This window comes from Cebidichthys violaceus, unplaced genomic scaffold (assembly GCF_023349555.1).
Source record: "Cebidichthys violaceus isolate CVI_PGR_0920_01 unplaced genomic scaffold, fCebVio1.0.p SCAF_19, whole genome shotgun sequence".
Classification (NCBI taxonomy): domain Eukaryota; kingdom Metazoa; phylum Chordata; class Actinopteri; order Perciformes; family Stichaeidae; genus Cebidichthys; species Cebidichthys violaceus.
The window spans coordinates 9,146,723-9,286,082 of NW_027176361.1; the positions used below are offsets into that span (position 1 = coordinate 9,146,723).

The 139,360-nt window shown below is 40.5% G+C and overlaps 11 protein-coding genes and 2 non-coding genes across 20 annotated transcripts in view; 8 read left to right on the forward strand and 5 right to left on the reverse strand.

The window, feature by feature from the left end:
• The window catches only part of si:dkey-183c6.7 (urea transporter 1), a 20,781-nt gene extending 14,334 nt beyond the window's left edge, over positions 1–6,447 (forward strand). Inside the window, exons 7-9 of the mRNA XM_068713552.1 lie at positions 2,999–3,133; positions 4,593–4,642; positions 5,178–6,447. Of these exons, the coding sequence (XP_068569653.1) occupies positions 2,999–3,133; positions 4,593–4,642; positions 5,178–5,360 (368 nt within the window). The 3' untranslated portion in view covers positions 5,361–6,447. The remainder of the gene's footprint in view (positions 1–2,998; positions 3,134–4,592; positions 4,643–5,177) is intronic.
• Positions 6,448–6,539: 92 nt separating this feature from the next.
• On the reverse strand, positions 6,540–21,731 carry si:dkey-183c6.8 (protein O-GlcNAcase). The gene is made up of 17 exons (XM_068713551.1): positions 21,205–21,731; positions 18,796–18,847; positions 16,117–16,214; positions 15,732–15,862; positions 15,483–15,654; positions 15,266–15,364; positions 13,919–14,188; positions 12,653–12,739; positions 11,995–12,464; positions 11,716–11,890; positions 11,198–11,254; positions 10,741–10,826; positions 10,452–10,556; positions 9,857–9,948; positions 9,527–9,716; positions 8,516–8,675; positions 6,540–8,179 (listed from the first exon to the last, which is right to left on the reverse strand). Exons 1-17 carry the CDS (start codon positions 21,242–21,244, stop codon positions 8,043–8,045), a joined length of 2,421 nt encoding a protein of 806 aa, XP_068569652.1. The 5' UTR covers positions 21,245–21,731; the 3' UTR covers positions 6,540–8,042.
• Positions 21,732–25,063: 3,332 nt separating this feature from the next.
• Positions 25,064–41,613, forward strand: LOC137874837 (fibronectin-like). The gene is made up of 23 exons (XM_068713806.1): positions 25,064–25,121; positions 25,226–25,268; positions 26,365–26,535; positions 26,792–27,022; positions 27,237–27,336; positions 27,524–27,762; positions 28,252–28,317; positions 28,414–28,671; positions 29,170–29,427; positions 30,028–30,285; positions 30,784–31,041; positions 31,906–32,163; positions 32,605–32,862; positions 33,463–33,720; positions 34,585–34,842; positions 35,284–35,541; positions 36,143–36,400; positions 37,002–37,259; positions 37,861–38,118; positions 38,617–38,874; positions 39,739–39,996; positions 40,438–40,695; positions 41,297–41,613. The coding sequence occupies exons 2-23, from the start codon at positions 25,235–25,237 to the stop codon at positions 41,611–41,613; spliced, it is 5,028 nt and encodes a 1,675-aa protein (XP_068569907.1). The 5' UTR covers positions 25,064–25,121; positions 25,226–25,234.
• A 2,452-nt stretch (positions 41,614–44,065) lies between these two features.
• On the forward strand, positions 44,066–48,162 carry LOC137874680 (E3 ubiquitin-protein ligase TRIM39-like). Its single transcript, XM_068713553.1, has 8 exons — positions 44,066–44,139; positions 44,681–45,274; positions 45,378–45,473; positions 46,181–46,414; positions 46,549–46,696; positions 46,816–46,842; positions 47,274–47,419; positions 47,531–48,162. The coding sequence occupies exons 2-8, from the start codon at positions 44,705–44,707 to the stop codon at positions 47,960–47,962; spliced, it is 1,653 nt and encodes a 550-aa protein (XP_068569654.1). The 5' UTR covers positions 44,066–44,139; positions 44,681–44,704; the 3' UTR covers positions 47,963–48,162.
• A 1,133-nt stretch (positions 48,163–49,295) lies between these two features.
• On the forward strand, positions 49,296–58,389 carry rpgrip1 (RPGR interacting protein 1). Its single transcript, XM_068713554.1, has 30 exons — positions 49,296–49,371; positions 49,524–49,580; positions 49,712–49,829; positions 50,019–50,224; positions 50,321–50,423; positions 50,593–50,733; positions 51,090–51,195; positions 51,356–51,379; positions 51,472–51,618; positions 51,716–51,789; positions 52,088–52,308; positions 52,484–52,584; positions 52,710–52,760; positions 52,877–53,056; positions 53,156–53,273; positions 53,468–53,631; positions 53,723–54,053; positions 54,303–54,463; positions 54,675–54,907; positions 55,163–55,278; positions 55,414–55,616; positions 55,896–55,952; positions 56,066–56,250; positions 56,545–56,599; positions 56,747–56,804; positions 57,071–57,165; positions 57,317–57,506; positions 57,595–57,679; positions 57,789–57,916; positions 58,044–58,389. Exons 1-30 carry the CDS (start codon positions 49,296–49,298, stop codon positions 58,268–58,270), a joined length of 4,011 nt encoding a protein of 1,336 aa, XP_068569655.1. The 3' UTR covers positions 58,271–58,389.
• An 872-nt stretch (positions 58,390–59,261) lies between these two features.
• LOC137874918 (PC-esterase domain-containing protein 1A-like) lies at positions 59,262–63,692 on the forward strand. Its single transcript, XM_068713897.1, has 9 exons — positions 59,262–59,569; positions 59,890–59,968; positions 60,051–60,130; positions 60,615–60,847; positions 61,273–61,423; positions 61,852–62,092; positions 62,196–62,249; positions 63,002–63,127; positions 63,242–63,692. The coding sequence occupies exons 1-9, from the start codon at positions 59,567–59,569 to the stop codon at positions 63,370–63,372; spliced, it is 1,098 nt and encodes a 365-aa protein (XP_068569998.1). The 5' UTR covers positions 59,262–59,566; the 3' UTR covers positions 63,373–63,692.
• A 440-nt stretch (positions 63,693–64,132) lies between these two features.
• LOC137874682 (dynactin subunit 1-like) lies at positions 64,133–77,308 on the reverse strand. Of its 7 annotated transcripts, XM_068713562.1 has the most exons (32): positions 77,180–77,308; positions 75,229–75,294; positions 74,913–75,107; positions 74,519–74,600; positions 74,373–74,404; positions 73,977–73,997; positions 73,284–73,376; positions 72,655–72,735; positions 72,101–72,256; positions 71,814–71,837; positions 71,097–71,294; positions 70,698–70,902; positions 70,500–70,578; positions 70,196–70,355; positions 69,764–69,868; positions 69,342–69,533; positions 69,138–69,251; positions 68,894–69,046; positions 68,452–68,612; positions 68,084–68,252; positions 67,689–67,757; positions 67,324–67,536; positions 66,908–67,069; positions 66,532–66,663; positions 66,307–66,432; positions 66,052–66,194; positions 65,797–65,963; positions 65,395–65,513; positions 65,116–65,311; positions 64,928–65,001; positions 64,754–64,843; positions 64,133–64,672 (listed from the first exon to the last, which is right to left on the reverse strand). In XM_068713562.1, the coding sequence occupies exons 2-32, from the start codon at positions 75,268–75,270 to the stop codon at positions 64,535–64,537; spliced, it is 3,891 nt and encodes a 1,296-aa protein (XP_068569663.1). In that variant the 5' UTR covers positions 75,271–75,294; positions 77,180–77,308; the 3' UTR covers positions 64,133–64,534. The 7 variants fall into 7 exon arrangements, with proteins under 7 accessions (XP_068569663.1, XP_068569657.1, XP_068569656.1 ...); XM_068713556.1 differs by lacking the exon at positions 73,284–73,376; XM_068713555.1 differs by lacking the exon at positions 73,284–73,376 and having other exon boundaries at positions 65,395–65,516.
• A 907-nt stretch (positions 77,309–78,215) lies between these two features.
• On the forward strand, positions 78,216–96,379 carry tdrd7b (tudor domain containing 7 b). 2 transcript variants are annotated; one of them, XM_068713563.1, is made up of 20 exons: positions 78,216–78,302; positions 79,312–79,518; positions 79,772–79,910; positions 83,388–83,589; positions 86,516–86,598; positions 87,640–87,848; positions 88,009–88,377; positions 88,497–88,813; positions 88,895–89,087; positions 89,192–89,303; positions 89,388–89,590; positions 89,714–89,848; positions 91,853–91,936; positions 92,137–92,271; positions 92,361–92,471; positions 92,618–92,766; positions 92,875–93,107; positions 93,188–93,371; positions 93,477–93,637; positions 94,615–96,379. In XM_068713563.1, exons 2-20 carry the CDS (start codon positions 79,312–79,314, stop codon positions 94,833–94,835), a joined length of 3,447 nt encoding a protein of 1,148 aa, XP_068569664.1. In that variant the 5' UTR covers positions 78,216–78,302; the 3' UTR covers positions 94,836–96,379. The 2 variants fall into 2 exon arrangements, with proteins under 2 accessions (XP_068569664.1, XP_068569665.1); XM_068713564.1 differs by lacking the exons at positions 78,216–78,302; positions 79,312–79,518; positions 79,772–79,910 and adding an exon at positions 82,045–82,196.
• A 203-nt stretch (positions 96,380–96,582) lies between these two features.
• LOC137874919 (calcium-binding protein 5-like) lies at positions 96,583–99,346 on the reverse strand. The gene is made up of 8 exons (XM_068713898.1): positions 99,081–99,346; positions 98,814–98,876; positions 98,570–98,693; positions 97,752–97,782; positions 97,430–97,573; positions 97,237–97,346; positions 96,864–97,011; positions 96,583–96,717 (listed from the first exon to the last, which is right to left on the reverse strand). The coding sequence occupies exons 2-8, from the start codon at positions 98,873–98,875 to the stop codon at positions 96,689–96,691; spliced, it is 648 nt and encodes a 215-aa protein (XP_068569999.1). The 5' UTR covers position 98,876; positions 99,081–99,346; the 3' UTR covers positions 96,583–96,688.
• Positions 99,347–101,254: 1,908 nt separating this feature from the next.
• On the forward strand, positions 101,255–101,418 carry LOC137874976 (U1 spliceosomal RNA). The gene has a single exon (XR_011103369.1). It is a non-coding gene; the product is annotated as a U1 spliceosomal RNA (small nuclear RNA).
• Positions 101,419–102,291: 873 nt separating this feature from the next.
• LOC137874988 (U2 spliceosomal RNA) lies at positions 102,292–102,482 on the forward strand. Its single transcript, XR_011103380.1, has one exon. It is a non-coding gene; the product is annotated as a U2 spliceosomal RNA (small nuclear RNA).
• Positions 102,483–103,117: 635 nt separating this feature from the next.
• Positions 103,118–110,288, reverse strand: tmem88b (transmembrane protein 88 b). The gene is made up of 3 exons (XM_068713565.1): positions 109,662–110,288; positions 106,710–107,117; positions 103,118–104,355 (listed from the first exon to the last, which is right to left on the reverse strand). Exons 2-3 carry the CDS (start codon positions 107,109–107,111, stop codon positions 104,071–104,073), a joined length of 687 nt encoding a protein of 228 aa, XP_068569666.1. The 5' UTR covers positions 107,112–107,117; positions 109,662–110,288; the 3' UTR covers positions 103,118–104,070.
• Positions 110,289–133,489: 23,201 nt separating this feature from the next.
• Positions 133,490–139,360, reverse strand: part of kdm6ba (lysine (K)-specific demethylase 6B, a) — a 91,715-nt gene continuing 85,844 nt past the window's right edge. Inside the window, exons 15-27 of the mRNA XM_068713569.1 lie at positions 139,306–139,360; positions 138,964–139,090; positions 138,606–138,711; positions 138,180–138,385; positions 137,957–138,060; positions 137,807–137,875; positions 137,483–137,631; positions 137,249–137,363; positions 136,622–136,809; positions 136,393–136,534; positions 136,021–136,147; positions 135,226–135,396; positions 133,490–135,093 (exon numbers count right to left, since the gene is read on the reverse strand). The exon at positions 139,306–139,360 is cut by the window's right edge and continues 3,580 nt beyond it. Of these exons, the coding sequence (XP_068569670.1) occupies positions 135,079–135,093; positions 135,226–135,396; positions 136,021–136,147; positions 136,393–136,534; positions 136,622–136,809; positions 137,249–137,363; positions 137,483–137,631; positions 137,807–137,875; positions 137,957–138,060; positions 138,180–138,385; positions 138,606–138,711; positions 138,964–139,090; positions 139,306–139,360 (1,574 nt within the window). The 3' untranslated portion in view covers positions 133,490–135,078. The remainder of the gene's footprint in view (positions 135,094–135,225; positions 135,397–136,020; positions 136,148–136,392; positions 136,535–136,621; positions 136,810–137,248; positions 137,364–137,482; positions 137,632–137,806; positions 137,876–137,956; positions 138,061–138,179; positions 138,386–138,605; positions 138,712–138,963; positions 139,091–139,305) is intronic.

Sequence of the window (139,360 nt, forward strand, 5' to 3'; positions counted from 1 at the left end):
GTCAGCCATTGCACACCAACACTGGGAAAACAATGCATTATGTGCAGTTTATTACAGTTATCAGTTATCACTATTGTACTGTCCTCCAGTTAGTCTGCAGCTAGCTACTGTGGTTAGATGCGGGCAGCAACTAGAAAAGAGGAGAGGAGATACTGGATTTGATGTGATAAGAGATCTCTGACTCATTCTATTAGCATAGACAATATCACACTGGGAGTGATTCTCTCTCTCTCTCTCACTCACTCACACACACACACACACACACACACACACACACACACACACACGTATACACACAAATTAGAAAAACAGTAAAAAAAATTGATTATCCTCTGGGGCCTCCCTCCCACATTGCCATTAGTCTTTAATGACACCCTTATGTGGGCATGGAACGAGGGGGGGCAGCACAGTGCGAGGGTGTGATGAGCAAAGAAGGGACTGGGGGAGGAACTGGGACTGAGAGACAAAGGGGAAATGGTGACAGTGAAGATGGAGAGACAAAGGGGAAATGGTGACAGTGAAGATGGAGAGGAAGATAATGAAGTGTGGAATAAGGAAAAGAGGAGATGAGTGCAAAACAACCAGAGTGGAAGGAGGGAGAGGATGGCAGAGTAGCCCAGAGAGACACAGTGAGGAGGCAGTGCTGGGGTGTGGTCAGTGCAATTCAGGACCAGACTGCTAAACTGCAGACCACAATGTCTGGTAATAAGGGAAACAATCCCAGCACAGCCTGACGCTCATTTATGTACGATTAATACATACCGTTGTCATTCTAGTAATTTGTCTTTTGTTTAGCATGGGTGGGCCATGCATTTTAAATTTGGCTGCTATCCAGTGTACAGTTTTGGGTTTGAGAAATGTGAGATGACAATGCAACCAAGCTAAAGGTAGAGGATAATTCCTTCCCACTCACCCAGGAGCATATTCAGCTGTGTGTGTGTGTGTGTGTGTGTGTGTGTGTGTGTGTGTGTGTGTGTGTGTGTGTGTGTGTGTGTGTGTGTGTGTGTGTGTGTGTGTGTGTGTGTGTGTGTGTGTGTGTGTGTGTGTGTGTATAATACATAGCCGCTACAGCAAATAGCGGGTTACTGGTGGTCACTGCGGAGTCAGACAGCGTTCAGTAATCTTTCATGATACTGCTTTTACCAAGGAAGGTAAAAATACATTCCTGCTGTAGGGGTCATGTTGCCACAAACATAAGTACTGAATATATCAGTGAAGCTGTCAGCAAGCCGTTTCAAAGCTCATTTCCATCCGCAGCTGAGCAGTGGCAGCAGCTCTGGGTGGGGCCACAGGACTGATGGCCTCTGCTTACACACACACACACACACACACACACACACACACACACACACACACACACTGATGCAGTGTTTTCTCTTCTAGATTGGTTTGCGGCAAGAAGCAGAAACGCCCAAAAGTGCAAATTATTGCTGATTTCAACTACACAGGGTTACAGTTTATTAGGATAAGCTACACCTGTACAATTGCAAGCAATACAATACATACAGTCCTTCAGTACATTCCATCTTTGTGAATTATCAGTTGAACCAACTCCTCTCTTAGGCTGTCAGTGTTGTATTGGAAGCTATTGGAAAGGTGTTTCTAATGTTTTGTTTTGCAATATTTCTTAGTCTTAGTCTTCTTAGATCCCTTCAACAGCTCCCGAAAATCATATCTTTGCTGACCTCTTTTGGTCTAACTGCTCACCTTGTTGCAGTGATGTCGAAGCGAACTCCAAGGTGTGTCAGTACGCCGTGACATCACTTCTGACCCCACCCAGCGGTGACGCTGCGTGTATCTGCTTTTGCGAAGCGTTGCGCTCCTTGCTGACTCTGAATGAAGCTCGCTGGCCTTCGCAGCTGAACTCGGTGGCCTCACTCTTTCCGATGACATCGTTATTCTCCCTCACGTGAGGGTCGAGAGACACGGGGCAGCTGGTGCTTTAAGGCCAGCAGAGAAAAGGTCAACGCTTCTGGCCTCTCTGAGATTTATTTGGGTCAGCGTGCCCTCCTGTGCAGCCTGCATAAAGCTTCAGCTTCACAGTGTAGTGGTTGCTTGGCATGGACGTAAGACATTGACCTGCTGTCCACCCCCCCACCCCCCGCCTCCCACATCAATGCTCTGATGCAGTACCACGGAGACACTGGATGATGGAATCGGGACTGAAAAATGTAATACCAAAATAAAACATTGACACTGAAGTTTATGTTTTAGGAAATGTGAAAGTCATTGTTATTCAACTTTAAAAGCTTCTTATTCCTGTGTGATTGATATTCAGAGCTTCCTGTTTTTCCCTCATTTCCTTTTCTCATCACTCATTACAGTAGAAGACAAAAAAAAAAACCTGAAACCATTTCCTTTAGTTGCTTACTAGGAGGAGGCACGCAGGGCCTTTGTCAGCACTTCCTCTACCCAGCCCTACTCACCATCGTCACATGACTACTGGCTGAACCCACTTTTCCAAAGTGGAAAATACAATAGACAAAGCAGATGAATTAGATCTCTGCTCCTCCTTAGTGGCGCATCATATCCTGTAAACACTGTTACACAAGTTCTGGTTAGATGTGAGGGAATAGAGAGGGAAAATCAACATTTCCTTATTAGGTTACAGTGCATGCAAATTACAATTTGAACTGAAGCCAACCATACAACAGTGTGTGTGTCTAGCACCACCACATGGATCATTCTAGTATAGCAGCTCTAACAACCAAATATCTGTGTGTGTGTGTGTGTGTGTGTGTGTGTGTGTGTGTGTGTGTGTGTGTGTGTGTGTGTGTGTGTGTGTGTGTGTGTGTGTGTGTGTGTGTGTGTGTGTGTGTGTGTGTGTGTGTGTGTGTGTGTATTTCTTTCTGTTTGTGTGATTCCCAGATCTGTCAACAACAGTGACTCATTATTTTTTTGGTAATTAGATTTGTAAAGGCTCAACTCTCACTTTGTGTGTGTGTGTGTGTGTGTGTGTGTGTGTGTGTGTGTGTGTGTCTGTGTGTCTGTCTGACAGGTCTATCCATGGCGGTGCGTCATGAATCTCTGTACTCAGGCCTGTCGGGGTTTAATGGAGCGCTGGGCTGCATGGCTGTTGGAGGACTCTTCTTCACCTTCAGCTGGAGGACTCACCTCTTTGCCATCGCCAGCGGTAACACACAACAGTCGCTACCTATTGTGCATAATGACGGTGTTGGTGATCTCACATATGACGATATTCAATTAAAGTACAAAGGGTGTAAAACACAGCGCTTGTATTAAAGAGAATATATAATTTGTCCCTTGTATTGTGATCAGGCGATAACCAAAGCCCAGGTATTGGTATCAGGACTTAAAACATGTGATTTGTTCATCTCTTGTCAACACAAAACCAACATAACAGATAACTCTTACATTATCATAGATGTTGTTTGTCCCTCTTAGTTATTCCTCTGTACAAAAAAAAACTGTTCAAAACACAAAACCTGCGTTTGACTCAGGATTTGTGTGGTGGTGCTTTCAGTAATGATATGTTGCACACAAGTTATCTTTTTCTATCTTTGAATGATGGAGAACCATTGGAAGGAATGCTCTCCCCACTCTTTCATGAAGCCCCTCAATTCTGTCATACTTTAAGCTAAAATGGGACATTTTAACTTCACTGCTCTGTAGTTTACTTAATAGCTTTCTAAATAGTTTTTGGCAGAAAAACAACAGCCATGTAAACGTATTTTTTTGAATACAGGTATCTTCTTTAGTTGAGTTAACATTACTTGTACTTAGCAGGAATATTAAACCGAACAGACTGCACAGTAAAGCCAATTCTTTTTGATTCGGTCATTTTTCCTGTCATTGTGGGATTCTGCCACTGGAGAGCGACATAAACCAACAAGCCGCTTCAATGTGCTTTGTCAATGGTGCTGAAACCAATACAGTGTTTCATGTTGTCTCTGTCCATGGTGCTGAAACACTCACATGCAATGCAGTACATATCACATATAATAGGACAGTAGGACACCTTTTAACCTTTAAACAAGTCATTTTGAACTTAATATTTCATTTAAATGCCCTCAGTTCTCTTAGGTTATATGGTTTTTACACATTTTTCAGACTTACTAATGAGCCTCCATGCAGCAGCATTGCTATGGCTGTTGTCTGGATCTAAAGAAACTTGAACCCAAACATTCAGCTCCGTACTTTGTTTCCATGCGTATTTCCCCTTTACTGTCAAATATTTCATTCACGTCTTTTGGCAATTTCTCTGCACCAAATGGTTGTAATTGGTTAACAGTTCCTGTCATTTTGTCAGTATAATGCTTGATTTAATAGATTTCTTTTCTGTCTCATTGTGTCCTCATTCATGAATACTGACAACATTAAAACGCATTCACACATCTGAAATTGCAGCTGGAGCACGCTGGACATTAGTGCTGACCTGTTTGCCAGAGAGCTAATCTACTCACATTAGGTAAATTGGTGTTAATTGGGGCTTCCAGTGTGTCTCCGTAACAAGGTGAACTGCAGCCGACCTCCGTACCTGTCACTGTAAATACCTCAGCGACCTGAAGAAAAGGCACACAGAGAGTGTGTCGCGGATGTATTTTGCCTAATTTCTTCTCCTCTGCATGCAGCCTTCCTCTCTGCGTATGCTGACATCGCTCTGAGCAATCTGCTGGGAACTGTAAGTACACACACCTCAAGCCATGTGTGTATGAAGCAGCAACACTGAGAAGCCTTCAACATTTCTGTCCACTTTTTACAGCAATAGCATGGTTGCAGAACAATAGCAAGCTTCCAACTGGTGGGAACTAGCTGTGCTTAAGGGTGATGAAAATGACACTTTCCTCTCTGGGCTGAGTGTGTTAATAAGTCTGCTGCACTTTTGACTTCTGTGAGAATTTTCAACCAGCGTTTCTGGTATTGAATTTGTAATTCAGATCACTCAATCAAACAGCAGTTTCACATAAACGGCAGAGGGACCTGTCACCCCACAGTTAAGAGGACTGGTCCATGATGTTGATTCCCAATGTTTGCCTTTACATGTCTAGTACTGTAGTTAGTTAACACACATCTTTTATGCCTCTTTTAACATAACAGGAAGGAGGCTAGTGCTGAAACTCTTCAACTCCTGTTTACATGTATAGAGTCTATTCTCACTAACTGTTCTACTTCACTCTCTCTTATTCATTAAACTCTCTCTCCCTTTCTTTCCCTAGGTTGGTCTCCCAGCATGCAGTTGGGCAGCTACTCTGACAGCTACACTGATGTTGCTGCTGACCGGCAGTTTAGCAGCATACCGCATCCCTATTGGTCAAGTCATGGCCCCTGAACACAACCTGCGCTCCCGCAGCCAATGGGAAGCTGGGAACACTGCAGACAGGGAGTGCACTGATGTGTAACGTATTGTACCGTACTGTATCAGTACTCTGAGCTGGAGACATGGAAACATTTTTATTGAAAACCTTTTATAAATTGATTCTTTATAAATAATAAACTCTCATTCCACAATAGGCTCTCAAGTGACTTAAAAAAAAGTAGATTCAACACTTTGAGAAAGCCGTCATTATACATGTTGTCCACAAGGTGGCGGTGTATGTTTAGCAACAAAATAATGAAGACTGTTTATAAGGTATCACAGTTGTTATATATGTCTCTGTATTCAACCATTTCTACTAAATGTGTAACATTTTTAACCAAGCCGAATAAAAAGCCATTTAAGGGGAAATAAAACGTCTTTTAATAGTCATGAAATCAACAAGTCAGTTCAGTTATTGTCAATAAAAACACCAACGGATTTCAACAGTAATTCTTTTTAACCCCTTCATTACCCTGCATAGACATACTACGACAAAGCACGCACTGGGACTCGTTGTAGAAACAGACATGGACAAGTATCTCAATGCAGTGAGTGACATAGACGACATGTGATGCGTTTCTGAAATGGCCGGAGTGGTCAGCTGCCTAGGCCAGGAAGTTAAAGGCAACCGTTTGAATCTTGAGACTTTATTATTATTATAAATTCTCTTAAATTAAAAAGTGAAGGTGTTCCATGGTTCATTCATAGATATAGTCTTTTTATCACAGTGCCCCTGTGTAATTATTTTTATGCATATTTCCCATCAACATCTATCATCCCAAACACACACATAAACCATACTCCCCAGTTTAATGTTAAAAAAAAAGAGAAATATTAAACATTAAAATATTAATTAAAAGTTTTTTTTATACAGGTGAAGTGACATTCTTCCACATACAATAACGTCCTCTAAAATGTTGCTTTACGTCATGCAATTCTATCTTAGTGCTTTCAGGATGTTTTTGTCTCCTTGGTTTTCAGTTCTGGGACTAAATTCTTTTTTCACAAACTACCTCACAGACAATGAGGTGGTGAGGTTGGAATCAACACGAAACATACGAAAGTGACTCTCAGTCTGTGATTGATCAAGCATAATAAGAAATATAAATACTTGCACAAACACTACTTGTCTTTTAAGCTGCATTACAAAAAAAATGAACATTCGTAGTTCTATGTACTTTCAGTTGAAGATTTGATTGTGAGTGCTCTTGTGCTTCTTTTAGTGTGTGTGTGTGTGTGTGTGTGTGTGTGTGTGTGTGTGTGTGTGTGTGTGTGTGTCTGTCTCTCTCTCTCTCTCTCTCTCTCTCTCTCTCTCGTATGCTTGTGTTCATAATGGTTCAGAATAAAGGCAGAATGACATAGCTGTCTTAATTGGTATGTTTGTACACACTCTCGCACACACACATACACACCATGTACAAAGTACCCCCACACACACCCCATGCATACTCACTGGTGATGATTACAGTACCTAACAATGAAATTATTGAGATTATATCCAATTGAACCCAGTGTAAACATTAGATAAGTGTGTGTGTGTGTGTGTTTAATGTACCTTATGTATCCGCATGATTGTTTTCATGCACAATCTTGATGAATATTTAATTATTTTTTTCCTGATGAATTTTAGCGTGCATGCACTCGCATTTTCATGTGTTCTCTTTATAGCTATAATGACTATAAAGAGTCCAATAAAAAAAAAAAAAAGAGTCCAGTAAAAAAAATCTTCAGTAATGTCGCTATTTTGGAGCATTCCATTGAAAGAATAAATGTACGTTTGTGTTGTCAGTATACATGTAATCCCACTATGTGAACGCTTCGCTTTTCACAATGCTTTGTTCTTCATGCATGTAAACAATCATCTAAACTAATCAAGTGTAAACAGTGACGCTGTGCCTGCCTCCAGTCAGCTGTTAGCAGACTACTTAACCAACAGGACAGGAGCTAGAAAACAAAGTCCTAATAGTGTCGTGTATGAACGAAGCAGAGGGAGCAGAGCACAAGATCCACTGTGGTCAGTTTGATATTTAGTGAAATGAATTATTCACTTTATTTTGGATGAGTCGGTTGAGAAGCTCACTACCACTCGTCTGTATGGTAAATATGAAGATACAAAGTGTGGGTTGGGAAACCAAAACAATGAGCTGAAAGATGCTAAAATGCAGCCGAGAGGAAATGCAGAGTTGGACGATGGCTCTCAGCGACCGCTTTCACATACAAAAAGTCTGATCCATTGTCGTTATGAAATGCAAAAATATTTACTAAAGCCAGTTCAACCAAATAGAGCTGCCGCAATCTACTGCTCTGCTCCCATATTAAACTATTCCGTTGTCGACTTCCTTGTAACATGACTAAATCTTGTAATCCGTAACCAGGGGTTTGAATCCGAGAAAGATTAGCAGAGCTCTGCAGAAGGTTTAAACTCTAAGCTTATTTTATATTTTGTAAATCCTTCATAAAGCTCAGGATGCATCCCCGTTACTGCTGCCACACAGATTCAAAGGAATCCAGGAATGTCCCTTTAAAAAAAAAAAAAATAACTTTACCTCTTGATGGAGATAATACAGATACCGTGTCTCCATGCTGTACTGGACATACTGTATTTCTAACATCTTTCTGTGTGTGCAAGTGCCTCTGTGTATCTACCGTTTGGTTGCAAGTGTCTGGTGGTGTGTGTGTGTGTGTGTGTGTGTATGTGTGTGTGTGTGTGTGTGTGTGTTTATTTTCAGAGCAGCCTCCCCAGCACCACTCCCTCTCTGCTCCTGGCTTCTCCTCTGAGGATCTCCAGGAAGCCCAGTTTAGTCAAGAACTCCAGCCTCTGACGGTCCGTCGGCTGCACCTCGCAGAACACACCCTGCGATCCTACGCAGAAAAGAAATGGTCATGAAACATGTTCAGATCAAATGAAGACCTTTCCCCCAGCATACAAGACAAATACTCTTGTACATAAGGTAAAGGTTCAAGAAGAAGTCACGGAAAGTTTTAACAACACAGAAATTCAACATTCATGGATAATGTCAGCAGGCAAGCCAAGCTCTTCTGTTTAGCTGTGAGCCAGTGAGCACTAACCTTAATATCAAACTCGAGTCCCTCTCCCAGGGGAGGTTTTGCATGCTGCACAATATTTTCATGATGTACCATATAATGCACGTTTTTTTTTCAGAAGCGATGGCCAATGGCTCCGCGCCCCGTCCTTACCGTTGGCCTTGAGTGCAGTGAGGAGGGCGGTGAGCAGGGTGCGGCTGACGCTGACGTCCACCAGCTCCGGCAGGGCGTCCAGTCGCAGCTGAGAGGGGAAGTGATATAGGAGAGTGTCGGGGTACTCCCCCTGGTCCTCCTCCATCAGCTTGATCAAGTCCTACACAGAGGAAAGGACACGAGGATATTCTCACAATGTGTTACTGATGATAGGTAAAGTCCTGGACGTCAACTTTGTCCTATTTCAGCTTGTATGATTGGGCATTTTTCTTGTCGGTGCTCGTTTGAGGGAGGATTGTGGAGAAGCGGTTGCCATGCACATTCCTTTGTTGCCGTAGTTTTCAACAGCTGCCGCTAGATGCTACTAAGGAGCCATATTTGACGGCTTGCGCCTTAGAATGCATAAGAGTTTCAAGTTGCCCAACAAAATGACATACAGACAGTATAGAGACTTTTTTAGCTAACCTTCAATGCCTTATATCATCAACAGAGTCTCTGCTCTATCCGCTGCTTTTATTTTGCAGACTTATGTGAGTCGTCTAATGTACTTCCTGAGTTGTTCACAAAACACGTGTGTGTTATATAAAACATATAGCACACATATAGGCAGAGTCAGTGACACGAGGAAGAAAAGTAATTACATAAAAATACTGCCGTTATGTTCCCATGGCTGATGAAGCAGGAGCAGATGCCACGGAAACGCTTCTACCTCCATACACCTGTGGCTGCAGTGTGAGTGATGTCAGTGTGAGCGGTCAGATGAGTCCTCCACAGATGTCAGGCACTGACGGAGCCAGCGGTGTTGCTCACCACCGGGTCTGTTTGGCTCTTTGCTTGAGATCAGTTAGTCATGATGAGCAACACTGTGACCAAGTGTGTTGTCGCCTCCCATTTTCAACAAAGATGCTGTACTAATGCAAGTGCCCTACTTTCACGATCGTGTTCTTATTTAAAATGATTTCATACGTCTGAAAGGTTGTTGTAATGACTTCTTCTACTCCACCTATTCACCTGTGTGTTGGGGAGTGTGTTGCCCCCTTTAGGTGGGTATTTGTCCCTCATGGCAGGCATCCAGCTGGCCTGGCACCGCTTGGCAAACGTGCGGACATCGAAGATGCCCAACACACAGCCGCACACACCCAGCTCATCCTCCAGGATGAAGCAGTACTCTGGGCACATCGCCAGGCATGGTCCAAGACATCTATGGAAATGAAAAGACACTACTCGTTTAAAAATATGTGAGTATAGTATTCAAATACGATAAATATCCATTGAGGATGTGTTTTGCAATGCGGACGATTACTCTGTCTCTTTCTTTCTCTCTCCGTCTCTCAAACACACCTGTCTCCTATGACATCTGGGTGAGCAACACTGGACTCTTGGCCACCCTGAGTCCTCAGGTGGAGTTGGCGCACCATCCGATACAACTCCAACTACACACACAACAAGCACACACACACACACAAAATGAAAAAAATATATAAACATTTAAAAAATAGCCGTTTGGAGAAATGACTGTGGCTTCATGCCCCAGACTATTAGGTCATATGTTTCACCACAATAATGTGTAAATCTGCAGGTGACTGAATAATCTGGGTGCTTTAAAAACTCTTGTTTAATTTTGCAACATTTCTCCATATAAGGATCTTACTGTGCTCTTGCAGAAAATTCCATACATTTTCCATGACTTATCATCACTAAGTCAGAGTTTATGCATGACCAAAAAAATGTTCTTCCTTCCTGGTTCGTTCCCCTTTTTTCTGAAGGGATGAATAGTGTGGTTTCCGCAGCAGCTGTGCTAACGTTTTGCAGTGATTGTAACTGTAAAACCTAAATATTCCCTGACTTTCCTGATCTTGAACACACTTCTTTGACTTCCATGTTATTCCATAAATGATCCTGGCGTGAAGTGTGAAACGATAACGCGTCGGTGTACCTTGTCCTTGCTGTGGTAGGGCCTGACGTTATAGAGACGGGAGGTAGGGAACAGAGGAGGAGGATGAGTGAAGAGCTCATTGCTGCTGCCTATTGGGAGAAGCATCTACACACAAACACACACAAACACACACACACACAAACAAACACAGACGTTAAGCAGTTATGAAGGGATTGAACTTCAATGACGCATATTCATAATTTAAGAATAAAAACATGCACAATAAAAAAACAGGATTAATTCAAAAAAATCTATGGAAAATGACATGTTATACAAACACACCCCCTACCTGCACCTCCCCAGACACGCCCCCTTTGAACGCCCACGGTTCTGATTCCAATCCCAGCAGGTCTGCCCCCGTGGTCTTCCCACACCCTACCACAAACCAGAACCGAATGTCAGTCAGGTGACATGTGGTTAGGGCCAATAAGCAGCCAGTGCAGACGGTAAATTATTGCAGTTAAATCAGGTTTACGTCTTCATGCCAGGAGAAGTTTACTGCTTTGCAGCATTACAGCTCCCAAAGAGATGTTGGCTGAAATCATCTTTTTTAATGCTTCAAATAAATATGTGAAGCTTACGTGGTGGTTCAGCTATCACTGCACTAGTGCTGAGAAATAATGATTGGATGTTTTTTTTCTTCATATATTGTCGATAAGAACGATTTATGCAGCAGAGGCTGCTTGTGTTTAGTTGTTTCAGGTATAGACTGGGAGACAAGGAGTTCAAAGGTCATGCCTACTTACAGTGGAAGCAGTTCTTCCAGGTGTCCATGGTGGAGCTGTCAGTCAACACTCGTCCATCTGAGTGAGACAGGTGAGTGGGTGGGGTTAGATCATGTATGGTATGGTAGTATAAGAAAGAATAGTAGAGCATAGGCTGTTATAGTACACTATACTACATAACATTATAGTATACTGAGCTATGATATGCTATGTATTATTGAGTAGTATAGCATAACATACTATTGGTATACACTATACTATACAGTGCAATGCTATTCTATACTGTACCATACTATAGGCAAAATATGTAAGGGTTGTATAGCACAGCAAACTACTGGTACAATGATTCTCAAACTTTTTTCAATAATGGACGCCCTTTGAAATATTTACCCCCTCACCAGCACAAAACATTTTTTGTAAAAAAAAATGTTTTTTATATATATTCATACATTTTAATTAATAGTATAAGTATTGTAGTACAATACAGTCAAACATATTGTGTATTCCAATAGTTAAAATACTTATTCTCTTATACTCACCCAGCCAGCATATGAATGCTTTTGCCACCAGAGCCGTGTTCCTCAGGTCCCACACATAAGGGTAAAGGTCATAGAGCACAGCCCTGTTGGCCCCCCCCACCACGCTGCAGTGGAGCTGTGCGATGTCTTCACACAGGGACAGGACCCTGGAGGAGCGGCCGCGCCACTCGTCGATCTGAGGACACGCATACAAGTACAAAATCCCTCTCATTTATGAATCATGCGCTACACAATCCAAATTTTCCCAAACACTAAAATCTACACAAAACACACGCCGACCTTCTGAGGCGGCGTCTTCTTGCTGTTAGCGCTGACCAGGTGGCAGTTTGCTTTCAGCCAGGTCAGGTCCTGGAGCAGTTTCTGGGCAGACGGGCCATGCTCATGGGGCAGATAATACAGACCAACCAGCAGCCGCACCTGGGACTCACTTAGTAGGCCCTTCCCACCACAGAGCCCCCAACCCTGGGCCTTCGGTCCCCTGCCTCCGCCAGAGAGTGCGCCAGGCCTGAATCCTTGAGTTTGGTGATTGGGTTGACTTGGCTGGTTTGACCTCTTCTTTTCCCCCTCTCGTCCCTCCGTCTCCCCCTTGACTGGTGACGACGGAGGTGAACTGGAGTTCAGGGGGAAAACGGGGAGCTTGGCAATGGCACACGGTCCTCTAAGGGTGGAAGGGCAGTCGGATCTGTCCGGAGTTTTGCAGCGAGTAGTTGGAGCGGAGGAACGCTGGTCGGCTCGTGTGCTCTGCCGACCTGTCATGAAAAAAAATAAAATAACATAGGTTATGTTATTAATTACAAATGTTACATTGTCACCAAAAGACATTGAATATGTTGTGGTCAACAGAGCTGAAACATTGCAATTAAGCTACAAAATGGGTCGTGACGGTGACCGAGCAGGTAAATGATTTGTGACACAGCACCAAATCATAGTGTTGTACCTGCTTGTAGTGGTTGGTTGAGTTCCTCCATCCAATCATGTAGTGCATCAGACAGAGCTCTATCGGGACAGTATTCACACTCCTCATCTAGAGCATAAATAGCATTGTGTTATTATATGAGGATACTAAATTACTCATATTCACACAGTAAAGAAAAACACTTTTAAATTCCTTTGCTCTATCAGCTTGTGATGTTCATTACATTCCAGTTGGACAGGTTTCGGTGGAAAAAAACCTCCCCAGACACACATACTACACATACCTCTCCTTTATCTGAAAATACACAACTATTTGCTGCTCTGTACTTCTTGTTTTTAGATCATTTCAGTCAAATTTGGACAGCACTACAAATCATAAAGTTCAATCCCTCTCACTCAAAAAGTAACTACTTCACACCACCCACCCCCCTCACTCTCATGCAGTCATTAAAATCCCTCTTCCATTTCCATCCACATCGCAGGCTGCTCTTCCTCTCTCTTCTCATGCCTTCCCTTGAAGCGTATTCGTCCTCCAGCCCTGCGCTTTGTTTCTCCTCCACAAAAGGGGCCTTCCTCGCTTCTCATTTCTTCCTTCATCGCACTGCACAATTATTCCTCCGTCACTGCCTCTCCACGTTTGTTTCTAGAACAATGTCACACTCAACAGTGGTTTTCTTGATCCAACTCCCTTGTTTGCTCTTTCTTTCTCTGGTGGAATTCTCCTGTATTTGACCGTGACAGTAAAATCTAATGCAAATGTGAACCAAACGTCCATTAGGGTGATGAAGGGCTATTACAGCTCCACCATCCTAAAGAACACAAGGTTTCACAGTATACTTCAAATGTCAAGCATCAGAAAGCAATGCACTTTGTGTGCAATAGACTAATTCATCTAAAAGCTATGATCTCTTAACAATTTCTGTAAATAGATCCGCTTAATGTGAGAGCAGATGAAGATTGATAGAATTGGGGAAATATTTTTATTCTGTGACTAAAACTGCTCATTGAGTAACTTTGTCCAGGACAACAGATGCAGCTTTAAGTCCCACAAGTTGATTTATTTGTTAAGTAATATCAGACAAAATTGTGTTAGTTGCCAAGCAACACTGGCTCGTTACACAGGAAACAATGGGACTAACTGTACATGGCTCTGTTCTGGCAGAGCCAATATTAGTTTATTAACTCGGGACATCTCCTGTCTCATTACTGCTACTTCCTCCTCCCTTCCATCTGCTTATTAATCTTTTCGCCTTTCTGCCCCATGGTTGCGTCCACCGATCCCCCTCACCCTTCCTCTCCTCTTTTCCAGCTCTGTACCAGCTCCCCAGCGAATGGAGGGGGATGTAGTTGGCTTCAAACTCGCAGTTGGGGTTGAGTAAGAGGCCTCTCAGGTGGCTCCTCAGCTGAGGATCTCTGCCCTTAAAAGGCCCCAAGAAGAGACGTCTGGAGTCATAGTCATTGGCGTGCAGGTTGTCCCAGATGAGAGGGGGGCGCTGGAGCACAGACTCCACCTCAGCCAGGCAGTCGACAGACAGCTTCCTGGAGATGACCTTACTGCCTGTGGGGCCGAGGGTGGAGAGAAAAGGGTCAAAGAAGGGAATGGAAAAAGTGGGACACTAAAAGGTTAAGAAACACACCTGAGGGACACAAAGGGGGACTTAAATGAACAAGTTGTCGCAATGGGACAGAGAAACTGGGACTGGTTATACCGGGACCAGAGAGGACAAGTGAACTGGTTGTATTATGTGATGAGAATGAATGAGTCGAGCAGTTGAACCTAGACCAGATTGAAGAGGTCTAGCTGATGCTCAAGACGAACAGAATGACAGACGAGTACAACAAACTCACTGAACTCTCCCCAAATGAGAACGCCAACAACCGCTTTGTTGCCAAGCAACGTACCGTTGTGTGTGTGTGTGTGTGTGCGCGCTACACAGTGGGTAAAAACTGTGCAGTCTCTCCTTTGCTGTAATGTGTGTGTTTGTGGCTGCAGTCGCTGTGGACTTTATACTGTGTATACATCTCTGTGTTGTATACATTAGAATGTATGTTGTGTTGTCTGGTTATTTAAATGGATTAATAATGCTTGTTGCAGCCACCGTGGTATCCACAGACCATTTATTGTTGTTGTTAATTTCCATTTAATCGTCTTGACTTTTGTCTGTGTTTTTTTCGTTAATTTTAGTGAGGCTACATTGATTGAGGAATGTGGTTGTATAGGCTATTTATTGTTCATAATCAGTTGAATGCACAGGCTGCCAAGTGCCTTCTATAGAAATGGAACTGTTGGTTTGGACATTAGGGCTCATGTTGCTGGTGTTAAACAAGCAACAAAATTCCATCAGAAGAACTAAAAGAGAGTAGATGACATGAGTGTACATGTGTGTTTCTCTATGTGAGGGCGGATGTGCATTTAAATGGTTTTCTGGTCTTTAGAGGAGGTTGGGTGCGCTTTCATTAGCCAAGAGGATGCAGGTCAACTAATGAGACCTAGAAAACCAACTCTGGTTTATGTCTGCAGGAATACAGCCACGTCATCATTTAAATCATGGATTTCTGACAATTACAATTGTTTGAATCCTGTAATTCATCTCAATAGATTTCGTATTCATGCTAACATTTGAATGCGTCTCACCCGTCCATATCACTGTTATGTCGGGTAGCAGGTCCTCTCCAATAGTCTGCAGGTAGGGAGACTTTGAGACACTGGGGGAACACAGAGACCCACAGTACTCTACAGGGAGAGAGAAACAGAGCTACGTTTCATTATCAGTCAATATCTGCCAATGTCACATTTTATAAGGTCCTGTGCACCACAAACATTCTAATGCAACTCAGCTCAGTGCTCCTACCTGTAGGGCAGAATAGGAAGACGGGTGGTTCGCCCAAGAACCGATAGATGTCATTGGTTACAGTGACCTGAGCATGGGCGAACGACGAAAAGGCCTCGCTGTCGGCCTGACACATGGAGTGGTCGATGTCATCAAACAGAATGGCAAATGCCTGGCAACCCAGGTCCGATACCTGGAGGGAGAGAAGAGGTTGTGTGTGAGAGAGGAAAAAACGGACTGTTTTAATCGTTATCTCGCTGTGTCACATACCTGTCTCAGCTTGCGTTTGAGTAGCGTCAGGTCACAGGAAGATGAGAAGACAATGTCCTGACCAGGAGACAGGGCGTAAACAAACCTCTGGCCTCTCGACTGGGCCTCCTTAATAAGAGTACGCAGCTGACCTAAGAGCAGGAGGGGAGGAGGGGCAATGTCTTGAACTTGAAACTTAAAGTGAGACAGAATGAGACTCGGTAGCCAAGGTTTTCTAAAGATGCTGAAACTATCAGAATGCCAAACATCAATCAGGCAATTTTATTTGAAGACAGAATGTCCCTTGAGCAGTTCTGGTACAGATCTGAAACAAGTTAGGCTCTAGTCTGCAGTCAGCTGGCAATCCATCATACTTGGTATGACTTGGGTGCACACATGTTCTTACCCTCCTCTTCATGAGAGTAGACTTCTCTCCACAACAGTCTGTGCTTCAGGTCATCCTTCGGGCCGTACAAATAGGTGTTCAACCCCCAACTTTGCATCCTGGCACAGAAAGACATTAACAGGGGAGGTAAGGGGAGGGAACCTATTACTGAAGTGTGTATATATATATATATATGAAGCCATATGCTTAGCTTGGTCTCCCCGGAGAAGCTGAGAGAGAGAGAGGCAATGACAGATGGAGGGGAAAAAAAACAACAGAAAAACAACAAGCAGCAAGAAAATAGATCCACTGCATTGATCGTGGGGCTCCATGGCCGCCTCAGTTACAGGAAATAACCTCCTGAATTATAAATAGAGCATAGTACTAGAAGTGAAACAATAGCTGCATCACACACACACACACACACACACACACATGACTATTGCTCTCTCTGGACATGGACCAGCTCTTATCATCTTTGTCGTTTGTGGGTGGACCGTGTTCTCACTCTCTCCCTGCTTCTCTTCCTGGACAGATGGTATGCAAGTCGCCTCCACAGAGCTGCAACCTACCTCCTTCAAACACACAAAACAGACACACACACACACACACACACACACACACACACACACACACACACACACACATGTACTGTACACGTATTCACACTCGCAGCCCTAATCTGCCAAACTTATGCAACACTCATTGTATGAATTTTGCCTGCACCCCACACTGTATTTTATAAAAGACGATCTATAAATAAGCCTGGAGCCCACACGCACTCAGCAGAATGAGTCACTCATGGTAATGCATGTATCACCTGAACATCAATAGACATTTAGGGCCACATTATGGTGACTTGGTTTGAGTTACTGATTGTATGTTTTTACAATCTGAATATCAGGATAACGATTTGGTCTGTATCTTTAAGAGCGGAGGAAAGCAGAGAGCAGAGGGAACAACTTATCTCCGGGGATGTAGTCGTCTGTCGCTATTGGCTGTTGAACTACAAAACTGTGTCACAGTTCCCAGCGGGGATGTACGTCGCTCCACTCGTTTGTAAGATCAGTGTGCCATCAACAATTAAATGGTCCCCTACTAAGTACAAGGTGTAAACATGGGGTAGTATAAATGTGCATGAAAAGGGAACGCCACATCCTTCATTAGTGCATCAGTTCATATTCAGCACACTGTTGCCCCATTATCAATATGTCCATGTATTAATCTAACTAAAATGATCTGTCTGTCTGTCTGTCTGTCTGTCTGTCTGTCTGTCTGTCTGTCTGTCTGTGGATGGATGTCCATCAATTTTCTCGACAACCGTTCATCCGATCGACCTCACGCTTGGCGGGTGTGTTGCTCAGGACCTAAGGAGGCGCGGTGTCGAGCGGGAAGTTGTTTGAATGAGCGGCTCTAGAGAAATCTGCGAGCAGCAATGCCGGAGACCAAGCCCGTTCCATACAGGCCTATTTTGAACAGGCACTTCACTGCTGTAGTTTTCATGAATTTATTTTTCACTAGGAAATGATCTTTCAGTATTCCCCTGTAGTTCACTGTCCTGGAAATAACAGCGAGCTGAACGAGCTTGTGTCTCTGTAGTTGATGAAACTGAATAAGGAGCTGCCTTGGTTCTGGTTAGTCGAGACTCAAAGAGCCTTGATGTGGGTTACTGCCACTTGGAGCACTCGTACTGTATAGAAAAATTGATTATCTTGGATGCTGATTTGATCTGGTTTTGTTCACATTTGTTATGCTGCCATGATGCTTGCAGAAGAGAGCCTATTATGGCACTTCACTGGTATCGCTCCACACAAAGAGTGTGGTTGTGCTGAGCAGCTCCCTGGTGTGAAGGTCTCTGCATGGAAAAAAAAAGATGTTGTCGCTAAATAAAGAACCCCGGGCACAGCTGAGTCTCCCCTCTGTAAAGACTACGAGGACACATGCATTCTGAGTTAGGATGAGATAAATGTACTGACTCCACTCCAAGGAAATGTGGTGAAAGTGTTGTTTTTATTACCATTCATTCATAGGTCTTTACGAGGCAGAGTGTGCTAGAGTTTTAGTGATCCATGGTCATCTAAACTTTTAGAAGCGTTTCCACCCTCAGCATCGCATTCTGGAGGAAGACAGTGAATATTTGTCCCATTAAATGAACAGACTTTAAGACTCTGAACATCAAAAAGCCTGGAGCTACAGCTGAGGAAACATAATTGACTGAGAATGTACCACAAATGTTAACCTCATGCTGTCGCTAGAGGAAAAGTCAGGGGACCACCAACATCAGTAGGATTCATCCTATGGGGACCCTGAATGTCTGTGCAATATTTCCTCACAGTGTTTGTTGAGATATTTCAGCCCATCTTTGATCCTCTTTCTCCTTCCACTATAACAAAATGCAGCATCGGCCCCTCCCTCTCCCCCTTCTGTCATCCAGAACTGAGCCTCGGGACTGAGGATGAGCCTGCCCTTTGCTGTGGAGTCATTCTGCATCAGTGATTTCTCTCAGGTCTGCCTGGCACTGATATAGAGGCGTGCAGCTGGATTTAGCCCACAGGCGTCAGGTCAGTAGCTCCCGAGCTTTCACGCTGTTATGTCATGCCGTCGAGGTTAACAAGACATATGCATCGACACCTGTCCTCGCATCCAGAACAGTACGTGCAGGCCTGCAGACACCAGGTTCATTACCGTTTACAGGCTTACCATTGGAAGAGAACCTTCCTCTGATCCATAGTCCACGGCCGCCCATAGAAACCTGTGGAGAAAAAAAAAAATACATATGGCTTTATCTTTGCTGCAAATGCAGATGTCCCCACGCATTTTATATCCAAACAGACATATGCACCATGGCATTCCATAGCATATATCATATCTATGACTCTACCTTTTTTTTTTAGTACCAAGCTCTGCAGCAATGAATCACAAAGCTACTGGACACAGCGACAGTTCTGAATGTATGGGCACATAAAACGATGCCAGCTCTTCCAGCGCTCGCTTGGTCACATCCCCTCTGTGTTTGGCAGAGGCATAATTCATCTCCAGCTACACTCTCCATCACATGTTCTATATTTAGAAATGGGAGCATCTCCAGTGTCCCGCTCCCTCCTTTGTGTGTTTGAATAAGTCTGCAATGTGTGTCTGTGTGCGTCTATGTCCGTGCATGTGCACAGGTGCGTACAGAATGTATGCCATAGTAGTGAGACGTGAATCTGATCCACCAACAATCCAGACTGCTTTCTCCTGCATGCACATGGCCTCTTGGTGTGCATGTGTGTGTGACATCTGTACCCGTGTGCATGTGTGTGTGACATCTGTACCCGTGTGCATGTGTGTGTGACATCTGTACCCGTGTGCATGTGTGTGTGACATCTGTACCCGTGTGCATGTGTGTGTGACATCTGTACCCGTGTGCATGTGTGTGTCCTGCAGAGTGCTCTGAGCCAGACCTATATAGTAACTCTGTTGGAAGCCACCACATTGGACTGAGCTGTTAAAGCTGCATGATCTGTCATACTTTCAGTATCATTGCAATATATATTTCCACAATGAACACATCCCCAATTATATCAGAATTATAGAGCTGGAAAATGGACAAACAGAGTGTTGAAACAATTTAATTAAAACATTTTGCAACAACTTTTAAGAATCAATATTTGTTTGAGTCATTTAATGAACAAAAATGCAAAACATTTGCATTGCATTTTACCTTCCCAAACGTGGGGATTTGCTGCTGTACTGTTTTATAACACTGTGTTGATTGGATGTTTGGGAATGTGCAGGTTTTGGACTTGTTGGTCCGACAGAGCTCTACATTTAAAGTTGTCACCTTTTGGCTCTGGGAACTTGAAATGTGCATTTTTCACTATTGTCTTAATTATTCAAATAATTAGCAATAAAAAAAAAACCTGACAGACATTCTTCAACTTAATTTTCAACATTATATGGATCTGTTGTAACCATTGGCAACAGTTTTGACAAGGCACCTTTCTGACAGGTTTGTGATCACATTAAATCACATAATCATCTCCATAATTACGCAACCCAGTTTAGTGTGGTATCATGACTGCACGACTATAAAAAGTAACAAAAGTTAGCATTAAATACATATATATATATATACTGTATATATGTATTTAATGCTACCTTATGTTACTTTTTGTCTTTTGATGATTTAGAGATTCATAGGTGAAGCTGACAGAAATGATGAGAACAGATCTTGTTTCTCACCTATTCTCGCTATTCAGGATTCTGGATTGTTGTTTTCCTTTTTGTTTGTATATTTGCAGCATAATTTCTTCATATTTTGTGTGTGTGTGTGTGTGTGTGTGTGTGTTTGTGAGGTGAGAGGGTGGGTAAAGGCACAGGTATGTCACAATTACCACCTTCATTCTTTTGCAATTACCATCATCAATTTCTTCTTCACCATCGTCTGCAGTAATTGTAAACTGCGTTGTCATTGTCATTGATGTTAATACTACCAACACTGTTATTGTTGTGGTCATCCTGTCCTGTTCTTTGTAAGCGTTATCCTTATCACGTTCAACATAATCAATCTTCATTACCATCTTCATCTTTTGACTGAAGCTCTCAAATAGTCTTCTTTCATATTCTCATCATTATCACTGTCACAGCATCTCCATCAGCATCCCTACTGTCGTGTCATCCCAACAATATCACCACAGTCTCCAGCCATCATTATCATAATTACCATCTCAATCATTTGCCTTCACCATTATTGTCAATGTCATCACACCTTCCTCATTACCACTGTCAGCATCTTCATTTCCACCAGCCGTCACCCAGAGTATTTCATTTCTTTAGGCTGCAGCCGTGGAGCCAGACATTACTGAATCCTTTGCACCGCCTGCTCTCTGATCTCCACTTCAAGGCTGGCTGATCTCCACCACATCATCTCATAAAGACCTTTACGTCCTATCTGTGTTCATACACACGTTACCGCTCCCGCGCCCTTCGTCCCCTGCAGACGGTGGCAAAACAATGCTGAAATGTAGGTCAAACGGTGGTCTGTTCAAAATCGTGTCCCCTGGGTAAAAAAAAAAAAAAAATCACATGATCTCACAGGATGTCAATTAAGAAGTCGGTCGTCCTTACCTTCCACCACCCCACAAATAAACTGCTTCTTCTCCTCCATGCTGTCCTCAGCCCCGCTGCCTCCCTCCGCGGAGGACGAGATGCTCTCCCCGTCTGTGAGCTTAGACACCGGGGATATTCTTCATGCTTCTCCTCGGTCTGCCTCCACCTCCTCCTTTCCTCTCTCCTTCCCTTTACAACGCTGGGGCTCTCGTGCTGCGTTCAGGTGCTCAGCGGAAGTACCTGTTTCCAAGCGCTAAACGCTCGTGAAGCCTAATAACAAGTCACCCTGAGAAAAGACGTCGTTTTGGTGGTTGAGTTAATACAGCGGAAATTATAATAGAGATAAACCTATCTTACTTTCTGCTGTGGTGACAGAAGTTAGGTTTATTGTTGAATAATATTGTATAGATGTGTTAACAAAGTGAAGTATCTTTAAATTAAAACCGCAGAATTAAACAATAAAACAGGCTAAAACAAGGAGACAACATGACCGTGAATTTAGGCGAGTCACGTCAACGGCCCTGCTGTCTACGGTCACCGTCCTGGCTGACTGGGACCGTCTATGACCGGAACACGTGAAGGAATGGGGACCTGTACTTATCTATTCAGGCCAGCAGGGGGCAGAATAACTCAATACAGAAGCACATGCATACCTTTATCGCAGCTAGGTTAAAGTGACATGAACTGTTAAATTAAACGTAACGTTAGTCACTTCATTCAGTGTTCAGTCCACTAACGTTTAGGCTAGATAACGCCAACTATTTGCATAATACAATGTATGCACGTTTATAGTTAAAAGTCCATTTAATTTTTCGATACAGCATTTTGTGATTATATGTAGTTCATTCATAAAATAAATGTAGCCTGCTATGATTGGTCTGTGACTGAAGTGTATTAAGAAAATAATGCTGCTTCTTTACAATTTTTTACTGTTACAGCGGTCTCAACACATTTTCCAAGACACTCTCCTGTTCAGAGAAAATGTCGACTTGCTCATGTACCTAACAATTCTATCTGTCATTTCAGTGTTTGGTCTCATAATTCAGATTTTTCCGGTAGCCGTAAAGGCAGCATCTGCCTCCGCTTCCAGCCTCCGGTCCGCACAGGCGCACTGTCCTCCTGTAAGCAAGAGGAGCAAGATGTGTGTGTTAATCACAGTCATTGGCCATTTCGTCACAGCCTCATTTTTCACATCTGAATAATTTGGCAAATTTTCAGATGTAGGTGGGGTGGCTGAGTTGATCTTTATCTGTGCTCTGGATGCTTTAAAAATACACACTTCTACATGCAAAATACCTTTACTTTACCGTTTTAAAAATCAGGAGTATCAGGATTATAGCCCCCAAACTGTATTTTTTATCTATAAGGCTAATGTGCTGTCTTCCTTTTCTGCCCTTTTTGTATTACCACTGGATATGTGTATAATACTCTTGTACGTTTATTGTGGTATTATTGTGAATGAATAGGATACTGTATAAATCTGACTCTGAGCACCCCTTGCTGGAGTTATAATGTATTACACCGGTGCCACATCAAGGGGTTAAATCACAGCAGATCATTGTGCTGGGAGATAAAGGAGAACAATTAAATATCACAATATTTTCAAACAATGATCAGTGGTGTGGATGTAATGACTAGCTTAATTGGCTAAAGGTAAATAATAGAACAGATAAAACAGTCCGGTAAGTTCAGAAGATGAGATCCTTTTACTGTAATGCAACCTTGAAAAACAGGAAAAGACAACTCTTACGCAATTTTACAATCTCCAAAATCTAAGACAATATCTCGTCTCACATCACGATATCAATATAATATCAATATATTGCCCAGCCCTGGAAGGTGATGTTCATTTGGACTCTGGGAGGAAGCCCACGCTGACATGGGAAGAACATGCAAACTCCACATAGAAGGGCCGTGCTGTCCGGGATCGATCCGGGTCCTTCTTGCTGTGAGGCGACAGTGCTAGCCACTACTTCTACACCACCGTGCAGCCCGTATATGAACATATTCATGTTTTTTTTTCATGATTATGGACACTTTTATTGAGACACATGGATGTATTTTGTTAGTCCTTATTTTGTAATGTTCTACTTTTTAAAAAGGGTATAGGTACTCCTTGGCTTTAATGTGTCCATAAATCTCTATTTGTGTGTGTGTGTGTGTGTGTCTGACTGTCTGTCTGTCTGTCTGTGAATGTATCAGGACCTGAATCAGAAGCTTCTAGCCAGTACAGCGGAGCTGCAGGAGGAGTTGACCTACATGAAGCGTGAGTAGACCGCTCTGGCCATCATGGGCCAGCTTGCTCTCTGAGGAGAAATGCTTCAGCAACCTTGCCAAAAACATAAACGGGGTGAGTAGAGAACAGGATGGTTTGTTGTCCTCACAGGCCGTTCTTCAGTCAGGTGATTAAACTTCTCCATATTCTTAAGCAAGGCAGTGAATCCCCTTGAGCTGTCGGGGAATCGTGTGGCTGACCTGGACCTCTGGTCTGCCACTTTATGGGAGTACACGATGTAAAGGAGAACCTGCAGAACCAGGCCTAACCACAAGAGGCAGTAGAGCATCAGACACAACACAGATATGTTGAAATCTGATATTTAACTGCATTTATTTAATTCAATTGTTGTGTAATATTACGGGGGAAAAAAAGGTATTATTATATTATTGTTTAATTCTGTTTTTTATTTACTTTTCATCCAGCGGTTTCAAGGACACATCATACTGTAAAGATATGTTACAGACTATGTTGGACACAGTAACACATATATTATGTTTCATCAAATTATGATGTGTCTGCATCAAATGCAAATGTATAAACTGGACAGTAATGGTGATTATGTCTGACACAGTTCCCCTCAAAACATTATCATTAAACTGTGAAAATATGGAAATGGACAAACCTATACAGAGCTGCTATTAACAGTAATGTACAGATTATAATAATATGTTCACGATACATTTATCAAGAATCATAGATGTATTGTGCAATGTAATATAGTATATTTTGTGGATATTTTTCATAGAAGTAGTCCATGGTGTTTTAGTGGGCATGTAGTTCACAAGGAGGCACTGTAACTCCTAACCTCATCTCAGAGCAGAGTGCCGTAATAATAAAATGAAAATGTTTATTTATTTATTTATTGACGGTCACTGAAAAAGTCAGTTAATATACCAGAAGAAATGTTAAAGAATCTGTCAAAATAAGAAAGACGACCCCCTCCAAACGTGGAACAGTTTTTAGTAAAAGAGAGGATTAGTAATGATAATTATGTTCAGTTTTCACAGAAAGAAGGTCTCATCGGAAAACAGCTTTTCCCTCACAGACCTGAAAGAGAGGGTCAGGGGAAATCCCATTGTATCCGTTACTTCCTCGAAGCAGAGAACTAATAAATTGAATAGCAGGTGAATCTTTACTTTATACAGATTAAGGCTTTCGGGTGAACTTTTTGCAGGAATGATTATAGTATGATTCTACTTCACCTAAAGGGTGAATTGAGACGACCAGGTTGACTTTACGTAAGCAGGAAATTGTTCTAAACTGAGTAACAATAAGACTAGCATCATGTTTCTAAAGAGGAAGACATTTCCCTAAAGGAAGTGTTACTTTTATGATATTCATGATTTGCATGACAACCAGTTATTGTAAATGACAATAGACACCGTCCTGTGCTTTGTAGCACGAGATAAAGGATAAGCACTCAGAGGTAGACCGGTTGAGCCAGATCTGCATATCTTTTTTTATCAGTGCATTTTGAAGACAATCATGAAAACGGCAAATGATCAGGATTAGCGTTTACTTCCTGATTCCTCAAACAAAGTTGTCTTTGTCATAGCAGCTGAGCACGGCTAGACATCAAACAAGTATGTTGGCTTCTGTACAAGCAGCACACGGTACACAGGAGCATTGGAAGGACTGTACTTTCAGACAGGAAGAGGTAAACAAGTAAATGGTATCTCAAATGAATGGAGTTAGTTTACATATTTTAGACGGAATTAATGAACATTATTTATTGAAATGCATGTTGTTGTTTTTTTAAAGATTTAACTCATGGATTATGGGCCGATCATCTTTGTGCTCACAGGTTGGTGCCTCTTGTTTTCTTGTCTTTTTAACTTAAACTGTCTTCACTCAGTGCTGCATATAGGTATTTCTGCATTGGGTGGAACTGAGAACAAAAGAGGACTTATAACACAGTAAATGCCCGAAATGACGACAATTGCTGTTTTAATGTTTGTTAATTAATCAGTGGTATTATATAATACATGTATTCCTGTATAGATTTTTAAAGTACAGAAACTTTTATATTTTATTTTTCCATTCAGCATAAAACACCCTCTATTAGACCATTGATTCAGATAAGGAAAAACTCCCCGGAAAAATGTAACAAAGAAAAATTGGAATACACCTCAAGAAGACACACAGGGAAGGTATCCCTCTCCTGGGACGGACAGACATGCAATAGATGTGTGTACAGAATAACCAACATAAGGAAATGACAGTATGGACAATCAGGACGACAAAAATAAAGATAGAGTGTGAACAGAAGAAGAATATGGATCCAGGAGGATATCGACAGGGAAACTTCTGGTGTTGCCAAACAACAAAGTCATAAATGAAGGTTATGGTACAGTGACAAAGAAACTCAATTAATAGATTATACAATAAAATACATATTTCTTTCACATTTTATTTAAAAAGTGTCTTTTCTTTAAAATCTTACTGGACTCCAATGCCTTGATGGTTCAGTTTCCCCCAGGTAGTTGAACTGGTTCTCTTTTTGTCATCAGCGGTAAACAATGCTTCACTGAAACAGACTGAAACTTGATCCGACTCAAGCTGAATGACAAAATGTATAGAATAATTGTGAAATGTGAAGTGAGGCCTTCATTTTTAGACATAATGAGCACAACCCAGCCAAGGAAAGGGTGTGGAGGGTTATTTTTCACAGCTATTTAACTATGAATACATGAGAAACTTAGACAGCTATAGTGTAAGAACACATTTTTGTTTTGTTAACTTTTCTTGTAACTTTTAGATGAGTTAGCTCACAAAAATCTCTCATTTGATGCACTTTATGCATAGCACCTCTTCGTAGTTACTGCAAATGAACATTGAGAGTCTACATATCTTATGAAAAAGCAGGTTTTAATCGACAAACTGAATATGCTTTCTTTTAGGAGCACTGGTCTATGTTGTCTCTGCACAAAGTCGTCAGTACTTCTTTGTGAGCGCGCCACTGAACTGGACTGAAGCGCAGAGCGTCTGCAGACAGGTCTACACTGACCTGGCCCCCATAGAAAGCACAGCTGACGTCAGCGCCATTATCAGCACCACGTCAAACTACACAGGCAAGTTCTCAATAGCGGTATCATATGCATCATGTGTGTATACAGTATATGTAGAACGTACATACACAGCAGTCAGGGGAAAATCGTTTTCCAAAAGTTTTTTTGATAATCTTGCCACGAATTGATAAAATTATTATATATTATTAACAGAAGCCCTCAATGAATAATAGAAGAGGCACATAGTTTAAGTGATGCTCAGTAAAATCATTTACTTTTCATGTCTATTCAACATTTGTGAATGAACATCTTTGAACAGGCGAGGCTTGGATAGGTCTCCATGATGACTTGGTGGGCAGCTGGAGATGGTCCCTGAGTGACGGCAGCTTTTATGCCGAAGGAGAGGCGGAGTTTAGGAACTGGCATCCTGGCGAGCCCAACAATCTCGGAGGGCAAGAGTTCTGTGTGGTACTTTTTCCTCAGGATCCATTCTCTGGCACTTGGATAGACGTTGACTGCAGTCCCAGACTACACTTTGTGTGCTACAACGGTGAGTTTTCTTACCGCATTAAGACTTATAGTCCAATAGATCCACGACATAACATTTATAAAACCATCTGGCCACTTCTATGTATTTGTTATATTTGTGGAGGTGACATAAGCAATGTTCTATCCCACTGAATCAAAACCAAAATGAGCAAACGGGGTGTCTGTGATTTCATCCTGATATTGTTTATAACTCCTTTTCATCCATATATATCCAGGTACGGTAAATGACACATCATCCTTTGTTAAGGTTGACATATTATCAAATTGGACAGAAGCTCAGAGATTCTGCAGGGAGAATTATGTCGATCTAGCTAGGTACAGTACAATATTTTTTTTTTACACTTTCTCTTCCTGTGTCTTTTCATTTGTTGTTGTTTTTCTTGTTTTTTTCTTGCTTTCCCTTTAAGTTAAGTTAATCTTTAATTATATGACTGTAAATAACTTGTAGCTGAGTCACGAGTCATAAGGTATGATTGGGATTATGCTGCTGTTTCTCTCTCAGTATCCGAAATCAGACGGAAAATGACGCCATCACCAACCTGGCAGCTGTGGAGTTTGTGTGGATCGGTCTGCACCGGGAAAAGCTGTGGTCTGATGGGAGCTCTTCTCCGTTTCGACACTGGGCCAACGGGCAACCAGACTCTGGCGCAGAGGGATGTGTCTCCACAGCATTCAATGACTCAGGACGGTGGTCTGATAATAACTGCTCCCTCAGTTTCCCATTCATCTGTTACACAACAAGTAATGTGTCTTATTTCTGCTCACAGACTATATATAAGTTGCACGTTGTCTGCATTGGGTTAATGCTTCTCAGAAGGTCTTACTATTCTGTTATACAACTTACTGTCTTATTAGTTGTCCTTTTTGCCCCGGTTTTCCCCAATGCAGAAAGACATGTACTGTATTAGCCGAAACATTAAACTCCTTCTCTTTTCCTAAGTAATCCAACTTAGAGTGCTTTGAATTTTTTGGACTTCCTCATTTATGGTACATTACATCTGTCTCACCAAATACACACCCTGATGCAGATACAGTAGGTTTAAAATGTGACAAGTGACTCAACAGCATTCTTGCTAATGCGATTGTGTCTATCATTGCCACCATGAGGTTTTGTTAAAAATGGGATACAAAATGTTTCAACTTAAACAACCAGATGGTGCATGAATATGTTTTTGTTAACATACTATTTTTAGAAATTCATTCTCATCTCTTTTTGTGTCTCATCAACAGGACAATTTGAGATCAGTATATTAATTCAGCAGGCTGACCAACTGTTCCAACCTCCCATCTCTTTTTGTAGGCATACAATTTCATGTGATGCAAAATGAATTATTTTAACACCCAGAGGGTTTGTGTTCATAAAATCCTTCAATGTTCCTTTATCTTTCTCAGCTCCTCTGAATGCAGAAAGCTTCAGAGCAACAGATCAAGATGAGACCAGTATCACTCTGCAGTGGAATAAAGTGAACACCAATGTCAGCTTCATTCTCCACTTTAATGGTACAGAGATAAACATCACTGCACCAGATGGAGACGGACCAGTAACTCACACAGTCTCATCTCTCACTGCTGGAACTAAATACACATTCACTCTCTTCTCTGTGTTTGAGAGCGTCAGAAGCAGTGGAGTCAACATTACTGCAGTCACTGGTAAGATATACAACTTAAAAAAGATGGACTGTTGTAGCTCAGTAAACCTTCACGTTATTTTCAGTGTGACAGTGTAAAACTAAAATGTATTTGCAATGTTTGCCATTGTGTCACTAAATGTCCTTCTTCTCTACTTTTACAGTTTGTGAATTTTAAATCATGTACTTTATTAGCCAAAACGTTAAACTCCTTATTTTTCCAAAAGTAATCCATTTTAGAGTGCTTTGAATTTTTGAGTTCTTCATTAACTGTTCTCTACATCTGTCTGGTCAAATACACAACGTGATTTGATTAAGTGTGAAATGTGACATCTGACAAAACAACATTCTTTTCAATGTAAACATTTATCTTGAATAATTGTATCTATCATCACGACCATTGTGTTTTGTTAAAAATGGAATACAAATGGAGCAACTTAAACTTTCAGACTGTGCATGAATATTTTTTTACTCACATACTTTTGTTAGAAATTCATTCTCATCTCTTTTTGTGTCTCAGCTCCATCAAACGCAGAAAGCTTCAGATCATCAGATCAAGATGAGACCAGTATCACTCTGCAGTGGAATAAAGTGAACACCAATGTCAGCTTCATTCTCCACTTTAATGGTACAGAGATAAACATCACTGCACCAGATGGAGACGGACCAGTAACTCACACAGTCTCATCTCTCACTGCTGGAACTAAATACACATTCACTCTCTTCTCTGTGTTTGAGAGCGTCAGAAGCAGTGGAGTCAACATTACTGCAGTCACTGGTAAGATATACAACTTAAAAAAGATGGACTGTTGTAGCTCAGTAAACCTTCACGTTATTTTCAGTGTGACAGTGTTAATTTAAAACCTATTTGCTATGTCTGCCATTGGGTCACTAAGTGTTGTGCTTCTCTACTTACAAAGAATATTAATTTCAAATCAAGCACTGTATTCGGCAACACAATAAACTTTTTCATGTCTTGTAGAAATGAAACTTAAAAGGATGGTTTGGGTGTTTTGAAATGGGATTGAGTGAGGTGTTTATCCATAATCAGTGTATTACCTACAGTAGATGATAGTTGGCACGCTCCCAGCTCAGAGAAGCAGACAGGAGGTTCCTCACAGAAGCAAAGCAATGTACTGCTGTGGACAGGGGCAGCAGCAAAATGTATTTCAGCCACTAAAAGAAAGGCCTACCAAAAAAACATCAATATCTGTTCAACTGTATTCTAAATATAGAATATTTCTGCCAGCTCCTCATCTTTTCCACTTTTTTCTTCTTTCTTCGTGGACATTCAATTTCATGTGATGCAGAATTAATTATTTTAACACCCAGATGGTTTGAGTTCATAAAATCCTTCAATGTTCCTTTTCTTTCTCAGCTCCTCCAAACACAGAAAGCTTCAGATCATCAGATCAAGATGAGACCAGTATCACTCTGCAGTGGAATAAAGTGAACACCAATGTCAGCTTCATTCTCCACTTTAATGGTACAGAGATAAACATCACTGCACCAGATGGAGACGGACCAGTAACTCACACAGTCTCATCTCTCACTGCTGGAACTAAATACACATTCACTCTCTTCTCTGTGTTTGAGAGCGTCAGAAGCAGTGGAGTCAACATTACTGCAGTCACTGGTGAGATATACAACTTAAAAAAGATGGACTGTTGTAGTTCAGTAAACCTTCACGTTATTTTCAGTGTGACAGTGTAAAACTAAAATGTATTTACAAGGTTTGCCATTGTGTCACTAAATGTCCTTCTTCTCTACTATTACAGTGTATGAATTTTAAATCATGTACTTTATTAGCCAAAACGTTAAACTCCTTATTTTTCCAAAAGTAATCCATTTTAAAGTGCTTTGAATTTTTGAGTTCTTCATTAACTGTTCTCTACATCTGTCTGGTCAAATACACAACGTGATTTGATTTAATGTGAAATGTGACATCTGACAAAACAACATTCTTTTCAATGTAAACATTTATCTTGAATAATTGTATCTATCATCACGACCATTGTGTTTTGTTAAAAATGGAATACAAATGGAGCAACTTAAACTTTCAGACTGTGCATGAATATTTTTTTACTCACATACTTTTGTTAGAAATTCATTCTCATCTCTTTTTGTGTCTCAGCTCCATCAAACGCAGAAAGCTTCAGATCATCAGATCAAGATGAGACCAGTATCACTCTGCAGTGGAATAAAGTGAACACCAATGTCAGCTTCATTCTCCACTTTAATGGTACAGAGATAAACATCACTGCACCAGATGGAGACGGACCAGTAACTCACACAGTCTCATCTCTCACTGCTGGAACTAAATACACATTCACTCTCTTCTCTGTGTTTGAGAGCGTCAGAAGCAGTGGAGTCAACATTACTGCAGTCACTGGTAAGATATACAACTTAAAAAAGATGGACTGTTGTAGCTCAGTAAACCTTCACGTTATTTCAATCAGGAGAGACTTGTTTATAATTTAATAATGATTTATTATACAAGCTTGAAATATGAATTGTGCAAAGTCTTTGGCGATTGGACTCCATCCTGAAGTACTATCACCAAAGGTAGAGATACTGAGGTCCAATGAGGCCTAATCCCCCCTGGAGTCCAGACACTGGTGGTGGTGGTGATGAAAGGAGTTGCTGCAATCTGATGATGAATGAAAAGCATGACTGTGATGCTGACTGGAGGTGACTGGGGTGGAGGAGGGTCACATCTGCATGGAGCTGAAATGACAACTGACAGCAGCAGAGAGGGGAACACTGTTTAAAGTTTGACAGCTATGATGTGATTGGCTTCCAGGAAACTGTGCAGAATCTGGTTGGTTTCTTTAAAGTGAACGCCCACAATCAGCTGATAGAGTAATCACAGGGAGAGAGAGATTATGAATGAACAGGAGTGTAAAGATAGTCTTCCTGACTCAACTTGAACTTAAGCTTCATTAGATGATAGTTGGCACGCTCCCAGCTCAGAGAAGCAGACAGGAGTTTCCTCACAGAAGCAAAGCAATGTACTGCTGTGGACAGGGGCAGCAGCAAAATGTATTTCAGCCACTAAAAGAAAGGCCTACCAAAAAAACATCAATATCTGTTCAACTGTATTCTAAATATAGAATATTTCTGCCAGCTCCTCATCTTTTGCACTTTTTTCTTCTTTCTTCGTGGACATTCAATTTCATGTGATGCAGAATTAATTATTTTAACACCCAGATGGTTTGAGTTCATAAAATCCTTCAATGTTCCTTTTCTTTCTCAGCTCCTCCAAACACAGAAAGCTTCAGATCATCAGATCAAGATGAGACCAGTATCACTCTGCAGTGGAATAAAGTGAACACCAATGTCAGCTTCATTCTCCACTTTAATGGTACAGAGATAAACATCACTGCACCAGATGGAGACGGACCAGTAACTCACACAGTCTCATCTCTCACTGCTGGAACTAAATACACATTCACTCTCTTGTCTGTGTTTGAGAGCGTCAGAAGCAGTGGAGTCAACATTACTGCAGTCACTGGTAAGATACTGGACTTCATTATTATTCACTGTATCAACTTATTAAACCATCATCTGCTCTACACCAGTGTAAAACTAAGATGTATTTGTTGGTCATTATATTTCCTTATATAATGTCCCACATCACAGCAAAGACAGTGTGTGATTTTAAACAAAGTTAAACGATCACATTTAAACTATTTGGGTGTTTGGTTTCTTTTTTTAATTATTGATCACATCTCTTGCTGAACAAAAATGCTGTGTGTTACAATTAAAACAGGAAAACTGACTCCAGGAGTTGCAGACTGTCCGTCTCACTTTTTGTGTTTCTTATACTCAGCTTCAGATTTCATTCATGTGGGACGTAAAATGACAGCCACTAAAAAAACCTTAGAGAACAAAGGTCAGTTTAAAAGAAATGTTTTTTTTTATTAATGCATTCATTGCTCTTTTTCTTTCTCAGCTCCTCCAAATGCAGAAAGCTTCAGATCATCAGATCAAGATGAGACCAGTATCACTCTGCAGTGGAATAAAGTGAACACCAATGTCAGCTTCATTCTCCACTTTAATGGTACAGAGATAAACATCACTGCACCAGATGGAGACGGACCAGTAACTCACACAGTCTCATCTCTCACTGCTGGAACTAAATACACATTCACTCTCTTCTCTGTGTTTGAGAGCGTCAGAAGCAGTGGAGTCAACATTACTGCAGTCACTGGTAAGATATACAACTTAAAAAAGATGGACTGTTGTAGCTCAGTAAACCTTCACGTTATTTTCAGTGTGACAGTGTTAATTTAAAACCTATTTGCTATGTCTGCCATTGGGTCACTAAGTGTTGTGCTTCTCTACTTACAAAGAATATTAATTTCAAATCAAGCACTGTATTCGGCAACACAATAAACTTTTTCATGTCTTGTAGAAATGAAACTTAAAAGGATGGTTTGGGTGTTTTGAAATGGGATTGAGTGAGGTGTTTATCCATAATCAGTGTATTACCTACAGTAGATGATAGTTGGCACGCTCCCAGCTCAGAGAAGCAGACAGGAGGTTCCTCACAGAAGCAAAGCAATGTACTGCTGTGGACAGGGGCAGCAGCAAAATGTATTTCAGCCACTAAAAGAAAGGCCTACCAAAAAAACATCAATATCTGTTCAACTGTATTCTAAATATAGAATATTTCTGCCAGCTCCTCATCTTTTGCACTTTTTTCTTCTTTCTTTGTGGACATTCAATTTCATGTGATGCATAATTAATTATTTTAACACCCAGATGGTTTGAGTTCATAAAATCCTTCAATGTTCCTTTTCTTTCTCAGCTCCTCCAAACGCAGAAAGCTTCAGATCAACAGATCAAGATGAGACCAGTATCACTCTGCAGTGGAATAAAGTGAACACCAATGTCAGCTTCATTCTCCACTTTAATGGTACAGAGATAAACATCACTGCACCAGATGGAGACGGACCAGTAACTCACACAGTCTCATCTCTCACTGCTGGAACTAAATACACATTCACTCTCTTCTCTGTGTTTGAGAGCGTCAGAAGCAGTGGAGTCAACATTACTGCAGTCACTGGTAAGATATACAACTTAAAAAAGATGGACTGTTGTAGTTCAGTAAACCTTCACGCCATTTCAATCAGGAGAGACTTGTTTATAATTTAATAATGATTTATTATACAAGCTTGAAATATGAATTGTGCAAAGTCTTTGGCGATTGGACTCCATCCTGAAGTACTATCACCAAAGGTAGAGATACTGAGGTCCAATGAGGCCTAATCCCCCCTGGAGTCCAGACACTGGTGGTGGTGGTGATGAAAGGAGTTGCTGCAATCTGATGATGAATGAAAAGCATGACTGTGATGCTGACTGGAGGTGACTGGGGTGGAGGAGGGTCACATCTGCATGGAGCTGAAATGACAACTGACAGCAGCAGAGAGGGGAACACTGTTTAAAGTTTGACAGCTATGATGTGATTGGCTTCCAGGAAACTGTGCAGAATCTGGTTGGTTTCTTTAAAGTGAACGCCCACAATCAGCTGATAGAGTAATCACAGGGAGAGAGAGATTATGAATGAACAGGAGTGTAAAGATAGTCTTCCTGACTCAACTTGAACTTAAGCTTCATTAGATGATAGTTGGCACGCTCCCAGCTCAGAGAAGCAGACAGGAGTTTCCTCACAGAAGCAAAGCAATGTACTGCTGTGGACAGGGGCAGCAGCAAAATGTATTTCAGCCACTAAAAGAAAGGCCTACCAAAAAAACATCAATATCTGTTCAACTGTATTCTAAATATAGAATATTTCTGCCAGCTCCTCATCTTTTGCACTTTTTTCTTCTTTCTTCGTGGACATTCAATTTCATGTGATGCAGAATTAATTATTTTAACACCCAGATGGTTTGAGTTCATAAAATCCTTCAATGTTCCTTTTCTTTCTCAGCTCCTCCAAACACAGAAAGCTTCAGATCATCAGATCAAGATGAGACCAGTATCACTCTGCAGTGGAATAAAGTGAACACCAATGTCAGTTTCATTCTCCACTTTAATGGTACAGAGATAAACATCACTGCACCAGATGGAGACGGACCAGTAACTCACACAGTCTCATCTCTCACTGCTGGAACTAAATACACATTCACTCTCTTCTCTGTGTTTGAGAGCGTCAGAAGCAGTGGAGTCAACATTACTGCAGTCACTGGTAAGATACTGGACTTCATTATTATTCACTGTATCAACTTATTAAACCATCATCTGCTCTACACCAGTGTAAAACTAAGATGTATTTGTTGGTCATTATATTTCCTTATATAATGTCCCACATCACAGCAAAGACAGTGTGTGATTTTAAACAAAGTTAAACGATCACATTTAAACTATTTGGGTGTTTGGTTTCTTTTTTTAATTATTGATCACATCTCTTGCTGAACAAAAATGCTGTGTGTTACAATTAAAACAGGAAAACTGACTCCAGGAGTTGCAGACTGTCCGTCTCACTTTTTGTGTTTCTTATACTCAGCTTCAGATTTCATTCATGTGGGACGTAAAATGACAGCCACTAAAAAAACCTTAGAGAACAAAGGTCAGTTTAAAAGAAATGTTTTTTTTTATTAATGCATTCATTGCTCTTTTTCTTTCTCAGCTCCTCCAAATGCAGAAAGCTTCAGATCATCAGATCAAGATGAGACCAGTATCACTCTGCAGTGGAATAAAGTGAACACCAATGTCAGCTTCATTCTCCACTTTAATGGTACAGAGATAAACATCACTGCACCAGATGGAGACGGACCAGTAACTCACACAGTCTCATCTCTCACTGCTGGAACTAAATACACATTCACTCTCTTCTCTGTGTTTGAGAGCGTCAGAAGCAGTGGAGTCAACATTACTGCAGTCACTGGTAAGATATACAACTTAAAAAAAGATGGACTGTTGTAGCTCAGTAAACCTTCACGTTATTTTCAGTGTGACAGTGTTAATTTAAAACCTATTTGCTATGTCTGCCATTGGGTCACTAAGTGTTGTGCTTCTCTACTTACAAAGAATATTAATTTCAAATCAAGCACTGTATTCGGCAACACAATAAACTTTTTCATGTCTTGTAGAAATGAAACTTAAAAGGATGGTTTGGGTGTTTTGAAATGGGATTGAGTGAGGTGTTTATCCATAATCAGTGTATTACCTACAGTAGATGATAGTTGGCACGCTCCCAGCTCAGAGAAGCAGACAGGAGGTTCCTCACAGAAGCAAAGCAATGTACTGCTGTGGACAGGGGCAGCAGCAAAATGTATTTCAGCCACTAAAAGAAAGGCCTACCAAAAAAACATCAATATCTGTTCAACTGTATTCTAAATATAGAATATTTCTGCCAGCTCCTCATCTTTTGCACTTTTTTCTTCTTTCTTTGTGGACATTCAATTTCATGTGATGCAGAATTAATTATTTTAACACCCAGATGGTTTGAGTTCATAAAATCCTTCAATTCTCCTTTTCTTTCTCAGCTCCTCCAAACGCAGAAAGCTTCAGATCAACAGATCAAGATGAGACCAGTATCACTCTGCAGTGGAATAAAGTGAACACCAATGTCAGCTTCATTCTCCACTTTAATGGTACAGAGATAAACATCACTGCACCAGATGGAGACGGACCAGTAACTCACACAGTCTCATCTCTCACTGCTGGAACTAAATACACATTCACTCTCTTCTCTGTGTTTGAGAGCGTCAGAAGCAGTGGAGTCAACATTACTGCAGTCACTGGTAAGATATACAACTTAAAAAAAGATGGACTGTTGTAGCTCAGTAAACCTTCACGTTATTTTCAGTGTGACAGTGTTAATTTAAAACCTATTTGTTATGTCTGCCATTGGGTCACTAAGTGTTGTGCTTCTCTACTTACAAAGAATATTAATTTCAAATCAAGCACTGTATTCGGCAACACAATAAACTTTTTCATGTCTTGTAGAAATGAAACTTAAAAGGATGGTTTGGGTGTTTTGAAATGGGATTGAGTGAGGTGTTTATCCATAATCAGTGTATTACCTACAGTAGATGATAGTTGGCACGCTCCCAGCTCAGAGAAGCAGACAGGAGGTTCCTCACAGAAGCAAAGCAATGTACTGCTGTGGACAGGGGCAGCAGCAAAATGTATTTCAGCCACTAAAAGAAAGGCCTACCAAAAAAACATCAATATCTGTTCAACTGTATTCTAAATATAGAATATTTCTGCCAGCTCCTCATCTTTTGCACTTTTTTCTTCTTTCTTTGTGGACATTCAATTTCATGTGATGCAGAATTAATTATTTTAACACCCAGATGGTTTGAGTTCATAAAATCCTTCAATTCTCCTTTTCTTTCTCAGCTCCTCCAAACGCAGAAAGCTTCAGATCAACAGATCAAGATGAGACCAGTATCACTCTGCAGTGGAATAAAGTGAACACCAATGTCAGCTTCATTCTCCACTTTAATGGTACAGAGATAAACATCACTGCACCAGATGGAGACGGACCAGTAACTCACACAGTCTCATCTCTCACTGCTGGAACTAAATACACATTCACTCTCTTCTCTGTGTTTGAGAGCGTCAGAAGCAGTGGAGTCAACATTACTGCAGTCACTGGTAAGATATACAACTTAAAAAAAGATGGACTGTTGTAGCTCAGTAAACCTTCACGTTATTTTCAGTGTGACAGTGTTAATTTAAAACCTATTTGTTATGTCTGCCATTGGGTCACTAAGTGTTGTGCTTCTCTACTTACAAAGAATATTAATTTCAAATCAAGCACTGTATTCGGCAACACAATAAACTTTTTCATGTCTTGTAGAAATGAAACTTAAAAGGATGGTTTGGGTGTTTTGAAATGGGATTGAGTGAGGTGTTTATCCATAATCAGTGTATTACCTACAGTAGATGATAGTTGGCACGCTCCCAGCTCAGAGAAGCAGACAGGAGGTTCCTCACAGAAGCAAAGCAATGTACTGCTGTGGACAGGGGCAGCAGCAAAATGTATTTCAGCCACTAAAAGAAAGGCCTACCAAAAAAACATCAATATCTGTTCAACTGTATTCTAAATATAGAATATTTCTGCCAGCTCCTCATCTTTTGCACTTTTTTCTTCTTTCTTTGTGGACATTCAATTTCATGTGATGCAGAATTAATTATTTTAACACCCAGATGGTTTGAGTTCATAAAATCCTTCAATTCTCCTTTTCTTTCTCAGCTCCTCCAAACGCAGAAAGCTTCAGATCAACAGATCAAGATGAGACCAGTATCACTCTGCAGTGGAATAAAGTGAACACCAATGTCAGCTTCATTCTCCACTTTAATGGTACAGAGATAAACATCACTGCACCAGATGGAGACGGACCAGTAACTCACACAGTCTCATCTCTCACTGCTGGAACTAAATACACATTCACTCTCTTCTCTGTGTTTGAGAGCGTCAGAAGCAGTGGAGTCAACATTACTGCAGTCACTGGTGAGATATACAACTTAAAAAAGATGGACTGTTGTAGTTCAGTAAACCTTCACGTTATTTTCAGTGTGACAGTGTAAAACTAAAATGTATTTACAAGGTTTGCCATTGGGTCACTAAATGTCCTTCTTCTCTACTATTACAGTGTATGAATTTTAAATCATGTACTTTATTAGCCAAAACGTTAAACTCCTTATTTTTCCAAAAGTAATCCATTTTAAAGTGCTTTGAATTTTTGAGTTCTTCATTAACTGTTCTCTACATCTGTCTGGTCAAATACACAACGTGATTTGATTTAATGTGAAATGTGACATCTGACAAAACAACATTCTTTTCAATGTAAACATTTATCTTGAATAATTGTATCTATCATCACGACCATTGTGTTTTGTTAAAAATGGAATACAAATGGAGCAACTTAAACTTTCAGACTGTGCATGAATATTTTTTTACTCACATACTTTTGTTAGAAATTCATTCTCATCTCTTTTTGTGTCTCAGCTCCATCAAACACAGAAAGCTTCAGATCATCAGATCAAGATGAGACCAGTATCACTCTGCAGTGGAATAAAGTGAACACCAATGTCAGCTTCATTCTCCACTTTAATGGTACAGAGATAAACATCACTGCACCAGATGGAGACGGACCAGTAACTCACACAGTCTCATCTCTCACTGCTGGAACTAAATACACATTCACTCTCTTCTCTGTGTTTGAGAGCGTCAGAAGCAGTGGAGTCAACATTACTGCAGTCACTGGTAAGATATACAACTTAAAAAAGATGGACTGTTGTAGCTCAGTAAACCTTCACGTTATTTCAATCAGGAGAGACTTGTTTATAATTTAATAATGATTTATTATACAAGCTTGAAATATGAATTGTGCAAAGTCTTTGGCGATTGGACTCCATCCTGAAGTACTATCACCAAAGGTAGAGATACTGAGGTCCAATGAGGCCTAATCCCCCCTGGAGTCCAGACACTGGTGGTGGTGGTGATGAAAGGAGTTGCTGCAATCTGATGATGAATGAAAAGCATGACTGTGATGCTGACTGGAGGTGACTGGGGTGGAGGAGGGTCACATCTGCATGGAGCTGAAATGACAACTGACAGCAGCAGAGAGGGGAACACTGTTTAAAGTTTGACAGCTATGATGTGATTGGCTTCCAGGAAACTGTGCAGAATCTGGTTGGTTTCTTTAAAGTGAACGCCCACAATCAGCTGATAGAGTAATCACAGGGAGAGAGAGATTATGAATGAACAGGAGTGTAAAGATAGTCTTCCTGACTCAACTTGAACTTAAGCTTCATTAGATGATAGTTGGCACGCTCCCAGCTCAGAGAAGCAGACAGGAGTTTCCTCACAGAAGCAAAGCAATGTACTGCTGTGGACAGGGGCAGCAGCAAAATGTATTTCAGCCACTAAAAGAAAGGCCTACCAAAAAAACATCAATATCTGTTCAACTGTATTCTAAATATAGAATATTTCTGCCAGCTCCTCATCTTTTGCACTTTTTTCTTCTTTCTTCGTGGACATTCAATTTCATGTGATGCAGAATTAATTATTTTAACACCCAGATGGTTTGAGTTCATAAAATCCTTCAATGTTCCTTTTCTTTCTCAGCTCCTCCAAACACAGAAAGCTTCAGATCATCAGATCAAGATGAGACCAGTATCACTCTGCAGTGGAATAAAGTGAACACCAATGTCAGCTTCATTCTCCACTTTAATGGTACAGAGATAAACATCACTGCACCAGATGGAGACGGACCAGTAACTCACACAGTCTCATCTCTCACTGCTGGAACTAAATACACATTCACTCTCTTGTCTGTGTTTGAGAGCGTCAGAAGCAGTGGAGTCAACATTACTGCAGTCACTGGTAAGATACTGGACTTCATTATTATTCACTGTATCAACTTATTAAACCATCATCTGCTCTACACCAGTGTAAAACTAAGATGTATTTGTTGGTCATTATATTTCCTTATATAATGTCCCACATCACAGCAAAGACAGTGTGTGATTTTAAACAAAGTTAAACGATCACATTTAAACTATTTGGGTGTTTGGTTTCTTTTTTTAATTATTGATCACATCTCTTGCTGAACAAAAATGCTGTGTGTTACAATTAAAACAGGAAAACTGACTCCAGGAGTTGCAGACTGTCCGTCTCACTTTTTGTGTTTCTTATACTCAGCTTCAGATTTCATTCATGTGGGACGTAAAATGACAGCCACTAAAAAAACCTTAGAGAACAAAGGTCAGTTTAAAAGAAATGTTTTTTTTTATTAATGCATTCATTGCTCTTTTTCTTTCTCAGCTCCTCCAAATGCAGAAAGCTTCAGATCATCAGATCAAGATGAGACCAGTATCACTCTGCAGTGGAATAAAGTGAACACCAATGTCAGCTTCATTCTCCACTTTAATGGTACAGAGATAAACATCACTGCACCAGATGGAGACGGACCAGTAACTCACACAGTCTCATCTCTCACTGCTGGAACTAAATACACATTCACTCTCTTCTCTGTGTTTGAGAGCGTCAGAAGCAGTGGAGTCAACATTACTGCAGTCACTGGTAAGATATACAACTTAAAAAAAGATGGACTGTTGTAGCTCAGTAAACCTTCACGTTATTTTCAGTGTGACAGTGTTAATTTAAAACCTATTTGCTATGTCTGCCATTGGGTCACTAAGTGTTGTGCTTCTCTACTTACAAAGAATATTAATTTCAAATCAAGCACTGTATTCGGCAACACAATAAACTTTTTCATGTCTTGTAGAAATGAAACTTAAAAGGATGGTTTGGGTGTTTTGAAATGGGATTGAGTGAGGTGTTTATCCATAATCAGTGTATTACCTACAGTAGATGATAGTTGGCACGCTCCCAGCTCAGAGAAGCAGACAGGAGTTTCCTCACAGAAGCAAAGCAATGTACTGCTGTGGACAGGGGCAGCAGCAAAATGTATTTCAGCCACTAAAAGAAAGGCCTACCAAAAAAACATCAATATCTGTTCAACTGTATTCTAAATATAGAATATTTCTGCCAGCTCCTCATCTTTTGCACTTTTTTCTTCTTTCTTTGTGGACATTCAATTTCATGTGATGCAGAATTAATTATTTTAACACCCAGATGGTTTGAGTTCATAAAATCCTTCAATGTTCCTTTTCTTTCTCAGCTCCTCCAAATGCAGAAAGCTTCAGATCATCAGATCAAGATGAGACCAGTATCACTCTGCAGTGGAATAAAGTGAACACCAATGTCAGCTTCATTCTCCACTTTAATGGTACAGAGATAAACATCACTGCACCAGATGGAGACGGACCAGTAACTCACACAGTCTCATCTCTCACTGCTGGAACTAAATACACATTCACTCTCTTCTCTGTGTTTGAGAGCGTCAGAAGCAGTGGAGTCAACATTACTGCAGTCACTGGTGAGATATGTCACCTATTCAATGAGTTTTTAACCAGGCGTAACACAGTTGTTCTCTGAAACACATGCCAGTATACCTGATGAATAAACCCAATTACTTATACATTTGAATGGCAAGAGTAACACCGTAATGGTTTAATGGCTAACTCATGATTAATGGGGTTAGTCACAATGTAGTATTTGCCGCTACCTATTGAGTTCAAGTTGCATCTGCAAAATCAGTTTGGAGCATCAAAAGGTGAAACGGAACATAATGTTGGTGAAAGGTTATTTCTTTCCCTCGTTGTTTGAAGTTTGAAATGTTAACTATGTTTCATTTTATTTTCAGTATATATATATATTGTGAAACTAAAGTTTAGATAATACATTTTTATATTTTTAAGTAGAGGTATTTATACATCAGATTTTCAAAAGTAATTTACAAAATATGAATTCATCTTTACGTATTCCTCTCTCCATGTAAACAAACACCATCTTGCCAAAACTTCTCTGACTGTGTGTCCTACAACAAAAGGGCCTCGTAAGTATATGCATTTGATTTCACTGAAATCTCAGATATATTATTTTCATGTTATATTTGTTGTATTTGTTATGATTTTTTTGATCTTCTTCAACTGATGCCAAAAAGAGAAACTAGGCTGCTCTTCCCTAGTTTACAATAAACCAGAAATGAAATCCCTGCTTTACAATTGTGTAAATGCATAAAATCTAACAATGATTGGGACGTTTTTTAAGTGTTATTGTGTACAGAAAATATGTCAGATGTCTTTGTTAAAGCTACAGTACAAACATTTGATGTGTGTTATACATTGTTAGCATAGTTTCTTTAACCATAATAATTTATCGTTATTATGTTTAAATTGATCTTAAACTTAGTTATATTCATTGAAAACTATCCATTTTATCATCATGTGTTTTATTTGATGTTTTTGTGTCACACAGATTATGTGGTTGGATTGAACATGAGAATAGAGTCATCTATCCAGCTGTCAGACTTGGACATGCACAATTTGTTGATGGAGGTGAGACTAACTGCTGTTTCATGACTAGTTTGTATACACTTCATTGAACTAGTGTACCAATTATTTAGCTCTATATTAACATCGTTGTCTGTTGTGATTTTTGTCTTTAAATCTAGTTCTTCAAACGATACGGATTGTCGCCACAGTTGTCAGTGAAGATTCTGTCTGTGGAGCCATGAGACCAGTGGACGAAAGACACGGTTTAAAGGAGGGGAAAGCTATGCAAAAAATAAATGTTTTTAAATCTTTTTGATTATTTCGACTTCAAAAAAATATGTTTCATCAGATTCCAATGAAATGTAGTTTGGCCTATTTGGAGAATATTCTTAAATTCAAGACATGGCTCATCCTAAATAGTTATAATTACTGCATAACAGTTCTACACTCTATGTACAACACACTAATTAATCATGTTATACTGTTTTCACTGTTAGCACACAAAACTGTTCAACATACTATTATCATTTTATACTGCCATCAAGCTGCTGCTTTGCATTAGACTGAAAATGAAACTTTTTTTAAGACAAAGCCGAATTACTTTCTCTCTTCAGATATTATGATTATGTTGTTTTTTGGAGCTGTTTTTCCACCGCTCACATTTTCAGCTCCGCACTGGCGACAGCCGTGGCTGGAGGCATTATGTTTTTCGGGTGGACCGTCCCATTCTCGTGAACATAATATCTCAGGAACACTTGGAGGGAATTTTTTTGGCACAAATGTCTACTTGGCGTCATGGGGCTTCACAATCTGTACAGCAAACAACATCTTCTATCCTTAGACCCTTGACTCGTGTCAGGAACAACTCCCACGCTTTAATCTTGTCCTTCATCCTTCTCTCTGCAACAAGCTGCCAATCTGCCACAGCTTGTTGTACAGAGGGTGAGAAGGATTATCCAAGATGGCTTTAATTTAGTCCCCCGTCCTCCTCTGCTGTGTCCCTTCTGAAGGGGACTTCAGTGTTGTGAGTCCAGTGAAGGTTTTCATTGATTTGGCCCCAAGGTACGTATGAGTCCGCCCACTTAACCTCTCTCTGGATGATAACCAGGACAGGGGGCCTCCTGTTCATCTGGCTTTCCACCACAAGCTCATTGGTTTTGCTGATACTGAGCTTCAGGTGATTGTTGTTGCACAGTGTGACGAAGCTCTCTATCAGTCCTCTGTACTTCTCTGTATTCGTATTGTTACAGTATTGTGAAAATGTGTGTAAATGTATGTATTATGTTTCTGTCCATTTGAAACAAAAATACTTGGAATGGTGAAGTGATGAATGTGACTGAGTTTTATTCAAGTACTTCCCTGTTGTTGTTCAGTCCAATACAAAACAATACAAGTACAAATGTATTATACAACACAATACAAAGGAATTCTAAACAAACCCAGTACGGCACCTGATCTAGGCATTACTCCTCCCACCCTGGAACAACATGGTGGTTGATAGCTTAGAGGAAAAAATTACCCAGAGGGAGTGGTAACAGCGAAACCCGGGAGGACTTTGGCTTCACAACCGCAGTGCCAGTGTTTGCCTTTGCTACCTCAGAGGTCACGTTTCACATTCAGCAACAAGGTAAGACCAAGATGATATAGCAGATAGGCATATGTTAATATTTAGTTAAATCTTTTGATGAAACAAATACAATCATTTTAAGAATGTCTCTGCTTTTGTCTTGTCAGGCAGAATAAATGGAATATAATAGGGACTGATATTTGAAGCCATTAGTCTTCATCACTGGTGGGGTGTGCAGTGAATTAACATTTGCAGGGCGATGCATGTTAGCCTTTTGTAACGGGTGTGTTCAATCCGTGTTTCAAGCTACATGTACAGAGTTAGAGAGAGGCTGAGTCATGTGACCGTGCAGCTGGACTTTGGCCAGTGTGCTTTGAATTGTTTAAAGTTAATGATAAAGAAGTTAAAATGTTTCTGGTTATAAAGGTACTTACAGTACCTGCATTATAGACCATAAGGACAAAAGTTCTGAAAGATTTAGTCGCCTACACTGTGTGTTTGTAGATGTCTTTATTTTTTTAAAAGAGGATTGTAAATCTCGCCAAAACACTTTTCCTCTGTGACTCAGAATGTAAATAATTAATTTCTTATTCAAAATCAGTGAACAGATCTTCTTTCTGAGGGCATGGCCTCCCCCAGCGTTCTCCTGTCAGAGGTGCAGTTTAAGTGTTGCATCTGTCTGGAGGTTTTCTTTGAGCCGGTCTCCATCCCCTGCGGTCACAGCTTCTGCTTCACCTGTATCACATCACACTGGGACAACAGCCATGCCGTCAGCTGTCCCAAGTGTCACACAGCTTTTGAGGGCCGCCCAGAGCTTTGCGAAAACTCCTTCGCCAAGGAAATATCAGAGCAGATCCGAGCAAGAAGGCAGAACAACGTGATGTCAATGGCAGGAAAATTCATATTTTGTGATGTGTGCGTGGGGAAGCAAACAGAGGCCCTGAAGTCCTGCCTTGTATGTCTGACCTCATATTGTGAGAGTCACCTGGAGCCCCATCTGAGAGTTGCCACCTTGAAGATACACAAGCTGATTGAACCCGAGGCAATGCTGGAGAACCGGATGTGTAAAAGGCACCAAAGGCTTCTGGAGTTGTTCTGCAGGAGCGACCAGAGGTGTGTGTGCGTGCTGTGCACAGAGACCGACCACCGTTGTCATGACACCGTCCCAGTGGAGCGGGAGAGCAAGGAGAAGAAGGTGAGGTCCTAAACTCAACATCATCATTGTGCCATCATCCCATCAAATACAGCACATTGGACTTTGATTTACTTTTGCTTTCAATTACTGTTCCAATGTTCAGGCTCAGATGAAAAGGACCGAGGCTGATGTGCAGCAGATGATCCAGGACAGACTGCAGAAAGTGGAGGAGATCAGACACTCGGTGGAGCTCAGCAAAGTGAGTTGACATAAGATCATAGAGCAGCTTAAGTGAATGTTTCCTGTTGGATAAATTGGGCATTTGCAGAACAGTTAAAACATCCTTTCTATAAGAATGTAAGAAAAGAGGCAGAACACATTCAAGAGAGTGTGCATAGCAGGAAAAACAGTGGTACCACCATCTCAAAACATGTATCTATTAATGTATCATTATTCTGCTCAGAAACTATGTATTTATATTAGTCCTACTGCTATGTATGCTACGTATTGCCAGTGCTTCTACTTAAAGGAGCTGCATTTAACATTCTGAACATTAATATAGCAGCAAACAACTATTATCCATGTAAAGATATCGTGTAGTAATGTCTACCTGAGCAGAGAAGGAAGTCACACTCCCTCCGTGTGCCATGTTGTCCGAGCTTCTCCTTGCTTTGTCAACAACTTGAGGAAACCAGACAGACAGTTGAGTGTGAGAGTGCCCTACTGGCAAGCTGTTGTCTCGGGGTAGCACCCATCATCCGCTTCCCTCTCAGGTAAACCCTGTTAGCTTCCACAACAGTTGTGATGTCACAAAATCCTCCTTGTACATCCAGGTTATAACCTGAGCACAGAGAAGCTGTCCTCCTTCAGGACATGAACGTAAGAACAGTTTTCTGCACAGTGAGGGTCATACATCCATGTGAAATATGCAACATTCAACTTTTTTTCATTATTCAATGTCTTCAGGAAAGCTCAAAGAGGGACATAGTGGAAAGCACGGAGGTCCTCTCCACTCTCTTTCGTTCCTTGGAGACGCGTAAGGCAAAGCTGCTGGAGATGATCCGGAGGAAGCAGGCAGCAGCAGAGCAGAGGGCGGAGAGGCTCATCACAGAGCTGGAGCTGGAAATCACTGAGCTGGAGAGGAAGAGAAGAGAAATGGAGACGCTTTCTCACACTGAGGACCACCTCAATCTTCTGCAGGTGAGGAGTAGTCTCACAGCAAGATATTTCATGTTCATACAAACAGAGATTCCAAAGAGCATTCTAAAACAGCAGTCTCATCTCATCTTTTTTGGCCTCTTTTCTGCTTTTTTCTCTCTTATTTGACTTGTCAGAGGTTTCCTGCTCTGAGCTGTCCTTCATCTGTCAAAGCCTGCACTGACATCATCGTCCATTCAGACACATGTTTGGGGATTGTAAGGAGAGAGGTGGCCAACATTGAGCAGCAGCTTCAATCAGCTTTGAAAAAGCTTTCCATTCAAGGTCAACTTCTAAGATTTTTCTTCAGCATCACTACATTCTGTGAGAATACAGCCACTTACATTTAATCAATACATTAATATGTGTTTCATTTTTAATCATGTGTTCTTATTAACTTACAGAGCATGAGAAGATGCAGCAGTATGCAGGTAAAGTTAGACAGTCAAACAATAATAGTCAGCATATCGGTGTTCTCTCTCTCTCTTATACCTTTTTTTCCTGTTTCTCAACTAAATTAAAACATAATGTACCTTGAATAAAACCATAAAATACTGTATCAATGAGAAGACAAAATTAGAGAACAGTGGACTAGAAATCTGACATATTAGACATCCGAAAAGGTTTAGCGCTGAAAGTAATGATTATCACTATTTTTTGATTATTTTTTTCATCATGACAATGCATGCCACAGGATAGTTACAGATACTGCAAACTGGCATGCAACTGGATATTACCTGCATTTGTAACACTTGAGTATTTTTCTGGACACCTCAACTGATGAAAACCACAAACATAAAGAGTGAGTAAATCTTTGGAGAAAGGGGATAATAAAGTTCAAAATCCTATGTCTGTCGAACAGTTGATGTTCATCTGGACCCCAAGACAGCCAACCCTTGGCTGGTTCTATCACAGGATGGGAGACAGATCTGGGATGGAGATGTTGAACAGAACCTGCTGGACATACCAGAGCGTTTTGACACGGCACCATGTGTCCTCGCCACAAGGGTAAATAAAGATGTGGTTTGTATGTATTTATCCTTGTAGGGACGAAATGTCTTTCTGCTTCACTCTTAGAGATGAACAGCGTCAGTGACCTGAGCCTCTCTTGCTACGCAGGGTTTCACCAGTGGGAGGCACTACTGGGAGGTCGACGTGGGAGATAAAACGGCGTGGGACTTGGGAGTGGCTCGACAGTCGATCAACAGGAAAGGTGTGGTCACACTGAGTCCAGAGGACGGTTATTGGACTATTTGCTTGAGGAAGGGCAGTGAGTACCGGGCATGTGCAGGACAGGCAGAACTGCTGTGTCTCTCTCAGAGGCCCCAGGTTGTTGGGGTGTTTTTGGATTACGAGGACGGCACGGTGTCCTTCTATGATCCAGATGCCAAGTCACACATCTATTCCTTTACACAGCTTCAGTTCACTGAGGCCATGTTTCCCTTTTTCAACCCAGATATGTGCGACAGCGGAAGCAACGCATCACCACTTATTGTCCGCCGGCTCAGTGGAGTCAATGGAGGCAGGGATTTAGATGACATTACAATATGATGTGAAATGTATATTTACTGTCTGTTTATATGTCATGGCATTTTAATTTAAACAGTATAAAACTGCTCTCTCTGTTGATGTGAACCTTTTTTTAATTAGAGAATTTGTGTTCAGTTGACAACAATAGCTTTCACATATTATGGATCATACATAACCATTTTCTGACTTGCCCCACTCCCCCAATAAACTGTTGACTGATGTATCTGTTGTATATGCTTACCTCTCCTCCTCTTTGTTCTTCCCTTCATCTGTGCTCAGTGCAGATCTTAGACCTGCCTCACTCCAATAATAACCATGCTCAGGCATCACAGGCCAACCACAAAACTGACTTCAGAACACCTCTTAGATTGTACAGTTTGACAACTGCTAATCAGATTAGGACAGGGATAGGATTAGCCTCAAGGCAGATGGAGCGCTGAGACAGTTTCAGGATTTAGCCTTTGGTGGAGGCTTTATGCACACACAGTACTGCACACTCACAGGTATGTCACGGAACTAAATGCATGCACACAAACACGGTGATTGCAAGTAAGTATTTAACACTCTGGTGAGTTCCTTAAAGAATTAGGAAATATCTGTAAAGAGAGAGCTGAAAGGTGTCGGGGAAGGAATATGAGATGAAGAGGGATTAAAACCGCTATCATTCAAGCACAGGGCGGAGACACATGTAGAAGCAAGAACACCCCGTAAACCTCTTTGGATGGCCGACAGACAAGGGTAAGTCAAATAATATGTCAATATAGTTTTCTATGTTGATGTCGGTTACTGTAGGAAGGAATATCAAAATGTAAACCAAAGTCCTACCAGTAGGATCCCTGGCATGTATCACTAATTGTGGCGCAATGTAGATTTTAAAACGGCAAACACGTTTAGGAATTGCCATATTTCGCTGATGACTTAATTGAAAAGTAACAGGGAAGCTTGGGGATGACAACTTCTCCAGGCTTGAGCAGATGAGCAGAGTGTTCTTCACTGAAGAAAAGTATATCTGCAACTGAGAAAATATGCAGACCTTCATTTTCTGCCTTTTGCCATTAACTGGGATTAAGTGTATCTGTATTTTTGTAATAGAAAGCACTGCCTCCAATATGGATCTTGTTAAGCCCCACATTGCTTGAAATACTACAAAAAAAACGTTTAAGCTCCTATAATTACACAAATGTAAATGTGACAAGTTACGATCACAATATTGAATTTTGGTTTCTCTGTTAGTCCTAAGAACCTTTCATATGGATGGAGGCCAGCGAACCAGCAGTGGATATCAATATGACAAGTTTACTGGTGTCACGTTTCAAAGGCCAGAGCTGAGAGGAGAGGTGTGAAGTCGCCAGTGATGGATGAGACAGCCGGGGATCTCCCAGTCAGAGATGTGGGACTGATGAGGTCGGGACTGATGCCGACTGCACCAGGTTTGTGTGTAGTCTTTTGGCAGTATGATGAACTGTATATTTATAATTCATTGACTCAAAGGTCCTTGGGAATTCTGCAATAGAAGTGCATTTCTTTATATTTGTGTAAATACATATCGACGGTCCTGACTAAATCTGTATGTTTTCTTCAGATACTCTACGTGATGTGAAGACATGGAAGAAGCATCATCATGCCATGAAGACAAAAGGTAAAACCACTATATCAAATTCACCCTTTCAGTTCATCCAACTCAGATTTTCAGACTTTCAATCAAAAGCATTCAAAAGTACATTTTCATAAACGTACAAAATGTTGGCTACCTCGCTCTGTCTTCAGCAGATCCTCAGCGCCTGTTTCGGTTTCCCAGAGAGCACCTGGAGGACTTGTGTCTCAGACTGCAAGAGGAAAACAGTGTGCTAAGACAACACACTTGTACACAGGAGATGAGGCTACGCAGGTAACGGAAACATTGACACTGACTGTACCTAACACAAGACACTTTAGCGGAATAGGGCTCATCGCTGTGCTGTCCCACAGTAGCTGTTACAATCATCTCTGTTGTGGCCCTAGGATGTGATTTAAAGATATATATGATAAACACAAGTCCCCTAATATGGCTGATTTGCCCTCCTCTTCCTTGACTCAGGATGTCTACCAGACTCATGCGTCTCCGCCAACTCCGTCCTGGATCCAATTGTGTGAAGGAGAGGGACATGGAGGACACCATACAAGAGCTGGAAGCCCGTGTGGCTATGCTGGAGAGCCAGAAAGGGTTGCTGCAGAACAAACTCAGCCTGGCCAAGCAGCACATTATGGACCTCGGGGGACGCACGCCCTACAAGTTCAGTAAAGGTGTGTATGTTTTACATGATTGTAAGCCAGGGTAACTACTGTTTCCTCTTCCATCTCTGACCTTCCTCCCTCTCTTCTTCTTCTCTGACGTGTCAGGTAAATGTATGGAAGTGGAGGGCGGAGTCAGGAGGGCAGCCCAGACTGCCCCGCCCCGCTACGGCCCCACGTTGGAAGACACCAGGGCAGAGATGGAGAGATTGTACGTGTGTGATGCTCAGAACACTGAGCAGATGTTTTCTAACCTCTGATCATATCATTATCCAACTTTCATTCTGCTACCTGACTCTTTATTTCTCCTCTACCCCCCCCCCCCCCATTACCTCCAAACCCCCTCATGACTCCATGCTGACCTCCCTCTAACCTCCCAGCAGGTCCAGTGTAACCGAGCAGGTGAGGACTGCAGAGCTGGAGCTGACTGCCCAGGCGCTCAGAGACACGCTGCGAGAGAAAGAGAAAGAGATAGAGGGAACTGTGAGAGACATAAGGAAGCAACAGGCTGACAGACACAGGTGGCTACAGCAGACTTGCAAATACTAATATAACGGCTTTCTTTTGTGTTTTCCTACTTCTGCCCCCCCCCCCCCCCCCCCCTAACCCTGAACAGGATAAGCGGTTAAAGATAACACAGTGTACTTTGCTACAGTTGAAATGAAAAAAATGATACCATTCTTGGTCAGGCAACAGGAGAAGCGTAATCTGTTTTTACTGCCAGTTTCCCTCCTTAAACAATCCTGTTTGAAAGCTGTTTTGTACTACATAAGCAGGACATTGCAGTGGTCTTTCCACTACTAGACACTCTTTTTGGCAGCTGCTTGTACGACACCCATGTCAATTAAGATAATAAATACTGCTGTCTCCATGTCAGAATAACTATTAGAGAGAATGTGGATCTGATCCGTCTTCAAAAGCAGCTTTCAGACAAGAGCACCGCTCTGAGAGTCACACAGGAGAAGTTCAACAACCTGCAGGAGGTTAGATGACCTTATTTCTCTATAAATCATTCAGTTTTTCTTGTAATTACAGTATCTTAAGAATTGGCGTTCAGTACTTTAGTCACTTACACACATAAACAGTATGTCATTGGTCGTCAAAAGACAAATATGTAAATGTGCCTTTCTTCTTTCCTTCCAGGCATATGAGAATCAGCTCGAGGAGGTAAATGCTCCGTTACACACACAGCTTTATGAATACCTGTAGTAGTCTGATACTTACTCATGTTCATTTTGAGTGTCATGTGTTCACCTCAGCGTCAGAAGTCAATGAGGGAAAGCCATGGAGCTCTGCTGGAGAAAGTGGAGGAGCTGACTGAACGGCTGAAGCAGGAGAGAGAGAGAGCACTGGCACTGGAGGGACAACTTACCACTGCTACCCTGTCTCTACAGACTCTGGACAAGGTACCGCATCTGGAATGTATAAATCCAGACTAAAAAAGGCTCAAGATTATGTAACGTGTTGTCAGTTTTTTTGTGTAATTTATTCTCTCTCTTTCAGCTACAGGACCGTATTACAGACCTGGAGGGAGAGAGGGATCTAATAAAAGAAAACTATGACACTCTAATAGAGAGGTGAGAGTTAAAGTCTTCTAGGCCCTGAAAAACAATCTTTAAGATGTTATGGTGCTCATTAACCAGGAGGTTTGAGGGATCGTACCTTGGCTTCTCTGGAAATTGAGATGCACAGTAAATGCAAGTTGCCTTGCAGGAGCAGCAGAACATGACTTTAGATCAGATTCATGTTGATATGGAAACATCTTTCTTTATTTGAGGACTACACATGGACAGTAGTCCTAACATATGAGAATGACTTCTAAATATAATTTTGTGTTTCACCTTGTATGTTTATATTCATCCTTGGCCTTCCTAGTACTTTATCTGTGCAAAGCAATCACGATGGCAAGGTGGAGCAACATAAAGAAGTGAACCAAATGAGGGAGGAACAGGGAGAACACATCAGCAGGATGGACATCCGGAGACTTGAAGAAATGCTGCAAGCAGAGAGGGGTGAGAGAGGCAGGCTGGAGCTGGAGAAGGAGAAACTGAGACGAGAGAAGGAGATATTGGAGGAGAAGAGGGAGCGCGAAAGAGGTAGGAGTCTCAGCATGGTGGCACTGCATCTGCATCTGCTGCGGTTTGACAATGAGAAGGAATGGAGTTAGAGAAATATAACACCTGAAGCCTCATCTCTTCCAGTGCCACAAGCAGACAGTATATTCATTTACAATATCATTTATTTACTTATTCGTCCTGTTGTTTCATTTAGACTCTTCTGTGATGACGATAGACAAGCATCTGGAACAGGAGGGTTTCCAGTACAGAAAGCAGATTTCTGCTCTACAGGACAGACTGGACTCTGTCACAAAGGTCAGAGATGAATTATTGAATAATATACTGCTGAACAACTGTTTCACACATCAGTTTTCACATTTGTTTTCTGGATGCTATTCTGTTTTTAGCACACGTTTCATCATCTCTCTTCTCTCTTCCAGGAGTTTGACATGAGTGTTGAGGAGCTCAGTGAAACTCTTATACAGATCAAGGTTTGCACACACTTTTCTTTTTAATTAAATGTTTTTGTTTACCTCTGTTAGAACTGCTTTAAAAGCCAAACTTAATTGCATTTAAACCGTATTGCATTCTTTCCCTCCAACTACAGGCATTTCGGATGCAGCAGGAGAGCAGGGCGGGGCTGGGTTTTCTCTGGACTGATGGGAAGGTGGAGGATTCGCCCCGTGAGCTGGTTAACATCCAGGCATCGCATGCTGAGACTGTGCTGGAATTACAGAAAACAAGAAGCCTTCTACTGGTGGAGCACCGTATCAGTAAAGACCTTCAGGTACACAATAAACACATTTGTCAAACACATGTAAAAATCAGCATTGTTTCTCCTCCCATTTTAACTGAACTGGTCTTTGATCAAACTCTGGTTCCCAAGGAAGAGTTGAACACAGTCAACCAGAAGTTGGGAAGAGAGAGGGAGGAGAGTAGAAGGAGGAGCTCAGAGAAAGACAAACTTTTATCAAAAAGAGCTCTTCAGATCAACGCTTTACAAGGTATTACCAACACTCATTTCTATAGTACTACTAGAGCCAAGAGAACCCAATATAATTCCTAATCTGTTTATTCTGTGCTGTCTATCACTGATTCATTGACATGCAGGAGGTGTTTGCAGTTTGTTCAGAAAAAAAATCTGGGTAGTTAGCATCAGAATCTCAAAACTATTTTTTTTTCTACTTGTACTCTGAAGCTCAGTTGAAAGAGTTAGCATACAGCCCCAGGAACAGCAAGCAGACCATACCAATACAGTACACCTGGCCAGCTGGAGACCAGGAGGTGGTACAGCCCATTGAGGAGGACATGTCTTTTTCTCAGCTGAGGGCTGGGGAGTCATTGTTGGAGATCCACCTCAAGGTCTAAAAACAAAACAGACATTGTACCTGAATTAGTTTTTTCATTCAATGTTTCCCATGAGGCTGAAATCTTTTTTTTTTTGCACCTTCAGGCCGCCACCTTCACCCCAGAAGGTCTTCGTACCATGGGCAGCATCCACCGTGAAGACAGTGTGACCTTCTGCACCTACAGCCTTTTGGACTTTGAGGTGCACTCCACCCCTCTGGTGTCAGGCAGCCAACCAGACTACGGCTTCACGTCACGCTACGCTCTGACAGCCCGAGATCTGGGCAGGCTGGGAGGTCAGGGGTCAAGGGTCAGAGTGGAGCTCCACCAGGCGTTAGGAGGGGTCAGATTTGTGACACATGGAAGTGGGCAGATGTCCCTCATGGGGGCTATGGAGAGGAGAGGGGAGCGCGTCGGTGGACATGTCAATATCACAGGTGAGTGTTGTATAAAACGAGGCAATATACTGGATTTCAAGCTACTTTTTCTGCACAAAGTTTGGTAACATGCAGTGATTGCCAATATGACGTTTCTACACCTTAATAGATACATTTTCTGTCATTTTTCTTTTACATATTAAGTTGTAACGTTCTTATTTATGACATAATGCACTGTGTGTGGTAATCTTAATTTTTTTGAGAATTACTTTTCTGAAAAATCTGTCCGTCTATCTGTCCCCGTCCAAGGCTCCGAGGGTGAACTTGTTGGTGTTGTGGATTTCTGGGTGCGCCTGTTTTATCCTGCAGAGCCCAGAGACACTGTGGCAGAGAGAGGAGCAGACAGGAGAACAGCGGCACAGAGGGGTCCTGTGCACATCTCTCTTGGCTGGCAGGATGCTGGTCATGAGGTAAAATAGGGTGATACATTTTTTATGTGACTTTTTAGAGACAGTAAAGTTTACTCTGCCTCACAGTGGACATTTAAAAAAATGTCTTTCTCCTAAAGAATAGTCCGGAAAGAAACTGTTCACAGTGAGGTCTGTGGTTTAACCTGTGTGACAGGGTTATGTTATTTTGGAATCAGAACAATTCTTTTTTTTTTTTTTATGCTGTTTGCAGGAGTTACATGACTACGGTGGGGGGATCCCCAATGAGTTGGTGGTTATGCTGGAACGTTGTGTGGGCCTTCATGCTCGCTGGCCTGGACTTCTCCCTGATGCCTACCTGACATACAGGTTCTATGACCTGCCGCCTCACGTCTCTCAAACAGTCCAGTCCACCACTGACCCGGTGTTCAGTGATGCTACCAGCTACCCACTAGCTGTAACAGCTGATGTGTTGCACTACCTGAGGTATGATCAAATATGTAATATTTTGGAAATATGTTAGAAATTCAGATAATATTGAAGAGGGCATTCACTTGTTGTGACACAGCTTTCTTACATTTTTTTTAAGGAGATACGGTAAGTTAACTACTGGGTTAAATTAATGAATATCCTAATAAACTTGAGAATGATCTAAATATTTCTGTTTTTATAAAGTTAGTGCTTTGGATAATCCCTATTTTTGCAAAAATATTGACAATATTCAACTCTGCTTTTGTCCAGGTCCAGCAGTTTGTGGGTGTATGTGTTTGATGACAGCGATGACCAGATACCACCAGCCTATCTGGCCAAGACCCCCATCCCACTGCGAGCCCTGGCTACTGGCAGGGAGATCAGAGGTGAGGGAGAGAGAAAAGTAACACATTTACATTATTATTATTCATCTCCCACTAGAGGGAGCAGTAATATCGATGAAAAGCCAACATCTTATATTCACATAATTACGTCACATATTTTTCTCTCTGTCCTGCCAGGGGACTATGTTCTGAGGGATCCGGCTGGTGGACCTCGGGGCATGGTCAGGGTCTTGATAAAATGGAAGTACCCCTTCCAACCATCGGTGGACACTGTGCTGGGTAGACAGGGAAGACAGGGAAGACAGGACATGGAAAGATCTGAGAGGGAGGAGAGGAGAGAGGAGGTGGAAGCATCACAGAGGCCTATAGCCAAGCCCAGAGCGAAGGTGATATTATTTTTTCTAGTGAGTCAAAAGGTTTGGGAGTTACTGGTGATGCTCTGGAGAACTGATTTGTTTGAAAGTGATAAATAGCAACGTCACCCTTAACCCTCTTTCAAAGTAAATGCACCTCTAAGGAGCGTTTAATTTGCTGACATCATGACTTTTGGATAAAGAAATCATCAAAAATCCAAGTGGAAATGCTAAAATGCATCATATGCTCAAAGACAAATTCCTGTGCCCTAGCTTAATGCCTGTTCTTCTGTGGCTTTACCACAGACTCAGCAACTTGAGCCGAGAGAATCCAAAGCAGTGCAGAAAGAGACTAAAGCTTTGGTAAGGTTTTAAGCAACAACAAAATTGGCACATTTACAGCTGAACTGTGTGTTTTCATCATCATTTAAGCATAGAAACTCTTTTATTTACTTGTGTATTCGTCTGTTTTACAGCCGCGGCCTCCAGCTGTAAAACAGAAAAGCTCACAGAACATACTACCAGAGCAACCCACCTTGGTGAAACCACTGGCCACAGGCAGGAAGAGATCCACCAAGAGGTCACCTGACCTTTACCACGACACACCCCATCTCACGCCTGAACCTGGACTGGCCACACCCTCTCATTTGCCAACAAGAAAGTAAGTTACAGATTTTTTCTTTTAAAAAAATCCACTTCATTATCTTGTTATTGTAGAACTCAATGAGCTTGATGGAGGTCTAGGAGATTTAGGATTTGTGTCGAACAAAAAAGGAAACTCTGTAGAGACAACCATCACAAAATGTTTCAACAGATTCTAATTGTTTGAAATGGTTCTGGTTTTTCTGAGATTTTAAATTAAATCATACATCCTGTGCATTTGTAGAATGGTTATGATTTTTCATTTAAATTGAATCATTGTATTTAATCATTTAATTTCAATCTTTTTTTTAAGATCTTCACCCACCACACTGTCGAGGACAAGCTCTGCCAGCGATGCCAGGACTCAGGTAGGAGCTCATTCTCTCTTTCAAAAGGCCTTAAAACAGTATCTGGTTACAAATGCGTATACAATATTGTGGAATGAGAAACACAGGTAATTAGAAGTGGAAGAGAATGGCTGGTGAATGGACTCATATCAAATTTCTTTTTCTCAGGACCTTCCCTCTGTGGATCAGGTGTCAATGGATGAAGACGAGGAGAGAAGTGAGAGTGGTAACTATTCAGGCCTACACACCTGCTTTGAGTTTCTTGTAGTAATTTGAATCCTCACTATGCCATTGTTTAAATATTTAAAACATGTTTGTATTGGAACACATTTGTCCTCAAAACCTTTACAAAAATATAGATATTTACTTTACACAATATACCTGGAACACATATGAAGCTTGTATGTTGTCAGGGCTTTTGTTTTCAGTCCAGCCACTCAAATTGAAAACATAATGAATCCAGTTCTTTCTCTCTCTTTTTTGACTAAACAGCTGCTGCAGGACACAGTGAAGTCCCAGAGTCGTTAGAGTCAAGTTCCTCGCAAAGCGACATTATCGTCATTCCACCAAAACGGAAAATGAGGAAGGTACGTACAAAGTAACTGTGTTAGTGAGAGAACATGTATGAATGAAAGAGGAAAAATATAAGATGTTTCTATTGTTGACATCTGTATGTCTTTGGATCTGCTATAAGGTCAAATAGTATGATATAAATAGGTGACTTGTTTTATGTTTCAGGGTGACAAGCTGAGAGTCGAGATTCTGTCCCTGTCCTTTGAACCGTCCTCACGCGTGACGCTGGACAAGTCAGTGCAGCGTGTTTATGTGGAATACCGGCTGCTGGGCGTCCCGATGGAGACGACAGAAACACCCATGTCCCTCCGCAAACCAACAAAGGGAGAGGAGATTCACTACAACTTCACACGAGGTGAGAGTGGGTGAGCTTTGAGTATAGTTGTTTCTAGAAAGTTTTAATTGTTTTATAACTTCCAAATCCTCTTGTTTGTCTCTCTCAGTGATATATGTGGACGGCTCACAGTCAGCTCCACTCAGACAGTATCTTTACACCATGTTGGAGGGCACTGACCCCAACCAGGGCAGGTAGTGTCATTAGTGTCTTTTGTGTCACCATAACAACTTAAAATATCAGTTTATTTGTCAGGACTCAAACCACAAAATTGAAGTGTGTATGTCTGTGTGTCATGGCAAGGTTAAAGTTCACAGTAGTCAGTGAGCCGATGGACGACGATGAGGACTGTGTGGACGTCGGACATGCTTTTCTGGACCTGAAGGAACTGCTGCTCACTGGAAATGATGTCAGCGACCAACAAATTGATGGTGGGTGTTGTATTTGCGTCATGCTTTTGATACCAAGGCTCGTAAAACAAATCGATTGTGAGGACAATGTGTGAAACACAGAGCTGCCTAACAGCCGGCCTGTCCCTGTGTCTCTGTTTTCCTCCAGTGGTGAGTGTGGATGAAGACAAGGAGGTGATAGGAAATCTGAAGGTGTCTCTGGAAGCAGCGAAAGCTCTGACTGGGATATACCAGGAGTTTCACCAGAGAAGAGAGACGAAGAAAGAAGATGACACAGATGAAGAGGAGGAGGAGGAAAAAGAATTAAAGGAGCAACAGGAAGAGAAGAAAAAAGATCAAATACTGATAGATTATGAGGATGATAGTGACTTCTGAAAGCAATTATTATGAGATTAACAGAGAGGTTGTGTTCTGTGTGAAACAGTTTTATTTTCACTGTTTGTAGCCTCTTCTTCAACAGTTCCCAAAGCAGTTAAATAAAGAGGCATTATTGAAAGGCATGTGATGCTGTTCTTTGAAGTTTATTTATGGATTTTTATAAATTTGTTCAGATCTTTCAATGTCTACGTTTATCCAGTATACATCTTTATCATGTATAAGATTGTAGTCTTAGTAAACATTTTCCTGGGTACATTTGTTTCTCAAAGAACTCTCAAAAGAGTGTTACATGATTGTGGGTATTGTTCTTCAAAAAGTCATATTGAATTCTGTTTTGTAATCCTATCCTCAAATTGAGGGCAACACAATAGATTATTTTTTGACTTCATATCAGACATGACTTTTAGTAACGGCATTGTCGCTCTGAAAGATCTTCCCTGCCAGAGAAGTGTTAAACAGATGATGATCTTGATGATTTGTCATTTCAGGAAGATGCTTTTTGCAGTGCTTGGCATCACACATGGAGTTATTCTTCATCATATCTAAAATTGTTGATTAACTCCTTAATTTGAATTTAATCAACTAACTGAGACCTGGAAAACCTGGAACCAGGTTGTTATTCCAGCACAGGAGTACTGGTTGGTCTCTGGGCATATCATTTGAGTGAGGGAATTTGGGCAACAGGATGCATACAGTACAAGTAAAAATTTTAAAGTTTTTTTGCATTTCATTTTTGAAATTGAACCACTAATTAATCATATAAAAACAAAATAATTGACAAATCCAATTTTCTAACGTTTTTTTTGTTTGTTTTTACAGTTACATGTTTTAAAACATTACATTTGACACATTCTCCTTAGAAAATAAACTATCAGTTTAATAATATTACATTATTAACGTTACATAACACAAAGCAAAGCCAATCAAACCACATCTCAAAGCACGTCTTAATTTACCAAGTTAGTCTCGCGAGACTGGAATTCAAGGCGCGAACGAAAACTCCCAAATATCCGACAGTCCTTAAAATCATTGCCAAATTGGAGAAACCTGTGGTCGACCAAATTAACGGTAGAGTGGAGTAAGTTAGTCATTTAAAAACGTTTAAGGTGAAGATACAAATTGAACCAACTGCCTAAACTTCGAGTTGTTAAACTACTTTGAAATTGGAGCCGGGGTTCAGTTGATGAAGTCATTGCGGTTTTGGGGTCCTGGAACTAAAAACGTCAGTTTTAAAACTTCATCTGTTATGAATAAGGCTACCGTTACATCTACAATTTGCGCCTAAATTAAACAATGGTAAGTAACGTTATGTGTTTGCTTATATTTATTTTTTTAAAAGACTGCCAAATCACTAGCCTGAGGCTAGTTTATTAGTATGCTAATGCTAGCTTAACTCTTGGCAAAATAATAAAAATTACCAGTAGTTTGAGTTTCTTAGCCACCATTAAAGTTACGAACGTTAATTGTGGCTAAGTCGTTCTATAACGTTAGCTTAACGTTAGTAAACGGCGCGTGTAAGACCCAACGTTAGCGCTACCTACGTCATGCCATCAAGTCTCGTGAGTAAATGGACCAGTCACTTTCACGAGTGTTAATGAAATATTGTGACTTAACAGGAGATGATGAAGCGTGTGAGCCATCGGCAGGCCAGCCAGCTGCTGCACAACAAGTTTGTGTTGGTGCTGGGGGACTCCAGTGAGTAGTAACCCAACTTGTATAGTATAACTAATCCATTTATGTTTGTATATGTTTAATGCTCTCCGTATTTCACCCGTAGTTCAGAGGGCTGTGTATAAGGACCTTGTTCTGCTGTTGCAGAAGGAGAAGTTTCTCTCCAATAAACAACTGAGGACCAAGGCAAGTGATTAAAAAAGAAGATGACACGTCAACGGTTTTGTTTGATGTGGCAATCATTAAGATTTCAGTCCTGGCTGATTTTAGATTTTCTATGTCTAATTGATTGCATAATTACATTTGTGGTGGGAGACAAACTGTAATACAGCATTCCCCCCCCCCCCGGGAATATCACCACAGACCCAGTTAATAATTCTGCAAATGTATAAATATTGTAATACTTTCATCAATGGACCACAGCCTCAATCACCATTATGTTACCTTCTTCTGTAATAAACAGAGACTTTGATGATTATTTAAATGAACATCATTATTATAAGCTGTGATCTTAGAAAGTTCAATGTCACAACTTGGAAAGTCATTAAACTTGTTTTTAGTGGCCCCCAATTTATACTTTATTCAAATTTCTTTTCTTTTCCCCCAGGCTGGTAGCTTGTTTATTCCTTCTCATTTGTTCCTGTTGTTCTCAAACTTTTTTCTCTTTCAGGGAGAGATGTGTTTTGAACAGGACTGCCTGGTGGAAGGTGGTTCGTTGACTTTGATGCATAATGGAACTGGGTACAAGGAGGTTCGCCAGTTCCAGTCCGCCCACCATTTAGTCCGATTCTACTTCGTCACGCGGGTTTACTCTCCCTACATGCAAAGCATCTTTGATGACTTGCGCAATGGCTTGAAACCTGATGTAATCATCTTCAACTCCTGTGTTTGGGATATTTCCAGGTGGGTAGGAGGAGGAGTAACTAGTAACAGTAACTAGTAATATCTAGCTATCTATTTGTATGTATGGAATATACTGCAACATGTGTTTTTGAGTATTTTAATATCCCACTCATTCATCCTGGACGTGGAGACGTATACCTACATTTATCGAATCACAAACTAAATAGTTCACCCAGCTAACTCCTCCCGTCATATACAACCACATTTAACTTTTTCAGCTTGTGGGTGGTGAGATAGCTGAGCAAATTTATGGGGTGTTTTGGATTTGCAACAACTGTTGGGGGGGGGGGGGGGGGGGTGATCAGATTTGGTGCATGATGAGAGACAGCTGCAGCAGAGGACGAAGCACTGCTCAGCTCGAAGGTGAGCGGTTTGCCTCACTAGTTTGTGCCTAGTGCTTTTGTCCTTCTGTATCTGTTTTGTAGATACAACTCCAGTTGGCTCGACAACTACAAGGAGAACCTGCACATGTTTTTTGCTGAGCTGAAAGGGATTGTGCCGCAGGAAACGCTGGTCATATGGAATCTCACCATGCCCTTAGGAAAGACGATCAAAGGCGGTTTCCTGGTGCCAGAGGTACATCATCGCCAAACGCCTGCATCATAAAGACACATGGAAATGTCGTCTTGTTGGGTCAAATTGGTGCACAGTCTGTCAAAAAATATAGTCTTACACCTTACCAGTGGTGTGTAACCACTGCTGAGGCAGACATTCATTCACTCCACATTGACTGTCCTGTCAATATCGGGGGTGCATTTTTATTTATTATGTATTTTATTTGTCTCCATCCACAGCAGGATCATGCTGTATGCCCACAGTCAAACCTGTAATTGTATAGTGAAGCTGGGATGACTATAGATGTAGTTAATACGTTCACAACACACAGCAGGAGACTTGTATGACTTGAACAGGTGTCTGGAGTTCAAACTAGTCACTACAGTGAGTCGCATTAAGAAAACTGAACGGTCTTGTAAAAATCGTTGTCCTCTTCTCCCTCACCTCAGGTTGAGCACAAGGCTTCTCAGCTGCGTTATGATGTGATTGAGGCCAACTTCTACAGCGGTACTCTGGCTGATGCCTATGGGATGGATGTGTTGGACCTCCACTTCCAGTTCCGCCTTTCCCTGCAACATCGTATTGTGGATGGAGTCCACTGGAATGCCCTTGCCCACCGCAAGATGACCTCTCTGCTGTTGGCGCACTCTGCACAGGCCTGGGGTGTTATTATGCCACTGGCTGTTGTGGGTGAGGAGGAATACTGCCGCACACACGCACACGCACGAAAGGTATATAACTGCAAGCCTGTTTTTTTTTCTATTTTACATTTTTGACCTGTTCTTTCTTTTAGAGCATGCGGAGGTTGCTGCTCAGCTGCCAGCCAGTGGAAATTCCAAACCTGCAAGTAAGACAGATGATGATGATGATGATGTAATGGGATTTGGATTATTTCCATTGGTTGCTTGTTTGATTAACAAAGAGCAAATATGGGTAAAATAAATTACTCATGATCTTCCAAGATTAATCCACTGGACATTAGGACGTGTTTGGGTTTGTCACCTGCTAAATTAAAACACTTGATGTCAATTAAAGTATAAAATCTGTTGTTTAATGAACAATTTTAAATATATTTTATATCTATGTTCAAATTACAATGCTGGACAGATGTTGCCCAGTGGTATTTGATATTCCCTTTTTAATGTTTGCTTTGATCTCTATTTGTTTTATTTGGGGATTTAGATTAGTTGAACAGATAATATTGGGCTCTTCTGAAATCTGCGGAGACCCTGGACACATGATGTTAAAACTACAGTTTAGAGAATGACCTCAATGTCAGTGTGAATGTGGTGAAACGAAGCGCTTCCCTCAGCTCTTCTGTTAGCTGATGCATGTCGTGTCACTTTTTCAGGAGAGCATTGAGGAGAGCGTACCTCCACAGCGACAAATTATTCGCGGTGTCTTTTGATTAGTCAAAATAATAACAGCCAAACTAATGTCACATTAAAAGATTCAAGCTCATTAATAATGCGCTGTGATTGCAGAACATGTCTACGTCATCAACAATTAAATGTCGGGTTCTTGTGCAGTAGAAGTCATTTAAAACAGGATCATAGCAAAGTGTCCATCTCTAACGCCTCCCTTATCTCCCTTTCACAGAGCGACACGCATCAAGGAGGAGGAACGATGGCTGCAGAGAGGAGTTTTCTCGTGATTCCTGGTCTTTTGGTTCCTTGAACGACCCGCCGCCACCCGCACATTACCTTCCACCCCACCTCAAACATGGCAAGTGTTTTTAGGACCAATGCATGTGTGGGTCTTCTGATCCAGTTATTGGAAGTGTCTTTGAGCTTCCATGTCTGCTCCTGGGCCTATTGCCATGTGCCGTATGTTCTGCAGGGTTCGACTACAGGCCGCCCAACCATCACCACCAACAGAACGTGCTGAGGAGCCGACAGGCCAGACGCCACTACGCTCCGTACACCCAACCGAGACGCCGTCGATACAACCATCATGGCCACTACTACTGAGGCAGGGAGTTTTTACAACATTCAGATGTGGTCGAGTTCCACTAATTGTTGTTTACTGCAGTTTCACCTGCACTGTATTGTTTCTCAACAGGCTTGTAACTAGGATGAAGTATTAATCCTCAAATGACTTAGTTCACTCAGATTTTAATCATTTCAGTCTTCTGACGTACTAATGGTCATTTTTCTTATATTGTAAATTGGTTCTTCTAGTTGAATTCTTTTAGTTCTGGCATCAAAAAGTTGATTTTAAATGTATATGTCTGCACTTAAAATGTGTGTCAGGTGCTGTGTTCTATTAAAGTGGCTGCTATGATTTCAAAGGACTGTTTTTAACTTGAGCCTTCTGATGCTTCTCCCTGTCCCACACAGAGCAAGTATGGTACAAAGATTTAATTGACTTTATGCCCGTGTTCACGACTTTAAACATTGTTGTGGAAATAAGCATAATCAGATGTGGTAGAGAAACTGCTTTAGCTTTGTTTGCCCAAGCCTGTACAGATTTAATATATTTATTCAACCCTTTGGTAAAACAACTTTAGATGCCTTATTATACCAAACTGGTTACTAATGCTGGAGGGAATATTTATTCTATTAATCTACTTCATAAAATGGGAGTGATTACCTTGGCATGACTGTAGAGCTATGCATGTACAAAAACATCAACTCCCAATGTATACTTGTGAACTGGCAGTAGATCTTCCTATTAGACTACAGATGACATACAGGTATATTTCATAAGTTGACATTAACACCAACGATGTTTCTTGCTCTGAAGTGAATTGCTTTTATTGTCTGAATCACTACAAATACAAAAGATACAAAGGGAAAAACTATCAATGGGTGTTAGTACAGTAAAGTGACGTTGCTAGCTTTCTTCCATTCACAAAGAGTTGGTCAAATTGCAGTTTCAGTGAAGAAAACACCTTCATGAGGCGACATTCAGGAGTCAAATCCCTTTCAACGTCACTCAAAACACCAGTTTTACATCAATATAAAGTCACTGCTGCGCCTCAATGTTATTAGTGCTTTAGTCGTTACTTTGCAACTATTGGGTACAATTTCCTGAGTGGTAAAAAGCAAAAAGATAAATATAGGAGAATGCAGGAAGATTGGAATGAGAGCAAAAGCATTTCTTAATGTACTGTCAATCCTGGCGGTTGGCTTAGACCATGAGGAGGCGGTGCACTTTCTGCAGCTGCTGCTGTGATAGGACGAGGCGGTGAACTTGTTCCTGTCCGCGGGTGCATGGAATGGCAACGCGTCCGACAAACACAGTTCCTCCCTGCTTCTCTTCCTTGGCCTAGGAAACGACACATAATGTACATGTTTTACATGTGTCTTAAAGTATTGGAACTGATGGTGATTGTATGTATGGTTTTACCTTAACAAAACTGGAGACGGGGAAGGTGGCAAAGTCAGAGGAAGCCTTAGCCCCAGACTGATTTGAGACTACATGTTCAGCTACTTCTCCCTGAAACCAAGAAATTCAAATGTTTTGTATTGCTCTTAGAATCAGCTGATTGACATGAGGAGAATATGAATCTGAAGTTGTCACCTTGAGTTTGTCCAGAGCATCGCTGAGATACTGCAGTCGAGCCGTCTGCTCCATCAGCTGTGCACCGGCACTAACTGGAAGAAACGCAGCAGAGGAAAGACAAAAATGAACCAGGACACTCGGCTAAAAACAGCAACAAGCGCACACAGAGGAGAAGAAGGCCTATTAACTGAGACTCAAACACACACCTGCTGTCTTTCCTGTGATGTCCACCACTTTAACCTCTGAACTCAGCTTGAGCAGGGTAGCCAGCAGTTGGTCGGTCCTGCGATAGATGCCTGTGTTTAGTCCATCTGGTGGCATGGAGCTTTCCTTAGAAGCCTTTGGTAGTTTGGGAGGGCAGAGTGGGGGCAGGGAGGCCAGCTGGGCTCTCATCTTCTCCGCCTGTAAGTAAGATATACTCTTAAGTCAATAATACCAAACTTTACAGATAGCCTGGCATAATACTAACTCCAACACCAGTGTACCTTGAGTCTGTTGTTTTCATTCTTAAGGTGTTTAATGCCCAGTCTCTGGGCTTCCACCTGCTGCCTGAGGAGAGGGGAGTCCACCACCTCCACCGGTCCAGCCAGGGATGGAGGCAGACCTGCTACAAAGAGAATGGTGAGAGGCTGTGCTTCTCCTTTAACAGTGGGGTGTCTTTCCCTGAAACGAGACTAATTTTGTGACTCCCAAAATCAGATTGGTGTCTGGTAAAAGTACTGTATGTACTGTTTGGACACTGGTACAATTCAGGCAAAACACATCTTATCATCAGCTGTAGTAGCGCTGTTAAAATTTCTATTCAGAGGGTTGAATTAGAAGCCATCGCACTTCTTATCAAACGTAAAATGGCAACATCTCAATCTCATAACCACATAGTAATCCACCTCCTGCAGATCCCTGAACAATGGAGGCAATTCCAGAGGCAGATGAGGCTCTCAGGCCTTCGATGGTCATCTTCGATTGGTTATTAATGCGTAGTTTCAGCTCTGCCTTCTCCGCCTCCAGCTGGTCGATATCAGCTTGCAGGGCATCCATTGTCTCCTCAAACTCCCTGGAGATGAGGAGAAAAGAAGGTGAGCGAGCGGGAGAGTGTGTTGAAATGCGTTAATTTCTTCCGTTTGCCTCTTTGTCGCTCTTACTTTTCTTTCTTCTTTAGCAGGGCGAGGTTCTCGTCCAGTTTGGTCTGAATCTTCTCCACCCGTTCATCTGCATCTTTGGTGGAGGTGTCCAGCTTCTTCTCCAGCAGGCTCAGACGGACGTGGGCCTCACTCAGCTCCTCACCCTGGGAAGAGATGAGGTACCTCAGTTACGCCTGTTCCGTTACGGATTCTTTCTATTTCAAACAGACTTATGCAGAACTGAAAGGTTGAGTGATTTTTGCTCGAGTGTGTCACCTTGATCTTCAGGGACTTCTTGACCTCCTTGTTGACGGTCTCTCTATCTTCTAGTTTAACTCCGAGACCCTCAGCGTCAGTCATCTCGGCCCTGACGATGGATGCTCTCATCTCCACTGGAAGACTCTGAGGATGTGAAGGATGAAATGGTAAGAATTGGAACAGGGAAGACGTGATCAACGGCAGAAATATGTTATTAATCAATCAGAAAACGCCCTGGCATACCTTGGCCTGTGGCTTGTCAGCATCGTACTCTCCTTCCTGCATGGCTGTGGCCATCTTGTTCATGGTAGTGATGATGGAGCTGCAGGACTGACGCAGACATTCTGGTCCATTTAGGCCCTGAGAACCGTACACCTTGTAGAAGAGAGTGAAGAATCAGACAATAACAGCTTTAACTTAAAACCAACCAAAACAACAATAAGTTCAGCAAGAATCAGACAGTATGTTGAAGTTTGTATCCTGGTTTACTTTATTTCTACTGTAGTGCTGAACGTGTAATCAATTCAGTATACTTCTGACAAACTTAATGTATTTAAATTCTTGATAGAATAATCCCGAATATCAAGAGGCTCGGGCAAATGGTACAATTATAGTTCACCTGCTCCACAGCCTTGCAGGCAACGTCCTCCAATTTGAGAGGGTTGAGCCCCTCCTGTTCTGCCAGCGGAGCGATCATCTGAGCTCCAGCTGCAGCCACTTCCTGCAGCACAGCCACCACACGGGTCTGCTGGCGCCTGCACTCCGTCAGCGACTCCGACACCTCACATAGGAGACATGATAGTCAAATATGTATACTGTAGATCAATCCTTTTTGTGTGTGCATTAGTGGGTCAATGGTAATTAGACAGTGTTTTAATAAATCGTGTCACATTTTCCAAAATGGGGGCGTGCAGACCGACATCTGGTGCAGTGAGGCAAAAAGGAAACTTCCAAGTTGCTCTACTCTCATGCAGCCATTTACCGTATGTGGTAACTTACTTGTCTATACTGTATGTGTGTTTCTGTATCCCATACCTGTGGTCCAAAATTGAGAGCAGCGGGTACTCCAGCTACATCTGTTCCAGGCATGCGACGGCGGATCTTCTTACAGAACTGTTTGATGTCAGAGCAGGAAGTGTCCAGGTCCTTTAGGAGGACAGCGAGGCCAGAGCTCTCCTGACCTGCTCCCATGAAGGCCCGCAGACGAGCGACCTCCACTCCCATGCAGTCCAGGACACTTTGGGTAAACTGGAGGTGAGAGGATGGGATCAGTGACGTTAGGAATCCCTATCGTTATACTCTCATTTCTGTTTTACTTTGCTCGTCATAGGGATAACATTCTCAGAGGGAAAGAACTTCTCTGTACTCAGAGTAAAACTGTCAAAAATGTTTATAAGTACCTTAATGTGGTCAGCCAGCTGCACTGTGCAGTCTTCAGTGTGATCTGCCAGATGGACGCTGTACAGTTGCTGGAAGACAAAATAAAAGTAAGAAACTTTGTATGAGAAAAAATTATATTTAAATATGATGACATGTCTATGTTTTAATAGACAATTTCATTGCGCAAGGACATAGTGGGTTAGCATATATTTTTATTTGATAGTAGTTGTAACACAAAAGACTCATTTAAAACCATCACATAATAGTTTTAAGATGAACATCGAAAGATTTGCACTAATTGTGGCGTTAAGAAATTGGATTGGAATTTTTTGTAAGTTTGTTCAGAAGATTGATACAACCCTGGTAAGCTCTTAAATAAGCTCTTAAATATATATAAAATACATTCTTTTGTTACCTGATAGTACTTGATGGCCTTAGTCAGAGGTTCCACCTGAACAGTCTCATCTAGCTGATCTTTATGCAGCAGGTCGATGAAATAATCCAGAGAGCGCTCATGGAAGTTCATTTCAGAGTAGAGTGTACCCATGCGCTTAAAGACCTCCACGCTGCAGGTATTCAGAGCCCTGGAAGGAAACGAACAGACCAGACCAACTTTGTAACTGATTCAGGTTTCCAAAATCACAGCCACTAATATTCTGGAGAAATTGTATTGCAAAAAATGATAATTCTACTTTTATTGCAGCCTGGACACAATTCTTCAAAAGTCTCTGATAATAGCACATTTTATATTTGACACATTTGTGATGTAGCTGCGGTGCTTACTGTTCATATTTGTGCAGAATGGCCTGCAGCAGGTTGAGGGAGTAAACCAGTCCTGAGGCGAAACTGCGCTGTTCTCCTGGAGGTCCTCGTAGCCCCGTTCCCTGGGCCAAGTTCCCATTCAAGTCAAACTTCTCCTGGGCCTGTTTACTGATCAGCTCAGCCTGCCAGGCAAAGGACACACACACACACACACACACGGACACGGACACACACACACGGACACACACACACACACACACACACACACACACACACACAGAAGCCTTAATTATAGAAACGACCTAGGCACAGAAAAATAGCAGTAACAACAGTGATCAGGATTCTACAAAAGAAATGCTTGTACACTCATTTGTCCATTTCTCACTCACTCACTCTCTCACTCTCTCTCTCACACACTCTCACACACACACACACACACACACACACACACACAGCTCCATACTTTGCAGATGAGCCTGGGGATGAGCAGAAGGACCAGGATACAGTCGTGATCTCCACCGTGACGGAGGAAGGAGTCCGGCATGAAGGAGGTGAGGAGGGATACCTGTCTGTTTGACTGGGCCACTTCCATTTTCCTCAGCTCCATCTCAATGGCCTAGAAACACAGATTATAAGCAAGTGCTGTTTAATGTGTATAACCGGTAAACTCATCAGTCCTGGCTCGATAACACATGAAGGTCTCCTACCTTGGCATAAGCCTTGGTCTCTGCAAACTTAATCTTGAAGTCAAATAGTTCAGCAGGCGGCTGCTGAACTTCAACATTGGCATTCTGCTGGCTGATCAGCTCCCTGTTGGCATCCTGAAGCACAGAGAAAAAGCACACCCAGTGTCAGTGTACAGCCTATGATTATTCCCTTGAGCGATGCACGTTTCCCTCTCCTCCGCCCACCTGTAGGCTGGCGGTGAGATCTCTGTATTTGTTGATGGTCTGCTGGTAATCCGCTACGGTCTCCTGGGCAGCCTCCACCTTTCTTTCAGCCTCTCTGACCTTTGCTCCACTCAGATCCACCTGCTCCCTCAGCTCCATTTCCGTCTCCCGGCCGTTCTCCTGGAGCTCATCGTTCATCTCGTTGATGGCTTCCTGTTGTTTCACGGAAAGGTTGTCAGTGACAAAATCCTATTTTTATCTTTCCTTTTTTGACCTTTAAACTAATTTTCTGGTTACTTTTACCATTGTGTTGGCACGAATGTACCTTAAAATGAGAATGTTAATTGTGAATACTTGCTGAGTGTGAACATTTGTTAGTTACAAATAGAAACGTCAGTGGTTTTAATACTGAAGATAGGAATCATGAACGATGTTGAACTGACCAAATCAGTGACGGTTTCTCTCAGCTCTCTGACTTTCTCCTCCAGGTCGAGGTTCCTCTCTGTCAGGGTCTCCACCATCTCCTCTGACCCCAGAGCAGCGTCCACCTGGTACAGTAACACACACACACACACACACACACACACACACACACACACACACACACACACACACACACACACACACACACACACACACACACACACACACACACACACACACACACACACACACACAGATATGTATAGTGAAATTCTGAGGTGGCAAACGAGCAGGAACATTCCTAGTTACTTTTAAATGTACCTGAGCCTAAACCATTCTGTTTCTTTTATGTGCACTGTAGTGTAACCCCCAGAAAGCAGCATCAGAGACTCATAAATCATCTCCTCTTTGTAATCATAGTCCTCCTCTTTATTGCGTCTCGCTGACTTTACCTGCTCCTTGAGTTCATCGATGATGGCCTCCGCCTGCTTGACCTCCTCCTGCAGTTTCTCCTTCTGAGTCCTCAGAGTCTCCAGCTCGGTGTTCTTCTTCTCCATCTGCTTCTGCAGCTTCACATGCTCCTGCTTCTCTGAAGTAGACAGGTCACGCATCCTGAGGAGGAACAAAAAACATTGATGGCCAAAACTGTTAAATACCAAGTCCAGGCCTGGTCTTCGACCTTTTTTAGGAAGTGCAAGTGCTTTCTTCTTTTTTTAATACTGTAATCCAAAACAGCTTTTTAGACATTTGACTGACCGAACCAACGCCTCCTTTAGTCTGCCATTCTGCTCCTCCAGCTGTTTGACATGGTAACTTGAGGCAGCTCCATCTGAGCCTGCAGGAGGAGAAGAAGAAAAGGCAACAGAGTGAGAGAAAGCATTACATAAAAAAAAAAAAAGAAGCGGGAGGGAGAGACCAAGATAAAGGCGCCGTTGTGCATTAGTGAGTACAAACCTTTCTCTGAAATCTCATGTCTAAGGATCTCCAGGTCCATGGAGAGCTCCTCCACTTTCTCTTTGAGCGTGTCCACCTCCACTTGCAGTGACTCCGCCCGCTCTTCAGCCATCTCTTTGTCCAGTGTGGCCATCTCTATGGCGTCCGCCGTGTCCGCCATCTCCTCCATGTAGTGGTCCTTAGACTCCTGTGCCTCACGGGCATCCTGGCAGGAGGAGGAGGAGGAGGAGGAGCAAAATAAAACTCAAGAGAGACCGTGGAGCTGCTTCCTTCATTCTTACAGGCTTCTTATCAATCACTTCATATCCTTCAAATTAGTATTCATTTAATCTTTGTCACAATATATACTAAATACAGATAATGCTATAGTTCAGCCCTACGAAAAAATATTATCTGCACCTTCTTGGCCTCTTTGAGTTGTTTCTGCAGCTCAGCCTGCTGCTCCTGCATTTTGTTCTTCCACTCCTGAAGCTGCTCCAGCTGGATCTTGTGTTTCTCGAGCTCTTTCAGCTTGGCTTTGTCCTCCGTCCGCTTCATCTTCAGCGTTTCCAGCTTCTCCTCCAGGTCCTTGACCTGAGCTCGCATCGATTCCTCCTCCTGAGAAGGATGGATGGGCGGAGGGGAGAAGCGGAGAGGACGGTTTAAATGTGCTGCGTTCAGAGGATTTAAGATGGAGGACTAACTGGAGTTCATGTATGCTCAAAGATTTATTTGAAGGCAGTAAAGAAACATAAAATCATTGATCAAGTCCCACCACCAAAAAGTCCAGATGATGATAAATGTAAATTTAGCTCCCCCGGATTAATTTGCAAATTATTTTCTCGAGTCAATGGACTTTAACTTCTGTCCTCACCGCCTAAACAGGAACCTAAAATTTACATTAAAGAGCAGATTAATAGATTCCCTCCAAACACAATGTATTTCATTCAGTGTCTCAGATAGTTAGGCCCATGCGTCATCACCACATAATTCACTGTGAGAACATTACAAAACCGAAGTATTGAGAAGGTGTATTGAGAAGGTGTGCCGAGGGTCATTTTGCCCTCCGATGAGTTTGTTAGTAAACTTATGCCAGGTATCATCATCAGCATGCATGGAGCTATTAGAAAACTCTACCTGCTTGGAAGTGGCAGGTTCCACCTGGTCAAACAGTGACAACATGGATGAAGTGAAAAAAAAAAAAAAAAAAAAAAATGCAGAATATGATGGAAAAATAGAAACAAAAATTATGGAGATGTGACATACTGGCTAAAAGATCACATGTTGATCTTCTGTGCTTTTGATATTGTAAATAATTCCCCATGAAAGTATGAAATGTGAGATTTAACACCGTGTGATTACAGGACCCCGTGGGCACATGTCTTTAAGTGGTGCCGACACTCTTCTCGTTGTCAGTGACCCACCTTGCTTGTTGGAGTCGCCGGGACCGGGGCTGCCATCGCTGCAGGCGACCCGCCGGGCTGAGGCGTAGCAGGAGCCCCCAGTGCACCCTGGTGGGGGGGCAGGCCTGCCTCACTGACATCACCAGACAGAGAGGAGGTCAGGCTCTCACGAGATGCCTGTTGACCAATACAGAGGTATGAGATGAGGGATGAAACGGAGGAAGACGGTGTGGTGTTATTTGAAAGTCAAGAAACAAAACGAGAGCTTCTCCCCCACACAGCTTTGATAAACCCAGTAGTGTAGTGAACATCCCATGTGTTACATGCTGTGCGGCCGGATTCATCTTATAGCTTATGTGCTTCAATATAATCGTCCCGACTTCATGCACCTTCCAAAGACCAAACGGTTCACCTCCCAGTGTCCCTCACTAGAGATGATGTTCACACAGACACCACTTTGAGTTCATTTCTCTGCACCTGTGCACCCAAGGACAACAAATCACCAGTTTTCAGTGACGAAACAAATCACCATTCCCAGTGAGGTGACGGCTGTACCCTGATATGACAGAGCGTACCATGAGGCTGGAGCGGCCGGAGGGACGCATCAAGAGGGAGGGGAGGGAGACGGCAGGTGTGAGACGACTTGGAGTGCTCCTCTGACACAGTGCATAGAGACTGTTAGGACTCTCAATACAGAACGACATCTTGTGGTACTTCTTATTCATACACATTATTTACAACAATCCTGTTGTTTTTTTATACTGTAGAGTGCAGAGTACTACCAGCTTTGGCAAATAAGTTTGGAAATTAAAAAAATGACATTGTATTTGACATCAATAGACATTATCAACATTACCAATTACATTCTGTTCAATAAAAAAGTTTTACCTTTTATTATGGCAATTAGTCTACTATATAATACATAAATATATCTATTAGTTGACTGTCCAAATAACCAAAGAATTATTAAAACTATTCAAAATGGCTTTCTGAAGGTTCCATAATTATAAATCTCAATATGACATTTATCAAACCGATGGGATCCTGTTTGCTTCGCTACTACAGTTCAAGAACAAGTATGTACTTCTTATCACACGACACAAAAACGCATGTCTTTTGGAAAGATTTCAAACATCTGAAGCTGTGCCCTTGATCTAACTTGCAAAGCAAAAGCAAAAGCAAGAAGCTGCAACAAATAACCAACATTTTTTGGAATCAGCTGCCGTTTCAAATCATTCTGTTTTCCTCCACTGTCTGCTGTAGACGAGCTCACCTTGACAGAGCGGCGGGTAGAGGACTGGAGGAGAGGAGGAGGTGAGTTGCAAAGAGAGGGATGGACACACGCGCGCACACACACACACACACGCGCACACACATCCAGTGGTGAAGCAAGATAAGAGATTAGCAGCACATAAGAAGCATACCCACTGTTAGTTCACATCCACTGATCATAGCTTTGACAGCTGCATGCTCCATTTAACACCATTTTTAAAGAAGTATTACTCTTGATAACTCGAGCCATGAAAGAAGAATAAAATGTGAACTCATGCAACCGAGTTAAGACTGGCAAAATATCACTGGCCAGAAGCAAAGACACAGACGCCATCATTATGGCATTAGCTATAATTTCCCCTCTAAATGTGTGGATGCTTTCACCAGAATGAAAAATAAAATGAGCGAACAAACGACATCTGGTTCACAAAATAAAGTGCGGCCACAGAAAACCAAAAGAAAGTGCAGTGAAAATGACATCTATCGACAACATAAGATGTCTTGATATCCCGTGCAAGCGTCAACACTTAAAAGGGTCAAATAAAGACAAAAGATGAGTTGCCATGTTAGTGTGAATAAAAACAACCAAGGCAAAAGCAAATGTGTTGAACTTAAATATTTCTACCTTCTTAATGTTCACAGGTGTCTGCAAAAGGTATTCAGAAAAACAAAAATAAGAATTCAACCCAAGGGCTGAGAGGCAAAAACCTGAAACTCATTTACATTTGACAGAAAATAAAGAAGAGGAACATTTGTAGGAAAAGCACCTCTAGTCAGGAAAACACTGCAGAGGAAAAGTCAGAGAGCGGGTTGATAGTCATATCACTACTCTTTGAAATGGATTTTAGAAGCTTAACTGGTGTGATTTATCTTATTCAACACAGTCAGTTAAGCCTTCAGAACTGCTCTGGAAAGAGATGCACAGGAATCCAACAATCTTCAAAGCCAAGTCATGGAAACAACATTTCTAAACTGACAAAAGGACAAAAAAAGCAGTGAGGTGCAAGTAATGGTTGCCTACCTGCTTGGTTGTTCTGGGAGTCTCATGAATATCTGGAGGAAACAAATCAAGAAATATTTTCTACTGTTAATATTATTCACTTTGAGTTTAAAAGAATTTGAAAAGAAAGAAAATGAATTTCAAACCCAGCTGTGGTTCACACTCACCTTTCTGTCTGGGTATCTTTGACATGCCCGATTCAGGAGTATCTGGTGAGGTGGCGCTGGAGCCGTCCTCCACCACCTGGAGCTGTACAGAGTGACAGAGAAACATAGGGGTGTGTGTGTGTGTGTGTGTGTGTGTGTGTGTGTGTGTGTGTGTGTGTGTGTGTGTGTGTGTGTGTGTGTGTGTGTGTGTGTGTGTGTGTGTGTGTGTGTGTGTGAGACAGAGAGAGTGAGAGATCAGGACAACACAGGAATGGGAGCAGGAACAAACAAATGTTTATTTGTAATCACGAATTCTGGAAAAAAAGAAAGGATCCTCAAGCATCCCATAAAACTGTAAAAATGAAGGTATTCAGGCATTAATCCTTCCGTCACACATCATATTTATGCCACTGACCTGAGACTGTCTGACAAATATCCCGTGATTTTCCTCACAGGTGAAGTAGCGTTTCCCCTGAACGGTGCCATCGTTCTTGCCTTTGGCATCATCCAGTATGACGCCCACCCATTTTCCAGAGGCAAAGAGGGTGGCACCGATATAGGCAACAGTACCACGCTGACCCTTCCCCGTCACCTCCACTATAGAGCCAATCTAGGAGCAGAGGAGCAGAGACAAGATGACACACTGTGAGTCGTCAAACACTGGTTGATAGTAATTTGTTTATTTCCAGCCATTTCTTCCTTTGTTGTGTCTGCTTTGAAAAGGGACCTACCTTTGGAGGTTTGGCAGTCTCCACTGTTCCTGCGCTGCTCATTTTGCTGATCAGTGGGCTGGTCAGCTGGAGGATTTGGGAAATACAGATGGGCAGAAGTATGGGGAAAGATGAGGAAATGTGGGAGAGAGAAAGTAAAGGAAGGTTGGTTACCAATGGGAATGAGTTGTAAGGTGTGAGACGTTGAAGAAGGAAGGTTAGGTCATTACATACCAGAGAACTATTGTTCACATTTCTGAATTCCTCAGGATTGGTATCTTTTTATATCTTTATCTTGGTCAAATAGACATAGTTTAGTAGGAATATGTAAATCATTTTTAATACTGTACATTAGACCTGCAAAAGACAAACAAACAGTATTTTATGTGTAACAACAATGCCCACTAATTGTCCCTGCTCCAGCTATTAAGAGCAATTTTAGGAATCAAAAATAATCAATGACAGAGAGAGTCTTAAGGCCATAAGCAAAGAAACACACTCATGCAACCAGTCATGTGTCATGGACCACAATAGACTTCCTGATAAACAAGTCACATCCCTGCCTTGCTCACACAAAGATGCTCATTCAGAGTAGAGTCTAATTCTTTCACGGAGCTGTAGGGACATGTGAATTCACGCTGCCTCAGTTTTAAACCACAGGGCAGAAATCTGGGTAGGAACCTTTTTTAAAGCACAGAGATAGTTTAGATTTAGTGCCATTTCAGATGAATTGGAACAAATTAAGCCTGTGGGTTAAATGCAAGGACAGAGACTTCATCTTCTCTACAGCAAATCTAGAGTTACCCAAAATATTTTACTCGTTCTATTCGATGAGGACACGATATGCAACAAAGTGAATCCTGCAGCCACAATATATGGTGAGTGACACAAACATTACCTAGTCGGTTTAGACATTATAACGTAATAACTTATACTGATGCTGTGCATCAAACTAAATTAACAATGGTGTACTAAATGAGATATTATTCAATATTGAGGGTCTATGTTACTCACCCGGGGGGTATAAGAATGTCGCCTGTTCAAAGCCATAATAGCAAGTTAAGATGTTTTCACCTCCAATACAAAGTCTCAAGTGCTAATTTTTCTCTGCTTTCACATTCCTCCCTCTTTCAAAGAGAGAGAGGAGAAAGCAAAACAAGACTGTGACTTCAGGGAGGGATCCTGGGTGCTGCATCACAACACGTCACAGCTGATTTGAACTGAGAAAGGGAGGGTAATAATAACTAGCTGTTGTGTCTCCACACAAGAAAACACAGGGATGTTAGCTTGATACTTCACATAGAGTCACTTGGAGTGATGAGATCAATTTACTGGACTGCTTTTATGTAGCTATAATTATGTAAAAACCCAGAAGTAATGAGACATTGCTGCTGCGTTCCCCTTTCTTTAGTACATGTACTCGTGCTTCACAAATTATATTATCTTTAACGAACTAACATGTTAACAAGAGCTTCAATCCGTTGGTTAGCAGCTGTCAAAAGTGGATAACTTTAGCTAATGTTTATTCGTTTAGTAACGTTGCTGCTATTTAAAGGACAGGACCGGTGTTCTTTCATAAAAAACAATATACCAGCTAAGTATATCACATACGCAACGCAATACAATAACACTGCAGCATTACGACAGGAGGAGGGGGTGGACAAATTTCGATAGGGCGAAATGTCATGAGAGACATTTAAGCTATTCTGTTTTCACGTTGCTGCATTATTAGTTTGATCTACGTACAAAATAATCCTGACATACACAAAATGACTTCAATCACGTAGTTAAAGTACGCTTTACTCTGCCATCTAAATTTAGTTAGACAGCAGCATTTAGATAACTGCTAGCCAGAGTAGCTTTAAAGCTAACGTTAAAACTGGCCAACTCAGCTTAGCAAAAATGCTAAAGTCAGCAAGAGGAGTACTGTTAAGAAGCTAACAGCTAGCCTGTATTTTGTTATTCAGCTTACCTGGCATACACAGATGTTCCTGTCTTTAAATGCTGCACCTTGAGGTGTTCATGCAGACAAAAGATGTTCCTATGTTGTTATTTTTTGGCTACCTAGCTTGGACGTCCAGTAGTCTTTTCCGTTTTTTGACAGGTCACTTCCGGTGGTCTGACGTGCCAAAAATAAGAAGAAAAGTGGAAGTTAGCGCCCCTAGTGGCTGCTCCATTCTTTATTAATAAGCTTTATTTTATTACCCTTAGAGCCCACTGCACATCTGGGATTACTTTTTCTTTACAAGGTCTTTAAATAAATTCACAGGTAAACAAAAGATATTGGATTAAAATATGGATAAGGACGATTAGGCGAAAACTGTGTTTAAAGCAAGACAGTTGATGAGAGGTGAGGGTAAAAGCAACACGATAAGATGCTTAATCAATATTACCGAAAGGTTTTAAATCAGCATTTGGATGACTAAATTAAAAAGTAAGTTAAACTTACAGGGTGCATACATAATGACAGAGAATGCATCATGTCAAATAGTTCTGGAAATGGGGAAATAAATAATCCAATTAATGTATAATATATATATATATATATATATATATATATATATATATATATATATATATATATATATATATATATATATATATATATATATATACATTTTGCAAACACAAAACAACGATTCAACCAATACAAATAGAAAGAACAAGCATATATCATAATTATAGTGTATATTATGAAGAATAACATTACATATTTGCCTATTTACATATATATATTAAGTAGTGGATTGACAAAAAATATTTGCAAACTACTTCGATAATCGTTGAATGATTTCGGCTATATATATATATATATATATATATATATATATATATATATATATATATATATATATATATATATATATCTGTCTCGTGCTGTGGCCCCTGGATGAATATGTTGACGTGTAATTAGCCAGAAGTCCATCCGCAGCCGACCAATCAGGTGGTGGAGGAGAGGCTGTGCCTGGACCGGTTGGCAAACTGTCCGGGGACAGTGCCGTGACTGCAGCTCAGCTCGTGGTGGTGAGCTCGTGGAGGTGACAGCACTGACGGGAACAGGTCCTGACTTCACCATCCCGTCTGGTTAGAGCAAGGTAGAAGGATTTTTGTAGCTTTCTGACTTACATGGACTTCTATGGCACTCACTCTTGGTAAATTTGTTGTGTGTTTATTTCACCTCTTTCTACACTCTCGACGAGGATGGCTCAAAAGTTTTCAAGCCAGCTCGGACACAAACCTTGCTTCCGGTCGGGACTTTCAAAGTAATAACTTTTGCGACTAATATGCGACGTTGAGAATTTCCAGCGAGTCTCTGGAGTTTTATTTTGAAGGCAATATGTATGAGCTTCCGGTCAGTCCCTTAGCTAACTTTACGAGCCGCTGTTCCGGAGGTGGCATTGAAGGATTTAAGTCGATGTTAGGCGCACTATCGTTGCCTGTGCTGACTGTACACTGGGCCTTGTACATTCCGCCGGCGTCATTCAATATGCCAGGACTATTTTATTACAGTTCTGTTAAGAAAACGAAATAAGACAAGGAAACTTCACCCAAATAGTTTGGTATGGAGGGTGTGGAGTCGATGTGTGACGAGTTACGTCATTCCTAGTTTCCCTGTCCCGTGTGCTGCCTGCGCTGCAAAATGTATCAACAAGTGGCCGAAACTCATTTAATGCTAAAGCATGTTCCTTTAGATTAGTATGGTAAATAAAACAGGTATATTTCACTTGTTTCCAGTAAACCTTTATTCACCTTTTACTTCATAGTAGCACGTAGGACCAGTGTGGAGTAGAATACAGCCTATATTTCTGAATTCTTTATTGCATATACTTTGCAGAGAAAAGTAGATACAAATGTCATAATAAATAATAATATATTAATACTTCAAACCAATTTGCTGACATAACAACAATTCTAGAGGGCCACTATCGGTTACATGTTATGTGTTGCAGTGGCAAAGTTGATGCTGCTTGTTGAGGGTGTGTGCATATATTTTTGAATATATATATATATATAGTTTCACTTTTTACGAAGATCACTTTGACTGTACATAGAAACAAACTATTTCCATTAAAAAAACAATACTTTTTTTTTTTTTTTTTTCAGATGGCTGACGTGGAGCTGGTGAAGAAGATGCTGCGGGCCGTCCTCCAGGCCAACAGAGGCGGCGTGTCGCTGTCCCGTCTGCAGTCGGAGTACAAAGAGCTGACTGGGGAGCAGATACCACACAAACAGATGGGACACAACCACCTGGATGCACTGCTAGCCAGCATGCCCTCTGTAGTCCGCACAGAGCGCAGCCGCTCTGGAGAGGTGTGTGTGAGGCCTGTGCAGGATGGAGGGTTTGAAGGATAGATATGTACACATATTAAGCCAGGATTAAATCATATTATTCTTTATATATAAAATCATATATTTTAATATCACTCTGCATACAAAGTGCTGTGTGCATAATTTGGATAATCTGCACACCTGGTGGTTAATAGGAGGTAGCCTAATAACTTGCTCCTCCTTGTGATGAATCTCTTGTTGATATCCGTCTGTTTACTCCTCCCTCTCACTGCAGATGGTGTGTTTTGCCTCAGGTGAGACAGCGCACATAGCTAAGGTGGTGGCTCGTCAGCGCAGCTCCAAGAAGACAGGCCGACCCCACCTGGTCAACACCCAGATGAGGGTCAAACCGGCTGCCCCGCTCGTCCTCAATGGTAAGATTTTCTACCACCATTTTTGGGAGTCGGCAAGCATAAACACGGCTACACGGCCATTCGCTTTAGCCGATCTTAACAACAGTTATCGATTCTATATGTATGTATTGTTATTTTTATTGAACATTCCCTAGCATGTAAAGCTTTTGGCTAGTCACTCAGCTATTTTGGTTTCACCTAAAGTCTGGGTTATATCGATTAATGGAGGGTTTGAAACACATTACAAGTTGCGTTTGTGCATGTGGGATTTTACAGTTTCTGTGTGGGAGACGGCAAGCAAATATATTAAATAGCGTAGTGAGAACCACAATGACAATGGCTTCACCATTACAGTGGTCAACAGGAAACTATAATCCAGTTTCACAAGACACATTTAGCTCGATCCAATTACATACATCGATGTTTACTACTGAGTCACAAGGTGGCTTAAAATCAATTAGGTATTGGATTAAATGTCATTGCAGTCACTGCTAAAATGTACGGAGGAAACACGCAGCATCTGCATTATAGTGTGTATTTTAAAGCAAATTTGAAATGATTACAAATGCCTAATTCATAAATACTTTTAGCGGTACTTTTGATTCTCAAAGAGACAGCGTGCTGAAAAAGACTCAATCAGTAATCTGTGATTTTCATTTAACAGGTGAAACTAAATATGGACACAGATTAAACATAATAATGATAATTAACAGTCTGGCAGCTCTGTGACACAGTGGTTAGCACTGGAGCACTGAAGCTGCACTGCAAGAAAACCGGTGTTGGATGTCTTGTGAGTGTTGGACTATTGTGTGTATCCAGCTCTGGAATTCAACAATACATGTTTATGAAGGACTTGAATGTCAAATGTGAATGAAAGACTACTTGGCTGCACTGTTCAAAACAAACATGTCTGACTACATAACAAAGAGCTCTCTGGATTCATATCAGCACTGATAAACAGCACATGTGGTGTTTGATGCAGAAAGCCTCATGACTTCTTATTCTCAAGTCCTGTTATGATTGTGAATGTAGAAAAACATATGTATCATCTTCACCAGTAATATTTCAGTAAGGGTATTAGATACACTGTATGGTCAATATTTTCGAAACATTTGTTTTTTCATCATGCTAAATGCTGTTTGAAAGCCTTTTTCCACTCTGCCAGTAATACAATCATAAGTTTATATATCCGTATATAATATATAAACTTTATATATTTTATATGAATAAAAACAAACCTATTCTGTTAATTATTTCCTCAAAATCAAACAAAAGGCTTTTTGAAATGTGCACTGACTGCTCATCTTTGCTGTAAAGAATTCCTCCTGTTTGCATATTAATGATGACCAAGCAGTTTTGTTTATACTCTAATCAAACACGTTTACACAACAAAATAAAGGACTGATGAACTAAGTCAGTCTCGAAAAGCTGTGGCCTAGAAATATATATTCAGTTCCAGCCAGCCTTTTCAATTGAATATTTCCAAACCTTTTCCAGACTCCTCCTGGTGCTACAGTGCAGCAGTGCTGCAGCAAGAGAAACACAGAACGTGTCTGTGTTTGTATCAGTACTGTGACAATGCAACTTGAGCAAATGCTTTTGTTTTTTTGAGTCCAGTTTTTAAATGACCGACTGTTGCTCTGCGGAGACCTGCAGTTCCTTCGGCGCTAAGAATCTCACACATACACACTCAGGCAGACACACAATGTTAAGGGCTGCACAGGTGTATCAGGTTCATATGTGTACAAAGACGTCGCATCACATGAACATTCATTCATCTTTTTCTGACTTTATTTGCTATTAACACACTCATGAACCATAATTGCACATATGCAAACTAAACATGCAATCTCACAGACCCCTTCACATATGCACACACACACACACACACACACACACACATGCAGAACCGTGTACGCACTTTTTAGCGCATACACCTCCGCAAGACTGTGGCGCTGCAGAGAGCCAGAGGAGGAAGTGGGAGGTGGTAGTGCAGAGAGGAGTTGGAGAAGAGAAGAGAAGAGAGGAGGAGTAGCAGCAAGAGTGTCGGAGGAGAAGAAAAGAAGAGGGATGGTGAAATGGGAAGGGGGGAGGGGGTGGACAGATGACAGGGAAGGGGGGAGTCAGAGAGAGAGAGAGAGAGGGGAGAGTGGGGCTGCGTGTTCAGATTCAAGGCTAATGTAGCCTATAGCCGCTGAGACTCAGCTGCAAGCAAAGAGCAGTTGATTCACAAATCAACCTCTTCATCTCTCATTCTCTCCTCCTCCTCCTCACCAGGATATTGCTATTCAGGCAGAGTCCATGCTGGTGAGGTGACGTGGCGTCTGCTCGTGTGTGTGATTGTCCTTGCCTATATTTGCATGTGGATTTAAGCTTGCCTGCGCATGTGAATGCTGAGTTTCTGTTATTGGTATGTGTGTGGAAGTTGTATTGATTGATTAATTGGCTGATTGATTAATTGATTAACTGCTAGTTGCTCATAGAGAAAAGAATATGATTTTTAAATTGCCTACTGATGACTTTTGAAGACGATGGCTGATGAAGCTGCTCGTTGTGTTCGTTCACTGGAAAGATTTAATGAGATTCAGCAAGAACAGAAAGGATCAGAAGTTCTAGATCTCGCTGAGGAAAAGAGAGATGAAGAAACGAGTTGAGATAAAGGAAGAGACGCAACGAGGAAGAACTGAAAGGGAAGAGGGAGTGTGGGAGTGGGAATGACTCAGGGTTGTGCTCAGCAGGGTATATTGGTGATGTCACTTAGCAGGAATGTGATGTCATACCGATCACAATGCGCTTGAATGATGTCACATCTCAGCGATGAGGGAGTGTGTTTTTACTGAGCATACAGTGGCCTTCACAGATGACAGTTACTGGCTTTTGTAACCATGTAAGAAGAAGAATAACAGAATAGTGTATATTGTACATGCATAATACAAAATAATATGTTCTATTATATTGTTTGCTCTTTTCCAGTAGAGCCCCACTTATATTTACACACATAATTTCATTCACCTAATATTCCTAGTGTAATCACAGTCTCCAGAATTGCTGTATTTTTTTAATTGTTCAATATTTAGGGGAAGATGAATACCATGTCTGTGCTTGGTGGGAATGGTATCAATCTCCTCATCTAACTCTCAAATCAAACAGGTGTATTTCCTTGACCTTTGCCGCCCATTTAGCACACAATCCAATTGGGAATTGAAACAACAACAAATCCAAGAATGTAGGTACAAAGGAGTTTTTTCAACTTTGACTTTGCGATGTGTTGCTGATGCTTGCCGGCTCGCTGATTAGAGCTATTATGTTACTCTAGTTCTACTGTGTCTTCAGATATTGAAGCGATCTATAACACTGTGTCCTCCAGACAGACACACTGCCCTGTCTCAGCATCAGGTTTAGCTGAGTCAGGGTGTGTGTGTGTGTGTGTGTGTGTGTGTGTGTGTGTGTTTAAGTCTATAGTTTTACTTCTCTTTTGCTTTCTCTTTCTTTGTGCAGCCAAACCTCAAACCTCTCTGAGGCAGCCGAACCACCGCGGACGAGGCGGGGGTAGAGGAGGAGGAGGCCGAGGGGGGGGGCATGGAGACTTCAGACAGGCCAGGGACATGAGGGATGGCCAGTCAGAGGGCAAGACTGGGGCGCATCCGAACAAGATGTATCAGAACACACACAACAGGAAAGGGAACCCACCTGCCGAGAAGTAAGCACACAGTTACTTCACTTCAAATGAATTGAGATAATTCTATGTGATCAGGTTTTTTATGGCGCTTGAGACACAAATACAATCTTTTTTTTCCGTTGAGGAACCAACAACAAAATATATACTACTTTTGCTCACATTCCAATGCTGACGCTTCACATGTTTGTGGGTCTTTTTTAACACTGTATAAAAATACTGTATGTGGAAGTCACCAACCCGTCTAGCTTAGGAAATCCAAGTAGAGGAATGTACAAATGACCAACATGCTCAGAAAGGCTGGATCTCATGCCGGGACATTTCCTGTAGATTCTCTCTCTGCAATGCAACATGCTTTCAAAATTCTTTAAACTGTAATTCAATCCCCCAAAATATCTTTTGGGGGATTGAATTACTTATCTTTAACCAGTTTCTTATATTTTCTCGTCACTCCAACATCCAATCCAAACTTCAGCTTCAAGTCAATGAAAATCAATCGTACATGTCCCACATTCTTTCTTTATGTCTTTCCCTTTCTCTCGCTCTCTCTCTCGCTCTCTCTCTCTCTCTCTCTCTCTCTCTCTCTCTCTCTCTCTCTCTCTCTCTCTCTCTCTCTCTCTCTCTCTCTGTCTGTCCCCCTCCTCTCCTCCCACCCATGTGGTCTGAGCTGAATCAGAATAGGTTGCTGGTGAATGGGAGCCTGGTTGAACTCTGTTTGGTTTCTGAGTGCAAACAGCCTCCCTGCTGCTGCTTATTCAGCACTGGACTGATGATGTACTCACTAGATTATTCTGGTTCTCTCTCTGCCTGTCTCTGCCTGTGTCTTTCCTCCCCTCACTTTCTCACTTTGTCTGTTTCTCTTTGCCTTCTCGTCTACGTGTTTGGCATGTTTTTACTGTTCCTCTTACTACCCATCATTCTTCCTTCTCTTTCTTACACTCTCTATGAATTAATTGGTAAATTGCTCATTATGCTTTGACCCCTCCCCTTTCCCCGTAATTGGCACAAATCAATACTTATTAGAGACGGCTAATGGCTTCAGATTTATACTGCCATTCACCGTGACCTGGATTGAGTTAAAAACCTGATTCTATGTTATAGAAGATCTAGAAGCATTGCAAGATGTTATTTATCTGCATTGCTTAAACTATGAATCATGATTATTCCAGCTCATTGGCTGGCTGGCTCACTTCCATCCATCCAGCTCTGTTCGTCCACTGTGAAAACAACTGACATCAGTCCTCTGTCCGTGTCACCATGGGGGTCCAGTGTATCGCTGGCCCTCAGCAGCACAATGGGGCGGCAGGGTGGGAAGCCTGGTGTGTTGGCAGGGGACACGAGCCCAGAGCAGGGGGGGCGTGAGCCCTTTCTAATCCCTGCTCTATTCTCTGGTAGATTAACACTTCTAAACCGACACAGAGTGAATCAGCAGATCTCTCTGTGTCCCTCTAGATCTTCCATCGCACAGTACGCTGGCGGGCCCGTCATCGATTGTGTGCGAGTGTGTGTGCCTGCAGGTGTACTATGGGATGCATGGCAGCACAAGTGGCGAATTCAGCGAACGAAATGAAAGAGTCAACATAGAATCACATTACATTTTTAATAAAATCAAAAGTTGAGGTTTTGGAGTTGATGAGTTGAGGAGACTAGTCTTTACCTTCATGAGAGAGTTTTGTGTGTGTGTGTGTGTGTGTGTGTGTGTGTGTGTGTGTGTGTGTGTGTGTGTGTGTGTGTGTGTGTGTGTGGGTGAGGTTCTGTGACAGGCTGGTAGCTCTAAAGTTCCTTTATCTAGAAATTATACAGTAATGAAAGCAAAATCAAAATAAATGTGCAGTCTTCAGTAAAACAGGCTCCAGAAAACCAAAATCTAGAGCTTGGACTAGAAAAAATGTCACCACTAGATTCACTCAGTGGCTGTTTTGAGGGTTTCAATTGTATCACGCAATCTCCCCTTGAAGATGTAGATTTCCCGGAAGTAATCGAAATATAGATATTACAATTTCCATTATTTTTTAGCACTTTAAGGACTTCTGCTTCTTAGCTGAAGACCAAAGGAGAATTGGCTTCGTTATACAAGGACCTAAATCACCAAACTTAATGACCGTTTTGATTTAATATTTTAGCCTAACTTTAATTCACAGTCACTGCTTAGGCCAACTATTACATTACATTATATTGCATTACTTTTTTCTACTCTCAAAGTTGCAATGTTTTACGGAATAACTGGGATACTAAAAGAGGAATTGAAGCTTAAACTAAGTTAATATATGAATTTGTAAATGATGTAGTCAGTGATGGTTGATCCTACTGTTATTTGTTTTCACTACCTCAACCAGCCAGGAATGTTTAAAGCGGTTATTGTTTCATTGAGGTGACTGATCTGAACAGCAGGTGAGGATGGGTAGAAGAGGTTATGGGAGGGGTGGGAAGAAGGAAGAGATTGTAGATACATAATGTAGAAATCCTTCCATACATTCTCAGTTTGTTGCTGACTAGGTCTGAGGAATAGCATCTACAGTGCAATGCAGCACCCAGTGTGCTGTATCTCACGAGCCATTGTTCTAGACCAATGGGGTATGAAGACAGTTTGATTAATGGGTTGTGTTACTGAGGACAGGCAAAAAAAAACCTCTGTCTTACACTGAACTTCAGCTGGTTTTCTGGTTAGAGATGCTACCAGAGTCCTTTTTGATGATGGCTGTGCTTTGCCTAATACCAGATCAATGATCAGTCATGCGGCACAGAGCCAGGCCAAGCCTTAAAACTGCAGTCAGAAGTGATTAATTTCTTTTTAACTATGCACAAAAATAATCGATGTAAAATGCTATAGCTTTTGAAGGTTCACAAAAGAGAAACAAAATGTTGTTTTGAGTCTGTTCTGCACAATTCCCTCCTCTTACAGAGCAAATGGAAAGTTTTGCTTCTTCTTGTTCTGTTCTCTTGTGTCCAGGTCAGACAAGAGGATGACCCTCCCGTCACGCTTTCAGAAGGAGGTGCATGCTCACCTTTCTAAAAACTCCCAGCAGACCGGCCGTAAGTAGAACGGGCTGTTTTTCATAACGCTAAAAATACACTTTGTGTAGCTTTTGGTCATCTAAACGAACATGGAAAACTTCTAACAACTGAAATGCTGGCTTTCTAGTGTCATGCTGTGCTTTCTTGTGCTGAAGCATCAAATCATGTCCAGCAGACCGACCATTATTTTGTGACGTGTAAAGCAAACAAACAGCAACCCCATTGTAGTAGATATTCTGAGGATCCTGTAGACACCAGGTTCAAGTTTAATTAGCGCTCATTCGTCTTGTGTTGTCTGTCAACCTCCCTGCTCTTTATCTCTTTTACTTAAACTAAGAATGTGTTTGTTGTCATGTTACCTGTCTGAACAATGGCTACAGTCTGTATAGCCTGGGGAAACACTCAGGAATTTAATAAACTACATAGCTTTGAGGCACTTATTTTCAAAGGCTCCAGACATTTTAGATGTTTCTTTCAGGCCCTGAAACAGATGAGACTGTTTAAGTGTGATACTGACTGCTTTAAGAGCTTTTTGCTTCATGTATGAGACTCCTGTTTAGAAAATGTGAAAGACCTACGGTGCTGTATGCCTCTCAGTGTTGGCATAACAAGGCTCCATTTGATTATTGTAATTCTAGAGATTCACACGTTGGTATCAAAGTGGTTTTTAGTGTAACTACATTAGAAAAGGCTTCGGCAATAGACACTAATATCCATATTTGGATGAATACTGAATGTCAAAATGTTTCATGCAATATTGACATCCATTGACGTGCTTCAATAGGAATTTTCGACAGTCTGACCAATTTTGCAGTTAAAGTTTTATTAAAAGAAAAGAAGCCCGTAGGTCAATGCGTCAGAGGCAAAAGGAGGCATGAATTAGGTTGTAAAGATACCCATTCATCACTCTTATTCTTTGTTCAAATCATCCATCTCTTTCAAGATTAAAGTGCCTTTGTTTTTTTTGGCAAAAGCATGCCATGCAACCAGCAAGTGTCATAGTCCAGAAGATCAACACAGTAATTGCATCCATCTCTTTCTTCTCTTTCTTCTTTCCAGCACCGTTGAATCTAAACGAGAGCCTCCACTCAGGGAGAGGAAAGCCCTACAACCCTCAGCAGGTCCAGGGGCGCATCAGGGAGATTCTGGGGAAGTACAGCAACGGGTTCTGGGTGTCAAAGCTGCCTCAGATCTACAGGGAGCTGTATAAACAGGACATGCCCACTGAGGCCATCAAAGACCTGGAGACCTGGACACACATATGTACTGTATGTACGCATTATGTTACTGTAGTTATTCATTTGTATTTTACTATAATAAGAAGCATTTATGTTTTCAAATGATTATCTCTAATAATTACTTGTGATAAGATGATGGTTTTATGGTTTTATAATATATAACGTTAGTGCTTTCCATTTAATCTCCCAGGTAGAGAAAACCTGCAGCAGCAACCCATCAGAGTTGCTGCTTTACCCTGCCAAGGAACAGACCACCACATCCTCCCCTCCACCCATCTTAAACCCAAACTCCACCTCTGCCCCTGTGCCAAATTCAAACACCCCGACAGACAAACCTGTGCTGTCCCCCACCCAGAAGAGTCCCCCCAGCACCCATTTGACTCACTCTGGTTCCTGCTCTCCCCAGACTACAACATCACCCTCCTCGTCCCCCAGTCCTCCCTCCTCCCCTGCCACCCTCAGCCCCGACCTGAAGCTGAAACTGGAGGAGCTGCTGGTGAAGTACCCCAACGGCCTGTGGGCCCACGCGTTGCCCAAGCTCTTCCAGGACACGTACAAAGTCAGTAACATTTTGAAACACTATCATATTAAGGTCCTTACCAAATGCAGGAGCTAGGTGCGGTTGATATTTTTTTATATAAATATATATACATATATTCAATTTTATTTATTTGCAAGTTCAAACTGCCCGGACATGTCCTGGAGAACCTTCACCTCCTCTCCGACATCTGCACCATCGACTACCCCATGCCTGACAACCCCAAGAGGGCCATCTTGTACAAGGGGAGTAGCAGCAGCAGTGGTGGTGGTGGAGGAGTAGAGGATGAGAACTGTAATAGGAGGGACTCCTCAGCCAGTGTGGAGGAGCTGAGGGTGAGGCAGGAGCTGGGGAGGAGGCTCAGTAACCACGCGGTGCCCTCTCTGCAAATACCCAAAGAGGAGTACCCCTCTGTGCTTGTGGTGGAGGCCACCAACACCAACGGAGTTATAATCAGGTAGGCAGGAGAACTGTATGTGTGAATGTACTGCAAGACTTAACAGTTCAGACTATCTGTCTATCTCTCCTCCTCTCTCAGGTACATTGGTGAGGGTTACTCCCAGGCCCAGGAGTCCATGGAAGATAAAATGAGGGCGTTTTACGGCATGGACCAAAGCAGTCCAACTCCTCTGTCATCTCCATCCTCCGGCCAACTTGTTGCTGTCCGGGCCGAGGAGGAGGAGGAGATTCTTAGGGCGCAGGTCTGCGAGGTCATGGCTGACACGGTCAAGGTGAGAATTCTAGAAAATAACCAGCGATGCTAGTCATTGAATGCCAAGTGATGCATCCAAGACAAATAAATGAAAACTAAATTGTAAATCGTTCTCCTCTGTAGGTGCATTATGTGGATCATGGCTTCTCAGAGGTGATCAGCAAAGCCAAAGTGTTTGAGCTGCATGAGAAGTTTTTCCAACTGCCTTTCCAGGCGACCAAATGTAAACTAGCAGGTGAGTCTGAATTGGGAAAAAAAACACTTTCTACTCCATCATTTATTGGCCAATTGATGCAACTGTGTCCGTGTGTCCGTCCAGGTCTGAAGCCATTCTGTCAGGAGCCTGCTGTGCTGAAGAAGTTTGAGACAATGGCAAGTGGAAAGATCCTATTGGCAGAGATCATAGAGAGAGGGCAGACCCCCGTTGTCGTCCTGTACGACACGTCGCAGGATGACGATGTCAACATCAACGCCGCCTGTATGAAAGCCCTGCAGGACAAGACGCTTGCCAGCCCGTTACAGGTGCAAGAGTGCAGACATTGTGTTTGTGCGTGGTTCGGTCAGTGTGTGTGTGTGTGTGTGTGTGTGTGTGTGTGTGTGTGTGTGTGTGTGTGTGTATAAACTCTTATCACTGGCTCTCCTCAGGTGAACAGCGCTTATATGAACGTGACTGTCAGAAGCGTCTGCTCAGATGGGACCATCTACTGTCAGCTGCCCTCCAGAGGCCTTGCCAAGCTCAATGAGATACTGGAGAACATAGAGACATACTTCCACTCACAGGTTAGCACCATGCGACATTTAAAAGTGTTTACTCTTTGTTTACTCTCGCACCAATGAGCTGCATTGTTACAGGGTCTTTTAGTACATTGAACATGGGCATGTTAGTTTGAATAAATGAGACATTCATCGTTTTTCTGCAATAAATTGTCATTTGAGCACCAAATGTGAAGTAATCGATGATGAAAACTAGCCCTAGACAAATGCACTATTTACTCTGGTTTAAGAAATGTTTGTTAGACACTCCAGTGCACAGCTGTTTTAGGAAATGACTCTCCCTTTTTAGAAAATAAAACGATATATACATCTGAAGTAGAATTCAATGAACTGGGTACTTGGTGCCACAGACACAGTGGGTAAGTTTGAGTGATGAAATAATGCATTGTTGGTTTTGGTCTCTTCTTCTTTTATTGCAAGACTAATGACAGTAAACTATGGGTTTTGTCTTTTCATGGGATATATCGACAATAAGAACAATATAGAACAACACAAGCCTTATCCTTTAACATCACTAAATTCATTAAATTCATTATGGTGCAATTAACATAATCAAATAGTACCATTGCTACAGGGACCACACTGTCGTTGTTGTCATTTTTAGTTTATATAACGATACACAGGATACAAGGAGAAGCTCACTTTGAAGATTGATGACTGGCTGGGAATTAATGTGATCACGACATTGACCGTAAGAGCCCTGGTTCTTGTAGGAGGCTCAAACACTGTATGTATCTATTTATATTATTGATTTCATTATAGACCTTAAGATCCACTCGGTCTGGAACTACAACTCTATTCTTAATCCAGTCTTCAAAGCAGCCCATTTCATTTGCTTCTCTGTGTTTCGTTAATCTCAGTGTTTTCTTGCTCGTCTGCCTTTTTTAAGTGTAGTAGGTGCAGCAATTGCATTTGTAGCATTTGTCTGAATAATAATGAATTAATACATAATTATTATTTCTAAATGCGACACACATGGGGGGTGCATACAGATGTGTTGCACACTCCTGACTGGAAATAAGAAGAGGAACCTTCCTTGCATGTTATCTGTCTGTTAAGATGAAGATCAACTGTATATGTGTGTATTCATTACAGCCTGTTTAGAAAATACACGCAGGAGACTCGGACTCACATGATCGTCTTAAAAGCCTTTTGTGGATGTATCTGTGCTGTGTTGCTTCTTTCAGGCAGCGTTGTAGACAGATTGAGATTAGTTTGATAATCTTGCCCAAGCCACTTAATCTGTGAGCAGCACCGTGGAGCCGATGCTTTTTCTAGATGTGCCACTGCTGTCCTTTAAAGCTCGTAGTTGCAGCTCAGTAATGCTTCACGTCAGTGTCCACCCAGTCCGCTGCAGGTGTTTACTACAATGACATCAAAGAGTAGGACTTTAGATCTATGGTTACTTGAAATGGAGAGAGGCTGTTGATGTTTAAAGAAATTAAGATTTGAATTATGAATGGTTAATTTACTACATTTACTCTACTACAGTTGATTCACGACAGTCTGGTATTGTATTTTACCAAGTCTAGGGAGTGTATTTGAATTCATCAAGCATGCAGGGGAGTAATAAGATTGTTACAAATGTAATTTACATTACATACTTCATATGATGATTTCCACAACCAGTAACAAACCGGATGGACTGCTTTTGTTTTTCTAACCAGAATAACTTTCCCAATTTAATATCCAGTTTGGTAATCCATAGTTGAGTCCAGCAAAATGTGACTCCCTCTGCTAGTGTTGGTAACGTTGGTGTCATGAATCAACTGTAGATTGATCAAACATCAACAGCCCCAGTCCATTTCAAGTAACCACAGATCTAAAGTCCGACTCTTTGATGTCATTGTAGTAAACACCTGCAGCGGACTGGGTGGACCTGTGAGATGTTTGTTTTAGCTTTTACAGTTTCATTTTTATTGCAGTCATAAAGCAGCAGTTGCACATACTCAGTAACTCAGTGTACCGTCAGATTCAACAATAGTCTGATGTCTGATATTTCTGTTCCAGGTAACATCAGAGTTCTTGGTATCTAGACCCTTCTGTGGGAAAGGGTGTCTGGCTCGCTACAAAGGCAAATGGTCCCGTGTTGAGGTAAGATGGCACTGCAGCACAGACAGGGAATTTTTAAACAAATCTTTAGACAAAAGGGATAAAGTCACAATTGCAGTTGCGGAGGCAGGCATTACCCCTGAGAGCAGAGATTACAAAGAAACACCATCCACACTACTGCAATCCTCCATCCACATTTTGCTGACATTTTAAAACTGTAAAAAGTATAATTCTGTCTTTAGATCACCAACCTGCACGGCAGCAGAGTGCTGGACATCTTGTTCATTGATGTTGGCGTCCAGGCTTCTGTAGAGGTGTTTGAGCTGAGAGAGATCCCTCCGCCGTTCCTCCGTGACCTCATGGCCATCCCGCCACAGGTCAGCTATGTCTTCGAAGCACAGATCGTGAAAAAACAGTCAAGAGCAAATATTATCTGAGAAAATGACTTCCAGCAACCTGTGTTTAGGCTGTGAAGTGCTGTCTAGCAGACCTGGCTGTCAGTGTTGGCTCCTGGACTCCAGATGCTGTCCAATGGCTTCGAGAGAAAGTGCTCAACACCACAGACTGTAGCATGAAGGTAAAATGCTGCCCATTCTTCCTTAACATCTAACATTTTTCTTCAGGAAGGAGATGATAATTATTTGTTTTAGAAATCACTCAAATTATGCCTTCATTGGTTCAGCTCCTCTGTTTTTCTTCCCCGATCTTGACATTTCTCCAAAGGTTGCCAAGGTAGATGAAACCAAGCGCTGCATCTACGTCCACCTCTTCACCGACAAGAACTTCCACGACCCGGCCCGCAGCCTCAATCATCAGATGGCCCAGTCGGACCTGTTCAAACAGCAACCAGATGTTTTCCTGACGAGCCACAGGTCACCGCTGCTTGAGATTCATCTCTATTACCCCCTCAATATAAAGCTAATGTTCAGCTTAAACTTATTCACTAAATTTCTCCTTTGTTTGTAAATTGAATTTCACAGCCCTGCCAAGATCTTCACAACCACCTTATCCTCCAAAACTCCCAGCACTAGTGACTACACCAATGGGAGTCCAACGTCAACCTCTTCCCCAGCCAAGCCTCATCTCAGGAGGGTTCTGTCAGGACCCAGAGGAGGTGGAGGAGGCAACAAGACGACCACCCGCCCACCAGAGACACCGTCACCCCTCCCATCCTCTCTCCAGCTGCCACCATTACTAGAGTTTCCCCCAGCAGGTAATAAATATAGTGGAAATCTTTTTGCTTACTGTAGCCTAGAAAATCATGTGTTCACATGTGAGTCTTTTTCTTCTCAGGAAGCAACATAGACGTCTATGTATCAGTGGCGTGTCATCCGGGCCACTTTGTGCTGCAGCCCTGGAGAGATATGTACAAACTGGTTGTGTTGATGGGTGAGATGATTCTCTACTACAATAAAACCGAGGAGAAACCCCTGAACATAGAGAAGAATCAGATATACGCTGCTAAAGTGGAGAACAGGTGAGTTACTCTTACTGATTTCTGGTGCCTGTTTAATAACGGGCCAAACGGAAGCAGTTGCGCTTTGCCTGAATATATCCACTCTTCCTTCTTCTCTTCTCTTAGCTGGCATCGCGTGTTGGTGAAGGGAGTTCTGACCAACGGGTTGGTGTCTGTGTACGAGTTGGACTACGGTAAACATGAGCTGGTCAGCTGCACACAGCTCAGACCTCTGATCAAAGAGTTCAGACAGCTGCCGTTCCAGGGAATCACTGCTCAGCTGGCTGGTGAGGGTCATTTATTTTCCATTTGCTGTTAATTCATTTTTTTTCTTTACAGTATCAGAGGCGGGTTTGTACTTCTCAATTATATTTACAGATTAATATTTCACATATTAAATATATGGTGAGCTTATAAAATATGGTGCATTGTTATAAATAAAACTGCCCTTTTGTAACTCCAACTACCTTAAACAAGATATTTAGAATTAGCTCCACCTCAACCTACTACAATGTACCATTATGAGTACATTTACCTTTTATATTTTAAGTACATTTTGCTGATAAAACCTCTCTTTCTTTCTCAAGAATATTTTTAGTAAATTTGAAACAAATGAACAAAATATACACATGAAGTTTGTTATAGTGCACAACAAATATATCCATTTGAAAGAGCACATCTATGCACAACATGCAATCGTCCCTCAACCCCACTAGCTCCATCTACAAGCTGGAGTTCTTTATATTCAAGGACACTTTGTCCCTGGAGTAATCCAGGAAGTTGCTGGAAGTTGTATTTTATATTTAGTAAAGAGAGAAAGGAAAAATGAGTTGATAGATAAAGTAAGTGGGTTTTAGAAAACTATACAAATTATTTGATTTACAGAGATCAACAGAAAGACAAAAAGAGATTAAGGAAATAAGGCAAAGGCTCTTCACAGGACCTTGTAACAGACAGTGACGGACACAGAGGGATCCCATTCATTGTACTATTATTTAAGCAAGACTTTGAATGCAGGTCTTTCTCTGGCAGTTTGTACGATATTCGATTTCTGTGTTTACTTCTGAGTACTTCTTCTCACAATTTTACTTTTCTACTTTCTGTTAATTAAAGTTCCTCAATGAAACAATGTAAAGTCACTAAGCAAGTTATGAGCCTAGCAAGCAAAATGCCCCCTAGGCTTTTAATTTGTGTAGCATCAAATGTTAACATTGTATCATTAACATAAAAGTGAGCTTCATTCTAATACTTGTGTCCCTGGCAGGATTGAAGCCGAGGCAGTGGTCAGAGGAAGCTGCTATCGTCTTCAGGAACCACGTGGAGAAGAAACCCCTTGTGGCCCAGCTGGAGGCCGTACAGGAAGCCGCTAACCCGTGGGACAGGAAGTTGATGGTCTTCCTTGTCGACACCTCACAGGAAGAAAGGGACATCTGGGTGCATGACATCATGGCTGAATTTGCTGAAGAGCTGACCAACGAGCTGTAGGCGACGGAAGGTCGTCGACGCGTCTCACTAGGTTAGCAGTGTCCTGCTGCTCAATGAACACACTGTGCGTTGTGGATAGACACAATAGACGAAGCTTATCTATCTTTATGTTATCCACCATGTTAGGGGGACTGAAAGAAGAAAGGAAGGAAAGATGAAGGAGAAGGTACAAGTAGAAGGGAAAGGTTTGATAGCATATAGAGACTGGCATTAAGAGAGAAAAACAAGAGGTGATGGTGTTGTAGCGACTTGCTTGTCGTGTTTTGGGTTGTACATGGAGGGATGCCGTGATGTGATTTTGAGTGACTGCAGTGTGACCCATGCATGATGTTGGTCCAATCTTGCCACAAATACTCTAAACATACCGTCAGCATACAGTAACAAACTCCTGAATTTCTCCATAATGTCCTCACGAAGCTGTGGAAGTGATTCAGCAGCTTCAATCCAGAGCAGCGTCTCACGCTACAGCACCGCGAGTGCATCCAGACGCCTGAACACCCTTAACCCTGCCAATGTGAGCACCATGCACAACATGTTCAGATTCTCACATTCTTGGAAGATTTAAATACATTTGTTTACAAAATCAGCTTTTTTTGGATAGTATTTGTGATCGTCATAAAGGTTCCAAAAGTTAGAGCCAACATTCCCCTGAGAGGAGAAGAAACAGACAAGTCCGTAGGTAGTTTACACTTTTTGTAGATGCTTGAATGAACAGTTTTAGTTTTTCCAGTTAGTCTCTTTTTAGCATATGCATGCTGACACAGAGTCTACTGCACTGACCAAGCGAGAGCAGAAACAGGAGTTGACGGGGTTTGTTAGGGAAGTATATACTCGGTGTGAGATGTGTTTGTATCCTGACATTAGTAGTTTTTTGTGGTGGTACATCCTGGCACTGCATGTACAGTAGAAGAGCCTACGCTTGGGATTTTACATTGAATTGAAAGAGTACATTGACACACAGACAGCTCCTCAGACTTTTTGGCTGTGCTGTGACTTCTGACTCCTGCGATGGCTCGACCATCTCCTCTCCTCCTTTGAAACACAGAGTTGAGTAACTCTCCTTTATTATTCTGTTTCTTGTCTTAAAATGAGACTTTCATTTCTCCACATCACCGGCTGCATGTTGCAGATCTTGTGCGCATAAACTTTGATGTTATAATAATAAGAAATAAGTTTCCATTGGTGTTTTAATCTTTTACATTTTCAAAAGGCGATAGGTTCTGCTCGTGCTTGGTTCCAGTGCTGCCATCAAATGTCGGCCGATTGTGGGATTTTATTCTGAAATGTGTGTTTTTTTTCTGGCACACCTACACCGTGGTTTTGGATTTGCAAATGCTTCTCCAATTCTGAAGACAATAGACCCGACAAAGCTCAAAGCTGCATTGTTGTTAACAATTGACAAGTGACATGAATTTAATTTATATTTAACTTATATTGTCTAGAGGATGATGAACGCTTCATTCATTTCCATTTTGTTGTTTGACAATGAGCTGGAGGTAATAAATGACTTGTTTTTGGAATAAAGTCTGTTTGAGAAGTTTAAACGTCATCATTCCATTGATTACTTCTTCTATTGCATATTACAATTGTGTTGTGTTATTTTAAAAACTCACATCATTTTGATTTCTTTATTAAAATATTAAAACATCTCAGTCATTTACATATTATATCCCAGTGCTTTAACAATTCACCATTCCTTAAGTCATTACAGTTAGGCACACATTATGTTGTAGACGTCTACCTGCATTACAAAATATTGTTGACTTGTGGATATTGGATGGTAGTTGTGTTAACTATCTATGGAGTGATTCAGAGGCGGCGGTGCATCCTGTCCTTGTCCGTCCTTTCAGCAGCTAGCGAATGGAGAGCATCATCACAAACTCTGAAGAGGAGGAGAGAGGAAACAAATCAGCAAGTGGAGTCAGTGCTGAGTGTTTACAAAATGTGTTACACAATCATGACCCACAATGTCACACACACACACTTCAAGTCAAACGTATAAATGCGCCTGAACTTCTTTTTTGTCACCTTCAAAGTCGATGCTTCCATCTGCGTTAATGTCCAGCTCCTTTATGATCTCCTCCAGCTCTCCTTTCTTCAGCTTCTCCCCCAGCATCGACTTGACCGCCTCCTTCATCTCCTCCTGGGTGATCTTTCCATCTCTGTCGACGTCAAACTTTTAAAAACACAAAGTGGTGAGGAGTGGGTTGACAACTGTAAGAAAAGCTGGTTTTCCTTTGGAAGTTTCAGTAACAGAAAATGTTTGTATACAACTCAACTTAAGTTCTTTATATATATATATATATATATATATATATATATATATATATATATATATAAACTCATCACAATAAACTAACCCTTTTTCTCCTTTTTCGGTAATTTAGCGTGTTTGACTGACCTGTACAAAGGCCGACTGGAGCTCTTTGAGTCCCAGCATGTGAGCAGTCTCTCCCATCATCCTGGGTCCCATCAGTTCAGTAAAGTCCTCAAAATCCATTAACCCGCCCACTGTGGAGAGGAGACATGCATATTTCAGAGCCATGCTGTGCTTGATGTCTATATGTTCTTCACAGGGTCTCTTATCAGCTCACTTCTCATCTTGATCTGTTGAACTATCTCCAGCAGCTCCATTTCTGTGGGCATGTATCCCATCGTCCGCATGCATTCAGCCACATCCTTGTAGTTCAGGTATCCATCTTGGTCGTAGTCAAACTCTTTGAAGGCCTCTTGCAACTCTGTCAGAAAGGTGAGGGGTCACGAAGAGATTAGAACAGTTCCAGAAGTGGTTCATCAGATCAAATAATGACTTTGGCTTTCTTATATTATTAATCAAGGTGGAACTATTAGCATGTTCATGATTGCAATGACTAATCTACTATAACGTGGACACTGAGTTGTGTCAGTGACACTTACCGTCCAACTCAGCCTGAGCTAATTCTCTCTCCTGCAGAAACAGATGCAAAAAAACAACAAAAAAACTGTGAATCCATTTTTATTATTATTTTGCAAAACAAAAATGTGAACTGTGCAAATGCTACCAAAATACCTTGGCACAAACTTCTCATTAATGTCATGTGTTTCTTTTAATGTCAAGGATTTGTAAGGAATTAGCAATTCATCAGCATGTGTATGATGCATGTTAATGTCAGAAGTGGACGTAACACAATGACAGAAGGCACAGAGGACAATTCCCAGGTATGACCAGGTTTATGAATCAGTTTCCATGTGTTTAATGGAAAAGGTAAATATTCAACCCAGTGTTTTTGCAGTGCTCGTCATTTGGATAACCCTAATGAAGCGCGGCAGTGAGCTTCAACTAACGAGCCGCTAAAGCTGCAGACACACCAGGCTTAGTAACAGCAGCTTGAGAAAGATCAGGGACAAAACTGTGAGCACACTGCCTGACTTCTACTTCACTTCTGACGTTATAATGTCTGACGAACGGCGCCTTTAACTGGAAATGATTATATAGATCTCAATCATTTGAATTATTGATTTTTAATTACTCCCAAGCCTTTCTCAGCCTGTGGCTGTGGGGAAAACACACATTTTATTGAATAAAAGTGTGTCTAAATGTTGCAGGAATGGGAAAACTGGTGTTGAAAGTAAAAAGATATAACTCAAACTGTTTCAAGAGTATAGGTCAAAGGTCACAGCAGAGGTCCACAACATGGTCACCTCTAGTTCAACTATACAGATTAAATCACTAAATGTGGGTGTCAGCTACTTACCGCCCCAAAAACACTGTTGAGCACAGAGTCGTAGACTTTGTTCATGTCGGTGGTTTTCTTGGACTTCTTTGATGATTTCTTGGGTGTTTCTGAGACTGAACCCGACGGGGATTCATCTTTGCCACTAGACGGACAAATCGAACGATAAATAGCAAAAAGGGCAAATGCATTGTGCTTACGTGTCATTTGAAGACACCTTGATTGAACATGTGGGCTACTGTGAGAACCGCACATCTAAACGTACCTATCTGTTGCGGCGGAGTCGACAGAAGTGGAAGAGGGTGTCCTCTCTCCTGCGGTGGGCATGCTGTGGAAACACAAAGTCATGGGCCTACAGTTACTCTGTATACATGGACGTTAGATATTATAAATGCTTTATGGGATGCAAAAGGAAAAGTTGCAAGAAGATTAAAATCATGTTTACCAAATGTCATTTCTTTGGTTTCACTGGAAATCTTTGATCTCCAACATCTTAATTATAAATCCAGTTACTTCACTGCAACTTGCTTACCTTAATTCCCTCTCCTAAATGGTGAGGAAAGAAATCAACAAGACGTCGAGCCCTTCTTGTCCTCCTTGAGTGGCGCTCCACTTGTGTTGCGAATGGCTGCGCGCTATCCTGTCCGTTCTGTTTCCCCTTCTACTCTTGACCTCCTTCAGTCGCAGAGGCTTAACAGGTAATACCTGGCTAAACTTGCAGCCAACGATTAGAAAGCAAAACGTGGAGCAGCAGTGTGACTGATGTGTCCTTCAAGAGGTCAATTTCCTCTGGTTTAAACCCCAGCTTTAAGTGTCTTTATTTGGAGGCTCTTGCAAATGCAACGTTTTCACATTGGCCCTTTAGCCTTGTAGAGTTGCTCCTGGCTCTGCAGTTAAAAAGTGTTTTTCATTATTCAGACTGTGTTGGAATAACCATTGTGGCTGCAGAACTCATAAGAGAACAATGGCAGACTGGAAATGTTCAATACAAACACAATATTTGATCACACATATGAGTTCATGCCAATCTATGCTTTTCATCCAACAGGGATGTAGAATCTAAAGGCATGTTAAATGATAGATATTGATAAATGGCGTTGGGTCCATCTATGGGTAGGTTTGTTGTTGGTCGTATTGTTTACTGGCTCATCACCTCCTCCAGATCACAATGCAGTCTGCTAGACAAACTATGACAGACTAGTGGACCATATTTAAACATATATCTAACTTATAGGAGGAGAACATTTAACAACAACCGGCGACTCTTATCATTTCATTTAATTGTTGCAATTTTTATTTTCTCTTTTGTTGCAGAAAGTTTCTTTAACAACCTTATTGTTGGTTTTAAAGTGTCTAGTTAATTTTTTGCATACCGGTAGGCTGGTTTATACTAGATCCGGTTAATTTGCATACCGTCAGATTTGCACTCGCGTAATTCGTCACTAGATAATAAGTGTTTTCCTTATGACGGCACTTGCCCGTTACCTTTGGTTGACAGACAATGTAAACTTTACTATTTTAGTTCATTTATGAGCTCTATCGTATATTTATATTTACCTTTGTGGAATACTCGGGCTCTGCAGCAGGAATGACTTTGACATGGGTTGGACAACATTTTTTTGGAGTTTCGGGGACGAGATGTTCTCTCATCAATGGCGGCCCTCAGCTGACTTCATCCCAGGTGAGTTTTCTGCATGTAAAACTTTTTTGCAAACTTTTGTAGCTCATTAATGTCACTTCTTTAAAACACATTTGTGTGCATACGGTTGCAGTTGAAGATAAAGAAAACACGACTTTTCAAAGTAGGTTAACGGTAATTGGCATAGCTAAATTGACAAAATGGTCTCGCAGCCCTCGTGAAGTGGGGCGTAGCCCATGACGTAGCCTTATTTATGAGTCTCACAATATGTTCATCACATTTGGGGCTTGTTGTCAACCATTGAACTGTCGTTCGAAAATATGTAAAGATGAGCAAATGTAGCTGTTTTAAGTGGCATTTAATGGGGTTTTCTTAAACGTAACGGGTGTGGGCCAGTTAATTTCTGTTCTCCACCAGATGGCGCCAAAGCTCATTATGTGATCGCCTTATTAAACCACACTAATGTAGCATCGTCGCAGTGTTTTGACGCTTTGGTTTGTTTGGCATAATATTTTATTGTTCCGTGTTTAGCGGTGGAGGCTCTCACAGGCTGTCTTTCACTGCTCATTACAAAGAAGTAGTGCGTGGCATTTCGTTTGTTGATAGTTAATTTAGCTTAATTTAACTTTATTTCGGCTTCTCTTTGGGACGTTGCAGAAGCATAACTACATATGTACTGTAGTTTTTAGTGTTGGGTATGTCACAGCACAGCAAAGAGTGGAACCCACACATGTTTACGCTACATTTATAACAAGTGATAAACCAGAACATACAGTAGTTTATTAAGCGGCAATGTTTCTATTCGTTCGCAAAAGTGAAAAACAAAACCTTTCCGAAAGTAACTTGCCGCTTGACATTCAAATTGTGCCGCAAAGCATGATGGGAAAGTGCAATAGTACTCCATTCACGTTAACGGTTTTTTAAAATCGTATTCCACTGCTGCACGAGTATCGTGTCTTGTAGCCCTTTAGCTTAACATAGAACGTTACCGATGCTTACTTCTTATACACCGTGACTCTGACTCGCATGTAGCTGGATGAGTTCCCTCTGTCGACCGTTTACAACTCATACTTACCTGGCAGGGGAGACACCATGATCATGAAGGTGGTTCACCCAAGGCGAGGCTCGGCCATTGCACTGAGGCTAAGCTGACCTTTGCGAATTCCTCAAATGTGGGAATCTCGACTGCATAATTTGTGGTAGTGGGGGACTGCGTTCGCGCTCTCCCCTCATGGCATTGTTCAATATAAAATCCATATCTTAATAATTAATGAATATCTACATCAGCACATTGAAGTCTAAAATGTTGAATCACATACAGTAACGAGGTGTATACCAGTTCAACAAGCCAAGGCGCGTAAAATAGTTTTGAAGACGTTGTACAAACAAATCCAACAACACAGAGTAGTGCGATAATACAAACGTATTAATGTATACTAATACAATATGAAGTGGTGCAATGAATGCAATGGTGCCTATAAATAATGTGATTTTATGATTACTATAATCCAACAAAACACTTTTACATTCTTTGAGATGCATATATTTGCATCTCATGTATCATCTTTTTAAGGGGAATACCAGGAGAAATGTATATTCTAGTAAGTATCATATTGGAATAGTATAGTGCAGAGTGCAGTTTCCTCTGTTTTCCACTAGAGGGCACTGTAGAGCTGTTTGTTGTCCGTCCGGAAGTGAACAGATCAAACATTACGTTTCTCCCTCATATCATCCCTCAGAGCGGAATAAATATATTATTTGAAAAGTTCTGATTGCATTTATAAGTCAGTTGACAGTAGATGTGTTTAAACTAGAAGTTATAACTGTCAATCCGTTAGTAAATAAGAGCTCTTGCGTCTTAAATTCCTATTGGACTAGATTGTGCCACGTGACCAGGAAGCGCTCTGTAGCCGCACACGAGACAACATTACTTTGTTAAAATAACCGATTTTTTTTGCCGATTTCTGATCTTGTTAGTGGTCTTCTGTGTTTTGCTGTTTTGTTTCTGTCGCATGGAGTTTATCTGTACTTACACAAATATTAAAACCGTGAGTGACTTTGGCTGTGCGGAGAATCACATCCGCACCTCCGACATTGCTGTAGTATCGCTTCTCGGCCTTTTGGCTAAGATCAAGTGTAGTATCTGTTCTTATCAGTTTAATATCTGATACGTCCCCTACCCGGGGACCATATATTAAATTGATTTTTGGAATAGGGAGATGGAATAGGGGCTTGCTCCGTCCACTCCACGCATCGACCTGGTATTGCAGAACCTCCAGGAACGGTGCACCCCCTCTACATGTTCAATATCAAGATATCAAAAGGTTCTTTTGAGTATAACTGGCATGATCTTGCAGAAAATGAATGTTTGACTTAGTAGGCTAAATCTGAAGTTTGTCTTATTGCGGCTTTGTGGCCGTTACTTTATAGTTTGAGGGTAAAACGTTAAGAAATTGTTGCCTCTAGGTCATTTTTTTTACTCGAAAAGACAGTATTGAAGTAAAGTCTTTGTTATCCTACATTCAAAATTGGTTGTTATATCTATTGCATCCTTGTATACGCTTTTTATACGATATATTACACATGTATCAGATTCATTAATCATTTAAAGGGAACAGTCCCCTTTGTCCCAGTTTTGTTTGTCTCCTGTTATTCAACTCTTTCACCGCTTGGGGGAGACAGTCGCCACACTCTACAGCTACTACAGGTCACTTTGTCTCTGCTCAGCACCTACATGCATTTTACAAATTCCGATGTAGTAATTTCTCAAGGACACTTAACAATAGTCAGTGTTTTTACAGAGACTCAGTGTCACTCAGAAGTTTTTCTTTGAACTGTGTGTGCATTCACATTGGTGTTGTCTGGTACTGAGGCCAGTGTTGTTGGGCATAGTAGTGGACTCACCTCACCAAATACAGGACAGACACGACTCCAGCTGAATCCAAAAACTTTATTTATAAAAAGGAAATAACACGAGAAATTGCAGCTACGTAACAGAAAACTACATGAAACAAAAAAAAATTTCATAAGTAGAACATAAATGTGATGAGATACAATTATGTTTAGTGTCAACATACGCTACTTTCAGTCTTACTATTTCCTGTGGTTCATTCAGGAAAGTTAAGGTTGAATGCAGGTCTGATTAGATGCTTTTGTTCATATAATGACAACTTAGCTATATCCAACTTGCTCCTTTTGTTAACCCCAGCAGTCAGACTTGGATTGTTTTAATTAACTGCTGATTTACATAATCCCTCCCTAATATATTGACCTGAATTATTCTGCATCTTTAGTATCATGCTGTCAACTTATTTCTATAATTACACATTTCACCTGATGTTGGTGTGTGTATATGTATGTGTATATGTGTGTGTGTATATATATATATATATATATATATATATATATATATATATATAATGACAATGCATCTGACAATGCATCTCAAGAATGCATTGTCTTTTTTACTTACACCATGTTGTAACTGGAAAGTTACAAAATTCCAGTCCAGTGGAATAATACCAACAAATACCTTAGTAATGATTTTTTTTTTTTTTTATTTGTAATTATACCAACAATTACCTTAGTACACCATGTATTTTTTCCTGAACAATCAATAATGTTGCTCTGAAGTTAAGACCTGGGATGTAAGCCATTAGTCAGTATGTGTAGCTAGTCTTCCAGGATGTTCAGCTGGTTGTTACAGTAATTGCCATTTACAACTTCCTCCCTCCTCTGTTGGTTTATCTGTTCCTTACATCCATTGCCTTTTAATCATCCCATACTACCCCCACCCTGTCCTCTTGTTCAGTTCCCTTCATATTCTTCATCTAATGGTCTTCCTCACCCCCTCCCCTCTCTCCCCCTTCCTTCCATCTCCATCTCACACCCAGACCTTTCCCTTTCCACCACCGTCGGCTCCATCTCGGCCGCCACAGCAGCCGGTGCCCAGGCCACGGTGTCGGCTGGCCGGCAGGTTCTTGTACACGGCCCGGCTGTACGGGATGAAGCACAGGCCCAGCTGGAGGTGTCGGGCTAGGCGGCAGTATGCGGCCAGCGCCAGCACCAGCAGAGGGGTGACCAACAGGAAGCCCACCACCAGCAGAGCCACGCAGCCTCCGTCGGTCAGCAGGTCTGAGCAGTAGGGGGTCGTCCCGTGAGGGCGGACCTGGTGGGACGAGAGGAGAAAGACGGCGGTTGGAATGATATGGCGGCAGGCAGGATGCTGTAGAGGCAAGTTTATGTAACCGCTGTGCCACTTGTATCGACATTTTTTTAAACCTTTATTTGACCAGCGAGACCCTAACCCTCTCACAAGAGTTGCACACATTCACACCTGGAAGTTGCCGAACAAAACCACAGTCCGGGGGTTAAAGGCCTTGCTCAAGGGCACCATCGCTAATTATGATTATCTGAATTGTTTATGTTCTTGTGTTTATTAATGCTGAGAGAAAAACCTTCGTTCAGATTTGAGGTCAGGCGGGCAGCTGCAGAGCAACTTGACCTGCAGATTTACACATCGGTTAGCGTTTTGGCACATATGCTTGTGTTTTTATTTTGTATCTTGAGTTCTCTTTGCACACAGAGAACACCAGTGATTTAAATGCTTTTGTGAAGTGCAGGGAAGAACAGATAAGGACGACAGATGAGGTGCTCTGTGTGGTATGTGTGTCTGAGGTTAGGACGGACATCAGTAGGTAGTCTGAGATCTCTCACTCTCTCACACGCACTGAATCAGTAGGTCACTAAATCTAATTTTGACAAAAATAAATCAATCAAACTTTTAGGACACTTGGTAGAAACTACTGTTGATCTGTGTATAAATACACAGTATGTCAAAGCATGCACACTTGTGAGCTGAACACTGGGGGAGTGGGAGAGGAGGTAAAAGGGTCAGGATGTCAGTGTGGGAGAGGAATGGAGAGACAGCGGGCCTGAATCATCCTTATCTCCCCATGAAAGATGAAGTGAACATTCATGTGCATGAGAAAAGTGCAGAGACGGGGGGGGGGGGGGAGTATTTATTATGGTAGAGGTGTGATTCAATAACTTTATTGTAGAAAGCTGAGCATACACTTTTAGTAGTTATGTGATATGTTGCGCAGTGTTGCGAAAGCTTGAAAATGGTCATTTCCAGATCTTGGTACTTGCATACGTTTTACACAAAAGTACAGAAATATTGCAATGCCATCCTGACGGATGTAGAGTTACAGCTGGTCAGAAAGAAATTCCAGCTGGAGTTGGAATGCAAAACAGGGAGGGAGGGAGTGTGGGGAAGAGTAAGCAAATGAGCCCTCTAAGAATGTGCTTATTTTTGCTTGTGTGAAATATTGTGTTTGGTGTGTTTTTGGATGACTATTATAAACGGAATTCCTTCGAATAACTGGAAAATGTTCTCATTGTTGCCTGTTCAATTTGAAGAACCCTAAATACTTATCTCACCTGTCTTTATCTACTTTTCTTCTCACCCCCTTTTTTTTCTTTTGATTCTCTCCATCCTCCCAGGTCCTGGTTAATCCCTCTCTAAGCTGCTGTCACATGAGGCCTAATTGTGAGGGAGAAGGGGAACAGAGAATCCTGGTCTCTCCGGTCATTAAGGAGGTCGTCGGCCTGCAGAAATGCCATCAGAATGCATTAAAAGTCTCTGAACCGCGATGACATTTTGGGGTAGCACAGGTTAATGCTTTCTTACTAATTGGTCAAGAAGGTTGTTTTGTTTGAGTTGTGTGTCTTCTTTTATGTTATCAGCTGTCCACATCACACTCTATGCATTTTTTTTTATATTTCGTCTGATCCCAAGAGACCTTAAATCCCCAGATGGCTACCAAACAGTCTTTTAAAGTTTTTGGTTTTGATGCCTGGCTCCCTAGACTCCTGACCCCTCACCCCCTCCAGTTCTTACATCTCCTCAACATCTGAAAGAACCTCAGACTTATCAGATTATAAAACTTCTCATCGCTGGTGGAGCCAAACTCCACCCTAAGCCCCGGGCACAACTGTTTGGAACTTTTGGATCAAAGTTATGAGATTAGGACTTTTAGATGTTATATAAAAAGATGGATGTAGCCATTGCTCTCATCTTTTGTTTATGTGTGGAAACATTTATCCTCCCGAACATGCGAACACATTTTTTACTCTCATACCACAGGACAGTGCACCGGTTTTTAAAGGGTTTTGGATGTTGAGGTATATTACCTTCACGTGAAGGCGTGGTAATATTTGAGAACAAGTATTAGAACAGGTGAATTATGTATCTGATGAATTGCCGTATTATAAGTTTGCACCAAATGTCTGATTGCTCTTCTTCAGTGAACTCTCTCACAGAAGAAATTGGAGGCCAAGAGCTGAGATTGAAAATGTCCAATCAAGTGAACAAAACAAGTTCTGCAAAATGCTCTTGAGTCAGCGACGTTGTGACTGAAAAAGAACCACCACACTCGCATAAAAATCAAAATCCCTTCCGCATGCGTACAGGCCTCACACTCACTCATCCACCCGCTCCCCTATCTCCCCGTGTCTTACTGTAGAGTGGCACAGGAAGCCAAACACGACCATGACGATGGCCGGTGTCAGGATGGTGCCGAACACCAGTCCAGCGAGGCAGGCGTTGATCGTGGCAATGATCAGGTTCTGAGCCGTCACCAGCACGGAGCAGGCCCAGCAGTCCAGGGACCCCCGCATCTCCAGAGGAGCTTCACTGCCCCCACCACCGCTCTCCGCTGCGGAATACGGAGGAGGTACAACTACACGCAACGGTGTTTCTCTGCCTCCACCCACAGCGGTGGTGGAGGCTAGCGAGTTGGAATGGTGGAGATGCTGGTGGTGGTTGTTGTGGTGATGGTGGTGGTGATGCGGCGGCAGTTCCTCGGACAGGTCCAAGGCCTGGTGGTGGGCCCCCTTCTCTAGAGTACCAGTCATACTCATAGGGAACTGTGGGCAGAAAAATAAACAAATTAAAATTGTGAAATGGAATTAGACATTTTATCAGCAGATGTTTTGAAACTGATGGTCTGTTGGTTAACATGTTTGGAGACTGTTTATGGGAGACAGTAGTCAGATGCCGTAGTTACACAATACTGATGTACTTAATCAAATTCCACTCCAAAAGGCTGACTTGCTCTGGGATCACTGAGAGGTCAGAGGTTTTAACCGTCAGGAAGCAAGCCTTGTGTGATGCCGTCTGTGAGGTGATGATTATCAGAGAGCTGATTGGCCAAAAGGAAAGGAGCCATAATTGCTCCATGTAGTTTATGTAGTAGAGAGATGAAGGCTAACTGGCATCAAAGTCTGTTTGTGTACAGCCGTGTGCTCGTGTTTGTACGTGTCGTCATGCCTGTGGGTTAATCAGAGATGGGATAAAAGACGTGCGTTCAGATGCAGCCACTGTTGGCATTTAATTAGAACAAAACCTACAGTTTGATGCCGAAATTGTGCCTCCTCAGTACGTTACATTAATATATTATATATTATCAATGTTACAAATGATTAACTGTAAAATGTCTTGCAAAGTACTGTAGGTGTTCACAATAAATAAAGTAGTTTAAGGGAGCCTTATCAAAAAAGATTGTGTTAATTTAGAGAAAAAAAACTAATTATGGCCCATATATCCTTTTTTTTCCTGTAAAATATTGATATCAGACTAAAAGATATAGTTTTGCAATACTGTTAAGACAAGTATGTCTTAGAAACACTTGATAATTAATTCACCAGTAAGTAATGGCACAACACTATCCGTTTAATTTGCTTCATAATTGACCATTTTCTGTTAAAGGCTTGATGCCGGAACACAACAAGAGTGCTTCGGAGTTTTCTTGTGATTTTATTATTAACATTTTCTGTGGTGGCATCATTAAACAGAGGTCCTCCATGTAAGGTCTGCTTTGATCCAAACTCCTTTATTAGCATTAGGGAGGGGTATCGTTAGGATTTCATCAATACTAGTACTCTTGTTGATTCTGGTCGCCTGTTCGGTTTCTTATCGGTACTCTTATTGGTTCTTTTTGATTATAGTTATATTGTGAGGAAACAAAGACAATTCATTCAGAAAAGAATCAAGATTGCTTTATTATTCTTGTATGTATACAAATACTATGGGTTTTTACTCCTTTGGAATGGATTCCCGTTAAGTTTCGGGGGGGCATCCCTAGTTAACGTTCATTCTGCTTCATGACAGATTGTATGTGGTGCGCCGCTGTGTCAGCTGAAGGATATCCGCACTCCTCAAAGGTCAGGACGCAGTGGTGCCTCAGTTAGACCAGGGACATTTCTGAGTACCAGGTCAGCTGCCACAAAACTACAGTAATGGAAAAATGTAGATAGTGATGACATAGTGAACCTGTCAGTCTTCCTTTTAGCCAACACTTTAGCCAACTTTTGCTATCTTTACTGTTAATATGACGATATTTAGCTTTTACAGGGGCATACATGGATTGTTTTGCTTAGTTGCAGTTGGTGGTAAATCTCATAGTAATTTGAGCTCAAGACGGAGTACTATTACTGCTAAAGTACCATGTTGGCATACTTTCTTGAACGTGTACAACACCAGGATGCTCTGATGTTGGTGAATCTACACCATCTAAGTGGAAGGACCAACAGTGATGGGTCATATTATAATGTAATAATATTATTGCATTATTTGTGTGAACAACAAAAGCTGCTGCTTTCGGGTACATTGAAACAGCTGCCTCATCCTGCCTGACAGTAGCTGCTCAGTGCCTTTCACTCTTGGATAGTTAAGCTAGCATGAGATGAAACATGGTTTCTCTGAGCAGAGACGTTACTCTTACCCATGTAGGGGCATTCATTGGATAAATATGCACTTGAAGCTGAAATCGAACGGATGTAAGTAATTAAAAAAATGATTTTCCGCGTCTGTTTCCTATTGTTGTTCCAAGTGTTGTTTTAAGGTGGAAGGTCGTATAGGAAGGACTAGCAGGAAAGTGTGTATGTTCACATGCATGTGTTTGAGGTGACTCATTGTGCCCCTTACTGAAAATACATTTAGTAGGCTCTCCACCCATTTTACTCACTGTTCTTATTGTTTGAGTAGCATTTCTTTCGAATAATGCGTCATACCATTGTTTGACCCAAATTTGAGGAATTCTAAATCGGGGAATATTGCTCAATGAACTCAACGTGGCTGCAACATCTTCTTGATTGATTCAAAACTCTTCGTCGTGTGCATGCCATCATGTAGATCCTCAGCTAGTACTTGCAGTGTTATTATGCGTGGATGCTGAAGGGAGATTTTCTATTGTTCTATTATTCTATTGTCTGGAACAAAGCAACAGCGTTAATTAATTCCATGTCCCTCAGACCTCTTAGACTTGTTGCTTTATGTTCATCAGTAGTAAATGAGATCTTTTGGCTCATTCAGTGCAGAGTAATCAGCTGTAAGAAGACGTCTCAGCGGTTGAATGAAAATGATGACATTTTGAATATGTGTGTGAGTGATGCGGCTGCACTTGTACTCACACTGTGCTGTGGGGCCCGGTACGCGTCTTGCTGTTCGTTCTCCAGATTGTTGCCGCTTTTCTCACTTCTTCTCGAGAACACTTCTGTCCAATCAGTCCTTGACACTCATTCACCCCTTACGCTTCAACAAAGTCCTCTTAATTATCTCTTTTTCCCTTCAACTCTCAACTTTTTCTCTTCTTACCTTCTGTGAAGTTGAAAGAGCGTGTGGTTTTGGAGGTTTCCTCCTAAAAGCCTTATCTATTTAGTGGTGGTATGTTGGTATGTTGGCTTCCTGCTGCTTCTTCTCTCCACTATCCAGAGTTGTCAGTGGAACTGATTATGCCCAAGAGTCTGTTTTTTTTCCACATGCAGCATTAAATGCCTATGCCGTTGTGATGTAGTAACACAGAAATGCCTCCTCCTCAATGGCTGAAACTGATTTAACTCACAATTGCTGTGGTCTTTGTCTTAAGTATGAACTTTTGTCTGTCCGCCCTCCTCTTTGTACCTCCCCATCTGATCGAGTCCACAGCGTTGTCTCTCCTTCCCTCCCTCCTCTTGCACTCCCTGCATCCATCCCACTTTCTCTCCACCCACAAGGCTTATCAGACCCCTGCCTTTCTCCAACGACTCCTCTCAGCGCAGCATTCCCCCTCACACATCCAGGACATGTTACACCCCCCCTTGCCTTGTCTCTGTTGCAGTGGGGGCTGGGTGTTGCGTATTGGGGGTCAGAGGGAGGCAGTTTGCCTGATAAGTTGAGATTTAGGAGAGCAGAAAATGAGGGGGAAGGGGAGCAGAGACAGACTTTTGTTAAGAGTAGTAGGGAAGAGGTACCATGGTGCTGAACACTTTATTCAGGTTGTGTATTTTATGTTTGGTTGTAAAAGAATCCAAAGGTGTTTCTTTAGTGTTGCAAAAAAATGGACTGGTATTATTGCATGACATGTGTCTGACCAAATTAAATTTCTCCACGTGTTAAAATGATTCTGTGAATATGTTTCATCAGACTTTTACTGCTTTAAATGCAGATAGCCTTGAATTATCTTTTATGATTTAGATTTTGTCTAAACTAAAGGAACATTTAGTTTTTAATATTGATACAGGATTTATTTTTCTCTAGGCTGCATTTGACTTGTACTTTATGGACATCACGGGGTATTTAGAATGATCAAAACCGGGCTAACTTATCCCATTTTGGGGTGCGTGTGTGCGCGCCCTGAGCTTCAACTGAAAAGGCCTCACTTAATGACATATAAAGAAGTGGAAACAGTATTTCTTGAAGGACACTGTCTGAACGCTAAGTCACCATGCTGCTCTAAAACATCCTGTTGTAAGGACTTGACAAAGCTAAACCTAACAACATCCATGTAGCTTTGGTAAACGGTTTGTGTAGTTGAGATTAATTAGTTGAATAACACTGTAAAAACAGATTAGGTTAATGTCTTGCTGAAATTCACTGAAGTTGTCAGAAACTTGTTATGTAGTGGTTTGGAAGCATAGTCTGTGGAGGCTAAGCAATCATTTGTACTTTTTGAGGTTTAGATGGTGATTTATTATAGGAGAGGTCAAACTTCGGGTATGCAGTAGTTGCACGATGTAAAGATAGGAGCCACGCAACAGACGTCAGTCTGCACTGTTTACAATGTATGATGAAATATACTTTCAGGAGATGTTTCAAGATAAAAGCTTGGATTCTCTGGGATACAGAATTAGAAAAGGAGGATGAAGTAAAAACTACGAAGATATCAAGGAAGCCGGTAATCAGTTAAATGATAAAAGATCAGAGCATAAGCTAAATAATTAGTGTTGTCTGATCCTGATATTCTACCCTGTGAGATTGCAATGTTTGTTTACTTCCAGTCCACTGGTCCTCATGCTGTTCTCTCTCTGTGTGTGTGTGTGTGTGTGTGTGTGTGTGTGTGTGTGTGTGTGTGTGTGTGTGTGTGTGTTTTATGTTTAAAACATAGCTCTGAAATAGCAGGATTTTACAGGCAGCATGATGGTTTACAGTAAAGGTGAGGAAACTAGATCATTTTTTATCATTTCTTTGTTGGCATTGCAGTCTTTATTTGGTGTTCACATGATATCCCCTTTGGGGAACTTTTCATTACAGATGAAATAGTTAATACATAATCTTTCCTATCAAGCTCAACAAGAGTAGCATAAAAGAACTTCAAAGTTTTGTCCATCATTATCGCATGTGGTGTTGATTGGACTGCTAAAATATTTTGTCGTTTGCGGAGGGAAGAGCATTCATCCTCTCATCATCACCTGACTGCAAAGGGGTGGACAAAAGGACGGACGGAGGTGGTTTTCCTGTGTTGTTTGAAGCAGGATTTCCTTCAGTCTGTCAAGTAATGCTCTGTCCCTCTGCCTGCCCTGTGGCCCCTAACTTGACCTGAGGACACAGTGACCGGCCAATGCTTTGTCACACCGTCTGGGAACACTGAGTATTATTCCGTCAGGCTCCATGCCGGAACACACAAGAAAAAAACCTCCTGATTATCTTCTTCAGTGCAAGTTAGAAAATGATTTTGGTCGCTCTAGATATAAATTAAGGATTTAATTAATTAGCGTAAGCTTTTTACTTATACATTGCAAGACAACGGCAATCCTATCTTAAAGTTTTATGGCAATATTCTTTACTGGTTTGGCTTTTTTGACGTGTAGTTACTGTTCTTACCATTCCATATGGGCACCTTTCATTCAGGTGTATTTTTATACAAATTTTACAGGATTATCCATCCCCCTATTGGACACAGATTTGTGTTTTATAGTGTAAAGAGGACATCTACATGGTGAAGTTTCTTTCTCTGACTTTTCTGCACTTTATTAAGGGATTGACCTAAAAACGCATTCCCTCATACAATTCAGGTACAGTATATGGGAGTGAGAAGGTTTTGTTTGTCGTGTTAGGCAATATAGTTTACACATTACTAGTTTACGTTACTGAAAAAATACATTAGTGCTCTGCTTTTTGTGTATGAAGTTTAAAAGTGTTGTTTGACTCCCTAATGAATTATCAATGAGGAAACCAAAGTCTGAGCAATCTTGTTACTGCTGCCTGCTATTTCCTGCCCTACAATCTCCTTCCTTAGTTTACCCTGGATCCTGATGTCTAAATGGAAACTTTTATATGGACTTCAGCCTTCTATTTTTTTCACACGCATTGGGAAACAATAGGAAGCTCAAGTTTGTGGCGCGAATGACAAAGCTGTGACAAATGTTTGGCACAGCTAAGGGATACGACTTGTTATTGTCGGAGTGGAGTTTTAAGCGGTTTAAGATGGGCTACCGAAGGTGAGAGGGGATGAGTAGTAAAATAAACAATTACTCCTTTTGGAATGTATAGAGAAAACGCAGAAATTGACAGTTGACACTTTAAAGTTCAAGTGTTTTAATGTAGTCTATTTCAGTCCTTAACAATTTTGTCACTATTTTAAGGTAAAGCTAGGAGTTGGAAGTATTTCAGACAAGAGGCGCTACTTTGAGTGATGCAGTCAGAACACTGAATGACTGATGAAAATGTGATATGAGGTAAAGGGTTCTAATAGGGGCGGGCGATATGGCAATACAGTGAGACAAATTAGTTAATTAAACTATCAAAGATTTTTGCCATACTGTTTATACTGTGGGAAGCTGTCCTTGTAATGTCTCCTGGTTTATTAGTTATGTTTTATGCTAATATTACATTTTCTCATAATTCTTGCCAAAATCTGATGGGGTACTTTGATGTGTCAGGTATGTATTGTAATTCAGTGGTTTAGCCCAAACTGATATTTCTATTTGGGTAGTTTATCCATACACAATTTAGATTATTTTCAGAAAAATATTATCACAATACATAATATTGTGATAGACAATTGCATTTTTAAGATGGAGAATTGTATGCATATTCCGCATCCCTAGGTCCTAAATGTTATCAGATGAGAGCAGTTAGACTTCTGTTTTGCTCTGGATTTATGGTGTGATGACAGAAAAGTTGAATTCAGTCTAATTGTGATGCTGTGTGGTGCTTTTTGAGTATGATCAAATTATGTGTTTACCATGGTATATGCAGGAATTTTATAATTTAATTTAAGAACTTTAAATACCCTTTTGTGGATCCTTTAATATATATATACATATATATATATATATATTTTATATATATATTTTATATATATATACATATATATATGTATATATATATGTATATATACATATATATATATAGAAAGACCCTATGTCACTTCAAATTCTAATCTGTTACATCAGTGACACACAAACTTAGATTTACGATATATTATGAGATAGCACAACAGTCTTAGTTTGCGATAACTCCTTTGGTCAATGTATCAATGAAACATAACACAGATAATAAAGTACAAGACGATGAATTGAGTGACTTACCCAATGCTAGGTTTATTACGAGTGTGGATACATTCTTTGTTATTGAATTTTGATGTATGTTATGGCACAATTAAAGGGATTTGAGGTCAAGAATTTCACGACATGTACAGTCGGGTCTATAAGTATTTGGACTGTGACACAACTTTTCTAATTTTGCTTATTTACACAACCCCAATGGATTTGAATCTAATCAGTCAATATGTGCTTTCAGCTTTAATTCAATGTATAAAACAAAAAATCACAATGACCGTTTAGGAATTACAGCCACCCACATTTTCAGACGCTCAAAAGTAATTGTACAATTGTCTGACAAACGGTTTCATGGCCAGGTGTGACCTGTTCTCTTACTATTTCATGACGAATGATGCCAACAATAGGATTCAAAATGTTATATTCGCAGTTGGTAGTTGGTCCATGGAACTCTCAGCATGGTGTTCTCAAAAAGGTGTTAATGCAAGTGAAGAAGGCCATTATTAGGTTAAAAAAATGTGTGTACCCTGGTGAAGAAAAACCCTTCATAACATCTACTGAAATAGCATGTTAAAAAAGTCATAGCATAGAATATCAAAAAAAGTCAGTGTATAGCATGTCGAAAAAAGTCATAGAAAGTCATAGCATGTGGAAAAAGGTCATAGTATAGCATGTGGAAAAAGGTCATAGTATAGCATGTCGAAAACAATCATAGTATAGCACAGGGGTCGGTAATTGGCGGACCGCGGCCCGGATCCGGACCCAGACGCTGTCCTATCCGGACCCGGACATATAATTGAGAATCATACATTTTGGCGGGCGCTAATGTTTTAACCTGTGCATCTTTTTTGGCCTTTGCAGCACTCATTCAGCAGTTCAGGAAACACACTGACCAATTGCATGCATTAATTTAATCTCACGTGACGCTACTCAGCCAATCGAATGTTTATTCCAAAATGCATCGTGAGTCGAATGAAATTACGCAGACAGGCGAGAGACGGACACCATTGAGAGAGGCAGAGAGCATTGAGAGAGACGGAGAGACGGAGAGCAGTGAGAGAGACGGAGAACAGTGAGAGAGACGGAGAGACGGAGAGCAGTGAGAGAGACGGAGAGCAGTGAGAGAGACGGAGAACAGTGAGAGAGAGAGAGCAGTGGGAGAAGTAAGTCGGAGAAGCAAGTTAACATGGCGTGCTCTAAAAAGAGAAAAGTGGACCTCGAAAACCGAGCTTTTAATAAAGAATGGACGGACTTGTATTTGTTCATTCTTCCTGCTGGTGCTACAAAACCACTCTGTCTCATATGTTCAGAGACCGTGGCCATTAAGCGCCAATGTGAAACGCCACTATGAGACCAAACACAAATCTTTCGACCGAGGCAGCTTTTTCCACTATGAACATTATTAAAAACAAATATCTTTCCAGGATATCCAATGAGCACCTTCATATGTGCATGAGACTAGCCCTGACACCATTCCAGCCCAGATTTAAAATCCTGGCAGGACGAGCTACAACTCACTTCTCTCACTAAACAAGAAAAAGAGATGGAGTGGGATGTAAGAGGGAAAGAAAGAGAAAAGGAGGTGTTAAAGCTGTTCAATTGTTAAGAGATTGTTTATTATAAAGTTGACAGATCATTATGATGTTAACAAAAAGAGAAGAAAAAAAGTTAACTCCAGCCACACTCTTTAATTTTCATTCATTTTTCCATTTTTCATCATTTTTCATCAAGCACTTTTTTTTAATAAGATGTAAGTTTTTCAAAAGTTATTTTTTGTGTATTTTATTTTTAGATGGAGCCTTTATTTTACTTGAAATGAGAGAAGAACATTTATTTATGTATTTCTATGTATTATTTATAATCCATCCAGTTCAATTTGAAAACAATAATAATTGTTAAAATATAATTGATGTGTGTGATGTCTTTATTTAAATTTGACAGTTGTTGACTACACAGAGACGTTGTTACTACTACTAGGCTACTATATGGCACTAAATGGCGCAAGTTAGATATTATTATAATGTTCCGGACCTTTGCACGAGGAGATTTTCTCAATCTGGACCTTTTGGAATTTTAATTGAATACCCCTGGTATAGCATGTCGAAAAATAAGTCATAGTATAGCATGTTGAAAAATAGGTCATAGTATAGCATGTCAAAAAAAGGACATAGTATAGCATGTCGGAAAAATGGTCATAGTATAGCATGTCAAACAAACGGTCATTGTATAGCATGTCGAAAAATAGGTCATTGTATAGCATGTCGAAAAATAGGTCATAGTATAGCATGTCGAAAAAAAGGTCATAGTATAGCATGTCGAACAAACGGTCATAGTATAGCATGTCGAACAAACGGTCATAGTATAGCATGTCGAAAAATAGGTCATGGTATAGCATAGCATGTCGAAAAATAGGTCATAGTGTAGGATGTCGAAAGCAGTCATAGTATAGCCAGTCGAAAAAAGGAAAAAACATTCATAGTATAGCATGTCGAAAACAGTCATAGTATAGCATGTCGAAAAATAGGTCATAGTATAGCATGTCGAAAAAATCCATTAAAAGTCATAGTATGTTGAAAACGGTCATAGTATAGCATGTCGAAAAATAGGTCATAGTATAGAATGTCGAAAGCAGTCATAGTAGTCTAAAAGTAGTAAGTAAATCTTACTTTATGTTGATGACATTTTGATATGCTCTAAGACACAACAACAATGCAAGGACGATACTCTGGCGTTGCTACAGTTTGTCTGTCACCAAGGTCATAAAGTAAGCAGAAATAAACTCCAGCTCTGGAAGGAAAAAGTAAAATGTTTGGGTTATGATTTATCTAAGAATGGCCAATCACTAGACGATAAAAGAAAAGAACCCATTCTCAAAGCACCAACCTCAAACAAAAAGACAAATAATATCATTCTGTGGAATGACTAATTTCTGTAGCAAATTGAGTTCCTAATTGTGCTGAATTAACTGAACCTTTATCAAAATTGATTGATGATAAACCTATGGCAGCAATGACACATTGTGCTGGACACCTGAAGCAGATGAAGCTTTAATGGTATTTACCTTTAACACTAAACGTATCACATGCAGTTGCAGTTCTAATTCTGCAAAACAAAATAACTTGCATGTCACCTGCAAGACACCTTTCATGTATGACTGTGTTGCTGAAACTGAGAGTCGTGTATTACCAAGAATTGATTTAACAGACACTCCATTTGAAAATGCAGAGATGACTGTTTGTTGATGGTTCATGTAAAAGAATTTGGATGGTACAAATGTAACGGGATATGCAGTAGTGACAAATAATAAAGAGTTCAAATCTGAACCTTTACCATCACATTCTTCAGCACAAGCTGCTGAACTAATCGCTCTAACAGAAGCATGCAAACCTATGTCCATCTATTCAGATTGTCCGCATAAAATAGACCTCACTGTTAACTCTTAATTGCAGGCACCTGTTCCCTCTGGGTGAGTCTGGAGTAACAGGGAGGTGAAAGTCTCTAAGGCCACTTGTCTGACCAGTGAAGATACTAACACGCTCAGAGGGGGTTAGTGGTGTCTGTAAGAAGCACAAGGGCTCAGTGATAGACATAACATCGTGGGAACTGGTAAACAATGATTTAGAAAGCCAGGGCTGTGAGAGATAAGGGGAACTATGTTTTGCTTTGCTTTAATAATAATTAGCCCAATATTACGGTGGGAAGTTTAGGCAGACAAAATTGACAATGAATAATACGACAGATAAAATTAACAATTAATAAAACAGAATACAACCACACTAACATTACACGCTGGGAACAATTCTGTTCCGCCTGACACCAGAAAATGATCCAACAGGTTTCAAATGTGCCTTACAAATAGTTTTCTCCTCCTCAAACCGCCTAGTAGCAACAATTTTGTCACTCTGCACTATCTGTTTCCAACTGTTAAAACAAGATACCACCCTGTTTCACACCTTGAAGTGGTGCAAATTCAAATAAAACATCACACAGACAACTGATGGATATGGATGATGCCCAGGGCTGACACCTAGTGGTTTTGTGGAGGTAAGAGACTTCAGTCTGAGCAATGGAGAGGAACGTGTGCATTGGCACAGTGGTGAGGCCATTCAATGCATTACCTATGGATGGCGCCTCCCTGCGTAACCTCCTAGAGACAGACCACGACCATAAACGGTCAGCGCCAACTGGCAGTTTCAGTCAGTCTGTGTACATAGATGACATTGGGGTCCCTAGGGGAAATCAAGTACTGCGGGGTTTGAATCAGTACTATTTTGGTGGGCAACCAAGAGGGGTCAAGACGTGTCGCTGGTGAAGAACAGGAGGGGTCTACAAAATGTTTGGTTCATCTTGATTGTATTTTCATACCATGTTGAGAGGGCTAATACAGTGATGAATTAATGTTGAAATGAATAAACAGACTCTTTGTACTTACAGATTTCCAACCAAGGTGATGAGGGGCTGGGAAGCGACAGTATAAAGCATATTTGTGAAGACATTCCTTTGTCTTTAAAATGTTACTCTTAGGATAATCCGTATGACATTAAAATATGTGTTTTTGATTATATTCTTTCTTTATTGTTTTTGATGTTTTGTTTTTATGCATTCATTTATTACTATTTTGATTAGACATTCATTAATTTATTTTAATTTTAATCTAGTAGTTATACTTTGTATAAAAAGGAGGGAAATGTTGGAGAAAAATAACCTTTAGAATGATCTGTTATTATTGTTTAACATACAAGGCTCCATGAAGTCTGGGGCTCCTGTGTGAATTCTCTTCACACTTTTTATCCTCAGATGTTCCTCGTGTAGCAGTGACTGTGACCTTCTGTAAGGGACAATTGTATATCTTACTAAACGTCAAGATGACGTTTGCTTGTTCGGAAGGGGCGAGTTCAAGACATGCCACGTAGCTTTATGCAAATGATTCTGTGCAAACGCACTTGTGTGTTATCCGAAGTATAAATATCAGAGACTCAGAGACAGACCTCTGAGCAGCCTTGATACATGACTTGTATGTGTTTCAACTCTGTCTCCTTCTTGCAAGAATAAATGTCCTGTGATAATTACTTTTACATCGGCTTTGAATGAATTTCTCTAACAGTATGTCTATAAAAAGTCATAGAATAGCATGTAGAAAACAGTCATAGTATAGTATGTCGAAAAATGGAAAAAACAGTCATAGTATAGCCTGTTGAAAACAGTCATAGTATAGCCTGTCGAAAACAGTCATAGTATAGCCTGTCGAAAAAAGTGAAAAACGGTCATTGTATAGCATGTCGAAAAAAGTGAAAAACGGTCATAGTATAGCATGTCGAAAAAAGTCAAAAAACAGTCATAGCATATTATGTTGAAAACAGTCATAGTATAGCCTGTCGAAAAAATTGAAAAACGGTCATAGTATAGCATGTTGAAAAAAGTCAAAAAACAGTCATAGTATATTATGTCGAAAACAGTCATAGTATAGCCTGTCTAAAACAGTCATAGTATAGCCTGTCGAAAAAAGTGAAAAACGGTCATAGTATAGCATGTTGAAAAAAGTCAAAAAACAGTCATAGCATATTATGTCGAAAACAGTCATAGTATAGCCTGTTGAAAACAGTCATAGTATAGCCTGTCGAAAAAAGTGAAAAACGGTCATAGTATAGCATGTTGAAAAAATTTAAAAACGGTCATAGTATAGCATGTCGAAAAAACTCAAAAAACAATAATAGTATATTATAATGAAAACAGTCATAGTATAGCCTGTTGAAAACAGTCATAGTATAGCCTGTTGAAAAAAGTGAAAAACGGTCATAGTAAAGCATGTTGAAAAAATTGAAAAACGGTCATAGTATAGCATGTCGAAAAAAGTCAAAAAAAAGTCATAGTATATTATAATGAAAACAGTCATAGTATAGCCTGTTGAAAACAGTCATAGTATTGCCTGTCGAAAAAAGTGAAAAACGGTCATAGTATAGCATGTCAAAAAAAGTCAAAAAAGTCAAAGTATATTATGTCGAAAACAGTCATAGTATAGCCTGTCTAAAACAGTCATAGTATAGCCTGTCGAAAAAAGTGAAAAACGGTCATAGTATAGCATGTTGAAAAAAGTCAAAAAACAGTCATTGTATATTATGTCGAAAACAGTCATAGTATAGCCTGTCTAAAACAGTCATAGTATAGCCTGTCGAAAAAAGTGAAAAACGGTCATAGTATAGCATGTCGAAAAAATTGAAAAACGGTCATAGTATAGCATGTCGAAAAAAGTCAAAAAACAGTCATAGAATATTATGTTGAAAACAGTCATAGTATAGCCTGTCGAAAAAAGTGAAAAACGGTCATAGTATAGCATGTTGAAAAAATTTAAAAACGGTCATAGTATAGCATGTCGAAAAAAGTCAAAAAAAGTCATAGAATAATATGTTGAAAACAGTCCTAATATAGCCTGTTGAAAACAGTCATAGTATAGCCTGTTGAAAAATTTTTAAAACGGTCATAGTATAGCATGTCGAAAAAAGTCAAAAAACAGTCATAGTATATTATGTCGAAAACAGTCATAGTATAGCCTGTCTAAAACAGTCATAGTATAGCCTGTCGAAAAAAGTGAAAAACGGTCATAGTATAGCATGTTGAAAAAATTGAAAAACGGTCATAGTATAGCATGTCGAAAAAAGTAAAAAAACAGTCATAGCATATTATGTTGAAAACAGTCATAGTATAGCCTGTCGAAAACAGTCATAGTATAGCCTGTCGAAAAAAGTGAAAAACGGTCATAGTATAGCATGTTGAAAAAATTTAAAAACGGTCAGAGTATAGCATGTCGAAAAAAGTCAAAAAAAGTCATAGTATATTATGTTGAAAACAGTCCTATTATAGCCTGTTGAAAACAGTCATAGTATAGCCTGTTGAAAAAATTGAAAAAGGGTCATAGTATAGCATGTCGAAAAAAGTCAAAAAACAGTCATAGTATATTATGTCGAAAACAGTCATAGTATAGCCTGTCGAAAACAGTCATAGTATAGCCTGTCGAAAAAAGTGAAAAACGGTCATAGTATAGCATGTTGAAAAAATTTAAAAACGGTCAGAGTATAGCATGTCGAAAAAAGTCAAAAAAAGTCATAGTATAATATGTTGAAAACAGTCCTAATATAGCCTGTTGAAAACAGTCATAGTATAGCCTGTTGAAAAAATTGAAAAAGGGTCATAGTATAGCATGTCGAAAAAAGTCAAAAAACAGTCATAGTATATTATGTCTAAAACAGTCATAGTAAAGCCTGTCTAAAACAGTCATAGTATAGTCTGTCTAAAACAGTCATAGTATAGCCTGTCTAAAACAGTCATAGTATAGCCTGTCTAAAACAGTCATAGTATAGACTGTCGAAAAAAGTGAAAAACGGTCATAGTATAGCATGTTGAAAAAAGTAAAAAAAACAGTCATAGCATATTATGTCGAAAACAGTCATAGTATAGCCTGTTGAAAACAGTCATAGTATAGCCTGTCGAAAAAAGTGTAAAACGGTCATAGTCTAGCATGTCGAAAAAAGTCAAAAAACAGTCATAGTATATTATGTCGAAAACAGTCATAGTATAGCCTGTCTAAAACAGTCAAAGTATATAGCCTGTCGAAAAAAGTGAAAAACGGTCATAGTATAGCATGTTGAAAAAATTTAAAAACGGTCATAGTATAGCATGTCGAAAAAAGTCAAAAAACAATAATAGTATATTATAATGAAGTCATAGTATAGCCTGTCGAAAACAGTCATAGTGTAGCCTGTCGAAAAAAGTAAAAAACGGTCATAGTATAGCATGTTGAAAAAATAGAAAAACGGTCATAGTATAGCATGTCGAAAAAAGTCAAAAAAAAATAATAGTATATTATAATGAAAACAGTCATAGTATAGCCTGTTGAAAACAGTCATAGTATAGCCTGTTGAAAAAAGTGAAAAACGGTCATAGTAAAGCATGTTGAAAAAATTGAAAAACGGTCATAGTATAGCATGTCGAAAAAAGTCAAAAACAGTCATAGCATATTATGTTGAAAACAGTCATAGTATAGCCTGTCGAAAACAGTCATAGTATAGCCTGTCGAAAAAAGTGAAAAACGGTCATAGTATAGCGTGTTGAAAAAATTTTAAAACGGTCATAGTATAGCATGTCGAAAAAAGTCAAAAAACAATAATAGTATATTATAATGAAAACAGTCATAGTATAGCCTGTTGAAAACAGTCATAGTATAGCCTGTTGAAAAAAGTGAAAAACGGTCATAGTAAAGCATGTCGAAAAAAGTCAAAAAACGGTCATAGCATATTATGTTGAAAACAGTCATAGTATAGCCTGTCGAAAACAGTCATAGTATAGCCTGTCGAAAAAAGTGAAAAACAGTCATAGCATAGCATGTTGAAAAAAATTAAAAACGGTCATAGTATAGCATGTTGAAAAAAGTCAAAAACAATAATAGTATATTATAATGAAAACAGTCATAGTATAGCCTGTTAAAAACAGTCATAGTATAGCCTGTTGAAAAAAGTGAAAAACGGTCATAGTAAAGCATGTTGAAAAAATTGAAAAAAGGTCATAGTATAGCATGTCGAAAAAAGTAAAAAAAAAGTCATAGTAAATTATGTTGAAAACAATCATAGTATAGCCTGTCGAAAACAGTCATAGTATTGCCTGTCGAAAAAAGTGAAAAACGGTCATAGTATATCATGTTGAAAAAATGTTAAAACGGTCATAGTATAGCTTGTCGAAAAAAGTAAAAAAACAGTCATAGTATATTATGTCGAAAACAGTCATAGTATAGCCTGTTGAAAACAGTCATAGTATAGCCTGTCGAAAAAAGTGAAAAACGGTCATAGTATAGCATGTTGAAAATTTTTTAAAACGATCATAGCGTAGCATGTCGAAAAAAGTGAAAAAACAGTCATAGTATAGCCTGTCGAAAAACGTCACAGTATAGCAGGTCGCCCCTTATAGGGATCGAAATTGCTATCTCTCGGGTTGCGGCAACTCTGCCATCCTCCTGAGATATTCAACACTACACGCTTCTATTGTTGTTTGTCGTATTTGACTCTGCGATTGCGAGTCCATCCTCAAAACCCTTCGCCCCTTATAAGGATCAAACCCTCAGTCTCTCAGGTTGCAACCCTTCTGCCATCTGCCTGAGCTATCCCACACCACATATGTCTTTTTTGTTGTTTGTCGTACTTGACTATGCGATTGCGCGTCCATCCTTAAAAACCTTTGCCCCTTATAAGGATCAAACTCCCAGTCTCTCAGGTTGCCGCCATTCTGCAATCGGCCTGAGCTATTCCACACCGGACAATTATAATGTTGTTTGCCATATTTGACTTTGCGATTGCGCGTCCATCCTTAAAACCTTTCGGACCTTATAAGGATCGAACCCCCAGTCTCTCAGGTTGCAGCCGTTTTGGTATGTGCCTGAGCAATTCAAGGCCACACACTTCCGTTGTTGTTTGTCGTATTTGACTCTGCGATTGCGCGTCCATCCTCAAAAAATTGAAGCCCCTTATACGAATCCAAACCCCAGTCTCTCAGGTTGTAACCCTTCCACCATCCACCTGAGCTATTCCACACCAGACACTTCAATTGTTGTTTGTCGTACTTGACTCTGCAATTGTGCGTCGAAAAACGTTCAAAGTATAGCATGTCGAAAAAAGTCAAAAAACAGTAATAGTATATTATGTCGAAAACAGTAATAGTATAGCCTGTCTAAAACAGTCATAGTATAGCCTGTCGAAAAAAGTGAAAAACGGTCATAGTATAGCATGTTGAAAAAATTGAGAAACTGTCATAGTATAACATGTCGAAAAAAGTAAAAAATCAGTCTTAGCATATTATGTCGAAAAAAGTCATAGTATAGCCTGTCTAAAACAGTCATAGTATAGCCTGTCTAAAACAGTCATAGTATAGCCTGTTGAAAACAGTCATAGTATAGCCTGTTAAAAAAAGTGAAAAACGGTCATAGTAAAGCATGTTGAAAAAATTGAAAAACGGTCATAGTATAACATGTCGAAAAAAGTCAAAAAACAGTCATAGCAAATTATGTTGAAAACAGTCATAGTATAGCCTGTCGAAAACAGTCATAGTATAGCCTGTCGAAAAAAGTGAAAAACGGTCATAGTATAGCATGTCGAAAAAAGTGAAAAACGGTCATAGTATAGCATGTTGAAAAAATTTAAAAACGGTCATAGTATAGCATGTCGAAAAAAGTCAAAAAACAATAATAGTATATTATAATGAAAACAGTCATAGTATAGCCTGTTGAAAAAAGTGAAAAACGGTCATAGTAAAGCATGTTGAAAAAATTGAAAAACGGTCATAGTATATAACATGTCGAAAAAAGTCAAAAAACAGTCATAGCATATTATGTTGAAAACAGTCATAGTATAGCCTGTTGAAAACAGTCATAGTATAGCCTGTTGAAAAAAGTGAAAAACGGTCATAGTAAAGCATGTTGAAAAAATTGAAAAACGGTCATAGTATAACATGTCGAAAAAAGTCAAAAAACAGTCATAGCATATTATGTTGAAAACAGTCATAGTATAGCCTGTCGAAAACAGTCATAGTGTAGCCTGTCGAAAAAAGTGAAAAACGGTCATAGTATAGCATTTTGAAAAAATTGAAAAACGATCATAGTATAGCATGTAGAAAAAAGTCAAAAAAAGTCAAAGTATATTATCTCGAAAACAGTCATAGTATAGCCTGTCAAAAACAGTCATAGTATAGCCTGTCGAAAAAAGTGAAAAACGGTCATAGTATAGCATGTTGAAAAAATTTAAAAACGGTCATAGTATAGCATGTCGAAAAAAGTCAAAAAACAATAATAGTATATTATAATGAAAACAGTCATAGTATAGCCTGTTGAAAACAGTCATAGTATAGCCTGTTGAAAAAAGTGAAAAACGGTCATAGTATAACATGTCGAAAAAAGTCAAAAAACAGTCATAGCATATTATGTTGAAAACAGTCATAGTATAGCATGTCTAAAACAGTCATAGTATATAGCCTGTCGAAAAAAGTGAAAAACGGTCATAGTATAGCATGTCGAAAAAATTGAAAAACGGTCATAGTATAGCATGTCAAAAAAAGTCAAAAAACAGTCATAGCATATTATGTTGAAAACAGTCATAGTATAGCCTGTCGAAAACAGTCGTAGTATAGCCTGTCGAAAAAAGTGAAAAACGGTCATAGTATAGCATGTCGAAAAAAATCAAAAAACAGTCATAGTATATTATGTCGAAAACAGTCATAGTATAGCCTGTCTAAAACAGTCATAGTATAGCCTGTCGAAAAAAGTGAAAAACGGTCATAGTATAGCATGTCGAAAAAATTGAAAAACGGTCATAGTATAGCATGTCGAAAAAAGTCAAAAAACAGTCATAGCATATTATGTTGAAAACAGTCACAGTATAGCCTGTCAAAAACAGTCATAGTATAGCCTGTCGAAAAAAGTGAAAAACAGTCATAGTATAGCATGTTGAAAAAATTTTAAAACGGTCATAGTATAGCATGTCGAAAAAAGTCAAAAAACAATAATAATATATTATAATGAAAACAGTCATAGTATAGCCTGTTGAAAACAGTCATAGTATAGCCTGTTGAAAAAAGTGAAAAACGGTCATATTAAAGGATGTTGAAAAAATTGAAAAACGGTCATAGTATAACATGTTGAAAAAAGTCAAAAAACAGTCATAGCATATTATGTTGAAAACAGTCATAGTATAGCCTGTCGAAAACAGTCATAGTATAGCCTGTCAAAAAAAGTGAAAAAAGGTCATAGTATAGCATGTCGAAAAAAGTCAAAAAACAGTCATAGTATATTATGTCGAAAACAGTCATAGTATAGCCTGTCTAAAACAGTCATAGTATAGCCTGTCGAAAAAAGTGAAAAACGGTCATAGTATAGCATGTCGAAAAAAGTCAAAAAACAGTCATAGCATATTATGTTGAAAACAGTCATAGTATAGCCTGTCAAAAACAGTCATAGTATAGCCTGTCGAAAAAAGTGAAAAACGGTCATAGTATAGCATGTTGAAAAAATTAAAAAACGGTCATAGTATAGCATGTTGAAAAAAGTCAAAAAACAATAATAGTATATTATAATGAAAACAGTCATAGTATAGCCTGTTGAAAACAGTCATAGTATAGCCTGTTGAAAAAAGTGAAAAACGGTCATAGTAAAGCATGTTGAAAAAATTGAAAAACGGTCATAGTATAACATGTCGAAAAAAGTCAAAAAACAGTCATAGCATATTATGTTGAAAACAGTCATAGTATAGCCTGTCGAAAACAGTCATAGTGTAGCCTGTCGAAAAAAGTGAAAAACGGTCATAGTATAGCATTTTGAAAAAATTGAAAAACGATCATAGTATAGCATGTAGAAAAAGTCAAAAAAAGTCAAAGTATATTATCTCGAAAACAGTCATAGTATAGCCTGTCAAAAACAGTCATAGTATAGCCTGTCGAAAAAAGTGAAAAACGGTCATAGTATAGCATGTTGAAAAAATTTAAAAACGGTCATAGTATAGCATGTCGAAAAAAGTCAAAAAACAATAATAGTATATTATAATGAAAACAGTCATAGTATAGCCTGTTGAAAACAGTCATAGTATAGCCTGTTGAAAAAAGTGAAAAACGGTCATAGTATAACATGTCGAAAAAAGTCAAAAAACAGTCATAGCATATTATGTTGAAAACAGTCATAGTATAGCCTGTCAAAAACAGTCATAGTATAGCCTGTCGAAAAAAGTGAAAAACGGTCATAGTATAGCATGTCGAAAAAAGTGAAAAACGGTCATAGTATAGCATGTCGAAAAAAGTCAAAAAACAATAATAGTATATTATAATGAAAACAGTCATAGTATAGCCTGTCGAAAACAGTCATAGTATAGCCTGTCGAAAAAAGTGAAAAACGGTCATAGTATAGCATGTTGAAAAAATTAAAAAATGTCATAATATAGCATGTCAAAAAAAGTAAAAAAACAGTCATAGTATATTATGTCGAAAACAGTCATAGTATAGCCTGTTGAAAACAGTCATAGTATAGCCTGTCGAAAAAAGTGAAAAACGGTCATAGTATAGCATGTCAAAAAAATTGAAAAACGGTAATAGTATAGCATGTCGAAAAAAGTCAAAAAAAGTCATAGTATAATATGTTGAAAACAGTCCTAATATAGCCTGTTGAAAACAGTCATAGTATAGCCTGTTGAAAAAAGTGAAAAACGGTCATAGTATAGCATGTTGAAAAAATTGAAAAAGGGTCATAGTATAGCATGTCGAAAAAAGTCAAAAAACAGTCATACTATATTATATCGAAAACAGTCATAACATAGCCTGTCTAAAACAGTCATAGTATAGCCTGTCACAAAAAGTGAAAAACAGTCATAGTATAGCATGTTGAAAAAATTTAATAACGGTCATAGTATAGCATGTCGAAAAAAGTGAAAAACAGTCATAGTATAGCATGTCGAAAAAAGTAAAAAAACAGTCATACTATATTATGTCGAAAACAGTCATAGTATAGCCTGTCTAAAACAGTCATAGTATAGCCTGTCGAAAAAAGTGAAAAACGGTCATAGTATAGCATGTCGAAAAAAGTCAAAAAAAGTCATAGAATAATATGTTGAAAACAGTCATAGTTTAGCCTGTTGAAAACAGTCATAGTATAGCCTGTTGAAAAAAGTGAAAAACGGTCATAGTATAGCATGTCAAAAAAAGTCAAAAAACAGTCATAGTATATTATGTTGAAAACAGTCATAGTATAGCCTGTCGAAAAAATTGAAAAACGGTCATAGTATAGCCTGTCGAAAAAAGTCAAAAAACAATCATAGTATATTATATCGAAAACAGTCATAGTATAGCCTGTTGAAAACAGTCATAGTATAACATGTCGAAAAAAGTGAAAAACGGTCATAGTATAGCATGTTGAAAAAATTAAAAAACGGTCATAGTATAGCATGTCGAAAAAAGTCACAGTATAGCAGGTCGCCCCTTATAGGGATCGAAATTGCTATCTCTCAGGTTGCTGCAACTCCGCCATCCTCCTGAGATATTCAACACTACACGATTCTATTGTAGTTTGTCGTATTTGACTCTGCGATTGCGAGTCCATCCTCAAAACCCTTCGCCCCTTATAAGGATCGAACCCGCAGTCTCTCAGGTTGCAACCCTTCTGCCATCTGCCTGAGCTATCCCACACCACATACGTCTTTTTTGTTGTTTGTCGTACTTGACTATGCGATTGCGCGTCCATCCTTAAAAACTTTTGCCCCTTATATGGATCAAACTCCCAGTCTCTCAGGTTGCCGCCATTCTGCAATCGGCCTGAGCTATTCCACACCTGACAATTATAATGTTGTTTGCCGTCAAAAAAAGTGAAAAACGGTCATAGTATAGCATGTCGAAAAAAGTCAAAAACAGTCATACTATATTATGTCGAAAACAGTCATAGTATAGCCTGTCTAAAACAGTCATAGTATAGCCTGTCGAAAAAAGTGAAAAACGGTCATAGTATAGCATGTTGAAAAAATTTAAAAACGGTCATAGTATAGCATGTCGAAAAAAGTCAAAAAAAGTCATAGCATATTATAATGAAAACAGTCATAGTATAGCCTGTTGAAAACAGTCATAGTATAGCCTGTTGAAAAAAGTGAAAAACGGTCATAGTATAGCATGTTGAAAAAAGTAAAAAAAAGTCATTGTAAATTATGTCGAAAACAATCATAGTATAGCCTGTCAAAAACAGTCATAGTATTGCTTGTCGAAAAAAGTGAAAAACGGTCATAGTATAGCATGTTGAAAAAATTTAAAAACGGCCATAGTATAGCATGTCGAAAAAAGTCGAAAAAAGTCATAGTATAATATGTTGAAAACAGTCATAGTATAGTCTGTTGAAAAAAGTGAAAAACGGTCATAGTATAGCATGTCGAAAAAAGTCAAAAAACAGTCATAGTATATTATGTCGAAAACAGTCATAGCATAGCCTGTCTAAAACAGTCATAGTATAGCCTGTCAAAAAAAGTGAAAAACGGTCATAGTATAGCATGTCGAAAAAAGTGAAAAACAGTCATAGTATAGCATGTCAAAAACAGTCATAGTATAGCCTGTCAAAAAAAGTGAAAAAAAAGTCATTGTAAATTATGTTGAAAACAATCATAGTATAGCCTGTCGAAAACAGTCATAGTATTGCCTGTCGAAAAAAAGTGAAAAACGGTCATAGTATAGCATGTTGAAAAAATTTAAAAACGGTCATAGTATAGCATGTCGAAAAAAGTCAAAGAAAGTCATAGTATAATATGTTGAAATTAGTCATAGTTTAGCCTGTTGAAAACAGTCATAGTATAGCCTGTTGAAAAAAGTGAAAAACGGTCATAGTATAGCATGTCGAAAAAAGTCAAAAAACAGTCATAGTATATTATGTTGAAAACAGTCATAGTATAGCCTGTCGAAAAAATTGAAAAACGGTCATAGTATAGCCTGTCGAAAAAAGTCAAAAAAGTCATAGTAAATTATGTTGAAAACAATCATAGTATAGCCTGTCGAAAACAGTCATAGTATAGCCTGTCGAAAAAAGTGAAAAACAGTCATAGTATAGCATGTTGAAAAAATTTAAAAACGGTCATAGTATAGCATGTCGAAAAAAGTCAAAAAAAGTCATAGCATATTATAATGAAAACAGTCATAGTATAGCCTGTTGAAAACAGTCATAGTATAGCCTGTTGAAAAAAGTGAAAAACGGTCATAGTATAGCATGTCGAAAAAAGTCAAAAAAAATCATAGCATATTATAATGAAAACAGTCATAGTATAGCCTGTTGAAAACAGTCATAGTATAGCCTGTTGAAAAAAGTGAAAAACGGTCATAGTATAGCATGTCGAAAAAAGTCAAAAAACAGTCATAGTATATTATGTCGAAAACAGTCATAGCATAGCCTGTCTAAAACAGTCATAGTATAGCCTGTCAAAAAAAGTGAAAAACGGTCATAGTATAGCATGTCGAAAAAAGTGAAAAACAGTCATAGTATAGCATGTCGAAAAAAGTCAAAAACAGTCATACTATATTATGTCGAAAACAGTCATAGTATAGCCTGTCTAAAACAGTCATAGTATAGCCTGTCGAAAAAAGTGAAAAACGGTCATAGTATAGCATGTTGAAAAAATTTAAAAACGGTCATAGTATAGCATGTCGAAAAAAGTCAAAAAAGTCATAGCATATTATAATGAAAACAGTCATAGTATAGCCTGTTGAAAACAGTCATAGTATAGCCTGTTGAAAAAAGTGAAAAACGGTCATAGTATAGCATGTCGAAAAAAGTCAAAAAAAGTCATAGCATATTATAATGAAAACAGTCATTGTATAGCTTGTTGAAAACAGTCATAGTATAGCCTGTTGAAAAAAGTGAAAAACGGTCATAGTATAGCATGTTGAAAAAAGTCACAGTATAGCAGGTCGCCCCTTATAGGGATCGAAATTGCTATCTCTCAGGTTGCGGCAACTCCGCCATCTTTCTGAGACATTCAACACTACACGATTCTATTGTAGTTTGTCGTATTTGACTCTGCGATTGCGAGTCCATCCTCAAAACCCTTCGTCCCTTATAAGGATCAAACTCCCAGTCTCTCAGGTTGCCGCCATTCTGCAATCGGCCTGAGCTATTCCACATTGGACAATTATAATGTTGTTTGCCGTATTTGACTTTGCGATTGCGCATCCATCCTTAAAACCTTTCGGACCTTATAAGGATCAAACCCCCACTCTCTCAGGTTGCAGCCGTTTTGGTATGTGCCTGAGCTATTCAAGGCCACACACTTCCCTTGTTGTTTGTCGTATTTGACTCTGCGATTGCGCGTCCATCCTCAAAAAATTTAAGCCCCTTATACGAATTGAAACCCCAGTCTCTCAGGTTGCAGCCCTTCCACCATCCACCTGAGCTATTCCACACCAGACACTTCAATTGTTGTTTGTCGTACTTGACTCTGCAATTGTGCGTCGAAAAACGTTCAAAGTATAGCATGTCGAAAAAAGTCAAAAAACAGTCATAGTATATGATGTTGAAAACAGTCATAGTATAGCTTGTTGAAAACAGTCATTGTATAGCCTGTCGAAAAAAGTGAAAAACGGTCATAGTATAGCATCTTGAAAAAATTTAAAAACGGTCATAGTATAGCATGTCGAAAAAAGTCAAAAAACAGTCATAGTATATTATGTCTAAAACAGTCATAGTATAGCCTGTCGAAAAAAGTGAAAAACGGTCATTGTATATTATGTCGAAAACAGTCATAGTATAGCCTGTCTAAAACAGTCATAGTATAGCCTGTCGAAAAAAGTGAAAAACGGTCAAAGTATAGCATGTTGAAAAAATTGAAAAACGGTCATAGTATAGCATGTCGAAAAAAGTAAAAAAAAAGTCATAGTAAATTATGTTGAAAACAATCATAGTATAGCCTGTCGAAAACAGTCATAGTATTGCCTGTCGAAAAAAGTGAAAAACGGTCATAGTATAGCATGTTGAAAAAATTTAAAAACGGTCATAGTATAGCATGTCAAAAAAAGTCAAAAAAAGTCATAGTATAATATGTTGAAAACAGTCATAGTTTAGCCTGTTGAAAACAGTCATAGTATAGCCTGTTGAAAAAAGTGAAAAACGGTCATAGTATAGCATGTCGAAAAAAGTCAAAAAACAGTCATAGTATATTATGTTGAAAACAGTCATAGTATAGCCTGTCGAAAAAATTGAAAAATGGTCATAGTATAGCCTGTCGAAAAAAGTCAAAAAACAGTCATAGTATATTATATCGAAAACAGTCATAGTATAGCCTGTTGAAAACAGTCATAGTATAACATGTCGAAAAAAGTGAAAAACAGTCATAGTATAGCCTGTTGAAAACGGTCATAGTATAGCATGTCGAAAAAAGTCACAGTATAGCAGGTCGCCCCTTATAGGGATCGAAATTGCTATCTCTCAGGTTGCGGCAACTCCGCCATCCTCCTGAGATATTCAACACTACACGATTCTATTGTAGTTTGTCGTATGTGACTCTGCGATTGCGAGTCCATCCTCAAAACCCTTCGCCCTTATAAGGATCAAACCCGCAGTCTCTCAGGTTGCAACCCTTCTGCCATCTGCCTGAGCTATCCCACACCACATATGTCTTTTTTGTTGTTTGTTGTACTTGACTATGCGATTGCGCGTCCATCCTTAAAAACCTTTGCCCCTTATACGAATCTAAACCCCAGTCTCTCAGGTTGTAGCCCTTCCACCATCCACCTGAGCTATTCCACACCAGACACTTCAATTGTTGTTTGTCGTACTTGACTGCAATTGCGCTTCGAAAAACGGTCAAAGTATAGCATGTCGAAAAAAGTAAAAAAACAGTCATAGTATATTATGTCGAAAACAGTCATAGTATAGCCTGTCTAAAACAGTCATAGTAGAGCCTGTCAAAAAAAGTGAAAAACGGTCATAGTATAGCATGTCGAAAAAATTGAAAAACGGTCATAGTATAGCATGTCGAAAACAGTAAAAAAATCTGTCATAGTATATTATGTCGAAAACAGTCATAGTATAGCCTGTTGAAAACAGTCATAGTATAGCCTGTCGAAAAAAGTGAAAAACGGTCATAGTATAGCATGTCGAAAGAAGTCAAAAAACAGTCATAGTATAGCCTGTCTAAAACAGTCATAGTATAACCTGTCGAAAAAAGTGAAAAACGGGCATGTCGAAAAATAGGTCATAGTATAGCATGTCGAAAAAATGCATTAAAAGTCATAGTATGTTGAAAACGGTCATAGTATATTATGTCGAACGGTCATAGTATAGCATGTCGAACAAACGGTCATACTATAGCATGTCAAAAAAAAGGTCATAGTATAGCATGTCGAAAAATAGGTCATAGAAGTAAGATAACAGACCATTATTATATTGCAATTCATTCCTTTCATGCTGCTCAAAAAAATCGCAGCACTAAAAACCTGACAATAACAAGGTAGCGATGACTTGCATGGTGCATTTAAGGTCTCTTCAATCCAAATAAATAACGATTTCATGTTGTGGTCAAATTTGATCTTGTTTTAAAATGTAGATTTTGTCAAGGAACTTAAATAAAAGGTTGTTTGAAGGAGATGTTTTCACAGTAATATATAGATATTAGCGATTGGTTGTATTTATGCTCTGAGATTGCTATACATACATGCCTTATTCCTTTCAGAAGCATTTATATTGACACTTTAGGAAAAAGAAATATACTGTGCTATCAATTTTAGGCCATACTGCCCAGCCCTATATTAAATATAATGAAACAAATGTTGAATATCTGTTAATTTAAAGTATAGCAGCAATAGTGTCATAAAAAAATGTCTATTGGTGTCTTATGAGGAACAACAATGACTCTTGAGGTATCGCTTATTTAGAAATATGTAACTGGCAGATCAGGTGTCACCAAGCAAGTTGATTGGAAAAGAATCAGATGTTTACCAGTCTCTTTTGGATTTATCAAAAAGTTTTTATTATTAATAGTAATGTCACACAAATTCACAAAGTGTTTAAGACGTCTGGCTCAGTTTGGTGTGTGTGTGTGTGTGTGTGTGTGTCTGCAAGTATGTCTGTGTGAATTCTCTAAACAGTGCAGTTATAAATAAATGACCACAAAGAGAAGAAAAAGGATAAGGTAATATTGCAACAGGAAAAATAGAATTCTCATTTTAAGAAGATAAAGAGAAGTTGTTCAAAGAGAACATTTAGCACCATCTATCCCATTATCATATTCAACAGATATCATAAAATCATTAAAATCTCGTCTAAAAGCCCCTACATAATAAAAAAAATTACCATTTCTCAAAACACTTTGGAAACAGTTTTTTCCTTAATGAGCATACAAACACAGCATTCCATTAGTCTTCTTCTCTACGTGAGCAGTGTGCCTATTGTCTACAGGAAATGTGGTGTTATATTCAAGATAAAGATATCATTTAATATATATCAGAAGAAAAAGGCAGGAGTCATGAGAGGCAAGCACCAGAGAAACAGCAGCCTCCACTCCCGTGGACACACAACCCCAAATTTCAGTTCTTATGGAGCAATCGCTTACTATAAAAAAATAAAAAGGGAAAAAAAATCGCAAACTTGTACAACCCTTTTAAAAAAAGGGAGACCATTGATATCCAATAAATAGAAGAAACATTTTAAATTAAATGTACAATGCAAAAAAAAATCCAGGAAATACTAAGTCTGCATATTGGAACAAAACAATCAGAGGTACAACACACAAACACCAGATGGCAATGATTTTTTACTTTCTTTTTTTAAAGAGATACTCCATACAGAGATGGAAGAAATGAACAAAAAGACCTGATGCGTGACAACTTATTATTCGCCAGAGGAAATTAAAGTATAATTCATACAAACACAAGATTTACAACACATACAAGAATTTGAAAGACAAAATGAAATCCCCCCCAAAACAACCAAAGTCGTTAAAACCCGTATGTTTTGAAGCATTCCAAACATTTGTATTTTTTAAAATTCTTAATGCTCTAGAAAAATGTTCATATCTCTATTATTAGTATTTTTCATTTTGTCTCTTTTCTAAATACAAGGCCAATGTGGTATATATCTAGGTTGATCTAGTTTAGAAAAAACAAATCAATAAATTATTTTTTTAAAAAGACAGCACCCCACAAAAATTGCAAACAGCATGTACAAATCTCAGTATTCAAGACGACAACAACAGGAACAACTCGAGTTCTCTGGTATTGACACAAACACACCATTGGAACCATCATGTACCCTCTGCAGTTTGTTCAATGGCAGCACCAACTGCCCCCTTGTGGGTGTCTGGTTAAAAGCACCATCTGAGAGTAAACTGGTATTTATTGGCGGCTTGGTATTTCTTTTTGTAAACAGTAATGGTGAGTAAACGTATTCAACTGGCTGTTCGGCAAGTGTTAGCAGTAGTAGCAAAAATGATTTTAAATAATGAAACGCTAAGTTGAAAACCAAAGTGAAACTGTCTTTTGTCCTGGCTTGCAGGAGTTTTGGTTATGGCTGAGGAGACGCAGGAGGGGAGCTCTGTCACCGGGAGGAGGCCTGGTGAGACACAAAACAGACAAATTCATAAAAAGTTTAATTGACAGTTTTCTTCTTTTTTTTTTTTTCTCTGGTCAGAAAGGAGCAACAAAAGACAGCAGGAGCATTGAACAGAGGTACGCGTCTGCTTACCAGATTGAATGAGTCGTATGTGTTCATGAGCTCCTCTATGCGGTACTGCTCCAGCACCACTACGTTCGTCAGGTTGGGGCTCCGCTGACGTGCGCAGTCCTCACAGTGAACCACATATGTCTTCCTGCTGTTGCTCTCACTTGTCACAAACAACAAATTGAACACCTCCAGCTGTAGAAGAGAGAATCGGTTAGGAAACAGTCGCGGTAATTCCGCTCGTCATCAGCTTGGTCATGCTGAAAAAGTTTGTCACTTGGAACCATTTGCCATTATTGCTAGAAAATTACTTTAATATGTACACCAAGGTTATGTAGGCTAGAACAACAGCCTTGCATTTTATCACGGTAATAATTTTGATTATTTTCGTAGTGTCGTGGAATTGTATTGCATTCTGAAAGGGGGAGTCAAAAGAGAACCTCCTTGTCTCTCTGAATATCGGTCACTTCTCACCCTTTAGTCAGTGAAACAAATCTCAGATATATAGCTGATTGAGCTGACATATCAAATAAAATACCTGGCTTAGTTGAGACCGTCTATAGGCCTACACCCACATCAAAATCTGTCTGAGAATAACTCCCTAACTCATAATACTTTACATTAATTGGTCATTTTGGGGCATTCAAGTACTGATTCGGACGTTGAGTAGCAATGGTCAATTTGGGTCACCCATAGGTGTTTCTAATACTTTAGAGTAGACTAAATATCCAAAATGTCTAATAACCTCTGTGCTCATGAAGGTAGAATTTATAGCAGGCTTATTAAACTGCATTAGTTTAGCTAGCTGTAGCTACTCACGTCACACTCGTTGCAGTAGTAGGCAGGCTCGTCTTTGACCCGACTCTGATAAGATAACTTCTTCCCGTCAGCCACCAGTTGGTCCCGCAGGATCTGGATGTGCTTCATGGACTGCAGCAGGCAGTGTCTGGTGAAGGGTAAGAATACAAAGAAATGTTTAAATCTTTTTTTAATACAGCTTAGCGTATGTATCATTTCAAATGGAATCCAATACAACAACCCAGCAATAAGTACTACTTCAATCAGGGTTGTAATGTTGACTTACTGAGAGATGTTTCTTCTTAAACATTTACTAAAAATGATAACCTTTTATGAAGTGGGCTGTTCATTGGTTTCGGTAGGTGTAACTAAGTACAGTTCATATGTACTCACTTGACCAGCTTGAAGGTGTCTGGGTCAGTGATCTTGACAGTGCGGGCCGCGTTCCAGGACACGTGAATCATGGGGACAATGGACTTCACCTTCTTCACTTCGTTCCACTCAAACCTCTCAAGGGCCAGCTGGTACTGGTAAGCTGCAGATACACGTTGAACACTGTTTTACAAAATGTTCTCACTATTGTTGAAGTAGTGTGTATTTGGTCACCAGGTGCACTCCTTACCATTGAGAGGGCCGACATTCCATGCAATGTTGTTGCACCAGCCAACGGCCTGAACCCAGTGAACAGTTCCAGCGTTGATCCACACCAAATCTCCAGGCCGTTGGATGAAGCGGTACACTGGGATGTTTGATTTGTAGAGGTCCTCCAACACTGGCCACCAGGACCCTGTCAGGTAGTCCACCCCATGCCTGAGCACACAAGAGGAAAAAGGTATGTTGGCCAGTGATCGTCAACTGGTCGTCCCAGCCAGAAATTCAAGAGGGTGAATTTTATCACCTGTAGTTGGCTTAGCATGGTTAGTCAAGCTCAACTGACGTCTGTGGATGAACTTCAAACAGCATCATCCAAATATGTACTGTAAGTCGCTTTGGATAAAAGCGTCTGCTAAATGACTAATGTAATGTTGATAAGCGGAGCAAAACCAAAACAGACTACATGGCAAATCCTTCTCACCGCAGCGTTCAGGCAGCCTCCCACTGCACATTCAGACTAAAGAGCTGCAGTTACACCCCCCAACCCTAAGCATCCTCAATAAACCTTTGCACTCCTACTCGCATTTACTATTGGTGTAAATTATCAAAATGTCTAAAATGTAAAAACAAACTGAATGTCAGTCTGTCTACTCACTTTTCACAGAAGTCACTGATGGCGTGCCAGTAGTTCTCATGGACGGAGAACCACTCACAGTCTCCAGGGCCAATGTTGATGTTCACCGAGCAAAAGTTATTGTTCTCCTGGTGACCTGTTTATTAAGGAAATAATATTCTCACATATAAATGGCATTTCCTGGGGATTTAGAATTAAACTTGTGTTTCATACTGTGTTTAACTAAAGGTGTCTTCCACCTGTTTGAGACATTACCTGGCGTTCGGCTCCCTGGGACTTTCATGTAGAGCTGGACAGTGTTCATGCCGAGGATGGTGTGTCCAACATGACTCAGCATGTTTCCACTGGATGCTACACGCATAAATGCCGGCAGCTTCTGCAACTCCTGAAGCTGGGACTTCCACCTAAGCAAAGACATCGACTTGTATCTTTAGTAACGTAGCATTAATATGCATGTGCAAAGGACCTTTGCTTGCTATGATCATGCTGCTGTATTGACACTTGAATACTACAAAAATGTAGTAATGGTGACCACCATAAACTGCTATTGTCTAAGGACGATCTATTAAAGTTGCTCACCTCTTGGGATCTGAGAGGTCAATGTTGGTGCCAAACTTAATTATCTTCCCCACTTGTTTCTGCTCACCGCTGAGGAAAGGAAAACATTATTATTATTAACTTACCAACAACTGCAAAACACAATCAGTAAACTTTACACAATATCCTTACCTGCTACTTTCTTTAGAGCTGTCCTTGCTTGGAGTGTCAAAACTGTTTGATGGCTTCTTCTCCTTCTCCTCTTCATCGTCCTCATCATCGCTGCCTTTCTCCTCCTGGAGACACAAATCACATGTTTATCAGTGTACATGGATGCAGAAATTGTGGAAGCTCAAGTTGTTAGAGTAGCAGAACAATATCAGTACGAGTGGCAGGGATAGTAGAACATATTTACCTGCAGACTCTCTTGGAAACTGGAGGCCTGGTACTGGGCGTACTTGGCAATGGTGGTGTGGGAGCGACTGCTCTCACAGGGCCAAGTCTGGCCGGTGCCACTGGGGTCCCAGTTCTCATCAGCAGGCTGCTGTACCTGAGTCCTCACCTCCACCGCCTGCTCTGCATTAGCTTCCACAAGTGACTTTGTAGAAAACAGCCCCAGGTCTAAAAACGAGGACACATTTACATTACAACCAATCGATGCAGATCAATAGTATATTGTTTGCAACTAATGGGTCAACACTATTTTAAGTAGCAAGATGCTTAGAGGCGACATAATGCTCATTTTCAGGTTCATTCTTTAATGTTCAAAAACCCATTTGTATCAGGAGAGCCTACCATGGGTTTTGCATGTAAATAAATGCGATGCATGAACTAAACATACTGAGTCGTAGAGATCCAGCCAGGCCTCTGATGACAGTAACGGGGTTCTTGGGGTCTGTACAAAACTGCAGCAGCACAGGGGAGAAGGCATCCCTCTTACTCTCCAACTACAGAGAAGAAGAATTACGTCAATACACAGAAACCAAAACTGCTTAAGTCAATGTCTTCATGCACAACACAAGAGGGCAGCACATGCATGTCGAAAGTATTTGTGTGTTGTCTGAATAAACAGTGAAGGACCTTGCAATCATACTTTTGGCTATTTGTTGTGTTTACTGCACGTTATAATGGATAAAATATCCCAAATGTGTCAAACGAAAGACGAAAGTATACAGTATGTATGAAATATAGTGACGTACATAGATGCTGGGTGTAGGAGGGTTGAGTTTCTCTCTGGGAATGGGTTCATCTGAAGTCATGATGGGCTTCACAGAGAAGGCTGGGAGCAAGAATGATTCTCTGAACTTCCCTTTTACTCTGGCTCCCCTACAGCAGAAAAACACAACAATGTTGACAGATGCAAACAAAAAGAAACAAAACACAGGTTTCTAGTCCTGTGCACGTGCCTCCTGATGGGTAATTATCCTTTGCTCAACTCTTAACCTGTTCATAGAATGCATCCCTAAAATATGCCATAAAAAGGCCTACTGAAATGTCATATCAAGTATTTTTAGGAGAGCCTTCCTCCACAGTGCACTTACTTGCAGGACCTGATGATTTCACTGGCAGAGTTCTTAATGGTGATGTCCTCCAGTG

What these genes read in the sequence shown, in the direction of transcription:
- si:dkey-183c6.8 (XM_068713551.1), bottom strand. Translation starts at nt 21,244, where the DNA reads ATGGAGGAGAAGAAGCAGTTTATTTGTGGGGTGGTGGAAG. An exon ending in TCAAACGCAAGCTGAGACAG is followed by an intron (nt 15,655 to 15,731) that starts GTATGTGACACA and finishes CTCTCCCTCCAG; the next exon opens with GTATCGGACCTGGGTTGCCA. An exon ending in ACACACTCCCCAACACACAG is followed by an intron (nt 8,676 to 9,526) that starts GTGAATAGGTGG and finishes TCCTCTGTGTAG; the next exon opens with GACTTGATCAAGCTGATGGA.
- LOC137874918 (XM_068713897.1), top strand. An exon ending in GCGGTTTCCTGGTGCCAGAG is followed by an intron (nt 61,424 to 61,851) that starts GTACATCATCGC and finishes CCCTCACCTCAG; the next exon opens with GTTGAGCACAAGGCTTCTCA. An exon ending in TATGCCACTGGCTGTTGTGG is followed by an intron (nt 62,093 to 62,195) that starts GTGAGGAGGAAT and finishes TCTTTCTTTTAG; the next exon opens with AGCATGCGGAGGTTGCTGCT.
- tdrd7b (XM_068713563.1), top strand. Translation starts at nt 79,312, where the DNA reads ATGGCTGACGTGGAGCTGGTGAAGAAGATGCTGCGGGCCGTCCTCCAG. An exon ending in TCATGGCTGACACGGTCAAG is followed by an intron (nt 89,088 to 89,191) that starts GTGAGAATTCTA and finishes TCTCCTCTGTAG; the next exon opens with GTGCATTATGTGGATCATGG. An exon ending in AATCACTGCTCAGCTGGCTG is followed by an intron (nt 93,638 to 94,614) that starts GTGAGGGTCATT and finishes TGTCCCTGGCAG; the next exon opens with GATTGAAGCCGAGGCAGTGG.
- LOC137874919 (XM_068713898.1), bottom strand. Translation starts at nt 98,875, where the DNA reads ATGCCCACCGCAGGAGAGAGGACACCCTCTTCCACTTCTGTCGACTCC. An exon ending in AGCTCAGGCTGAGTTGGACG is followed by an intron (nt 97,574 to 97,751) that starts GTAAGTGTCACT and finishes CCTTTCTGACAG; the next exon opens with AGTTGCAAGAGGCCTTCAAA. An exon ending in TGGAAGCATCGACTTTGAAG is followed by an intron (nt 96,718 to 96,863) that starts GTGACAAAAAAG and finishes CCTCCTCTTCAG; the next exon opens with AGTTTGTGATGATGCTCTCC.
- tmem88b (XM_068713565.1), bottom strand. Translation starts at nt 107,111, where the DNA reads ATGAGTATGACTGGTACTCTAGAGAAGGGGGCCCACCACCAGGCCTTG. An exon ending in GCTTCCTGTGCCACTCTACA is followed by an intron (nt 104,356 to 106,709) that starts GTAAGACACGGG and finishes TCGTCCCACCAG; the next exon opens with GTCCGCCCTCACGGGACGAC.
- LOC137874682 (XM_068713562.1), bottom strand. Translation starts at nt 75,270, where the DNA reads ATGAGCAGCGCAGGAACAGTGGAGACTGCCAAACCTCCAAAG. An exon ending in AGACTGCCAAACCTCCAAAG is followed by an intron (nt 75,108 to 75,228) that starts GTAGGTCCCTTT and finishes CTCTGCTCCTAG; the next exon opens with ATTGGCTCTATAGTGGAGGT. An exon ending in ATGAAAACAACAGACTCAAG is followed by an intron (nt 65,312 to 65,394) that starts GTACACTGGTGT and finishes TCTTACTTACAG; the next exon opens with GCGGAGAAGATGAGAGCCCA.
- rpgrip1 (XM_068713554.1), top strand. Translation starts at nt 49,296, where the DNA reads ATGGATGAGACAGCCGGGGATCTCCCAGTCAGAGATGTGGGACTGATG. An exon ending in GTATCAGTAAAGACCTTCAG is followed by an intron (nt 53,057 to 53,155) that starts GTACACAATAAA and finishes CTGGTTCCCAAG; the next exon opens with GAAGAGTTGAACACAGTCAA. An exon ending in GGCCTATAGCCAAGCCCAGA is followed by an intron (nt 55,617 to 55,895) that starts GCGAAGGTGATA and finishes GCTTTACCACAG; the next exon opens with ACTCAGCAACTTGAGCCGAG.
- LOC137874837 (XM_068713806.1), top strand. Translation starts at nt 25,235, where the DNA reads ATGGATTATGGGCCGATCATCTTTGTGCTCACAG. An exon ending in CAACATTACTGCAGTCACTG is followed by an intron (nt 33,721 to 34,584) that starts GTAAGATATACA and finishes TTTCTTTCTCAG; the next exon opens with CTCCTCCAAACACAGAAAGC. An exon ending in CAACATTACTGCAGTCACTG is followed by an intron (nt 37,260 to 37,860) that starts GTAAGATATACA and finishes TTTCTTTCTCAG; the next exon opens with CTCCTCCAAACGCAGAAAGC.
- LOC137874680 (XM_068713553.1), top strand. Translation starts at nt 44,705, where the DNA reads ATGGCCTCCCCCAGCGTTCTCCTGTCAGAGGTGCAGTTTAAGTGTTGC. An exon ending in GGGAGAGCAAGGAGAAGAAG is followed by an intron (nt 45,275 to 45,377) that starts GTGAGGTCCTAA and finishes TCCAATGTTCAG; the next exon opens with GCTCAGATGAAAAGGACCGA. An exon ending in ACCACCTCAATCTTCTGCAG is followed by an intron (nt 46,415 to 46,548) that starts GTGAGGAGTAGT and finishes TTGACTTGTCAG; the next exon opens with AGGTTTCCTGCTCTGAGCTG.